Consider the following 144,179-nt stretch of genomic DNA (forward strand, 5'->3'; position numbering starts at 1 on the left):
TCCCCACTGAGCAGGGATCCCAATGCAGGGCTTGATCCCAGGACCCCGGAACCATGACCTGTGCCGAAGGCAGAGGCTTTAACCCACTGAGCCAGCCTGGTGTCCCTAAAAGATAATTTTTAAACTTTAATTTCTTCGTGAGATAATTGACCATCTACGGTAAATATAGAAACACTGTATAATGTGGTTTATTACATGTATTATTAAAGTGTATAACATTAACACATATAATGTAAAATATGAGGAAAATTTCAGTATATTCACACTATGTATGAGAACTGACATTACTTGATTGGGAGGTAAACTATGCAAGTTAAAGATATGCAACTAATGCAAAACTAACAATTAATGCAAAAATTAAAATAAGTATTACTAATAAGCCAACAGTAGATAGAAGAAGATTATAAAAAATTCAAGCAACTTAAAAGAAATTAAGAAGAAAAAAAGAACAAAATACAGATTTTCTAATAGAAAACAAGAAAGTAAGGTGATAACTTTACACCCAACTGTATCAATAATTGCATTAAATGTTCTAAATAATAAATTAAAAGACAAAGATTGCTAATCCATGTAACAAATAAAGACCCATCTATGGAGTTTGGAAAAGAAACATACTTTAAATATTAAAGACATAGATAGGCTGAAAGTAAAAGGATAGAAAATTATATACAATGCAAATACTGATGAAAAGAGATCTGAAGAAGACTTATTAATATGTGACAAAGCAGATTTCAAAGTAAGATTCAATATTAGAGGTAAATAAAAAAATACACACACACACACACAGCAGTTAGACAGGAAGTTATAGCAATACTAAATGTGCATATAGCTAATGACAGAGCTTTAATACATGAAGGAAAAACAACTGAAAAAACTTAAAGTAGAGGGCGCCTGGGTGGCTCAGTGGGTTAAGCTGCTGCCTTCGGCTCAGGTCATGATCTCAGGGTCCTGGGATCGAGTCCTGCGTCGGGCTTTCTGCTCAGCAGGGAGCCTGCTTCCTCCTCTCTCTCTCTCTGTGCCTCTCTACCTACTTGTGATCTGTCTCTGTCAAATAAATAAATAAAATCTTTAAAAAAAAAAAACACCTTAAAGTAGAAATAGAATAATTCACATTTATTATCAGTCTTCAACACTCTCCTCTAATGAATGGATATAATAGCTAGATAAAAGTATCAGTAAGATATATATAGATTTGAGCATCACTATCAACGTGCTGACCAAATGACATTTGTAGAATACTCCATTCAGCAGAGCAAATAAATGTTCTTCTCAGGTGCACATAGAACATTTACCAAGATGGACCATATTCTGAGCCATAAGAGAAACCTCAACAACTTCAAAAGATTACAATCAAGCAGAATGTTCTCTGATCATAATAGAACTAAATTAAAAATCAGTAACAGGAAGATATATATTTTTTAAATCCCTAAATATTTGGAAATAAACAACATACTTCTAAATAATCCATTGGCCAAATAAAAAATCACAAGAAAAATTAGAAAGTGCTTTGAATTTTAAATCAATACCTTGAAAACAAAACATATTTAAATATGCAAGATATAGTCATCACTGGGAAATTAATAGTATTAAATTTTATATTAGAAAAGAAGAAAGGTCCTAAATCAGTGATCAAATTTCATACCATAAAATTTTTTTTAAAAAGAGAAAAAGTTATAATGCATAGAAACTTAAAAAAAAAACTTTAAAAAAAGAACAGAAACCAATGACATTAAAACAATTAGAAAAGTCAATGAAACTAAGAAAATCAATAAAATGAAACTCTTAGTCAAAAAAAAGAAACACAAATTACCAATATTAAGAATGAAAGAGGGGCTATTACTAGAGAATTGACAGGCAGTAAAGGAATCAAAGAATAAATGGGTATGATAAGGGAATAAACAATCATGTCAGTAAGTTTGATAATATGGTGGAAATAACCAAATTCGTTGACAAACCAACTGACTGAATTTATTACACAAGAAATAAATACTCTCATTAATACTCCTATATATTTTCCCATTTATTTATTTATTTTTAAATATTTTGTTTATTTATTTGTCAGAGTGAGAAAAAGAAAGAATTCAAGCAGGAGAACAGCAGAGGAAAAGGGAGAAACAAACAGTCCACTGAGCAGGGAGCCTGATGTGAGGCTTAATCCTAGGACCCCAGGATCATGACCTGAGCCAAAGATAGACCATTAACTGACTGAGTCACCTAGGTGCCCCTATATCTTAAAAGAAAAGAAAAAAAAAAAGATTTATTTATTTGAGAGAGAGACTATGAGTGCACATGCGGTGGGGAGGAGCAAAGGAGAGGGAGAGAATCTCAAGCAGAATCCTTTCTGAGCATGAGCCCAATGCAGGGCTTGATCTCATGACCCTGAGTTCATGCTGTGAGCCAAAATCAAGAGTCAGTTGCTTAATGGACTGAGCCACCCAGGAGCCCCAATACTTCTGTATCATTTTTTTCCATTTTATTTTATTTTATTTTATTTTATTTTACTTCTTTTCAGTACTTCAAAATTCATTGTTTATGCACCACACCCAGTGCTCCATGCAATACATGCCCTCCATAAAACCCACCAGCAAGCTCACCCAACCCCCAACTCCCCTCCCCTCCAAAATCCTCAGTTTCTCAGAGTCCACAGTCTCTCATGGTTTGTCTCCCTCTCTGATTTCCCCCATCTCACTTCTCCTCTCCATCTCCCAATGTCCTCTGTGTTATTCCTTATGCATCATAAGTAAGTGAAACCATATGATACATGACTCTCTCTGCTTGACTTATTTCATTCAGCATAATCTCTTCTAGTCCCGTCCACGTTGATATAAAAGTTGGGTATTCATCCTTTCTGATGGAGGCATAATACTCCATTGTACAAAATTCTAGAAAACATAGGAAGTAATCTCTTTGACATTGGCCACAGCAACTTCTTTCAAGATATGTCTCCAAAGGTAAAGGAAAGAAAAGCGAAAATGAACTTTTGGGACTTCATCAGATCAAAAGGTTATGTACATCAAAGGAAACAGTCAACAAAACAAGGAGGCAACCCACAGAATGACAGAAGATATTTGCAAATGACGATACAGACAAAGGGCTGATATCCAAGATGTATAAAGAACTCCTCAAACTCAACACAGACAGAACAGACAATCACATCAAAAAATAGGCAGAAGACATGAACAGACACTTCTCCACTGAAGGCATGCAATGACTAACAGATACATGAAAAAATGTTCATCATCATTAGCCATCAGGAAGATTCAAATCAAAACCATATTGGGATAGCACCTTACACCAGTTAGAATGGTCAAAATTAACAAGACAGTAAACAACAAGTGTTGGAGAAGATGTGGAGAAAGGGGAACCCTCTTACACTGTTGGTGGGAATGCAAGTTGGTGCAGCCACTTTGGAAAACAGTGTGGAGTTTCCTTAAGAAATTAAAAATAGAGCTACTCTATGACCCTGTGATTGCATTACTGTGTATTTATCCCAAAGATACTGATGTAGTGAAAAGAAGGGCCATCTGTAGCCCAATGTTATAGCAGCAGTGGCCACAGTGGCCAAACTGTGGAAAGAACCAAGATGCCCTTCAATGGACGAATGGATAAAGAAGATATGATCCATATATACTTCTGTATCTTTTAAGGAAATTGAGCTCACAGTTAATAGTCTTACACGAAGTTTAAAATCCAGACACAAACCATATTTTTTGTGAATCCTACAAAATAGTCAAGGAGGAAACGATGCAATTTCTATAGTAAGATTACCAAAAATAGAAGAAAAGAAATATTTTTCAACTCACTTTTTGAGTTCAGTGTTATCGAGAAATAAAAGGCACACAAAAAAAAAAGAACTACAGATTAACAACTCTTATGAACTCAGATGCAGAGGATTCTTAACATTAACAACTATTCTACAATATGCTGGTGGTCCTAGCCATAGAATAAGGCAATAAAAAGCTACTGGAAAGAAAAATTGGAAAGTAAAAGGTAATAATCCTTTGCCATATAATAGTTGACTTACAATGAGTGAGGAATATGATCAATTATGCAGAAAATCCTAAGAAGTCAACAAAAGCCATAAGATATAAGGTTGATATAAAAAAATCAATAATGTTAATATATGTTAGAATTGAGAAATTTTAGATTAAAATTTTAGACAAATTTTTCTCAGGAAATTAAAGGATCCTATGGAACAGCAAGAGCTCTTCCTCTCTTAGTAAGATCTCATACATGTGCTCCCCTTTCAAGGATCTTTTATTTTATTATTTTTTGAAAGATTGATTTAGAGAGAGGGAGAGTGCATGAGTGGGAAGAGGGGTAGAAGGAGAGGGAGAGAGAGACTTTCAAGCAGATACCTCACTGAGAACCGAGCCCAACATAGGGCTTGATCTCACAATCTAGGCCAAAATTAAGAGTTGGATGCTCAACGAACTGAGCCCCCCAGGTGCCCCTCAGGGATCTTTTTGTATTTTCAAAATGAATGAAAAGCCACACACCCAGCTCATTTTTTTTGAAGGACTCTTTATTTATTTATTGGAGAGACAGCAAGAGAGAAAGAGACCCTTGACCCTGGGATCATGACCTGAGATGCTCAGATGCTCAGATGTTCGTTTCTTTAAGAAACAAGAATAGGGGCACCTGGATGGCTCACCGGGTTAAAGTCCCTGCCTTTGGCTCATGACCTCTGGGTCCTGGGATCGGGTGCTGCATCTGGCTCTCTGCTTGGGAGAGAGCCTGCTTCCTCCTCTCTCTCTCTCTGCCTGCCTCTCTGCCTACTTGTGATCTCTATCTGTCAAATAAATAAATAAAATCTTTTAAAAAATTAAAAAAAAATCACATGGAGATCAGTTTCATACTCAAATTAATATATGTACCATATAGTCTATATACCATATAGTCTATGGAATCCTCAAAGTGAATGATAAGGAAGACTGCCCAATTTTACATTCTGCTATGTACATTTCTAGTGAAATTAGTTTAATAAATTGGTTGGGAAAATATCCTATACTGGTTGAATCATTTGACTTTCTAATGCTGCACAATAGACCCTGTGATTACATGATGTATGAATATGATCATATTTCTTTGCACTAGACAATCCTCTGACAGGAACTTTTCTAGATCATCTTAAGGCTCCCTGCATATGCAAATCAAATTCCACCTTCTCCAACAAGTCTTTCTTAGCCACTATATCCATAGTAACCTTCCCTTACTCTTTTCCAGTCAATCATAACCTTTTATTTTGTTTGTTTTCTGAATATGCATTACTATCTGTAGTCACATACACAGAGACTGTGTATAGTCACATACACACAGAGCTATGCCTCACCCACTAATATAAATTCCTTAAGAGCGTAATTGGGAGTTTTTTGTTTATAACTTTGATCCTAGCATCCAAAACATAATACATATTTGAAGCCTAATAAGTCTTTGTTGAATTAATGATGAAATTAATTAATTAATGATATTTATCAGTCTCTGAAATTTCCTTGTCCAGTTATTTATGTATTCTGTTTCCTTTCTAGAATATAAACTCTTGAGAATAATAACCATTTAAGTCTTCTTGACTGCTATATCACCAGATCTTTTAACAGTTCATAGCTCACAGGGAGCCCTTATTTATTTATTTATTTATTTTCATAGAGAGCCTTTAATATTTGTTCTAAAATTCTAGAAAGTATCTATGAATCAATATTTACAATTAGGCAATAAATTTTACTTCTTAAAATATTCTAAGTTCTAATAAATAATTAAATGGCATTTTAAACAATCTTAATGAGTCTGTAGTAGTATTCTTTATGAAGTTAGTTCCCTTCATAAATGGTCCATCTTGCTGACTTAAATCATAAGATTTGTTTACACCTGGCATTTGTGTCAGGGGATACTATAGTTAATTAACTAAACTGGCTTGATACCTATTCTTAATTTTAAAGGGATTCTTTAAAAAATGGCATTTAATACTAAAGTGTTCTGTATTTCCTTTTAGCTGATGATGATATTGTTTTGAGGTAAGCATTATTTGTCTCAAATTTTTCCTTCATCATTTCTTAAGATAAAATAGTACAGAGAAATTTAACTAGTGAAACAGTATAAACATTTCTCGAGGTTAAGGGATGAACATTTCCATGAACAGTAAATGTGTAAGAAGTGCCAATAAGTATTTAGCAAACATTCAGCGATAAAGGAAGAAGAATTGAGGCTACCTTAGGTGACAAGAGAAATAATAAACCATTACTCCCTTAAAACTTACAGTCACTTTATAAATAAAATGACAATGAGTCAGAGGCTTGACAGGTAATGTTGTATATAATTTGTAACACTGAAACTCAAAAAAGTTGAAACTAAAAAAAAAAAGCAACAATATTTCCAAGACTGGCCACATATATACACTTGAAGGCAAATGAAAAATAATCATAATTAATGCACTCAATAGTGTGATTTCTTTTCTGAGAGTTCTTTCTGAATTTCTGAAATGGGAAATTATTTCTTGAAAACAATATTTCTTTCCTGAGATCCATAATCCTGAAAACAACAGGGTTTGTTAACATGAGCAGCTTATGGACTAAAGGGGAGAGGTGTCGCCTAGAATCTAGAACTGGTTGAAAGTGGTGGAATTCTATGATTGTGATAGTTAGTCCAGTATCTTACCAATTTTCAAAGAATGAGCTGTTTAGTTATTAGAAAATGTGCTTTGTAAGGTTTGGTAAAATAGCTTCTAAAGCCCATTCATGTTGAACGTTATCAGCTTCAGTGAAGCACATTTGCTGTAGCTCTGGGTGAGTTTTGTGATTCTTCCTTCTTAATGTTATTCTAATTTTTCCAGGGCTTCAAGAAGAGAGTTAATCTACTAGGAGCCTGGTGCATTTTACAATTCCATTTCTTCAGAAAATATCAAAGATAGGCATGTCAGTGTGGTGCCTTGAGAAAAGGAGGGATTATTATGTACTTCCCATTGTAATCCTGAGCCTGTTTTATTCTATGCCTCGAGGTCTTTGGCTTTTAAAATTGATAGTTCCCTTAAAAGGTAGATGAGTTAAGATATTTTAGTCAATTTCCATCTTGGATTCATAAAATACATTTTCCCAGGAAACCAGGTACATTCACATCTGTTATATTTATCTCTCTGTACGTACATAAGAAAGGATTTGTACTAGCTATGTCTTCCTTAGTAAGAGTTCTGAGTCAATGCCATCTCATTTTCTTAAACTTTTCCACCTCATTTTTTTAAAATTTTCCAGAATAATTTATTATTTTCTTAACTGACATATTTAGTAATAATTAAAACCATTTCCCTTTAAGAAATTCTTCTCTGTTAGTTTAGGGATAGTAGCAAAAATATATGATTGATCCTTTCATCAGCATTCTAAGTAGGCAAATTTTAAACTGTATTGTCCTTATTTCCTTTTAAGGGTTAAAATAGAAAGGAATGCTAGGAAGTTAGCTGATTAAGCCCCGATCATCTCATCACAGCTATATTTCCATATTAGTGTGCCTCTTAGATAATGTTTACCTTAAAAACCTCTTGCAAAAAAGAAGATATATTTCATTATCTCTTTAAGCAATAATCGACAGGCCTACTTATTAGTAATATTTCAATGAGCTTCCCTGGAAGTATTTGCTTCTTGTTTTGTATCTTTTTTTTTTCTTCTTTTGCTAATACAAATAAATGAAACTGTCATTTGGTGCTAGATAAACTAGATAACCACAAAGTTAGTGAATTAGTGGCAGCGGTTTTGGAAGAGATGATTTCTCCAGAGGCTTTATTTCCACATGGTTTGGGAACAATTATCCACTGTGATAACATCAAGGCTACTAATTGCTTTTGTGTTCCAGGTATAAAAATCCACAATGGCAACATCTCAGAACTGGGCTTTAAATCTTTGGAAATGTGCCTTATTCTCCCTTTTGTTTCTTCCTGGAAACTCTAAATGTCCCAGGTACAAAGTTAGTCCATATTGTGTGTGTGTGTGTGTGTGTGTGTGTGTGTGTGTCTGTCTGTGTGCCTGTCTGTGTGTGTATGTGTCTGCATGTGCCTTAGACAGACATTGGAAACCAAGGTTTCTGTTTCTGAGTTGATGACTTATGGCTACAGCAATCTAATTGTATTATCTCTAGACAGAGTTCTAAAAGTCAGAATTTCATCCACTGAGAGTATAATGTTTCAATCAAAGGAGATCCATTTAGGATGGGAACATTCAGTGAAAAAAATATTGAAACAGACTATACGATCAATTTCCTAAGACATTCATGGATACTTTATGTGGTTTGCTTTAGACATTTTTTCTCTTTTCTTTTTCCCCATTTCATTGATGTGTGTATGTGTGTGTATGTGTATGTGTGTTTATACTTGTGTGATATATTGTCTTTTCCTTTGTTGAAGTTAAATATTAGGACAATTCCTGATATGTAAGTGTCATTCAATTTTCTTATCCTTCTTTCACAGATGCCCTTTTATTAAGGCTGATTATTAATCTACTAGGTTTATTCCTCCTCATAATTACCTCCCTGTATTTTAGTTCTTTAATGATTTCTGTTCGTAATGGGCATATGAGATGACTTCCTTTCTTTTCTTTTCTAAGAAGCTAATGTATCATTATCCCTGTAGGTTAAACTGATCAATTTCTCTGCTTGAAGCTGTGTTTGGATATTCTCATTTTCTGTACTAGTTTCACTCCTTTTATTTATTGCTTAAAGCCTGGGGTGAAGCAAGTTCCAAGCAAAATAACAGTTAAGGCAGATGAGTTTCTCATTCGATAATTTTTGGTGGCTAAGATATTTCTTCCAGATTTTGTCTTTTTTTATTTTTAGTCTCTGACTCTCTGCCTCAAGGAGGAAAAGGGTACAAAGCTTCAAAAATAAGGTAAGGAAATGTCAATAAAAATCAGAGAATAGTTGTTTAAACTATTTCTCTCATGCATGCAAAAGTCGATAAGTATATGCCAACTAGAAACATAATGATGACATCAATAGCAGGGTAACCAATAAAGGACAAGAGTAGAAATAGGCAGCAGCAGGAATCCAGCTGCCAATATGATTCTTATCTTAAATTCTGTGATATCATCAACAAATGATAATTGAATAGTGTTTGAAAAACTGTAGGCTGGACACTTAGAAATAGGAAGGAAGGAAATCCAAATTTATTGATTTCTTATTTCATGTTCATCTGTTTCCTAATAGTATATTCCCAATAATGCTTGAACAATGCTAAAGCATCTTTCAAAATAATGTAATTGACTTCAAAAATGTAAAATGCCTTACCAATGTTTATGCAATTAGTAAAAATGCAGACTTAATGTTTACAACCACTTTTATCTGATATCCAAGCCCATGCCTTTCCAGTACAGAACACTAACACTTTACTAAAAGTCAATCAAAAGAACACATTCCAAGCCATGTGGGAGTTTAATAAAAGAATAAATTTATGAATCATTAATCCAAATACTTGCAACATGGAATATTTGACCAAGATACATACAGTACTAAAGATCTCAAAACATGGTTGTAGGTATTTTGATTTAAAAAGGTGTTTTCTAATTCGGGGGTAAAGTATAAGGATACCTGAAAACTACTGAGTTGGTATAAAACAATTTGAAAATTGTAGGTCAGAATCAAACCCAAATGGGAGCATTTTCAAAGTGTGGCAAAAAACAAAAACAAAAAAAACCACAACTATTTCCACCTTCAGTAGTAATATGAATATTCTATCCAACTATTTCTACACTTAATCTTAGCCAAACGGATGAGAAGCGATCTATCCAACTATTTCTAAGGCTTCTTAAACCTAAACTGACTTTTCAAAACCATTTTCAGAGTAGAGATTTGGACACAAGTATTTAACATTTATCTACATTCCCAATGCCTAAGGACAAGTATTGTGCTATTTTAACACCTTCTATTTCATTAGATACTGCTCAAATTTGCCCATTAGAGAATGGTAATTATTAGTGGTCACAATGACATTTGTCAGAGTCTTCCTTCTTCATCACTGTTTTTAAACTAGAAGCATGTGAGCAACCGTAGACCAGCAGCATTTAAATTGAATTTTATCAGTTCTTAACATTTGCAAGAGAATAGGCACCTAGAGTAAAATTATTTAGTACTTTCAAGTCCTACCTAGTTTGCAAAGGCTCCTGAATACCGCAGGATACTGAACTCAAATTTAAATCAGCATTCACTGCTTCCCCTCCCCTGCAGGTTAGCTAAGAAAGGAATTAACAGGTGACCTTCCTGCACTCTTCTGTCTATACTACCAAGAATGGCATCATACATAAAATAATAAAAGCATAAAAGTTTGAACTTAGCAAAAGTTCCATGAATTTGAAAAAGACACAGCTTGGCTAGTGGGTGGATTTAAAAAAGCAACTTTTTTTTCTTTTTCTTTTTCTTTCTTTTTTTTTTTTTTTTTTTTTTTTTTTTGTGTGCACCATCAGTTTCTTTCTTTTAGATGCATTTGGTTATCTATTTCCTCTGTTTTCTTCAGATGTTATCTCTTTGCACTTCTTGGCTGGATTACATTTTTAAGTCTAATTGAGGAAGCCACCTGTGGCTCATACCTTCTGTCTGCTAACATTGCCACTGAAAACTCCCTTTGTATTTTTCCCATTCTGGCTTCATGCAATTTCACCAGTCTCATTCTTTTTTTTTTTTTTTTTAATTGCACACTGACAAAATATAGACTTCCAATACAGAACAAGAAATATATTCCAGGATACTTAGAAATCTCTGTGAGGCTAACAGTGAGCAGCTTTATGTTGTTTTGGAAAAAGAGATTTGTAATCTATTTTTGATTGCAGACAGATATTAACCATTCTTATTTTTATGCAGTCAGGATTTGCTTTATTTATCCCTCACTTATGATTGTCACCATATTAAATCATCCCTTTAAAGGGCAATCCAAACCACCTTAACGAGTACCCTATTTCTTCTTGCTACTTTTTTCCATTTTACCTTATGATTCTTCATATCTCCAATCATCACTTCCCCCAAATTCCCTTACCAAAATTCAGAGCCAATCTAGGGCAATTCAGCAGCATAATTAAATGTGAACTGTGAACAGAGGAAGGATTACTTCTCTCAGTATGCCTTTTTCTTTCTACTGAAGGCAGAAGTGTTTCCATTGTATCAATATCATACCCCCACCATCCCTCTTTTGTTCTATACTCCAGAATCTGAGTTATTTGTTTATTTACTCATATTTTATACTTTGTATCTATTATATATGCTAGGCTCAATGTGAGATTCAAGAAAAACGGTAGTGAGTAAAAAATAAAAGAAATTCCTTGTGCCCTTTAACCATACAGCTTAGTATGGAAAGATGGATATGAATAAAAGAATTACACACATAAAGATAAAATGTTCTTGTGATAAGTATCACTAAGATTATATGATGTATACTATATAAACATTAAGGAAACAATCCAACAGGAATATTTAACAATTATAAATATTTATGCACCTAATATGGGAGTACCAAAATACATAAAGCTACTAATAACAAACACTAAGGAAGCACTTGATCATAATACAATAATAGTAAGGGACTTTAATATCCCACTTACATCAATGACTAGATCATTTGAACAGAAAATAAACAAAGAAACAGTGGCTTTGAAGGACACACTTTCTAGGACCAGATAGATCTCACATATATCTTTAGAACATTCTACCCTAAAACAACAGAATATGCATCCTTTTCTAGTGCACATGGAACATCATCCAGAACAAATTACATATTAGACAACAAAGAAAGTCTCAACAAGTTAAAAAAAACTGGTCATACCATGTATCTTTTCTGACCACAAAACTATGAAACTAGAAATCAGCTATGAGAAAAAAATCTAGAAAGACCACAAATACATAGAGGTTAAGTAACATGCTACTAAACAATGAATAGGTCAACTAAAAAATCAAAGAGGAAATTAAAAGGTGCATGGAAACAAATAAAAATGAAAACCCAATGTTCAGAAATTTTGGGAAGCAGCAAAAGCAGTCCTAAGAGGAAGTTCATAACAATACAGGCCTAACTCCAGAAGCAACAGAAACCTCAAATAAACAACCTAACCTTACACCTAAAGGAACTAGAATAAAGAACAAACAAAGCCCAAAACTAGTAGAAGGAGGGAAATAATAATAAAAAAAAAAAACCAGTAGAAATAAATGAAACAGAAACTAAAAACATTAGCAACAACAATAAAAACCAGAAGAGACCAATGAAGCAGGAGCTGGTTCTTTGAAAAGATCAACAAAAGTGATAAGCCAGACTCAGGGGGAAAAAAGAAAAGAAAAGGAAAGAAAGAGAGAGAACTCAAACAAAATCACAAACAAAAATAGAGAAATAACAACCAACACCATACACCATAGAAATACAAGCAATTGTAAGAGAATATTATGAAAAAATGTATGTCAACAAATGGGACAACCTATAAGAAATGGATAAATTCCTAGAAACATATAACCACCCAAAACTGAAAGAGGGAGAAATAGAAAATTTGAACAGGTTGATTATCAGTAATGAAATTGAATCAGTAATTTAAAAAAACTCCCAATTAACAAAAGCCCAGGGCCAGATGGCTTCCCAAGTGAACTCAAACAAACATTTAAGAGAGAATGACTAGCTATTCTTCTCAAACTATTCAAAAAAAAAAAAAAAAAGGAAAGGAAAGAAAGCTTCCAAATTCATTTTATGAGGGCAGCATTACCTAGAGACCAAAACCATATTTTTTATAAAAAAGCCCCAAAAAAGAAGAGTTACAGACCAATACCTCTAATAGACATAAATGCAAATATCCTCAGCAAAATACTAGCAAACTAAATCCAACAATATGTCAAAAAAAAAAAAAAATCATTCACCACAGGTTTATTCTTGGCATGCAAGGTGGTTCAATATTCACAAATCAGTCAACGTGATACATCACATCAACAAGAGAAAGGATAAAAATCATATGATCAGGGAGAGGAGTCAAGATGGCGGAGAAGTAGCAGGCTGAGACTACTTCAGCTAGCAGGAGATCAGCTAGATAGCTTATCTAAAGATTGCAAACACCTGCAAAACCATCAGCAGATCGAAGAGAAGAACAGCAGTTCTGGAAACAGAAAAACAACCACTTTCTGAAAGGTAGGACTGGTGGAGAAGTGAATCCAAAGAAACGGGAAGATAGACCCAGGGGAGGAAGGGGCTGGCTCCTGGCAAGTGGAGGAGCACCGGAGCACAAAATCAGGACTTTTAAAAGTCTGTTCCGCTGAGGGACATCACCCCAGAGGCTAAACTGGGGCGAAGCCCACACGGGGTCAGCATGGCCTCAGGTCCCGCAGGGTCAAGAAGGATCGGGGGTGTCTGAGTGTTGCAGAGCTTGCGGGTATAGGAACGGGAAAACCGGCTACAGAGACAGAGCCGACAGTAAGATCATAGCTCGGGGTAACCTTGAACCGGTCGCAGGATCGGTGAGCTCGGAGCGCGGCTGGATGTCAGGCAGATGGGAGTTACTGGGCGCTGTTCTCTGGGGGCACACTGAGGAGTGTGGCCCCGGGCTCTCGGCTCCTCTGGGCCAGAGACCAGGAGGCCACCATCTGTATTCTCGTCCTCCAGAACTCTATGGAAAGCGCTCAGGGAACAAAAGCTACTGAAAGCAAACCCGAGCGGATTACTCAGCCCCTGGTAAGGGCAGTACAATTCCGCCTGGGGCAAAGACACTTGAGAATCACTACAATAGGCCCCTCCCCCAGAAGATCAACAAGAAATCCAGCCAAGACCAAGTTCACCTAACAAGGACTGCGGTTTTAATACCAAGGAGAGCAGCAGAATTCCAGAGGAGGAGAAAGCAAAGCACGGAACTCATGGCTTTCTCCCTGTGACTTTTTTACTCTTGCAGATAACTTAATTTTTTTCTTTTTCATTTTTTTTCTTTTCTTCTGCTAAATTTTTTTTAACTTTTACCCTTTTCTTTCTTAACGTTTTTTTAACTAGTTTATCTAATATATGTATTTTTTCTTTTTTATATTTTTCTTTATTCGTTTTCGTTGTTTGAATTTTTTTCTTTTCTTTTCTTTTCTGTTCTTTTCTTTTTCTTTTTTCCTTTCTTTCTTTTTGAACCTCTTTTTATCCCCTTTCTCCCCCCTCATGATTTGGGATCTCTTCTGATTTGGTTAAAGCATATATTCCTGGGGTTGTTGCCACCCTTTTAGTATTTTACTTGTTCCTTCATATACTCTTATCTGGACAAAATGACAAGACGGAAAAATTCACCACAAAAAAAAGAACAAGAGGCAGTACCAAAGGCTAGGGACGTAATCAATACAGACATTGGTCATATGTCAAATCTAGAGTTCAGAATGACAATTCTCAAGGTTCTAGCCAGGCTCGAAAAAGGCATGGATGATATTAGAGAAACCTTCTCGGGAGATATAAAAGCCCATTCTGGAGAAATAAAAGAACTAAAATTTAACCAAATTGAAATAAAAAAAGCTATTAATGAGGTGCAATCAAAAATGGAGGCTCTCACTTCCAGGATAAATGAGGCAGAAGAAAGAATTAGTGATATAGAAGACCAAGTGACAGAGAATAAAGAAGCTGAGCAAAAGAGGGACAAACAGCTACTGGACCACTAGGGGAGAATTCGAGAGATAAGTGACACCATAAGACAAAACAACATTAGAATAATTGGGATTCCAGAAGAATAAGAAAGAGAGAGGGGAGCAGAAGGTATACTGGAGAGAATTATTGGGGAGAATTTCCCCAATATGGCAAAGGGAACGAGCATCAAAATTCAGGAGGAATTTTGGATTAGGAGAATGCCCCTCAAAATCAATAAGAATAGGCCCACACCCCGTCACCTAATAGTAAAATTTACAAGCCTTAGTGACAAAGAGAAAATCCTGAAAGCAGCCCGGGAAAAGAAGTCTGTAACATACAATGGTAAAAATACTAGATTAGCAGCTGACTTATCCACAGAGACCTGGCAGGCCAGAAAGAGCTGGCATGATATTTTCAGAGCATTAATGAGAAAAACATGCAGCCAAGAATACTATATCCAGTTAGGCTATCATTGAAAATAGAAGAAGAGATTAAAAGCTTCCAGGACAAACAAAAACCGAAAGAATTTGCAAACACCAAACCAGCTCTACAGGAAATATTGAAAGGGGTCTTCTAAGCAAAGAGAGAGCCTACAAGTGGTAGATCAGAAAGGAACAGAGACAATCAGAAAGGAACAGGCACCTTACAGGCAATACATTGGCACTAAATTCATATCTCTCAACAGTTACCCTGAATGTTAATGGGCTAAAGGCCCAATCAAAAGACGCAGGGTATCAGAATGGAAAAAGAAACAAATCCATCTATATGATGCCTACAAGAAACTCATTTAAACCTGAAGACACCTCCAGATTTAAAGTGAGGGGGTGGAAATGAATTTACCATGCTAATGGACATCAGAAGAAAGCAGGAGTGGCAATCCTTATATCAGATCAATTAGATTTTAAACCAAAGACTATAATAAGAGATGAGGAAGGACACTATATCATACTCAAAGGGTCTGTCCAACAAGAAGATCTAACAATTTTAAATATCTATGCCCCCTACGTGGGAGCAGCCAACTATATAAACCAATTAATAACAAAATCAAAGAAACACATCAACAATAATACAATAATAGTAGGGGACTTTAACTCTCCCCTCACTGAAATGGACAGATCATCCAAGCAAAAGATCAACAAGGAAATAAAGGCCTTAAATGACACACTGGACCAGATGGACATCACAGATATATTCAGAACATTTCATCCCAAAGCAACAGAATACACATTCTTCTCTAGCGCATATGGAACATTCTCCAGAATAGATCACATCTTCAGTCCTAAATCAGGAATCAACCTTATCAAAAGATTGGGATCACTCCCTGCATATTTTCAGACCACAATGCTCTGAAGCTAGAACTCAACCACAAGAGGAAGTTTGGAAAGAACCCAAATACATGGAGACTAAACAGCATCCTTCTAAAGAATGAATGGGTCAACCAGGAAATTAAAGAAGAATTGAAAAAAATCATGGAAACAAATGATAATGAAAACTCAATGGTTCAAAATCTGTGGGACACAACAAAGGTAGTCCTGAGAAGAAAATATATAGTGGTACAAGCCTTCCTCAAGAAACAAGAAAGGTCTCAGGTACACAACATAACTCTACACCTAAAGGAGCTGGAGAAAAAACAAGAAAGAAACCCTAAGCCAAGCAGGAGAAGAGAAATCGTAAAGATCAGAGCAGAAATCAATGAAATAGAAACCAAAAAAACAATAGAACAAATCAACGAAACTAGGAACTGGTTCTTTGAAAGAATTAATAAAATTGATAAACCCCTGGCCTGACTTATCAAAAAGAAAAGAGAAAGGACCCAAATAAATAAAATCATGAATGAAAGAGGAGAGATCACAACTAACACCAAAGAAATACAAACTATTATAAGAACATACTATGAGCAACTCTACCGCCAACAAATTTGGCAATCTGGAAGAAATGGATGCATTCCTAGAAACATATAAACTACCACAACTGAACCAGGAAGAAATAGAAAGCCTGAACAGACCCATAACCAGTAAGGAGATTGAAACAGTCATTAAAAATCTCCAAAGAAACAAAAGCCCAGGGCCACATGGCTTTCCGGAGTAATTCTACCAAACATTTAAAGAAGAACTAATTACTATACTCCTGAAACTGTTCCAAAAAATAGAAATGGAAGGAAAACTTCCAAACTCATTTTATGAGGCCAGCATCACCTTGATCCCCAAACCAGACAAGGATCCCATCAAAAAAGAGAGCTATACACCAATATCCTTGATGAACACAGATGCGAAAATACTCAACAAAATACTAGCCAATAGGATTCAACAGTACATTAAAAGGATTATTCACCACGACCAAGTGGGATTTATTCCAGGGCTGCAAGGTTGGTTCAACATCCGCAAATCAATCAATGTGATACAACACATCAATAAAAGAAAGAACAAGAACCATATGATACTCTCAATAGATGCTGAAAAAGCATTTGACAAAGTACAGCATCCCTTCCTGATCAAAACTCTTCATAGTGTAGGGATAGAGGGCACATACCTCAATATCATCAAAGCCTTCTCCGAAAAACCCACCGCAAATATCATTCTCAATGGAGAAAAACTGAAAGCTTTTCCGCTAAGGTCAAGAAGACCGCAGGGATGTCCATTATCACCACTGCTATTCAACATAGTAATAGAAGTCCTAGCCTCAGCAATCAGACAACAAAAGGAAATTAAAGGCATCCAAATGGGCAAAGAAGAAGTCAAATTATCACTCTTTGCAGATGATATGATACTATATGTGGAAAACCCAAAAGACTCCACTCCAAAACTGCTAGAACTTGTACAGGAATTCAATAATGTGTCAGGATATAAAATCAATGCACAGAAATCAGTTGCATTTCTCTACACCAACAACAAGACAGAAGAAAGAGAAATTAAGGAGTCAATCCCGTTTACAATTGCACCCAAAACCATAAGATAACTAGGAATAAACCTAACCAAAGAGGCACAGAATCTATACTCAGAAAACTATAAAGTACTCATGAAAGAAATTGAGGAAGACATAAAGAAATGGAAAAATGTTCCATGCTCCTGGATTGGAAGAATAAATTTTGTTAAAATGTCTATGCTACCTAAAGCAATCTACACATTTAACGCAATTCCTATCAAAGTACCATCCATCTTTTTCAAAGAAATGGAACAAATAATTCTAAAATTTATATGGAACGAGAAAAGACCTCGAATAGCCAACGAGAAATTGAAAAAGAGAGCCAAAGTTGGTGGCATCACAATTCCGGACTTCAAGCTCTATTACAAAGCTGTCATCATCAAGACAGCATGGTACTGGCACAAAAACAGACACATAGATCAATGGAACAGAATAGAAAGCCCAGAAATAGATCCTCAACCCTATGGTCATCTAATCTACGACAAAGCAGGAAAGAATGTCCAATGGAAAAAAGACAGCCTCTTCAATACATGGTGTTGGGAAAATTGGACAGCCACATGCATAAAAATGAAATTGGACCATTTCCTTACACCATACACAAAAATAGACTCAAAATGGATGAAGGACCTCAATGTGAGAAAGGAATCCATCAAAATCCTTGAGGAGAACACAGGCAGCAACCTCTTCGACCTCAGCCGCAGCAACATCTTCCTAGGAACATTGCCAAAGGCAAGGGAAGCAAGGGCAAAAATGAACTATTGGGATTTCATCAAGATCAAAAGCTTTTGCACAGCAAAGGAAACAGTTAACAAAATCAAAAGACAACTGACAGAATGGGAGAAGATATTTGCAAACGACATATCAGATAAAGGACTAGTGTCCAAAATCTATAAAGAACTTAGCAAACTCAACACCCAAAGAACAAATAATCCAATCAAGAAATGGGCAGAGGACATGAACAGATATTTCTGCAAAGAAGACATCCAGATGGCCAACAGACACATGAAAAAGTGCTCCATATCACTCAGCATCAGGGAAATACAAATCAAAACCACAATGAGATATCACCTCACACCAGTCAGAATGGCTAAAATCAACAAGTCAGGAAAAGACAGATGCTGGCGAGGATGCGGAGAAAGGGGAGCCCTCCTACACTGTTGGTGGGAATGCAAGATGGTGCAGCCACTCTGGAAAACAGCATGGAGGTTCCTCAAAATGTTGAAAATAGAACTGCCCTATGACCTAGCAATTGCACTACTGGGAATTTACCCTAAAGATACAAATGTAGTGATCCAAAGGGGCACGTGCACCCGAATGTTTATAGCAGCAATGTCCACAATAGCCAAACTATGGAAAGAACCTAGATGTCCATCAATAGATGAATGGATAAAGAAGAAGTGGTATATATACACAATGGAATACTATGCAGCCATCAAAAGAAATGAAATCTTGCCATTTGCACCAACATGGATGGAACTAGAGCGTATCATGCTTAGCGAAATAATTCAAGCAGATAAAGACAACTATCATATGATCTCCCTGATATGAGGAAGTGGCGATGCAACATGGGGGCTTATGTGGGTAGGAGAAGAATCAATGAAACAAGATGGGATTGGGAGGGCGACAAACCATAAGTGACTCTTAATCTCACAAAACAAACTGAGGGTTGCTGGGGGGAGGGGAGTTGGGAGAAGGGGCATGGGGTTATGGACATTGGGGAGGGTATGTGCTTTGGTGAGTGCTGTGAAGTGTGTAAACCTTGTGATTCACAGACCTGTACCCCTGGAGATAAAAATATATGTTTATAAAAAATAAAAAAATTTTTAAAAAATCATATGATCATCCCAGTAGATACAGGAAAAACATTTGACAAAGTACGACATCCATTCATGATAAAATCCTTCAACAAAGAAGGTTTAAGGGGAACATACCTCAACATAACAAAGGCCATATATATGAAAAGCCCACAGTGTACATCATACTCAATGGAGAAAATTTGAGAGCTTTTCCCCTAAGATCAAGAATAAAACAAAGATGTTCACTCTCACCACTTTTATTCAATGTAGTACTGGAAGTGTTAGCTACAGCTATCAGATGAGAAAAAGAAATAAAAGTCATTCCAACTGTTACAGAAGAAGTAAAACTTTCACGGTTTGCAAATGACATGATACTGTATACAGGAAATCTGAAAGATTCTATCAAAAAAAGTATTAAAACTGATAAATGAATTCAATAAGGTTCCAAGATGCAAAAACTATACCCAGAAATCTGTTGTATTTCAATACACTAGTAATGAAGTAGCAGAAAGAAATAAAGAAAACAATCCCATTTACAATTGCACCAAAAATAAAATACTTGGGAACAAATTTAAACAAGGAGATAAAAGTCCTTTACTCTGCAAACTACAAAACATTGATGAAAGAAATTGAAGGCAATACTAACAAATCAAAATATGGTCCATGTTCATGGACTGGAAGACCAAATAGTCTTAAAACATCCACACTACCCAAAGGAATGCACAAATGTAATATAATCCCTATCAAAATGCTGACAGCATTTTCATAACTAGAACAAATAGTCCTAAAATTACTATAGAACCACAAAAGACCATAAATAGCCAAAGAAATCTTAAAAAAAAAAAAAAAGAACAACAAAACTGAAGGTATCACTAATCCCAGATTTCAAGATCTACTACAAAGCTGTAGTAATCAAAGCAGTACAGTATTTACACAAAAATGGACACATAGATCAACAGAACAGACCATTATATGGTCAATTAACCTTTGACAAATGAAGAAAGAATATGCGATGTAAAAAGACAGTCTTTTTAATAAATGATGCTGGGAAAACCGGAGAGCTACATGCAAAATAATGAAAAAGGACCACTTTCTTACATGATAATAAACTTCAGATGGACTTAGGACCTAAATGTCAGGCTGAAACCAAATAAATTCTAAAAGAAAGCACAGGAAGTAATCTCCCTGACACTGGCCATAGCAACATTTTTTCTAGATAGGTCTCCTGAGGAAAAGGATACAAAAGTGAAAATAAACTACTGGGACAAACTACATCAAAATACAAAGCTTCTGCACAGCAAAGGAAATAATCAACAAAACCAAAAGACAATCTACACAATGGGAGAAGATATTTGCAACTGACATATCTGATAAAAGGTTAGTATCCAAAATATATGAAGAACTTATAAAACTCAACACCAATTTAGAAAAATATATAATAATAATAATCTAATTAAAAATGGGCATGAGGACATGAATAGACACTTGTCCAAAGTAAATACACATGAAAAGATGCTGATCATCACTCATCATCAGGGAAATGCAAATCAAAATCACAATGAGATATTACTGAATGATATGACAGAATGGCTAAAATAAAAAACAATAGAACAAGTGTTGGTGAGGCAGTGGAGGAAAAAGAATACTTGTGTACTATTGGTTGGAATGCAAACTGGTACAGCCACTGTGGAAAAAAGTATGGAGGTTCCTCAAAGTATTAAAAATATAACTACCATATGATCCAATAATTTCACTATTGGGTATTTATCCAAAGACTATGAAAACACTAATTGAAAAATATACATACACCCATATATTTATAGCATTAATTACAATAGTCAAGCTATGGAAGTAGCCTAAGTGTCCATCAATAGATGAACGGGTAAAGAAGATGTGATATGTGTGTGTATATATTATATATATAATTACTCAGCCATTAAAAATGAATGAAATCTTGTCATTTGCAGCAACATGGTTGGATCTAGACAGTATAAACCTAAGTGAAATAAGTTAGTCAGAGAAAGACAAAAATCATATGATTTTTGCTCATATGTATAATTTAAGAAACAAAACAAAGGAACAAAGAAAAGAAAAGACAAACCAAAAAACAGACTCTTATTGATGGAGAACAAACTAATGGTTACCAGAGGGGTGGGAGATAAGGGACGGGTGAAATAGATGAAAGACATTTAGAGTACACTTAGGATGAGCATTGAGTAATGTGGAGAACTAGTGAATCACTATATTGTACACCTAAAACTAATGCAGCCCTCTATGTTAACTATACTGAACTAAAAAAAATAATATATGATGTTTCAAAGGTATATAAATAGGGAAAACAAACCCAGTCATGAGGTAATAGTTGGTCTGAATCTGAAGAAAGACCAAGACTTAAATAGACCAGAAGGCAGAATGGGGGAGGATGGGGTGCCTGGGTGGCTCAAAGAGTTAAGCCTCTGCCTTCAGATCAGGTCATGATCTTAGGGTCCTGGGATTGAGCCCTACATTGGGCTCTCCACTCAGCAGGGAACCTGCTTCCCCCTCTCTCTTTGCCTGCCTCTCTGCCTACTTGTCATCTCTCGCTCTCTCTGTCAAATAAATAAAAAAAGGAGGCAGAATGGAGTATATGCTGCATGAATAGCATTCTCCCAAAATTCATATCTACCTGGAACCTTAGAATTTGACATTATTTGAAACTAGTTTCTATAAAGTTAATCAACTTAAGATGACTTCAAACTATATTAGGGTGGACCCTGATCAATGACTGTTGCCTTTGTAAGAGGGAAGCCTGAACCCAAAGATATATGCAGAGAAAAGATGATATGAAGGTACATAGGGGAGAAGGCCATATGAAGACAGAGGCATAGACTGATGTGTCTACAGGCCTAGGACTGATAGAACTGCTGTAACCATCAGAATGTAGGAGAAAGGGACAATTTCTCCCTTAAAGCCTCAAAGGAATGGACACTGCAACCAACTTGATTTCACACTTCCAGTACCTGGAACCGTGAGAGAATAAATTTCTCCTGTTTTAAGAGACCCAGTTTGTGGTATCATGATATGACAACCATAGGAAACTAATACAAGGTATTAAGGAGTTATTAAAAAATTGTAAATAGAATGTGAAAGGTCCTATTGCTTTAGAGATCATGATGTCTATAGCTTAACCATAGACGGCTTACCATTAAGGCTGAACTGGCTGATAGCCCAGCTGATCCTATCCTAAATTCACACTCGTATTCATTCTAAATTTACATTTCACACAGGCTACTCCCAGCCATTGAGAGATCATGATAGGGCTATGAATACAGGCCCATGTCTGTGAGATGTGAGACTCAATTCTTCGATATTGACTTAATGACATCCCACTGAACTGGCTAAAGCTTTCTCAGCACTGTGCTAGAGTCTTCAGCTTTTCTTTACCATCTTTCTGCTCCCTGTCTTTCACACGTGCCAGAACCACATAATGGTATTAAGGTATTAAGGTCCTCCTCATCTTCTTAGGCTCCCTTTCCTTTTCCTTATTCAAGTGTTCCTCCAGTAAATATCTTACGTATTTCATCCCATTTTAATATCTGCTTCTCAGAGACCTGAATGAATGCAAGTGGTGTCAGGATTGATCCAAGAAAATGAGCAATAAGATGAAGTTTGGAACTGTTTCATTACTGCCTGGAAGGCAAGAGGATGGCACCCTGTGTGGCATGTGGGACATTAAACTGATTGAAGATATCCACTGGGGGGAAATGCTTATGCAGGTGTTTGGAAAATAGTACTGAAATGATGCTGAAGTCTTCCTGAATATATACTTTCAGACCTTCAACTACAGGGAACTTACTCCAGCTTCTATATACTTAAATATGTTACATTTAGATCAGGGTCATGCTTACCATAGGCTGCTCACAGCCAGTGTCTGAGCATTGCAGGGCTTGTAAAACAGGCTTGTTCCTGGGAGATACAGGACTGCTCTAATAGGCCATTTTAGCTGGAAGACTCTACTGGCTATGTCAACGTTTCCTTGGAATTCACAGCAATCTAGGGCACATGGCCCCATGTTCTGTCCTTCTTCTATCCATGCATTGTCATTCCAGAATTTTCCTACCCTTCCCAGATATTACCTCTCCCTCTCCATTTTCTCTCTCAGATAAAATCTAATAAAATCCCCTTGCATATTTAATCCTATCTTGCTATCTTCTTCTTGAAAGACATGGACTAACACAAAATCCTGCAAAAACAATGGATTTGACAGGTTATTGCTAAGTTGTATTATTTCCCAGAGGGATAATATTGCTGTAAATAGCTTCTAAAGCTAAATTTGAGGGCCATAGAGCCTCTTTGGTAGATTTTTAAAGAGGCCTATGTTCCTCAGTGGAATTGCTAACAATAACTAAGGATCAGATTAAGAATCTAATAGAGTCAAACAAGATGGGATGGGGAGGGAGACAAACCATAAGAGACTCTTAATTTCACAAAACAAACTGAAGGTTGCTGTGGTGGGGGGAGGGGAGTAGGGATAGGGTTACTGGTTATGGACTTTGGGGAGGGTATGTGTTATGGTGAGTGCTATGAAATGTGTAAGCCTGATGATTCACAGACCTGTACCCCTGGGGCTAATAATACAGTATATGTTAATAAAAATAATTTAGAAAAAAAGAAGAATCTGATAGTATCCTAAAGATCCAGAGACATTTAAATGGTCAGCCAAGATAAGTCTGCCAATGGTAAGGCCAGAGTCTTATTGGAGAACATCTTAGGACCATGAAATATAGAATGAAGACCTCTGGCTGGATTCTCCTGAGGATGACTCCTTGGAGCTCTCAGAGCTTTCCAATGTAGCCCAGTCTTTCCAAATAAGAGCCAGTACCTTCCAAGTTCTAGAAGACATGGCAGAGGTCTCTCACCAACAGAACAATAGGTGCTTCTCTCAGGAGCTGCATTCACCTTCTCTCCTAGTTGCTATGGCTAAGTCCCAGCAGAGCCTGGCTGAGGATGTGATGAGCCTAAAAAGGAAGGAAATACATTATTCACTGAAGTAGATGCCAGAATTAGACAGAACACACCTGTAGAAGTACCCCCTGGCTTGATTTTGAGGGCCCTTGATCAAGGAGGTTGGAATATAAAACTGGACTAGCAAGAGTCATTTCTCAGGGTATAGGAGGTAATTGCTTAACCAAAATCCCAGAGGATCGGGCAAAGTTGCTGTTAGCATGCCCCTTAGAAACCTGGAGAAAACAATGGCTGAAACTAAGCTCTTGGAACGATACTCCTTCTTTAGGGGATGACTGAGATAGTTGGTGGCAAGTCAACTGCATTTCCATCTTTTAAGGGCTAGCAGTACATTGGATTAAGGATAGATACCTGTTGCAGGCATAAATTTTCCTTTCCTACTCTCAGAACCTCAGCCTGCACAACTATTCACAGAGTTACAGAATACTTGATTCCCAAATATGGAATCCCACACAATATTGCATAAGATTGGCACCCACTTTGCAATGAAGGAGGCACATTAATGGATCCATTACCATTGTGGATAATATCACATACCAAACAATTCAGAGGCAGCTGTCTTCAAAGAGTCTTAGAATGGTCTTCTTAAAAGCACAGCTGAAAAACTAGTTTAGAGAAAACATTTTAGATCTTTATATGTTTCCCAGTGTTGACTCTGAATTGGACATGTGTAGCAGTCCTGGCCTAAGAAGCATTTGATTGTCAAAGCCTCAAACCACCAAAGAATGGAAGTGTGGATCACACTGTGATGGATCTCTATGATGTGTCCAAGTGAGGGTGAAGATTAGAGAGATGTAGAATGAAAATTAGCAGCTAGCATCAGTTGTAGCCCTCAGACTGACTACAGAAATATAGCTCATAGTTTTTCCCATTAACCTTTGTTATCTGTGCTGTTGTTAAGAAATAAAAGCCCAAGGGAACTATGAAAAAACCGTTTCCTGAACCTGTGTGGAAAAATAGATCTGTATAAAGTAAAGGATGGACATGGTAGTCATCAAATGAGCTTCTACTCATCTACATAGTAAAGCAGTCTACTAGTGAAGGTAACATAATTGACTGACAGAACCAGCTTCTCCCCTTCTGTATCTGGCACAGGTTCTAAGCACACTTGGGAATTCTGATGCAGGACCATTTCTGTGAGACTTAGGATTCTTTTAACAGGAAACTTTGGTTCCAAATCCCTTATTGATCTCGGTGAAAACTTGGAATTGTTCTGCAGTCTTTGACTTTTCCTTGCCCTTCCTTTACAGGCATTAAATCTATGCTTCAGTTTGAGGGCTTTCCTTTTCTTGTCTGGTCCCCTCCCCTTTACCCTTTCCGAGCATCACTTGTAGATCTTGTCATGTCTTGGCCTCTGCTTCCTGGAGGATATCAACTAACACAGTACTTGGAAGGAACTGAAACAGCACTGTGTTGGGAAAAGTGAATGAGGGGAGAAGGTCTGGTACCAGATTAGACTGAAGATGGAGGGAGACCCAGATCATCAGACCATGTAAGAACTTATGTTAGATTTTGGTCTTTACCCTAAGAAAACTGAGAAATCTCTTTAAGAAGCCAATGTTAAAAAAAACCCTCTAATGAAATGTTTACTTGAAATATGAACTACAGGGAAATACAACAGACAAAACTAAGCTATTTAAGTCCATGAATGTTAACACATAATCGATCTTCAGTAAAAATTGCTACCAATAAAAAACCACTTAAAGCCAGATTTCATTAAATGATACAAGTTGATCTTCTTGGCTAACAGTAAAAAGAAAGGAAGAAAGAAAAGACCCCAAATAACTTAAGCACAGAAAGAATATCTTTTAAATAGTCTCAACAAGTTTATATATTGACAGAACTCTGGTGGCTCAATTTGGTGACCATGAAAATGTACCCTTGGAGCTACCCCAATGTTCACATCAGACCATGTTGCTGTGAACCTAGAGCTGCCAGATAATGACTGAGCATAGTAAAGGTACTATAGATAAGCTGGACTATTTCTGCCTAGTACAGGATTTCTATAATGTGCATATTTTTTCTTAGGGACATCCCACTGACCTGACCAAAACTGTCTCAGGAATATCCAGTCCTGTCCTTCTTCTCCCTCTCTTTTCATGGTAATCAGATCTATATCACAGTCTAAAGGCTTTCCTGGTTTATTGCTGCTTCCTCCCTCTTACTCATCCTTTTTAGTCATTTTTCCCCATTAAATCCCTTCCATATCTTCACCCATCTGGAATATGCTTCTTAGAGGCTACTAAGGATTTAAAAATTTACAAAACCCAACAGAGAATGACTGAGCCAAAAATCATCATCAAATTTACCCCACAGGTGCAGCCAGATCAAACACTGTTGATGGTTACACTATCACTTCGTTGTCCATTATGGTCATTGGAAGCAGTCACCAGTGCTATGCTAGACCCTTGATATAGCATTTCCTGCAGTCATCCCATCATAATAAATACCTTCTTAATTACACATGCACTTCACATTACTTCCTCAAGATTCAAAGTCCCATGACTTTGTGAATGCCCTAGTGAATGATCAGCTGAGCCTAAATATGTGTATGGACTACCAATGACAGGAAAAGAAATGTCCTTAGATTATTTTGGAGGGAGACAGTGTACTGAATTCCACAAATACTTCATGCAATGAGGGGCTAAGCTAAGTAAGTAGAAGATGAGGTTTTTGAAGTCAAACCAAACAAAACTATTCAGAACAAATACAGACCAAAATTACCTGGTAAATAGTGAAAACAAAATTTTTAATTATGACTTCACGAATTTTGCTAAATTTTATATTTAAAAGAATATCCTATATTTGTCATATATTTAACACAACGTAAGTTGTACATTAATTTTTGGAAATCACAAATTGCTTGTATATGATTACTTCAGGCAAATTTCATATTAGCCCAATATAATATTCTTATATTTAAATTTTTAAAACACAATCATAAAAATGGTCTTTTCAACAAGGACCTTTGCAATTTTCCCTATAGCCCTTTCTAATCCTTTGATATTTGAGTCATTCTCTTTGAAATATCAATTGTATCATTATTCTTTTACTTTCCTTTTAACTGGTTTAATTTTGCCAGTCCAAGAGACAAGAGTGCTGTGTATTCTGGTTCAGATTACCTGCATTTGAAAACAATCCACCTTTGAATTCCGTTGCAGAGAGGAGTTAGTTACTAACCTCTGTGTGAATTCTTTTCTCCAACTAAAAACAGGAACTAAAGTCCCTCCTTCAAAAGTTTGTTGTGAGAACTAAATAAGTGTATGTGGAGGCCAAGAAAAATCAAGGCCATCCCACCTCAGGTTTAGCCTTAGCTAAGTACAGACATCTCAGACCTCTGTGCCCAAGGGCTGAACTTTCCCCTACATTACTTTAGTTCCAGGAAGCCCCACCCTACTTTAGTTCTAAGGACTGGACCCTACTTTAGGAAGCCCCACCCTGCTTTGGTTCCAGAGACCCCACCCTGCTTTAGTAACAGGAACCCATAAATACCCCTGCTTTAACTAAGCTCAAGGTCCAAGTCCCTACTCCTCTGCATTGGGTGTACTTAGGCCCAAGCTTAAGCTTGTCGAATAAACCCTTGTGTGATTGCATTGGTGCTTGGCTCCTTGGTGGTCTCTCAAACGCAAAAACTCGGGCACAACATATATACCTTAGAACAGTGCCTAATACATAATAAGTGTTCAAGAATTATAAACTGCTATCATATCTTTATTTGATGATATTTTGTCTGAGATGTCACATTCCCAGTGATGAAGTTTTAGAATATAGGTGAGGTTCGGTGGGGTGAGGTCTGGAGCTGATGATCAAGAAAGAATTCTTGAGACATCTTTGGTGGAAAATGGTGGTTTATTAAAACATAAGGACAGGACCCATGGGCAGAAAGAGCTGCTGTGTTGTGAGTGGTGGCAGGTTATGTACAATGGAGTTGGGGGGAGGTAAGGAAAAGGGAGGTTTCAATAGAACTTTCATACGCTAAAGAGGACCTACAAGATACCAGAGGCCTTGCCATTGCCAAGGTCATTTTACCCTTTAGCAAGGTACTAACATTAAGATGAGTGGGATATTCCTAAAGAATGTCACAGATGTCCCACTCGGGAGTGGGGGTAGGGGAAGTTTGGAGGGTGTCAGCTTTTGTTTTGACCTCAGCCAGCCTTCTGTTCCCTCATCACCAGCATCATTTCCTTAGACTTCCTGAAGCCATGCATCTATTCTAAGTTTTACAGTTTAAATTTAGAATTGAATTGCATTTTTCATAATATTTTGGATGATGAAGGTAGATAGATAAATAGATAATAGACAGTAATAGATCTGTGTGTATGCACATTAGCAAGAAATTTATTCAACTGTTGACAAATTAATTGGTGTAATGGGTTAGGATAAATGCTATGTTACACTAAGAGGGATGTGTGAGTGGGAACTAATTAAATAAGTGGTGATTTAATTAACAAATATTTTTATAATATGACTATGTTTATATGCACTTCTCTAATGGATTTATGGAAAATGAATCACAGATAAAATAAGAAGACAGTGGTAGAAGGGTGATTTTAGACAAAACTTGTATTTTCATTTATTTATTTTTAATTAGTAATCTATTTTCCCTTTATTATTTGTAAATGTCTATTCTAGAAAGTAAAATGTTTTCTTCCTATTTTGAAGTTTGCAAAACTAAAAAAAAAAAAAAAGAACCAACATTCATTCATTATGTAAACTTGGTTTTAAATATTATTATCCTGAAAGCTATTAAAAACAGCATAGAAAATTTTTATAAGGAAACAACACAGAAGTTGCCCCCCACCCCAAGGGTCTCAGAGTGCTTCATTAATTTTTATCTCATCTACTGTGTAAATTTGGCATGAGGGAGAACTTCAGAGATTTCTTTTTCAGTTCTCTTAGGATAGACTAAAATCCTTAAAGCATCAATCAAGGACATTCCTGCCTCCATCCTCATCTCTGCCAGCTTTTCTTTTTGCTCTCTAGGAAAGCAGCCTTTAAAAATTTCCTCTTGCATATCACACTCTTGCCACAGGGGCTTTGCACATGTTATTCCATCCTCCTAGATTACTTCTTCCCCACTCTTGCCCTTGCCTATTAACCTTTACTCATTCCTAAAATTTCAGTTCAATTATTACATTCTCAGGGAAATCTTTTTTTGATTATCAATTTTTCAGTGTGCTTGAACTACATTCTTTTCCCTCATGGCAATTCTTATTCATTAGTTATTAGTGGTTATTTACCCTCCACGGATCATAAAAATCATAAAAGCCTATAGTATGCCTTTATTCTTCCATAAACAAACCCTAGCAGAGTTCTGACCACACAGCAGGTGCTCAATACATATTTATTAAGTATATTAAAAGATATTTTATGCAAAATAAGTTAATGAAAGGGCTTCACGGAATCAATGAACCTATTTACATTTCATGCAGTTGTGTGTGAGTGTATTTTAAAAGAATCAATAGTTTGTGTTAATTTGCACCAGAGGTTTTTGTAACAAAGATTAAGGACAATGAAGATTCAGAAAGGTTAAGAGATTCTTCCCAGTCATGAGCCAATAAGCAGAAAAGCTAGAATTTAAACACCGTCTTTCTGCTTTCAACTCCAAGAATAACCCAATACACCACTACATTTTAATGGTTATTTAAAAGCAATTTTTTTTCAGCAACATGGCATATATTATGATCTTAAGTGATTGGGATTCAGAGAGAAAACACATAGACAATTTCAGATGCTATTCATAGAACGATGATTACAATGAAGAATATGCTCATTATATATAAAATATTACCTAAACTAGAAATACTAGAATATGACTATCTCTAAACTTTAAAGAAAAAATATAAATACATGCATACTTAAACCACTTGTTAGTTTTCACAGATCATCTTAAAACACTATATACTTGGTCCTTTCCAACAACCCTCTGAGAGTTGTTTGTAGAAATCTCATTTCTCCTATTTTTCAGAAAACAAGCTAAGATATTAAATAAACTAAATATTTATTAAGGAGATAGAGAAGTTATGGTCAGGATTAGAACTCCTGTTACTGGGTGTCTTCTCAATAAACATCATGCATTAAAGAAACAATGTTTTGCGATAATAAAATTCAAGCTTCCAGGCAACTAAACAAAGGATACCTTTCTCATTATGGTAAAAAAAAATGACAGTAATGATCATGATGCTTTTATATGTATTTTAACTGTTAAGAATGCTCTTTTGAATGTCATAATATAGGAAATCTATTGTTATTAGGACATTTTATTACAACATGGCTGACTGATCTTGGATACACTGATGTTTTGTCAATTGCAGTGTATTGAAATATGGGAAGAAATTTGGGCATATGCTGAAGTCTGTCTTCTCCTTATATATGAGTAGGTAACATGAATACTTTCCATTATTATCCAAGGTAAAAAAAAAAAGTCAAACACACATGCACACACACACACACAAACACAGAATCTTAGGTTAAGGTAATAAGGACAACTGACACCTGGTCAGATTCTTATCATGTTTATAGTGAGCCTACTTTTGAGGCTCATCAGGAACCCATTTCCCATTTCCTCCTTGACTATTCAAATTGTGCATGTTTTCAATGTCTAGCTAAACTCCTTCCGTCTTTGATTAGTATTCAGTGAAGTATGCCAGCTCATACCAATTTATCTCTTCTCAAATTCCTTTGGGTCTATGCCAGTGAGCCTCAGTCTGTTTAAAAAAAACAAAAAACAAAAAAAAGATATTTGCATTAATAACCTACTCCCCCTAGATACACACATATTTTGACATCCAAAAATATTTTTCAACAATATAAAGCAAACAGTAACATAACATTTTTGACACAGCATGCATATCTATAATATATGAAAAATATTAATAGTCTTTCAAAATGTTAAGATGTGAAAAATCTATAACATAATAATAATAACTAATATTTCTATAGCACTCGCTATATATCAGGAACCCTAAGTCATTTATTCCTCCCAGCAACTGAAAAACTAGGAATACTAATAATCCCAATTTCTGGAGTAAATAAAATTACAAATAAGTTAGGTGACTGGCTCGAGAGAAAACACTACTAATAAATTGTAAAGTGAAGACCTGAATTTATGCAACCTGAACCCATAGCCCATGCTTTTAATTAAGAATTCACTCTTGAGTTTGTGCACAATTTCCACATCTTAACAGCTAGATCTGCAACTCTTTCTTTCCCATCAAAAACCAGATCATTTTGCAATGGAGATAATATTATTGTAAAAATTTAATATATGAAAAAATAATTCAAAACCTTAGAGAATTTCACTTTTGTTAATAGCAAATTTCATATGTATAGCATGTAACTGATAAGTTAAGAAAAGTAAGGTGAGGGCGCCTGGGTGGCTCAGTGGGTTAAGCCGCTACCTTCGGCTCAGGTCATGATCTCAGGGTCCTGGGGTCAAGTCCCACACCGGGCTCTCTGCTCAGCAGGGGGCCTGCTTCCCTTCCTCTCTCTCTGCCTGCCTCTCTGCCTGCTTGTGATCTCTCTCTGTCAAATAAATAAATAAAATCTTTAAAAAAAAAAAAAAAAAAAAGAAAAGTAAGCTGAGAGTTACTTCCTAACTTGGATTTTAGAAATGATTGTTTACTGCAGTAAATTTGTAAGCAACAGAGCTGAGCATTGATGCAGCCCTCATGTATCCATAATTCTAAGGTGGCTGCTGAGTACATTGCAAGTTGCTTAATTGATTAAAAAAAAATAACAACAACTTTCTGAATTACCTTGTGACTTCTAAGAAGATAGTTTTTCAAACTTGGCTGAACATTAAAATCAACAAAAGAGCTTCCTGATAGCAAGTATCAAGACTTCCTTCTCCCTGAGATTCTGATTTAATTTGCCTTGGGTGTGCACATGCCTGGGGTGATTCTCCCGTGAAGTAAGCGGTGAGAACTAAGGATCTAACAAGTGGTTACTTTCATAGTAACTGATGCTGCCAGAGAGAGTGATCAAAGGAGGAGAAGAGTAGCAATAGGAAAGAATAAAGGGAAGGAGATAGTTTGAAAAAGAAAAAAAGAAGTTACTCATTTGTGCCTTGCATCTTAAAATAACCCAGACAGTCAATTACATTTTTTCCTATGCATAAGATTTTTGCCCTCATTTATGCCTTATGTTTTCATGTAATATCAGAGTGTATGCAGTTTCTGTCTCCAAAACTGAGTCCCCTAAAGCTTCATTTTAGATTTGAAAAAATATTGGAGAGCCTTTGTGTTTAAAGTTAAAATATTATTGTCTTAGATCATACTGCCAGGAAAAAATATGTTTGCTGAATATCTGAATGTATAAATCAATGAATGAAAACTGATCACCCTTAGTTTGGGTTTCCTAAAGCTTTCTTCCTATGAAGTTGGTTCTGATAACCATGTAACAGTCCCTTTGAGATAAGGCTGCTAGACATCAGTGACCTATTTCAGGAAATCAACATGCATACACATTGATCTGGACCCTTTGAATCTGCTTCCACCAGCCCTATTCTCACAATGCTGGAATAGGTGATTCATTCGCTGATAATAAATTTCTGATTTCACTCCCTAACCCCACAGATACTTATCTTACTACCATTTAAATTTTCCCATCAGTTAACTTAACATGTTTTACCATTTATTATTGTGTTTTTTTGTCATTAATATGCCAAAGACACTAAAAATACTTTTATTTTCTATAGATCACAAGTTATGACAGTTTTCTCTTCTTATTCTTGGTTGACAGACTTTTTTTTTTCTTTTCCAGTGTGTGTTTGTTTCATTTAGAGACAAAATCTATTTCAGAATTTGCTCAGGAAATACTGTTAAATTTTGAAAAGGAAACCTATGAGTAATCTAGAAATCTGTTTCCTTATCTATAGTTTAACAAAATCTTGTCTTTGCAATGGCTTTGGGGCATACAGAAGGAAAAGTTAATTTGTGCTTCGAAGAAATAAAGATATTTGATAAAAAAAATCTATTCAATATATCTTATTTTCTATTGTTAAATACTCCATTGTTGGTACATAACTCATTTTTAGAGGTTTTGATTAGATTTTTGAGGACATAGTGTTTTTTACCTATGAATCTTTGTATTTGACATGTAAAAAGCAAATTAAATTGCATTAACTAGAAATAATTGACCTGATAAGTTACAAAATAATGATTTCATTTCTGTTATTTAATTTTCTTATTCCTTTTTTGAAAACAAGCTTTTAATAAATCATGAAGATGTTACTTCTATCTTTAAAATTAAAATAATATGGAAATTTTCTATCAAAATAATATTGTTAGGTTGAAAATACCATCATCTGTGTTCTTATTTATAAAAGTTAATTGTTTTTCTCTTAAGAACTTAATATTTTCAAATTAAAATTAAGTCTTCACACATTTTTATGACACCATTTTCATTTTTTCCCTAATTTAAGTGTTCTGTTTTAAGAATATAAATTTTGACAGATTCAGTTTTGTTGTAAATATTTCAATACATTCCAGAGAAAGTATTATTAAAATTTTACTTATTTAGTTCTTTATTGTTTGTTGTAACAAGCTATGAGTAAATGTGTAAGCATAAATCTAATTAGAAATTGATTTCACTGTCAATTGCTGCTATTCTTTGTGTTAACTCCCAGCCCATGTCAAATATGATATTTGAGATATCTTTCAAAACAGGAAGAGAACAAAGTTCTTGTTTACTACTTCAAAGTTAAGAGTTATTGTTGACTATGCTCATACAGGATGAAGGGGCAGATTATAGAAAAATTTATCAAATCTCTACTTGTGTCATCTTTTTTTTTTTTTTTTTTTTTTAAGACAGAGAGAGAGAAAGTGCCTAAGTCGGGGTAGGAAGAGAGAAAATCTTAAGCAGACCCCATGCCACGCTCAATTTCATGATCCTGAGATCATGACCTAAACTGAAATCAAGAGTCAGATGCTTAACTGACTGAGCCAGCCAAGCACCCCTGTGTTGTCATTTTACTTAGAGGAGTTATACATCATTTGCACTAGTAAAGGGTATATTCTTCAATCCATCTCCATTTTTCTGTGCCAAAATATGGTTAAAAATGCACACACATGTAAAAATCATAAGCACACAATATATTTGCATATATGGAGGGATTTGGGATTCATAACAGGTCATAATAATACAGTGTCATAGATGAAATTCAATTTTAATGTAGTCATTCAACAAATGCACTGTGCATAGGCCTTGTCCTTCTGGGGCTTAGAGTTGGGTAGATGAGAGAGTTCAAACATTGTATGTTTTGCCCCAAACTAAATAAAGATTGAATTTTTCAGTTTATTACTTTTAAAACTAAACTACAAACTTTATTTGAATTTTGTCAGTTTTTCTGTTAATGTCCTTTTTCTGTTCTAAGGTCCGAGTGAGAATCCCATAATGCATTTAGTTCTTGTGTCTCCTCTACTGCCCCCGAGCTCTGAAAGTTCTTCTGTCTCACTTTGTCTTTCATAACCTTGACTCCTTTGAAGAGTATTAGAAAGTGATTTTGCAGGTTGTCCCTCATTTTGTTTGTCTGCTGTTTTCTTAGGATTGAGGTTACATATTTTAAGAAAGAATACTACAAAAATGTTAAGAGTATATTATGTTGACTTGGATGGATCTAGAGAGAGCAATGTTAAGTGAAATAAGTCAGAGAAAAACAAATAGCATATGATTTCACTTATATAGGAATTTAAGAAACAAAAAAAATGCACAAAAGGGGAAAAAGAGAGAAACAAACTAAGAAATAGACTCTTAACTATAGAGAACAAACAGATAGTTACCAGAAGGGAGGTGGTGGGGAGGGGATATGGGTGAAATAAGCAAATGGGATTAAGAGTACACCTATCTTGATGAGCTCTGAGTAATATATGGAACTACTGAACCACTATATTACACACCTGAAATTAATATCACACTACATGTTAACTACTCCGGAATTAATTTTTTTTGTAAGTATATGATGTTGATATCTGTTATACTGGTGATGTTCTCCTTGACACTTGTTCAAGGTGGTCTCACCTAGGTTTTATATTGTAAAGTATTTTCCCCTCTGTAACTAATAAATATCAGGAGGGAATACTGTGAGACTATGTAAATATCCTGTTTCCCTCAAACTTTCACCTACTACTTTTAGCATCCATAATGCAATAACTATTACTGTCTTGTTCTAATGGTGATTTTCTATATCTCTTGTTTCTTCTACATTAACTGCAATTCTTTAGTAAGGAAACGTTATCTTCTCCATTTATTTTTTATCTAATTATTTACTTACATCATGAATATTTTATCCTATAAGTTATAATCTAATAATACTATTTATTTTGTTAGTCAATCCATCCCAACTTTGCAATTAAGACCTCTTTCTGGTTGGCTCCCTTGCCTTTTCAATGTTTCCCCATTCTTTACTGAGCATTTTCTGGCAAAACAAATGTTCCAAGCTTATCTTGCATTTTCCCTGCTCCACTCTGTAACCAACAATTTCATGAAACTCTGGCTCTTTTTTTCTTTTAAGATTTTATTTATTTATTTGACAGAGAGAGACACAGTGAGAGAGGGAACACAGGTGGGGTAGTGGGAGAGGGAGAAGCAGGCTTCCTGCTGAGCAGGGAGCCCAATGCTGGGCTCGATCCCAGGACCTGGGGATCATGACCTGAGGCGAAGGCAGATGCTAATGACTGAGCCACCCCGGCGCCCCTCTGGCTCCTTTTCTTGAAAATGGTCTTCAGAAGCCAAGATTAGAGTAGTAGGTGTATTCATTTTCACTTAGGTGTAATTTATTTTAATCCCTCTAGGAAGTAGTGCTAGGGGACTGTGCAGTCATGCATGCATGAAAACACACACATACATATCACTCATATATCCTTCACCCACATACATGTATATTGATTTCTTTATATGTATATGTATTTTTTAAACCACAAATTATCTAGTATTTCTGATTCCAATATTATACCACAGAGTTTATTCTAGCTTTCACTCTTTCCTTATTTGTAACTTCTTTTTCTGATGAGAGAACCTGGCTCTCATTACCTACAGTATAGATGCTTATTTGTTCTACCCTGATATATAAATAATTTTCAAATGACTAATCCATTACCCTGTGAGAAACTGAAAGAGAGCATAGTATTCCTGTACTATTCCTTTTGTCTGTAGCCTATATCTAGTCAAAATACCGTTTTCAAAGTTTCTTAGATTATTTATTTTCTTTTCCATTAGCATTGTTATGCAATTCATTTGTAATAAGTTAGGTTTATTTGTTACAGCTTGTATTCCATTTTGGGTTCCCCCACATTTTTTTTTTAATTTGCATACAGTAAAATTCTCTCTTTGTGGTATACTATTCCATGGGTTTTGACAAACCATGGATTTTTTTTTTAATTAAGAAGAGTTAAAGTTCAATGGTCTCATGCTTCTAATTTTCTTTTAATCTAGTAAATCTAATCTAATGGACATAATGGGCTTAATAAGAGTTGTGGTTAATTGGGTCAGCAAGAGAATATTAAGTAAATGAATGATAAATAATGCAGAAAAATATTAGACTGTTCAAGAAAACTATGGTCTTCAGCCATCATTGACTGAACTTGAGCAGATGTTGCACATTTCTCATTGCAGCACCCTTTACCAGTGATTTCTCATTTGCCTTTGTCTTCCTTTTGATGGGAGTGGCATTAAACTAGTCATTCCCCCAGTTTAGTTTCAGGATTCAACTTTAAATATTTAGAACTTATATTTAAATATAAACCAGCAAAGCAATAGGTTTCAGTTTGTAGGAGGAAAAGGTAGCTTTGAAGACTTACTTCATTTGCATGTATAAGCAGTTATGGTGACAAAACATGATTTGCAAGACATATCTATGCAATAGGACAATTTGTATTATATAAGCTTAACTTTGTGCAACTAGTTATTTTCTTTTAAAGTCAATTACTCTATCACGACCACTTTCCTAAATAATTACTTCATGTCTTCTTCCCTCAGATATTAAAAACCTTCCCCACTATGTGCATTTTTGACTAGATGACCTTGCTTCATATTTCTCTAGGAAAATAGATGCAATAAAAATTAATTGTTACAAGTTTCCAAAACATCTACCATTACCTATCCATGTATTCTGGCTTCTCTTTTATTACAATGAAATAGAAAATAGATAGATAGATAGACAAACAGACCAACATTTCCTTCCTCCTAACAAGGGCTAATCACTTACCCAAGGACATTGATTCAGAATTCTCCTCTCACCAGCACAGTAACAAGTTTTTTTCTATGTACCACATCACTGTTATCATGATACAAACAGGTTAATGCTTCTATATAATATTTTATCTTTTAGAAACCCTGTCAATATAAGAGTTTTTTCTAACTCCTTTCTCCCTCTTCTTCTAATAAAACTTCTCTTGACAAGGTCATAAATAATCTCCACCCACACTATTATATCTAACAGATAATTTTTAGCTCTCCCCTTACTCATCTCTCTGGAAAGTTGACATAGTATCACTCTTTTCTCCTGCAAGCAATTTCTTCACTTGGCTCCCGGGACAGTACACTCATCCTATCTCAATCTCAATCTCCCTTTAGGTTCTCTTCATTTTCCTAATCAAAATATATTTTGGAATGCTCCAGAATTTAGGTCTTGAATGGATTTTCTTTTCTTCTCACTTCCTTAGTGGCCTCAATTAGTCTTATGCTTTCAGTACCATCTGTATGCTTATGGATTGCAAATGTAAATCAACCTATATTTACCCCTAACTTTCAAACTTATAAATACAAATTGCTTATTTAACATATCCACTCAGATGTCTAATGAGCAAACTTCACATGCCAAGTTGAACTGGACCTTTCCCAAATACTTCTATTTCCCTGGTATTAGCCAGATCACCAATTGGTAACTATCCTTCAGTTGGTTAGGCCAACTGTAGATATCCTTGCTTCCTCTTTTCTTCCTATATTTCACCTACTCCTCAAGCAAATATTGCTAACTTTAACTTTACCTCAAGAATCTGATCTTTTCTCATAATTTCTACTACTATCTCCCCTGACCATGCTACCATAATCGCTCATCTGAACTAAACAATAATCTGCCTGTGGGATTTCCTGTTGGCACCTCCTTTCCACTGCTGTGTGGCTTTAAAATCATAGCCAGAGCAAGGCTCTTAAAAAGGTAAATCCTTTCCCTACTCAAATCCTTCCACTGTCTTCCCCATGCCAGTCAGAATAAATGTTAACATCTCTACAGTAACCTACACCAACCCCTAGCTATCTCTTGACTTCCTCTCTGACTTTGTTTCTCTTATGCACCATAATCCCGCTACTGTGGTCTCATTTCTGTTTCTCTGAAACACTGGACCTCTTCATGCTTCAGGGTCTTTTCCTTCACTCTTCCTTTGCCAAGAACTTTCTCGCATCTTTCTATTACCATTGCTGCCTCTCTCATTCACTTCAGGTTTTGATTTAAACATCCTCTTCTCATTGAACCTTTGTTTTATTGACCATAGAGTTTAAAATTGCAACCCCTTCACACTTGTGATTCCGTATCTATACCCCCTAACTGACTTTTCTTTGAAGTGCATGTAATATCTTGAACAAGAGGGGAAACTGATTTGCTAATTATCTCTCTTTCCCCATAAAAATGAGGGTAGGGAATTTTGTCTGTTGTACTTACTATCCTATCCTCAATAACCATATCTGTCTTATTATACTCAGTAGATTAAAATGAGTCTCAATATCCCGAATAGTACTAATTCCTCTTCCTGTTTCTGCTATTACCTTAGTTAAAACTCTCATCTTTTCTGTAGACCTTCACATTAGCTTCCACATGATCTTCATGATTTTCATCCTTGGTACTGATTTTTCTGATTTATCATACCATCTTAAAGATCTTTAAAGAGTTCTCCCAATTTATTGCAGTGATTTTCAAACTCTGTTCTGTATAAAACTACAGAGAACCTTTTTTCTACTGTGTAAAAGGAAACAAGCCAAAGATGGATAAAAAGGTAGGTAAACGTATAGTCAATAATAGAGTTCAGATAAGTCCTTGTTTGTGACTTCTAGTGTCTCTGTAAATAGATTAGGAAGCCATTTGCTTAGAGCAGGTCAAGGGAAAATGTGAGGATGTGAGATATATAAGATCATAAAAATTTAAATAATAGCTGTGGAGAAAGGGCAAGAGAATAGACCAGAGAGATTTATAAGCAGCGTAAGACAATTCAAACCCTATTTCAACTTGTAGAACATACATTTATATTAGCAGTACTCTGTGTGATTTGTTGACTTTTCTCCAGCCCAATTCAGCTACCCAGGACCAGAGAAATGGAGATGGGCAGTTGAAGGCATCCAGGGTTTTGTTTTGTTCTGGTTTTTTTCCACCTGGATTTACCATGGAAAGACAATGGTGTAAGTGAGCTGCAGGTACTGTCAACAGAATGAAATCTAGGGTAGTCTGAAAATACAAACAAAAAAATACAAAACAAAAAAGTCAGGTATGATGATGAGCTTTATGTCAACTTGACCTGGCTAAGGGTTCCCCAGATCCGTGGTAAAGCATTATTCCTTTGTTTGTCTGTAAAGGTGCTTCCAGAAGAGATTACCATTTGAATCAGTAAATTGAGAAAAAAAAGATCCTGTCTCATGGGTTTGAATGGATACTATCTTATCTGTTGAGCCCCCACCCCCTCCAATAGAACAAAAAAGCAGAGAAAGTATGATTTCTTTTTTTCTTTTGAACTAAGACAGCCATCTTCTCAGCCAGTAGAGTCCCTAGTTCTTAAGCCTTCATATTCCAGGACTTAAACTGAGGCAACTCCTCACCCTCAGATTTCAAAACACTGGCCTTGCATCCAGAGTTATACTGTAGGCTCCCCTGGTTCTCAGGCCTTCAGACTCAGGTTTGAATTATACCACTAGCTTTCCTGGGTCTCCCCTTGCAAACAGCATATAGTAGCTTATCTTAGCCTCTATAATCACATGAGCCAATTCCCATAACAAAATTTCCTCTTATCTATATCTATCTATCTATCTATCTATCATCTATCTCAAGATATGTTGACTAATGCACCAGGATAGGTTAAGAGATGGTAATAAAACAGAAGAGTTAAGAGATAAGAATGATGTCAAATTATGGGACATATATGTTTGTCATGGAATCTATTCTTAGATCATGAAAAACATTTTTAATGAAATAGAATAGAAAAGAAAAATAGGGGCCCCTGGGAGATGACTTTGGCTCAGGTCATGATTCTAGAGGCCTGGGATCAAGCTTCAAATCAGGATGCCTGCTTAGTGGGGAGTCTGCTTCTCCCTCAGCCCCTCCCCTACTCATGCTCCAGCTCACTCTCTCAAATAAATAAAATTAAAAAAAAAAAAAAAAGAAAAGAAAAGAAAAAGAATTTCTGGTATATACATATAGATTTAGTTATATTCAAGCTTATAACGTAAAAATGTAATTGACAGTGTGAGTCAAATGAGTTTTTCAAAGAAGTTTTTAAAAATACTGGAGGGGCACTTGGGTGGCTCAGTTGGTTGTGTGGCTGACTTTGGCTACATAGGTAGCCAAAAGAAACTGAAAACAACCATCTGAAGCAAATTATTAAACTCATAGAAATAAGAACTGAAAATAAGCATGAAAAAATATGCTTAAAATACAAAATATTGGATTAGTAATGCAAACAAAAAATCCTTCTTAAGAAATCAAGTAGAATTACTGGATACACCATAAAAGTTAAAATGAACAGTATGATATTTATAACGTACAGCAGAATAATTGGATACAACTGAAAGGTGAATAGTAAATTGTATATCAGATTGAGGGGCTTATTTAGAAGACACCAAGAAAAAGTAAAGTGACAGTATAAAAACAAAGCTAAAAAAACATGGAGGCTAGAAATAAAAGTATCATTACCTTGACAATAGTAGTCCCCCAAAAGGAGGAGGATAAATGGATAGAGAGAAATATTTGAAAAAATAGTAAAGATATATTTTAAGAATTAACAAAAATAATAAAAGACATCAGGATGAGAGAGCCATAGACTACAACCAAACCTAGGTACATTATACAGATGAAAGGTATTAAAGATACAGAGAAAATTTTTGAAGCCTTGAAAGAATTACCAGATTATTTCCATGATAAATGAACCAAAATGATAGCAAACTTCCTAAGAGCAACACTGGGTATAAGAAGATAGTACTAACAAGTTTAAAGTTTAAATAAAAAATAAAAATAAAGACCATAAATTGTTATTCATCTGAATTGTCATTCTAATATGAATGCATAATAAATATACTATCAAGCATATATATTCACAGGTTTATTACAAAAATAGTTACACTGGTAACTCTGAAGGAAGTTCTCAAATATAAGGAAAAATAAATAGAAAATATTGCTAGAGATTAGGAATGTGAGGACAAACCAATTACTTGGTAAGATTTATTGTGATCAAAAACATAAATACACACATACTTACATACATATATACATACATATATACATACATACATACATTTATACATACATACATAATAAACTTTTAATTTCCCCCAACTAAAATTCTAGATAATATCAACATGTCAATGGTGACATATGAGGTTATTGTCTTTAATTTTAAACATTCTGATGGGTATGGGATTGTATCTAAGTGTGATTTAACTTTTTTTTTTCCTGATGACTAATGATGTTGAGCATCCTTTCAATTTTTACTAGCCATTCATATATCTTCTTTTATTATGATGATGATGATGTTCTGTTAGCCACTGTATAGTACATAATTAGTAACTGATGCAGTGTTCAACAACTCATTAGTTAAGTATAAAACCCAGTGCTCATCACAGCACATGCCTCCTCAATATTTGTCGCCTTGTTATTCCCTCCCCCCACTTACCTCCCCTTTGAAACCTCCAGATTGTTTCTCGGGGCCATTCATATATCTTCTTCTGTGAAATGTTTGTCTTAGTATTTTGATTTTGTTCTTTTCCCATTGCATTGTTTTGATTTTCTTTCTGTGATTGCTTCTTTCCTCACTCTCTCTACACATACACACAAATTAGGGCAAGTCCTCCAACTTTGCTCGTATTATACAAAACTGCTTTAACTATTTTAGATTGTTTCTATTTTCATACAAATTTCAGAATCAGCTCATCAATTTCTACCAAAATATGTCTGTTGGCATTTTTATTTTAATTGTATTGAATAGACAAATAACTTGAGGGAAAGTTAATACTTTAACAGCATTGAATCTCTCCATGCGTGAACTTAGCATATCTCATCATTTATTTAGCTCTCTGTTCATTTTGCCCAGCATTATTTTGTAGTTTACGCATACAGGACTAATACCTATTTTGATAAATTTATCTCTAAAGACTTCATGTTTTTTGATGTGTCATCCCCTTTTAAATTAGTTTCTACAACCATCTTTTAAATAACATATATTAGGAAATAATCAAATTTAGAGGGGACACTAATAGAGTTAATCCAATTATAGAGTAAAACCAAGTATCTATTAGATCTCTACTCTATAGCTTTACACTCAATGACAGTTTAGTGTCCCTTGAAAATTTCCAGTGATAAGAAATACCCCTCTTGTTAAAACAAACCATTATATTTAAAATAGTTCTAAATACTAGGAGTTCATTTTTATGTTAAAGTAAAATGAAAGTCTTACATTTTTTTACCTACCTTGAAAGCCTTGAAAAGTAATCCTAATTGATCTTTAATATAAAATCTCTTCAAGTATTTTAAGACTACTATTGTTATGCCCCAATAATGGGTCAGTGATTAAAGGAGCAAGGCTGATACAAGCAAAGGTCGAGCAAAGCTTTATTTTGCACCAGGCATCAAGAATCTAACTGAACATTCGGGGCCGCACCTCTTACAAGAGAGGGCAACCCTTCTCTGTTTCACAGACTAGCTTTTAAGGGCAAAGGCCATGTGGTCAGGCCTGGCCATGCACAGGTAGCCAATGAGATCGTAACACACACAGGAAACTCCACAGTGATGCTAGGTGACCAATTGAGTTACAATTTACCCTAGTGGACATCTGAACCAACCTATTACACCTTGATCAGGATTGGCGCCAAAAAGGCTCCCAAAGGGCAGGACCCATACTCCTTGGTAACCAGGGAGACAGTATGCATCACCCCCTACTGATCGATGTCCCCACCTGGCCTGACCTACCTTTGTATCTGGGCTTTGTTACCTGAAGCTGGTTTCCGGGACTTGTCTCCAAGTAAATCCCCTGGGGGAAGGGGAGCAGGGACAGTTTCTAAATATGTCCTTACACTATCAAATCTGCTCATTTGTCTTCTTTTTTTTGTTGTTGTTTTTATCAGAGAGAGAGAGGGGGAGAGAGCGAGCACAGGAAGACAGAATGGCAGGCAGAGGCAGAGGGAGAAGCAGGCTCCCCGCTGAGCTAGGAGCTCGATGTGGGACTCGATCCCAGGACGCTGGGATCATGACCTGAGCCGAAGGCAGCTGCTTAACCAACTGAGCCACCCAGGCGTCCCTGCTCATTTGTCTTCTGACTGGACTTTTCTCCAAGTTAAATACCCCTAGTTTATTCAATAGTTTATTTTGTGGCATGGTGTGACGTCCCAGCAATCCATGAGGGTTGTTCTCCAGACAAGCTTCAGTGTATGAATATCCAGAATATTTAGCTCTGGAATGTCCAGAGCAAAATACAATGCTTACAGTGTGGCCTTTATATTATTAAATATTTTGGGATGATTATCTCCCTAAACCCTGGCAATTCTGCATTTTCACAATTTGGTCCTAAAGGCTATTGGAATTGGATGTTCAGTAATTAGATGAATCAGTTCTTTGATTAAGTATACCTGGAACAGGTGATCTATGTTAATTTTTGTTTGTTTCTCTATTTCTCAAAGTTTTATTTCACAGTTAATTTGGAGTTTCTGAACAATTGCTCTTACAGTAAGAGCTGTTTGTTGAAAATTTCTCCTTTTTTGTGCCTGGTTTTATGCTAACATTAATTTCCACATTTAGACTAGATATCCACCATGTTGGATGAACACAACATAATCTCCAATTCTAATTGGATACAGGATTAGTTAATCAAGAGAAAAGGTCAACAATTAACATAAATGAACATAAACACTTTACCCCTGATGTAAGCCAGGTGAAATGGGAATTTTATGCAATCAAAAAGGAATGTAAATCTATATTGTTAATTAACCCTTTATCCCACAGGTAAATTCAAAGTTTTTAGCGGTTTATTTTCAAAGAGGAATGTGAGTAAATAGCAAAAAAATGCATCATGCTTCAAAAAAACCCAAATATTTGGAAACGGATAGAATTACTTGATGCCAGGGTTTAAAATCACTTTAACAGTACCTAATTTTTTTAAAAAAATTACATATCAGATAATCAAATTTTTCCTTATGCTTAAATGGCTGTTTGTCTACAAAAGGATTCTTCATCATAGTTTTACTTATAAAGGGAAACTTCAATATAATTTAACTAATATTAATTATGAGTGTTTCAGCTGATCAAATAGGTATGTCTGATTAATACATATTAATTGACCAAATAAGGTGATGTCAACAAGATGGAGAACAGGAAGTTCCAGCCTTCATTTCACCACAGAAATACCAATTTAACAACCATCCATGTACAAAAACATCTTCATAGAAGCTCCAGAATCCAGGTGAAGTTTCAGCACCCTGGAGGAGCACAGAAATGAGAAAAATATGCCTTGAAAGGGGTGAGATATACAGTATTGCTTTACCCTCCCCTATGTTACTATAGCACAGCTTGATGAGGGAGAGTGAAATGAGTGTTTGACTTCCCTAGCCCTTCAGAGACCTGATTCTGTCATACCTCAACCAGAATACTAAGAGAATCAACATGACTAGATCATTTGAGGTAGCTAAGAATAAAAAAAAAAATAAAAAGAGTGGCAGCTCTCAACAGCTTGTATGAGAATCTGAAAAACTAGCCCATGCACTGACCCCCACCCCAAACCTCAGGCAGCATAACATGCCCATCATCCCTGAACCTTGGCACTGGGTTCAACCACTTCTAGACCTTGGTAGCCAGCCCATCACACACTATATCAAATTGTCTGCCCAGAATCTCTGGTCAGGCTAACTGGTAAAGGGCTTTCCCTGCTGATCTAATCTATAAAGAGTAGAAAAAGGTGAATTTCTTCTTCAAATGTGCAGACACCAATTCAAGGCCACAAAAATCACCAAGAATCAAAAAAACATGATACCCAAAAAGGAAAAAAATAAAGTTCACAAAACCAATCCTAAAATAATAGAGATCTAAAAACTGCCTAACAAAGAAATCAAATAGTCATCTTAAAGATGCTCAATTAACTACAAAACAAGGACAACTAAACAAAAATCAGGAAAACAATACATGACTCCAAAATATACTGTAAAACTACAGTATTCAAAACAGTATGGAACCAACATAAAAGCACATATAAGCCATAGAACAGTATAGAGATCCCATAAATAAACCCATGCATAAATGGTCAGCTGATCTTCAACAAGGATGCTAAGAATACGCAATGGGGAAGAATATTCCCTTCAATAAATGGTGTTGAGAAAATTGGATATCCACATGCAGAAGAAGGAAATTGAACTTTTATTTTATAACCACACATAAAAACCGACTCAAATTAAATACTTATACTAAAGAACTGAAAACATAAAACTCCTAGAACAAACAGGGAAGAGCTTCTTGACATTCACCTTGTAATGATTTCTTGGATATGACACCAAAAGCTTAAGCAACAAAAGCAAAAATAGACAAGTAAGATTACATCAAACTGAAAAGATATGCCACAACAAAGAAGAAAATCAACCAAAATGAGAAGGAAACCTACAGAATGGAAGAAGAGTGCAAATCATATATCTGATAAAGGGTTAATATCCTAAATATATAAGGAATTCCTAATACCCAATACCAAAAAGACAAATACTGCAATTAAAAAATAGGCAAAGCCTCGTAGTGGGTATTATGGAGGGCACATATTGCATGGAGCACTGGGTGTGGTGCATAAACAATGAATTCTGGTACATTGAAAAGAAATTTAAAAAATTTAAAAATTAAAAAAAAAGGCAACCAATTCTCAAAGAAAATATACAAATGGCCAATAGGGTTATGAAAAAATGTACACCTAAACATCATTAATCATGAGGGCAATGCAGTTCAAAAACCACAGGGAGCTATTATCGCCTTACACCTACTAGGATGACTATTATCAACAAAACAAACAAATAAACAAATAAAAAAAGTCACAAGGAAACAAATGCTGATGAGGATGTGAAGAAAAGAGACTGCTTGCACACTATTGTTAGGAATCTAAATCGGTGCAGTTGCTATGGACAACAGTACAAAGGTTCCTTAAAAGCTTAAAATAGAACTAACATAGGATCCAGAAATCCTACTTCTGGGTATATATTCAAAGGAACCGAAATTAGGATCTCAAAAAGATATCTGCACAACTGCATTCATTGCAGGTTTATTCACACTAGCCAAGATGTGGAAGAAGAACCTGTCTACCAATGGGTGAATGGATAAAGAAAGTATGTATATACATACAACAGAACATACTTTAGCTTAAGAAAAGAAGGTAATTCTGCCAGATACAACAACATGAACAAACCTGGGAGACATTTTGCTAAATGAAATAAATAACAAAGGACAAATATTACATGATACCACATATAAGGAATCTAAAATGGTCAAACTTTGGGGTGTCTGGATGTTTCACATGGTTAAGCATCTGCCTTCAGCTCAAGTAATGATCCTAGTGTCCTGGGATCAAGCCCCACATTGGGCTTTCTATTCAGTGAGGAGCCTGCTTCCCCCTCTCCCTCCATCCCCGCCCAACTTGTGCTCAATCTCTCTCTCTCAAATGAATAAATAAAATCTTTTTTAAAAAATGGCCAAACTCAAAGGCAGCGGATAGAATGGTGGTTACCAGGGACAGGGGAGAGGAGGAAATAGAGAGTTATTTGTCAAAGAGCACAAAGTTTCAGTAATACAAAATGAGTAAGTCCTACAGATCCACTGTATGGCATAGTGCCTTATAGTTAACAATACTGTATTGTATACTTAAAAATTGCTAAGAAGACTGATCTTATATTAGGTGTTCTTATCACAAAATATAGTAATATTAATAACAATAATAAAGAGAGTGGGAAGAAATTTGGAGATGATGGATATCTTTATGGCATAGATTACAGGGATGGTTTCATCAAGTTTTATACATTGGATATGTACAGTTTTTTGTGTATCATTCATACTTCAATGACATGCTTTAACAAATCAATCAATAATTAAAAGAGCAAGGGGCGCCTGGGTGGCTCAGTGGGTTAAAACTCTACCTTTGGCTCAGGTTATGATCTCAGGGTCCTGGGATTGAGGCCCACATTGGGCTCTCTGCTCAGTGGGGAGTCTGCTTCACCTCTCTTTCTCTGCCTGCCTTTCTGCCTACTTGTGATCTCTGCCTGTCAAATAAATAAATAAAATCTTTTAAAAAATTAAAAGGGCAAATAAAACTCACTTATAGACTATATAAACTAAAAACAAACACAATATAGTGATGTGGAAGTATTTTGATAGTAGAATTAATCATTGTTTTATGAGATTGATCAAGGATTAAAACTTTAGTTATCTAAATCACTTTTTGATGATTAAAAATTGTATCTCTCTTTTTAAACAGTGTATGCCAAATTAAAGGATGAATACTAGTGTATGTAAATTATGGCTCAAAAATAAAAAACAAGGGACACCTAGGTTACTCAGTTGGTAAGGCATCTTGACTTGATTTTGGCTTAGGTCATGATCTCAGGGTTGTGAGATGGAGCCCTGCATTGGACTCCACGCTCAGTGGGGTGTCTGCTTGAGATTCTCTCTTTTCCACTGCCCCTCGCCCACCATATTTTCTGTATCAAATAAATGAATAAAATACTTTTTAAAAAATAAAAATAAAAACAGATGAAGATGTAGGAAAAACATAGACAAACTGAAATACCATGGCACCCTTATTAGAATCACTAAAGCAAAAACGTCAAAATATTGACAAAGATGTGGAACAACTAGAAATCTCATACAATGCTCCTGGGAATTAAAACACTGCAACCACTTTGGCAAACTGGCAGTTTTTATGAGTTGAACATACACTTATCATATAAGCCAGTAATTATATTTTTAAGTATCTACCCCCAAACTCATATATCCATAATACACAAATATTCACAGTTCTATTACTCAAATGTCTACCAGTAGGTAAATTGATAAACCAATTATGGTATATCCTTAGTATTCAGTTATGGTATATTATCTTAGTATTCCATGGAATACTACTCAACAATAAAAATAAGTGAACTACTGATAAAACATGGATATCAATAATATGCTGAGTGAAAGAAGCCAGTAGAAAAGCATATATACTCTATGATTCAATTTATATAAAATTCTAGAAAATGCAAACTAATCTATAATGATAAAAGGCAGGTCAATGGCAAGAGAGGAAGAGGAAGGGGAAAAACTAAAAAGTAGCACAAAGAAACTCAAAGGTATTCCAATCAGACTCTTGGAGGATAGAAATAACCTGTATCTTGATTGTGCTTCATGAGTTTATACATATGTAAAAACTCACCAAATTGTATACTTTAAATGGATATATTTTATAGTATATAAATTATACTTCAATAAAAGCTTTTAAAATAAGTGAAATAAAATAAGTTGAACAAAGAACATTCACTGTCCCAACAGGTGATAATACCTTAATATCTTGAGGAAAAACAAAAAACAAAAAAACAAAAAAAAAAAACTCCTTAAAAATACTCTTTTCCATGACTATTTAAAACAAACTTTTGTAGATGTTGAAGACATGTTCAAGTTTACAAAACAGAATTATCATTTAGAATTTAATGTGTTTCATGAACAACTTCATCCTGAAATTGGAGGTCAGATATATGAGCTTGAGCATATTGAAGGTCAGTTTGGCATTCAGTAAGATCAGTGTTCCTGATGGATAACAGTGCATTAATAAGTGCAAAGAGGAAAAAAAACTACTTAAATAATTTCAGCCAGATACAGAGAGGCAGCATGTTTGCTGAAAGTAAAACGCTTCCTGGTATTTAAAGTAGTACTTTTACTATAATTCTGGAAGACTATGAGGGCTGCATAGCCAGTGTTCTGTATGCAGCTCAAAGAGCTCTGGATCTCGGGCTATGATGAAACCAGATAGTTACTGGATGTTACCCTAGGCAAAAGAATATTCTACAGGAGAAAAAAAAAAACAAAACTGTTCTACTTTGGCAAGAAAGTAATAATATGGTAAGTCATGAACACTTACTAAATGTTTCACATGTTTTATTCCCAAACCTTCCAAATAACAGGGCAAGGTGTTCCAACTTTATAAATGAGAAAACTTACTCATAAAGATGCATAAGTAATTTATACAAATTCTGAGAGCCACATTTAATGTTGGGGTTTCAACTAATTGAGTTTCACTATTTTTTTTAGGATTTCATTTATTTGTTTGACAGAGAGAGTGAGTGAGGAAACACAAGCAGGATAAGCAGCAAAGGAATAAGGAGAAGACGCTTCCTACTGAGGAGGGAGACCAATGTGGTGCCAAAGGTACACACTTAACCAACTGAGCCACCCAAGGCACTCTGAAATTCACTTTTTTTTTTAACAGTTTTTTTTAAAGATTTTATTTGTTTATTTGACAGACAAAGATCACAAGGAGGCAGGCAAAGAGAGGGGGGAAGCAGGCTCCCCACTGAGCAGAGAGCCTGATGTGGGGCTTGGTCCCAGGACACTGGGATCAAAGGTAGAGGCTTAACCCACTGAGCCACCCAGGCGCCCCTCACTTATTTTTAAAACCTTACATTTTTCACTGCGACAGGATGTTTCTATTCAGTACTGCATATATATATAAATAAATGAGACTACTAAAAAAAGTTTGTAAACTTTGATAAAAATGCCAAATTTCTGAGACCTTATTGGTTTGTTGGACAGAAGACCATTGGTATCACTTTTTTGAGAAAAGTCTTTATCATAAATGCTATTGTTCTCCAGAAACATTGAGAGATTTTTCCTACTAGGAATCACTGTAAAGCTGTCCAAATCATGCAAAGTTTAATTATATTAATCACTCCATACTATAGCTTACAAATTGATTTCAGGATTTCCTTTTCCAGGAAGTATTTATAAGTTTTATCTCTGTATATGTTGAACTAAATCTTAAAAACCAAAATAAAGAAAAACTTGGCAACATTAAATTAATAATTTCAAATAGAAATTTGAAATCTGCAGAATTCCTAGGAGCATAATAAAAAATGAACATATATATGAAATTTGTATAAATGTAAAATGTAATATAGGGGCACTGGGTGGCTCAGTTGTTTGATTTTGGCTCAGGTCATGAACTCAGAGTTGTGGTGGGTAGATATGGTCCTAATTATGAAGGTAGAAAAAAATAATAAATGGGGAAAATGGTTTATGGAAGTTAATGTTGACTGGCAAGGTTCTTAGAGCCTTGAGTAAGTATTAATACTCTTAATGGAGTAAATAAATAATATTGAAGTTCATGTGACTTTAGTCTAGGCTAACTAGTAAGGATCATGCTTAGACAGGTTTCATTCCTTTGTTACCAGAGTTTGCCCTTTTTGGTTTTCAGTGAACTTTAAAGATGACTCCCTGAGAAAACTGTCTTGAAATGTCAGATCATCTAAGTTATGTTACCAAAGAAAGAATTGAAAACAAACACAAGAAACAATTTTTGTTTTTATGTTTTTACGTATTTATGTACATATGTATTTATTCATTTATTTTACTATAGTAACATTGTCTTAGTATTAAGATTTCTAAGGTCTTTATTTTCATTTCACACATATTTATTTAATGTTTAAGACAGGCCAGACACTAAAAAAGCTATTAGTGAAACAATGGCACAATAGGATATGGACCCTGTCTGAAATAGCTTATATTTATGTGGAGAGTATAAACAAGAGTACTTTAGAGAAAATTAGTATTAGACTAAACGAATATTTGCAACAGAATTCACTTTCTTTCTTTCTTTTTCTTTCTTTCTTTCTTTCTTTCTTTCTTTCTTTCTTTCTTTCTTTTTTAAATAAGAATTCCATCTTAAAAAGTAGACTATTTGACTTAGCAAAACACTTTATGGAGAGAGAGCCCTCAAAACATAACAAAGATTGGCTAGGCATCAGAGATAGTTAGAATTTGAAAAATGAATCATTCGAAAAGTTGAAGGAAGAGAAAGGGAAATCACTCCCTGGCTTGTGGAGTATGGGTTGTTATCATAGGAAAGACAAATAGAAGCCACTAGAATTGCTACTACTTAGGGAAATAGTAAACCAAAAGCAGTATCTCATTCCTGGAGGCATTTCAAGTTCTGCATCAAAAACCTGAAAAATGAGGGGGTGGTGATTCCTACCACACTCTCATTCAACATTCATAGCTGGCCTATGTAGAAAGCAGATGGATCTAGGAAAATAACAGCGGATTGTTGTAACCTTACCCAGGTGTTGATGCCAACTGCAGCAATTGCAGCTACTGCATCAGATGTAATTCATTGCTTGAGCAAATTAACACAGACCCAATACCTCATGCACAGCTATGCTCTGGCAAACCACTTTTCTCCCATCCCTGTCAATAAATCCCACCAGAGACCATTTGCTTTCAGCTGGCAAAGCCAGCAATTCACCTTCATTGTCCTATTTCAGAGGTATATAAAACTCTCCAGTGCCATGTCATAGCTTATCTTTTAGGGATCATGACCACCTTTCCTATCCAAAGATATAATCATGGCCCATTACAGTAATGACTTTTATGCTGATTGGACTTACTGAGCAGCAAGAAGTAGCAAACGTTCTAGATTTATTGGTGTGCCAGAGTGGAAAATATATGCAACAAAAATTTAGGGAAACTTCTACCTCAGTAGAATTTCTAGGGTCCAATGGTATGAGGCATGTTGAACAATCCCTTCTAGGGTGAAGGGTCAATTGTTCCATCTGGCCTCTCCTACAACCAGAAAGGAGGCATAATAATCTAGAGGATCTCCTTGGAATTTGAGGGCAACATATTCCTCATTAGAGTGCTATTCTGGCCCATTTACCAAACAACTCAAAAAGCTGCCACTTTTGAGTTTGGTCCAGAATAAGAAAAGACTCTGCAACAGATCTGAGCTGTTGTAAAAGTGACTCAGCCATATGATATATGATATATCTTCTGGCCATATGATATATGATATATCTTCTGGCCATATGATCCAGAAGATCCAGTGGTATTTGAACTGTCAGCGGCAGATTGGAATGATCTTTGATGTTTTTGGAGGATCCGTATAGGTGAATCACAGGCAAACCCCAATGACTTTGGAGAAAGCACTGCCATCCTCTGTGAATAACTACTCTTTGCTTGAGAAATAGCTTGTAGCATCCTACTGGCCCTAGTAAAAACTGCATGCTTATCCCTGGGCTACTAAGTCACCATGTGACTTGAGGTGTCCATGATTAAAATTATGTAACCCAATAAGCCATCAAGTCAGATGTATGTAGCACTCCATCATCAAAAAGAGGGGGTATATAAGTGATGGTCTGGGTAGGCCCAGAAGGCTCAGGTAAACTACAGGGAAAAGTGGCCCAAATACCCATGATCCCCCTTCCTGCTGTATTGCTATCTTTCTCCCAGTCTGCACCTATGGCCTCATGGGTATCTCCTTATGATCACTTGAGAGAGAAAGAGAAGACTCAGGTTTGATTTATATATAACTATGCAGATAGTTCTGCATAATATGCACACTCCATCTGAAAGTGGACAGCTACAGCACTGCAGCCCCTTTCTGAGACAACCCTGAAGGAGAGCAGTGAAAGAAAACCTCCCGATGAGAGTACTGACCCAGGTTGCTCATTTTGCATGGAAGAAGAAATAGCCAGATATACAATTATACACTGATTCATGGGCTGTGGCAAATTGTTTGGCTGGGTGTGTGAGGCCATGATTGGAAAATTGATACCAAAGAAATTCAGGGAAGAAGGGGACTAGATCTCTGAATGGGTAGGAAAACAATGAAGGTATTTCTGTCCTGTGTGAATGTCCACCAAAGGCAGACACCAAGAGAGGAGATTTTAATTACCAAGTATACCAAATTACATAGGATGACACATTCTATGGACACCTGTTAGCCATTTTCCCCAGCAAACACTGAACTTGCCCAATGAGCTTCTGAACAAAGTAGCCATGGTGGTGGAATGAAGGTTTTACATGGGCTCAGCAACACGGACTGTCATTCACCAAAACCCACCTGGCTTTGAATACTGTTAAGGGTTAACTCAGCCAGCATCAGAACACAACACTAAGTTCTGAATATGGCACCATTCCCTGGGTTAATCAGCAAGCTATCTCGTAGCATGCTGATTACACTGAGCCATTTCCATCATGGAAGGAGCAGTGTTTTATTCTTAATGAGGTGAACACTTGCTCTGAATATGGATTTGCCTTCCCTTCGTGCAATGCTTCTGCCAAAATGCCATCTATGGACTTATAGAATGCTTTATCCATCATCATGGAACTCCTCAAAGCATTGCTTCTGATCAAGATACTCATTTCACAGCAGTTGAAGTATAGAAAGAGGCCCATGCTCATGGAATTCACTATCTTAGAATGTTCCCCCATAGCATAAAGCAGCTGGTTTGATAGAATGGTGGAATGGCTTATTGAAGACTCATGACAGTGCCAGCTAGGTGGCAATACTTTCCAAGGTTGCGGCAAGGTTCCCCAGAAGACTATGTAATATTTGAATCACCATTCACTATATGGCGTTGCTTCTCCCATAGCTAGGAGGCACTCATCCAGGAATCAGGATGTAGAAATAAGAGTGGCACCATTCACCATTACTCCTACTGATTCTCTAGTAAGACTTTTGCTTGCTATTACTGTGATCTTATGCTCTGCTGGCCTGGAAATATTAATGTCAAAGGGAGGAATGCTTCCACCATGAGGCACAACAATGATTCCACTGAACTGGATATTAAGACTGCTGCCAAGCCACACTGGCCTCCCATGCCCCTAAATCAATAGACAAAGAAAGGTGATACTAGCTGGCTGTGATCATTGATTATGATTATAGAGGGGATACTGGACTGCACTCCACCATTGAGCTGAAGAGTTAACTTTCTCCTGGAAAACAGGAGATTCCTTACAGCATCTCTTAGTATTCCATGACTATGCACTAAAGTAAGTGTGAAATGACAGTAATCCAGTCCAGGCACGATGACTAATTACCCAGATTCTTTAGAAATAAAAGTCTGGATCACTCTACCAGGTGAAGAGCCACACCCAGCTGAAGTACCTGCTGAAGAAAAGAGAATAACAGAATGTGTAGTGGAAGAAGGTAGTTATAAATACTAACTACAGCCACAAGACCAATTAGACAAATGGGTACTGTCATGAGTATTTCCTCCATATTTTGTTATGACTATATCTACGTATATATGCAAAAAATGTCTTTGTTTTCTTCCCTGTTTTATTCCCTATCACGTCACATAAGATGTGTTGACTTTGTATCATAGCATTCAAGTATTATTAATATTACATCATAGTATTGAAGTTATGAGATATCAAGGAAAAGAGTAAACATCATTCTGGAGAAGGGGTTAGTGCATTTTTGGTTATATACAAAGTAGTTGCACCATGTTAGGTGGAACTATGGCCCTGTTATTTTCTTTATGTTGAGATTAAATATAGTTAAAAGAGATGCATACAGATGACATGTTGACTAGCGATAGATTAGTGATGGTTAATTTTATATGTCAACTTGACTAGGCCACAGGGTAGTGTTGACTAACTTGTCTAATATGTCAACGTGACTAACTGCCCCCCCACAGGGTACCCAGCTTTTTGGTTAAACATTATTCTCAGTGTGTCTGTGAGGATGTTTCTGGATGAGATTAAGATTGGAATCAGTAACTGAAGAAAGAATATTGTTCTCTCTAGTGTGAGTGGGTCTCATCCAATCTAGAGAAGACCTGAGTGTGATTAAAATGCTAAGTAAGGGAGAATTCATTCTCTCTGTATGATTCTCTTTGAGCAGGGACATCAGTCTTCTACCTTCAGACTTAGACTCAGATTGGAATTTTATAGCATCGGCTCTCCTGGGTCTCAGACCAGAACTATACCATTGGCTTTCCTGAGTTTCCAGCTTGCCTACAAATTTCGGGATTTCTCAGCCTGTGTAACTGCAGTAGCTAATATATCCCCTATTTTCTGTTTCTCGGGAGAAAGTAATATAAGAAAAGTACAAAGGGAAGTGCCCAAACTCTGTCTATTGAATCAGAGAAGATTTTTCACATTTATATACTATAAATTATAAGTAGTTTATATTTAATCAAAGAACTTTTTCAGGAGGTGTGGGATGAGAAAGAGAAGCAGCTAAGAAAATCATGCATATAATTTCTATTATGAGAAAAAAGTAAATACTGATAGCAGAAAGCCAGAAGAGAAACAAAGTTTGATGATACAAGAAAAGGATGGTGTAATTAACAAATAAGCAAACAGTGATAATATCCTGATATAAAGACACAAGTTGGAGTGAGGGGCTCTTAGTAAAATTCTGTTTACATTTTGATAATAGAAGGAAGCACTGTTAATAACTATCCTGGGGAAACATGCATAAACTAAGACTGTCCTGGGCAAACTGGAACTTTTCTAATAAAGAGGAAGAAAAAAATGAGTGCAGAGACATTTTGTGGACCAGGAGGCAGAAGGTGAGTTCATTTGATGATTTCTATATACTCTGAATTTTACAGTTATCCAAAGAGACTGGAAGCTGAGATAAAGTCCTTTACTGCGAATGAAGCGGGTAGATGAGGAGGTTCGAGTGCAGAGAGTAGAATAACACTGAATTGCTAGCTGTGGCAAATGAGAGAGAGCTAACTAGAACCCAAACAGATTAACTGATGATATGGGCACTCAGCTAAAATGGAGAACAGGTATTTGTAATGGAAAACAATATATTTATTTGGGTTCTTACTCTAGTAGAGCTCAGTAGCCAGACTATGGGTATAGAGAAGATGATCAGTTGGTCTGATTCAGAATCAGGGTTTTCTAGTTGAGGTTTATGTAAGGAAAATGGGGCAAAAAAATAGAGAACTGTCTCTAAAAAGCAGGGGTTGACTTATATGGTGTTGCAAGAAAATGTTTAAATTGTATTTTTTTTAAAGAGTTTATTTATTTATTTGACAGAGAGAGAGATCACAAGTGGACAGAGCAGCAGGCAGAGAGAGAGGGGGAAGAAGGCTCCCACCTGAGCAGAGAGCCTGACGCGGGACTGGATCCCAGGACCCTGAGATCATGACCTGAGCCGAAGGCAGATGCTTAATGCACTGAGCCACCCAGGTGCCCCTAAACTGCATTTTTATTTTGTAAATTTTATCCTTCCAATTTTCCATTTTAAGAAAATTTTAATAATTGTTTAATATTTTAATTATTTAATAATTGATTAATACATTCAATTATTTAATAAAGTAAAACTAATACCATGTTTCTATATTACATATTATATATTTTATATTACTATATATAATAAAGAGCGTATGAGGAAAGGGAGAGGGTAAAGTGTTAAAAAGTTCTACCTGATAGCACTATAAAACTTGGATAAAATATATGTGAACATACATTTATCTAAGGCTACCACGTAGTCTAAGTAATGCTAAGCCATGACAGCTGGCTTCATTAAAGCCTCTAATCCCTGGTTTCCTTTAATTTTTCTCACATCCTTCCTATTTATCTTAAACATGTGAAATGAGCATAGTGGGACATAAAATTGGGAGTATAGGAGATTTCATCACTGAGAATGGCTCCAGTCTCCGAGCTCTAAAAGCTGAACATTTTACACTGGATCAAGAAATGCAGAGAGTAGTATGGAGGCACAAATCCAAATGAAGCTGAGGTAATAATCCTGGGGAAAAGGAGGTCAAGAAAGTGAGAGTTTAGGCTTTTACATAGGCCTTTCTTGCAAGTACCAAAATTAGCTAATAATGACAGAAGAAGATGACCCAGGTGACGGTCTTCAAGAATGATATATAGGACTAGATAGTATGCAAACATCAGCCCCGTTGATGATCAAGGATATAATGAAAATTTATATATATATATATATATATAAAATAAAAATTATTTTATGAAATAAATTTCATAAAATATGAAACACTGAATCAGGGACATTGGTTTGGAGTAAGTTTTGTAAGAGGGGGAATGAGTTTCCCAAACAAAAGTTATGAATGGGATTAGGGCAAGGACTGATGGATTAACCAGGACAGTAAGGTCCTGGCATGCTGCCAGAATAGTCAGGGCTATTTCCCCCTTTTTTTTTTTTTTAAAGATTTTATTTATTTATTTGACAGAGAGAGATCACAAGCAGGCAGAGAGGCAGGCAGAGAGATCGGAGGAAGCAGGCTCCCTGCTGAGCAGAGAGCCCGATGCGGGGCTCGATCCCAGGACCCTGGGATCACGACCTGAGACGAAGGCAGCGGCTTAAGCCACTGAGCCACCCAGGCGCCCCTATTTACCCTTTTTGAAGTCAGTTACAGCTTTGGTGGATTTCAATGTTTAGGGATCCAGGAACTCTGTTAAAATGGGAGACTCCATACTTCCTCAGAGGGGTCCATTTCTGTTTTAATTGACTATTTGAATATATGGCTCTTGTGTTGATGTTGTTAACCCATCGACTCAGAAAGTGGCGAGAGGCCTGATCTGTACATGAGATTAACAGGCAAAGGATCCTGAGTCAGAGACCATATTCATTACCAAGGACTATTTCAGCTTAGAACTCGCTGACCTTGAAGTCCAGAGTTCAGTCTCGGTAGCAGTGGTACAGGTACAGAGGAGGTAACTGTCCTGAAAAGGACACAAGAAAAAGGTCATGAGATTGAGAGATTAGGACATCTCACAACATATCCCACAGCATATGTTACTGTGTAGGTGCTGAGGTATAACTGATCAACAGTGTTGCTCAAATATTCATCTAATTCTGCAAGTGAAAACATTCAGTGAAAATAAGCATTTGTACATTAGAGTTCCAGCACAAGAATTACAAGACAGAATTACTTGCTTCCCTGCATTGCTTCATATTAGAGAATTTTCTTCATTTTGAAGAAGACAAGAAAATGGAAGCAAAGAGTATCAGCCTGCAATTTAGTTCCTTCTAATGGCAAATTCTGTGTCTTTGAAGTTAATTTCATTAACTTTTCAGGTTCTTCATCTAGATAACAATGATCTAAATAAATGTATATTTAAAATAATTTAAATATACATATTTAAAATAATTTAAATATACATTTTTTTAAAAAACCATTACAATATATTAAATTGACCAGGTTGTGTGTTATAGCTCATTCTTTGAGAGAAATATATCAGAGGCTAAATGATTTGCCAAATTTCACATAATTCTATACTAAGTTGGACGTAGAGCTCGGCTCTCCAACTCAGAGCATTACATGATTCTACAAATTTGAGTTATTATTGTTAATTCCATTTACATCCATTTTACAAAATTATAATTTCTGTAACACAATGAATTCAAGATAAAATTTCACTTAAAAGAGAAGCAGGGACTAAAGCAAACTCTAGAACAGTACTAATAACCAAGCCTGATCCCAATTTCCAAAAGAAATCCAGGAATACACTAATCCTATCTTGACAAGGTAATTTTCCCTATAAATTTACTATGAGATTCATTTTACATACAGGAAATAAATATATATGGGCAAACATGTCAATTTGTTGTTTGTTAGTCTTGTGCTTAAGATGCTCAAAGTGGAGACCTGGCAAAGCTGTGTTAGAAAATATGGCCAAGCATAAAGGTCCAAGAGTACATGCACAAACTGAAATTCTGGCATTTTGTCAATCTCAGACTGGACCAGTAGTAGAGGAGATGAAAATATTAATGAATGTGCTTCAGTTCATTTGGAAGAAAGAGTGGAGAACAAGATGGATGAATTCTAACAGGGCCATTAATTGGCTCACCATTGCCCAGAGTAGAAGAGACAGTTGTTCATGGGTGCACACACAGCGAATGTCTACACACTGTGAGCTTGCCCAGTAGTGAAAGTGGTCCAGGCAGTTTTCTTGTGTCTGCCCAAAATCTCAGTAATTGTTTCTTTCCTGTGCATGGACAGAATGAGAGAGGAGCAAAGCAGATAACAGGGGAAGGAAAAAGGAGGCAGAGATCTTCCTCACAATACACACTAATAAAAAGCAATGCCAATTTGTCGGAGATGGGGGGGAGTGGGAGGGTAGAAACTGAGCAAAAGCTATACCTACTGCTGAGATTCAACTACTGAATTGTACATCTGCTACACTGGTGCATCTTGGATAGGTCTCAGGATTTTGTATTATTGTATTTGTATTTTATTAAAGGAAGTGGTAGATGTATTCCAGTACCCTGGGGGCAGAAGGGGAGTATCATGCACAAATTCTGAAGGTGACTCTTACCCAGACTGGAAGCACTAACAGAGTTTCTTAGTGGACATGCTGCTGTAACAGAGCCTGGAAATACAATACCATGTTGTGAATCTATCTCTTTCTATTCAGTGCTCACAATGTGGTATAATTTGTTCTATGTGTTTTACATACTTTAACTCATTCAATCTTTACAAAGATGAATTATTATTATTTCCAGGTTACAAGTGAGGAAACTGAAGCACAGTTCTAGTAAAAGAAGAATTAATATTTGAACTCAGCAGTTTGCCTCTAGAATCCATGATCTTCTGTTACACCATATTGCCTTCTACAAAGAAGAGGGTATGGTGGTTTTCACATAATATGCAATGCATGGAGGTCTAGAGAGAATGGGGCAATTGAAGAGCAAAAAAATTAGGCATTGCCTGGAATTAATATATATTTGTATAAAATATAACAGAAACCTATAAAATCTTCTGGAAGAAAACACAAATTGGTAAGATTTTCTGAGAGGGTAAAAAAAGCACTAAAACAAAAGAAAATATGTTATATTGGCCTTCATTAAAAATAAAAAACTTTTCTTTATCATCACCATTTTAAAGAATGAAAAAGTAAGACACAGGTTGGTGAAAAAAATGTGTGGGGAGTAGGACAGGGGGTGGGTGAGCCTGAAAAAGTATACATATGTATTCATAACATGTAAACTGGACTCCCATAAATCAATATCAAAAATAAACAACTCAATAACAAATGAAGAATACTACTGAGAAGACTCTACACAAAAGAAAACTTACGATGTCTAAGATGATCGACAGTTCTCAGCACAATAAAAGTTAAAATCACAATATGATAATATGAGAATTATGAATTTCTTTCTTTCTTATCTTTTTTTTTTTTTAAGTGACACCTTAAGTATTGGCAATGATGGAGTAAGGTGAACTCACACGCTATGGGTGGAAATGTGAGATGATGCAGCCCCTTGCAAAAGCTCACAAATGTCAGCATGCACTTATGTGACTCACAATTCCACTTTTAAGTATCTGCCCAACAGATTTTGAGAATTTAAAAGACTTCTACATGAGTGTTCATAGGAGATTTATTCATATCAGTCCCAAATCGAAAACAACTGGGAGGTCTATCAACAAAGTAATCAATAAACAAGTTGTGGTATGGCATACTATTCTACATTTTTTTTTTTTAAAGCAAATGACTGATACATGCAACAAGGTAGATGAGTGGGGGGAAAAAACAACCTTGCTGAGTGAAGAAAGCCAGACAAAACGAATCCATATGGTATGGTTCCATTTTTAATTTATTCTAGACCAGGAAAAATTGTAATTTATGGTTGTAAATATCATAACTTTGACTCCCTGAGTAGTAGCATGCCCTGAATTACAAGTGTGGCAGAGGAGACTTTGTGGGGTATTAGAAATGTTTGATTCTTCTTTTTTTTAAAGACTTACTTATTTGTTTTGGGGGGGTGGGAGGACAATCAGAGGGAGAGAGAATCTAAGCAGACTCTGCATGAGCACGAAGCCCCATGCAGGGCTCCATCCATGAGCCTGAGATCATGACCTGAGACAAAACGAAGAGTCAGATTCAACCACATCTGCCACCCAGGTTCCCCAGAAATGTTGGATATTTTAACTGACATAGTGAATGTATGTGGAACGAATGGACCAAATCTCATAGAAATATTCACTTGAATCTGTGTGTTTCCCTATAAAAAGCAATAAGAAACAACAATGACTTGAGCCTTCACTTCAACAGGGGGGCCTGACTCTCTGGTAAGACTGTGACCACATTGTACAGTCCTGGTGGCCCCTCTCACCAGCTAAGGCAATAACTCTTTACCCCCACAGAAGACCATCTGAGACATGATGTTCCTTCGAATAAGTTTTTTCTCATAGACTATCATACTAGTTAAAAGACCCAAGCTGCTAGGACAACTGAATTCTCACGGACTCAGTAAAAATTTATTTCTTGCTTTAAAAAATCATAATTTCCACAACAGAGAAGAAGACCACTGATCTCTTTACAAGCCAAAGATTCTGCCAAAATCAATCGGTTTTTCTTTTTCTCTTCTCCATCCACAACTTTCTAAAAACTTAATTAAATGAAAAATCCAGGCAGTGGTTGGTTAACAAAATAATAAGAGGTTACCTGAAAATTACTGCTTTTCCTGATACATTTCTTTTCAATGTGAGCCACATATACTGGGGAAAATTGATGTGAAAATAAACAGACTGACAGGCTGTATTTCTTAACTAAACAGTAGTAGGGGAGTGAAACAGTTAAATGATTAAGCTATTAAGACTTTTGGTTAAATTTCAATAGTAACATACACATAGATAGATAACAAATATACTTCATTTTATCCATAGCTAAATCTGGTCCCTTCTAATATGCCCTCCAGCCAGAGGGAATATGAAAGGCTTTGACTTTTTCTGTACTCTGGCTTTTTTCAATTTTCAAAAAGCTCTTCACTCCACTGTTGCTAAGAAGAAAAAGAAACTGTTGCCAAGTAACAAGAAAATACAGTGTCCAACGTGTGTGTGTGTGTGTGTGTGTGTGTGTCTCCTCAATGCATATCAAATGCAAAACCCTCAAGGACATGGAACAAGTGAGATATCATTCAGAAACACAGTAGTACAGGAGTTTCAGACCCATCTGACCCCATGAAGTTCAATGTTTCTCTAATAGTGATATTGAACTATACATATAATTTTTTATATTCCACCTTGAGGAACAAGTACATCACTAATGCAATTGCACTTTTCATTTACCTGAAGCTCTGCTTAATCGTGAGCAAATAATTTAAAGGCAGATTATCGTTTTTGTTTCATTTCTTCCTCCTGACCAAAAACAGATGTCATAGCTGACCTGTTTAACAAGACTACCTCTTTGTTCACCAAGCAATAGGTAGCCTAACAAATATATTACAATTCACCTTCATGTGATACCACAGAGTCACTTCATGATTTGAGAAAGTTACAGATGTACATTGAAGAAATCAACTCATCCAAAAAGTATCACAATCCAAAAAAATATTAAATGAACGGTCACTCTGAATAACCTCTATTTGCTATGTCTCCTAAGAAACTTTAGAACAACCCTCCATGTTTTGTTGCCATTCATACCAGTACCCACACCAAGGCCAAAGCCAATGGGACAAGCCAGGCACCTAAAGACAATCAATTTGCTAGATGAGTTAAGCAACTTATCTTCCCTTGAAAATGTGTATTAGGAGAACCACAGTTAGATGGTGGTTGGCACTGGGGCCATGTAACCATGAGGCCACATTGACATATATTCAGTCAAGATGAAATCATGTAGAGAAGAGATCAAGGTAAGGGAAATAAAAGAACGAGAGAGACTGTACAGCACCTGACATTGAAAGGACAAAATATAACCCATGAGAGAAGTGGACATTCACTGACCTTAATAAGACTAGATTGGATTAACTTTTGTTGATTTTATTTTTCAATGATTCCTTTCAAGTGTGCCCCATTAAATCCTTTGCCTTAGAAATTTCTCCATCTTCTGGGTCATTGTTAGGTATTAAATTTAGTTCAACCTAGTTTAATACTCCAGTCTCACATCTGATTCAAAGCACTTACTCTCCACCCTTCCTAGTCACTTGCTCTTTTTATGGCTCAGGGGTAGAGGAAAAAGACATGAAAATGAGGAAATGTGCCCAGACTCAACATAGCAAGCCTATCTCAGTGATAATTATCCCTGGACATTTTGGTTCAGTCTGATCCTATCTGATGCTGGATATCCCTGAGGAGATGGTAAGTGTGATTTTTCTTAAAATGGGCTTCACTTTGATCCTAGACTCCTCCTCTGTTAACCATTTGCACAAACAGAGGCAGTTTTGTCCCTATGTGTTCCTGCTTGAAGTCAACTTTCTGATCCTTTTTTGCTTTCAATATTGGGCATCTCGTTGCTTTGGTGGCAGCTGTCTGGGCAGCTCTACACCTTCTACCACTTCATTAATTTCCTTTCACCTTCCAATAAATATCCATGAACTACTGAGATCCCCCTTCTCATCAAATGAGGGTCAAAGAGAGCAAGGATGGAACAAGCTGCCTTCATCTTCTTCCAAATAAGCTCCATCATTTTTCCCCAAACCCCAACAGTATGAGATACTCCAGATAATCCTCAGCTTGCCAAAATTCGTGCACAACAAATGTGCACAAAATCTGTCCACAATAAATGGACAAAATCACAAATTCAGAAAATACAAGTCTGAACAATGGGCCTTCAGGTTCTGCAATTTGACCAACACCTAGCCAGGGAATGAGATGCCCAGTTCTATTTCTTAGAAAACCCCAACCTCTCCTAGTATTCTCTTTGACCAACACTCCAACTTGGCTTTGGTGGTGGTAAGGAGCCCTTACTTTCTCTCTCCTGTGACTGAGAAAGGAGGTGGGGTACATGTGTGTTGAGGGTGGATACTGAGTAGCCTTTTAGCATTTTTGGTACTGTGAAGGGAAGGCTACAGTTCTCAATGACAAGACACCCTAAGTGATTCCATCCTGTCTTCACTATTCTACTTTGTTCAACTGCTTAACTTTTGTCGATGCTAGGAGGAAACAAAAGTGCTGAGACTGCTGAGAAAGGAATTGATAAGGACAATGAAAAGTGTGGTTTTTTTCTTAAAAACTGATGAGATGACCTAAATAAGACAATGAATTATAAATTCAAATTATTTATCCTCCAATCAAAATGACTACAAAACAATTTAATGGATCTCATAGCAATCCCCCCCCCTTTTTTTAAATTTAAAAGTCCCTCACCATTTTTCCTCATTGGGGTCCTTTTGAGTTTCTACCTGAATCTGTGCTCCCCAAATTACAATTCTAAGACCTAATAATAAATGCTTTGCTTCCATTTCAATGCCCTACCATTCCTTGTCAACAGTGCACTCTGTCCAAGTGTACTGCCAAGACCCTCTGACTTCTCCATTTACCCTCAAGTTTCATTTGTTATTCACTAGGGAGGGAGTGGTGGGTTAGTCATAGATAAACTCTGTGGAGAGAAATCTAACCACCATTGTGGATTGCTCATTGGAATTCTCTTTATAATATTCTGGGCTCTCAGAATCACTTACAGTCTGTTATGAATTCAATTTACAGTTAGACTTAACTGCAATTCCAGAATACTGGAAAAAGGTGAAGAAAAAGTTTGCTTCGATATCATTTAACTGACTGACTATACATTTTAAACCCCTTTTCTCGTGAGATCTAGCTGTATTTCCTGTCCTTGGTTTCTGTGAGATCTAATATTAAAACAAACCAACAACTTACTTTCTCAGTTTCTCTGGGTTTCTGTTCTGCCCAAACATTGCCCAGTGGACAAAATAATCAAGTTCCCATAAAAATCTCTGGGAAGAAATGACAGGATACACTATCAATCAACTTAGAATCTACTTGAAAGACAAAACTTATATAAACAAAAATAATAATATACCATATTCAATGAATACCAAAAGAATTTTAAGACAAAATTCTCACTCAGTGAAGCTACTGGTTCATACCCAGCAATCATGCCATTTTCTTTTCTTTTTTTTTCTTTTCTTTCCTTTTCTTCTTTTCTTTGCTTTTCTTTAACATACAGCAAAATATTGATTTCAGGAGTAAAATTCAGTGATCCATCAACAATATCCAGTGTTCATCACAAGTGCCCTCTTCAGTACCCATCACCCATCTAGCCCATCCACTGCCCACCTCTCTCCATCAAACCCTCAGTTTATTCTCTATCATTAAGGGTCTCTTTTGGTTTATTCCCTTCCCCCCTTTTTTTTTAAACCCTTTTCCCATATGTTTCTCTGTTTTCTTTCTTAAATTCCACATGTGAGTGAAATCACATGATATTTATCATTCTCCGATTGAGTTATTTTGCTTAGCATAATATACTCTAGCTCCACCTACATTGCTGCAAATGGCAAAAAATTCATTCTTTTTGATGGCTGAGTAATACTCCTACATATATATATATATTCCATTATATATACGTGTGTGTGTGTGTGTGTGTGTGTATGTATATAAACACACACATGCATATACCATATCCTCTTTATCATTCATCAGTTGATGGACATTTGGGTTCTCTCCATAGTTTGGCTATTGTTGATAATGCTGCTATAAACATCCAGGTGCATGTACACCTTCCAATCTGTAATTTGGTATCCTTTGGATAAATAACTACTAGTGCAAATGCTGGATTGTAGGGTAGTTCTGTTTTTAGTTTTTTAAGGAACTTCCATGCAGTTCTCAGGGTGATTGCACCAGTTTACATTCCCACCAACAGTACAACGTCTTCAGCAATGTCTGGGTTCCTGTGTTGTTAGTTTTAGTTATTCTGACAGGTGTGAGGTGGTATTGCATTGAGGTTATGGTTTGAATTTCCCTGATGATGAGTGATTTGAGGATCTTTTCATATATCTATTAGCCATCTGGATGTCTTCTTTGGAAAAGTGTCTATTCATGTCTTCTGTCCATTCCTTAACTGGGTTATTTGTTTTTTGGATATTGAATTTGAAATATTGTTTATATATAATGGATAATGGATACTAGCCCTTTGCCTGATATGCTATTTGCAAATATCTTCTCCCATTCCACAGGTTGCCTTTTAGTTTTGTTAATTGTTTCCTTAGCTGTGCAGAAGATTTTTTATCCTGATGAAGTCTCAATAGCTCATGTTTGCTTTTGTTTCCCTTGCTGCTGCTGATGTTTCTAGTAAGAAGTTGCTGTGGCTGAGGTCAAAGAGGTTACTGCCTGTGTTCTCCCTTAGGATTTTGATGGTTTCCTGTCTCACATTTATCCCTTCTGAATTTATTTTTGTATATGGTATAAGAAAGTGGTCATCCCTTCTGAATTTGTTTTTGTATATGGTATAAGGAAGTGGTCTGGTTTCATTCCTCTGAATATTGCCATACAGTTTTCACAACATCATTTGTTGAAGACTCTTTTTACATTGGATATTCTTTTCTGCTTTGTCAAAGATTAGTTGTCCACAGATGTGGGTCCATTTCTGGGTTCTCTATTCTGTTCCACTGATCTTTGTGTCTGTTTCTGTGCCAGTACCATATTGTCTCAATGACTGTAGCTTTGTAATATAGCTCGAAATCTGAAATTGCGATGTTTCCAGTTTTGTTTTTATTTTTCATAATTACTTTGGCTATTTGGGGTCTTTTGTGGTTCCATACAAATTTTAGGAATTTTTGTTCTAGCTCTGTGAAAATGCTAGTGGTATTTTGATAGAGATTGCATCAAATATATAGATTGCTTTGGGTAATGTAGACATTTTTAAAAAATTTGTTCTTTTAATCCATGAGCATGGAATTCTTTTCCATTTTTTTGTTTCCTTTTCAATATCTTTCATAAGTGTTCTATAGTTTTCAGACCATAGGTCTTTTTATCTTTCTAGTTAGGTTTATTCCTAGGTACCTTATTGTTTTTGGTGCAATTGTAAATGGGATTGATACCCTGATTTCTTTCTCTGCTGCTTCATATTGATATGTAGAAATGCAACAGATATCTGCATGTTGATTTTATATCCTGCAACTTTGTTGAATTCTTGTGTTACTTCTAGCAATTTTTTGGAGGAGTCTTTTGTGTTTTCTACATAGAGTTATCATGTCATCTGCAAATAGTGCAAGTTTGAATTTTCCTTGCTGATTTGGATGTCTTTTATTTCTTTTTGTTGTCTGATGGCTGAGGCTAAGACCTCCAGTACTATGTTAAAAAGTAATGGTGAGAGTGGACATCTTTGTCTTTTATCTGACAGAGGGGAGAAGCTCTCAGTATTTCCCCATTGAGGATATTAACTGTGAGTATTTCATATATAGCCTCTATGATATTGAGGTATGTGCCCTCTATCCCTACTTTCTTGAGGGTTTTTATCCAGAGAGGGTGGTGCACTTTGTCCAATACTTTTTCTGCATCTTTTGAGAGGATCATATGGTTCTTCTCTTTTCTTTACTAATATGGTGTATCACAGTAATTGATTTGTGAGTATTCCTGCTGCCCAGGAATAAATCCCACTTGAGAGTACTGAATAATTCTTTTAATGTACTGTTGAATTCAATTTACTAGTATTTTACTGAGAATTTCTGCATCCATGTTTATCAGGGATATTGACCTGTAATTCTCTTTCAGTGCTGTCTTTGTCTGGTTTTGGAATCAAGGTAATAGCTACATAGAATGAGTCTGGAAGTTTTCCTTCCATCTCTCTCTCTCTCTTTTTTTTTTTTTTTTAATTAACATATAATGTATTACTAGCTCCAGGGGTACAGGTCTGTGAATCTCCAGGTTTACACATTTCACAGCACTCACCATAGCACATGGTTCCCCATCCTCTCATTTTCAATCCTTAGCTGTCTTTAGGTCTAAAATGAGTCTCTTGCAGGCAGCATATAGATGGATCTTGTTTTTTGTTTGTTTCTTTGTTGTTGTTGTTTTGATTGGAGCATTTAGCCCATTTTCATTTAGAACAATTATTGAAAGATATGAATTTAGTGCCATTGTGTTATCTGTAGAGTTGGTGTTTCTGGTGATGTTCTCTGGTCCTTTCTAGTCTTTGTTGCTTTTGGTGTTCATTTTGTTGTTGTTGCTGTTTGTTTTTCTCTATTCAAAGAGGTCCTCTTAAATTTCTTACAGGGCTGGATTACAAAGTGGTCACAAACTCCTTTAGTTTTTCTTTGTCTGGGAAACTCTTTATCTCTCCCTCTATTCTGATTGACAACCTTGTTGGACAAAGGATTCTTGGCTGTATAGTTTTCCCATTCAGCACATTGAATATATACCACCACTCTCTTTTAGTCTATCAAGTTTCTGTAGACATCTGCTGTGAGTCTGATCTGTCTTCCCTTATAGGATTTTTTTTCTCTTGCTGCTTTCAAGATTCTTTCTTTGTGTTGTGTATTTTGTGAATTTGGCTGATCTGTCTTGGCAATGATCAGCTTTTGTTGAATTTAGTAAGTTTTCTGTACTTCTTGGATTTTGATGCTTGTATCCTTCCCCAGGTTAGGGGAGTTTTCAGCTATAATTTGTTCAAATAAACCTTCTGCCCCTTTTTCTCTCTCTTTATCTTCTGGGACTCCTATGATATGAATGTATTACATTTTAATAAGTCACAGAGTTCCCTAAATCTATCATCATGATCCATTACCTTTCTTTCCCTCTTCTTTTCAGTTTCATTATTTTTCATAATTTTATCTTCTATATCTCTGATTCACTCCTCTGATTCATCCATCCTCATTTTTATGGCATTCATTTGGGTTTGCATCTCAGTTATAGCATTTTTAATTTCAGCCTGACTAGATTTTAATTTCTTTTATCTCTGCAGTAAAGGATTCTCTAGTGTCTTTTACACTTTTCTTCAAGGCCAGATAGTATCCTTATGATCACTGTTTTGAATTCTAGTTCAAAATGTCTGCATTGATTCAATCCCTGGCCATGAGTTTCGCTTTCTGGTCTTTCCTTTGGGGTGAATTTCCCCATCTTGTCATTTTGTCCAGAAAAGAAAAGAAGAAAGAGAAACAAAAAAAACAAAGAAAAAATAAAACCCAAGAAACACTGGGTGTGTTTTGGTCTGCTTTTTAGAAGAATCTAAATCTGAAAAATAAAATAAAATAAAACATATATATATATATATATATATATATATATATGTAAAACATATATAGATACAAATTCTAAAATAATAATAAAAATTTTTTAAAGAATTGAAAAAATGAAAAAAATAATTTAAAAAATAAAGCAAAAAAAGAAGGTAGATCCTATTTCCCCTAGACTTGGGACAAATGAATTGTTTGTGCTGGTCTTCTGCAGGAGGGACTTGCTGTTTTGATTTTCAGATGGACTTGCCCTAGTGGAAGTGCACCTCCGGGGCACATGCCCTGGTGTAAGTAAGGCTGGCTACAGCCTCCACTGAGTGGTGCTGTTTTGCTCCCTGAAGTCTTTTAGCACTGATGGGCAGGATGAATAGGGTGGCACCCCACTCTCTAGTCCCAGAGCTGAAAGTTCATACACACCCAATCTTCAGGGAGCCCTCACAGAATCAGTCACCCCTGTTGCATCCCCAGTTTCCATCAGAACCCTGCATTCACCCTACCTGTGTCCAAGCTTTTTAATCTCCGGCACAGAAATGAGTTTTAAAACTCCAAATTTTATGGACTGCTGCAATGCAAACCTTCACTATTCCCCTGGGTGAGGGTCTCACAACACTTTTGCCATTCACCAGCCAGTCCCAGGAAAGTGGTCACATGCTGATTGGAGTTTATGGCAAAACAGAAGAGAAAGCCAGCACCAATATTCACTGTTTTCACCCAGCTTCCCTGCTCCTATGGCTGGGAAGAGTGCAGCACACTGGTGTCACCTATTCTTCTTGCAACCCAAGGCATCTTCAGATCACACCATTACTCCTGGCACTCTGCCCCACTTTGCATCATAGCCCCTTTAAGTCAGGCACATTCCCCATGGTAGTGGACTTCTAAAAGTTCAGATTTTGCACTCTGCTACTTATAATACTTTGCAGCAGCCTACTTAAGCGGGCCTCCCTCTCAGCTACCACATCCACAGTTATATCTCCCCCAACTCAACTCTCTATACTTCTTACCTTCCAAAAGGTGATTGCTTTTCTACTTGGAGACTTACTCAGACTTGACACTATTAATACTGACACCCCACAAAAGGTCGATTATTTCATCTCTCACTCCTTTTGTTTCTACTTTAAGTAAAAAATATTCTTATCCATTCCTCTAATACCAGCTTGGCTTAACTGAATCAACCATTCAATGGTCCCAGCCATTGGGACATTTTACCCAAGCCGGCCCAGTTGTATTCTATCTGGCATTTGGAATCTGTATGACTTGAAGCCACTGAACAAGACTCAGTTGATTGCTTTACCTAAGAAGCTCTATAGATGTGGGGGTGGGGTGGTATACACACACCAAAATAGAACTAGTCTAGAAAATGAGAATGAGAGAAAAGGGAAGGATGGATAGAAAGAGGGAGAGAGGAAGAGAGAGAAGCTGAGCTGATGAGGGACTGTAAGACAAAACTGGGTTGTGTAGAGGTAGAAAACTTCTTTTCTTTCCAGGTTCTTTGTTCGGCATAATAATTAAATTGGCATAAGAAACTAATAGAAGAAAAACAAATTTAATTTTGCACATACATAATCTCCATAAAAAAAACATGAAACTCAAAGAAATGATCAAAGCAGGCAGCTTTTATACCTTTTAGGCAAAGAAACAATAAATTTGTGAAGAACTGGCAAGACAAAGTGTTTTACTTGGAACAGCAAAAATGTGAAGAAGTAACAAGTTTTGTTTATATAGTCTCCTCTGCCTTAAATTCCCTGTATCTCATGATAAGTATGTTTTCTACTCTCTTGGCACAGGGAGAGTAGCTTTCACATAGGTATTTATTTCCTGCTTTCAGAGGGACAAGGGAGGATCAGTGTTTTTTTCCTGCTGTTTCTTAAATAACTTTAGTTCAAAATAACCAATATGCAAGCGTGGTATATTTGGTGGTAGCATATTCTACTCTCCTTCAGTTTATTTCTATCTCTTTAGTCACTGTTTCTACCACCAGATGAGCCCCAAAGAGCCCCACAAAGAATTTTTCTAAAGCAGTCTTTTTCTAGTATCTCCACTATAGGTATTCCTGCCTGGATAAGCTTGCTGCCAGACCACAAGAAACAGAATCACACTAGACAGGCTCAAGATGGCTGATAAAGTGGGTCAAAGTTCACATTATTCCTTCCTTATATTACATTAAACTACTAAAATCTCCTCCCTACAGGCACTATGATAGGAAACCCCTGAACATATAAGGAAGAAAAAGGGATGTGGCCTAAATTCTTGGAAATCTCTACCCCCACCTCAAAACCTGGCTCACATGAAACATCCCCCAGTCTGCTCCCAGCCATATCATCTGCACCACTCAGCTTCTCCAGAAGAAGGTGCCTATAGAGCATGAGTTCCCCTTGTTCATTTCCTGGCCATTGAATAAATTACCTGTTCGTCATCAAGTACCATCTTGCTATTTATCTATTTGACAAATGGTATTGAATAGGGGAAAACTACCATTCTAGTAGTAATTCCAGTCCTCATGAGGCTCTTATGCATTCCTGGTGCCCAGTTTTGAGCTATGGCCTCAAGGGCTAATTTATGTAAGTTGATATCAATTAAGAATTATGTGATGCTTGAAGTGAGCTGGGTGAGCTACTTTGTGGCTCATTGGAACCTTTCTTCCCCAATCCTTTCATATCCCAAGGAAACACTGAGATGACTGATATAAGATCAACATTATGGTTCCTCAGGAAGCTAAAAACCCATTGTTGTTGAAATTTTCCAAAAGCATTTTTCAACAATGTCACATGCAATATAGGGGTCATTACTGAATATGACAGAATATGCCTTCTTTAATGATAAGCGTCTTGACACCATCAATATATCAATATATCAGATCAAGATAATTTTAGTAAAGTCTCAAAAAAAAAGTGAATTTCTTATATGGGGTATAACATATAACCTACTTAAGTAGAAGACTTATTAGGCTGTCTGATTGCTGTTGCTAGAACTTCCAGTATTATGTTGAATAATAGTGACGAGAGTGGGCATCCTTATTGTGATCTTGATCTTAAGGGAGAGGTTCTCAGTTTTTCCCCATTGAGAAAGATATTTGTTGTGGGCTTTTCATAGATGGTTTTTATGAAATTGAGGAATATTCCCTCTTTACCTACACTCTTAAGAGTTTTAATCAGGAAAAGATGCTGTATTTGTCAAATGTTTTTTCTGCCTCAATTGAGAGGACAATGCGGTTCTTGTCTCTTTCTCTTATTTATGTATTCTATCACATTGCTTGATTTGCAAATGTTGAGCACCCTTGTATCCCAGGGATGAATCCTGCCTAGTCATGATGGATAATCCTTTTAATGTACTGTTGGATCCTACTAGCTAGGATCTTCTTGAGATTTGGCATCCATATTCATCAGGGATATTGGTCTGTAATTCCCCTTTTTGATGGGGTTTTTGCCTGGTTTGGGGATCAAGGTAATGCTGGTCTCATAGAATGAGTTTGGAAGTTTTCCTTCTATTTCTATTTTTTGAAACAGCTTCAGAAGAATAGCTATTATTTCTTCTTTGAATGTTTGGTAGACTTCCCCAGGAAATTCAATCCAGGCCCTGGACTCTTGTTTTCTTAGGAGGTTTTTGGTCACTGCTTCAAGCTCGTTACTGGTTATTGTTCTATTCAGGTTGTCAGTTTCTTCCTATTTTAGTCTTGGTAGTTTATATGTTTCCAGGAAGGCATCCATTTCTTTCAGGTTGCTTTATTTATTGACATATCATTGTTGAAAATACTTTCTAATAATTGTTTCTATTTCCTTGGTGTTAGTAGGGATCTCTTTCCTTTCATTCATAATTTCATTAATTTGGGTCCTTTCTCTTTTCTTTTGGATAAAGTCTGGCCAAGATAAAAAGCTCCTGCACAGCAAAGGAAACAGTCAAAAAACAGAGAAAACCCACAGAATGGGAGAAAATATTTGCAAATGACACTATAGATAAAGGGCTGGTATTCAAAATCTATAAAAGAACTTCTCAAACTCAACACCCAAAAAAACAAATGATAAGTCAAACAAACAATGGGCAAAGACTTGAACAGATACTTCTCTAAAGAAGACATACAAATGACTAACAGACACATGAAAAAATATTGAACAGCATTAGCCATCAGGGAGATTCAAATCAAAACCACCATTGAGATACCATCTTACATTGGTTAGAATGGCAAAATTTGACAAGACATATGGTGACTAACACAACATAATAAAAAATTATTTAAAAAAAATAAAGGCTTATTAGGTTGCTATCTGGAGGTCAGATGAGTTACTTGGCTTATTTGCCTCCAATAAAGTATCAAAATCTTACATTTAAATAATATATTCATGCTGTTCAGTTCATTTGTAATTTCAGTTGACCCTTAGGGCTTTTAAACAGACCATTTTCTTGCCTTTATGCTGACTCACACTGTGTTTACTTCTACTGAAAATATGCAGCAAACACCAAAGTCTCTATAGTGATGGGGTTTAGATATGGATCCTCAGTTCTTCATTAAAGATCTGCTTTGGTTCTATTTGTTATCATCCTCTTGCCCTCCCAAGTCCTATACACTGTATTTCAGGCTCTTTGCCTTAGAAAGGAGGTATCTGTTTCAGGACTCTTGTTCAATTTTTGTAACACTCCATTTCACTTTTAAAGTTTAAAAAATTTCACTTTTAGTACTAACCTTATTAACTGATTTATCCAGTTTATAGTAAACTATACAATAGCCACTGTTATTCACTTGATATATTTTTTTAATATTTTATTTATTTATTTGAGAGAGAGACAGTGAGAGAAAGCATGAGCGAGGAGAAGGTCAGAGGGAGAAGCAGACTCCCCATGGAACTGGGAGCCTGATGCGGGACTCGATCCCAGGAATCCAGGATCATGACCTGAGCCGAAGGCAGTCGTCCAACCAACTGAGCCACCCAGGCGTCCCTCACTTGATATTTTTTAATGACCTTTTTTTGTCAATCTCTAGAGGTCCCATTCTATGTCTGGGTTATATTGCAATAATGAGGGGCTAGCAACACTGGAATTAAAACCTTTTTCAACAAGATCATTTCCTGATTAGGATCTCAATTGCATTGGCAAGAAACATTTCCTGAAGCAAGATCTGTTTTGCCTATAGCAGGACAGAGATACAGTGGGTTTAATTACTTCACAGCCTATATCATGTGGTCTATTTAGGCATCGGGCAGAGAAAGATATTCTTATTCAAGTCTATGTGTTATGGATTTTTTTATCCTTAGCTTGGAGCATAGTGTCAGACATATAATAAAAACTCAATAAATCCTTGTGCATTTCAATTGAATTGTTTAGTCACAAAAACACATGTATCCTAGTGCCTTTTCAGTCTCTTTATTCCTGTGTATAAAGAAAAAAGCATTGACTAGAAAAATAACATTCCAAGATTTGACAAAGTTTCTGGTGTTTGACTCAAAGGCTTTTGTAACAAATAGGGTGGCATAAGGTAGTATATCATTTTTGTAGCAGGAACATGTCAACCCCAAGATTAAAGTATTACTAAATGGCAAAAATTTCAAATGCTAGAAAAACTCGAGAAAGTTTATAGTGATAGAAAATCAGGAAAGGCTATTATGATGACTTCTGATCTGTATTTTGTTCAAAGGCATTATCTATAAGCCAATGAAATTATTAAATTAAATAATTTAATTATTGAATTATTAAATTAAATTATTAAATTATTAAAATCTGAAAAGTATTACAGTATTAAAACCTATTTTCAGATGTGTAATACACCATAGTACATGATGGTGTTATCTGTAAATTTATACTGAGTTTCACTTCAATATCACTACCTCTGAGATTTCACCTTTCCCTTAACTGGACATTTCCTTTTTTGTACCGGTTATTTTAATCCGTTATTATTAGTTATCATAGGGTGTTTTAAATATGTTTTATATGTTTTTCAGTTTTTTCAAACCAGGAACTTTTTGAAGGTAGGAGTCATAATTTATTTACCTTTTCATTCTTAATACTTAGGATATTGTTCTTAATATGTCTTTGCAAAGATAAAGTGACTTTTTTCCCTAACAGAAGCAAAAATTTTGATAATGTGATTCAAAACTATGAATTATATCGTAAATAAGTGTACATAGTACTATCTTCCAGTTTAATAATAAAGGCATATTTAGAATATATTATGGTTTATGCACATGAAAGATTAGAATGACTCCCATTAAACATTTTTTTTTTCAAACTGGCTTTCGCACACATAGCTCCTGAGCAAAGAAATATCAATTTTGTGTACTATTACAAGTTTATTTCCTAGATAGCTATAAACAGCTTTCTTTACAGTTTATGTGCCTGTCTGTAGTGCATGTGTCCACGTGAGCGTGTTCAGAGTGAGACAGCATAGGTTTTAAGCAATGCTAATCTCAATCTCATAGACTTCATTTTATTTGTTTCTTGTTTGCTGTGTCTTATAAAGTTATTTTCTTCTTTTTTCCCCTTTTGAGAAACTATTCTGCCAGACTGAATACTTAATAGAGTCCTCGAGATCACTCTAAAAAGTATTTAAAAGTTTTATAATAGTATAATTAAAATCATATATTATGGCTTCAAAAGGAAATAAAGTAATTTAACAAAATGCAAATATATGAATTTAGAGTATAATAAAAGATCTATTACAAACCATTAGGAAACTAAAGGATTGTTCCATAAACTAATTTTAAGGTATGGATTATTTGTGAAAAAATCAATTTAAGTTTAGAGTCACATCGCATATTATTTATATAGCATATGTCAAGTATATTAAAGAAATAAAGAAAGCATTAAGAACTAGAATTATGGAAGAACGTTTGTTTTTTAAATAGAGAAGTCATTCTTTAATCTTTGAAGCAACGGAAGAAATCAGTAAATAAACTGATAATTTGGATACCTACAAACTTCTACTTTTAGTAGAATAAAAACATGAATAAACCAGAAAAGTAAATAACAAATTTGGCAAATTATCCACACACAAAAAAATCCTACTGTAGGAAAATTATTGATCATCATGATATTAAAAAAAAAAAAAAGAGCATACTAGCTGTATAGCTTTGGACAAATTTCCTCACCTCTAGGTCTGTTTCCTGATACATAAATGGTGATGTCAAAAGTGTTTATTCACAGGCCTGTTGCTGAAAACAGTTTATGTAACCCATGGAAAGCTTTTAAATGAAGCCTGGCCCATAGTAAGTGCTCCATGATGAAAACTGTGAATGATTAGATAAAAATACTCTGAGGAAAAATTAAGGACACAATTTATCCAAGAAAATACAAAAACAGTTAAAAGAGAGATATGAAAACTATGAGTTCAAGAACCTCTTTATCACATTAGCAAAGATGAATAATGACACTGATCAATGAAGAAAGAAATATAATTGAAGTCACTTCACATACTGCTAGTTTTAAGTTTATGTCTTTCCAGAAAGGAATTTTGCTTAATATATTTAGACTTTTTAAAATCATTTGCTTTTTAAATAAGAGACTTCTAGAAATGTATTCTAAAGAAATAGGTATTTGGATAAACATGGATACATAAATTGTGTGTCCACACATATATATACACAGTTAACCTCTGAACAACACAAGGATTGGGAGCACCATTTCCACCCCTGACACAGCCGCAAACCCATAAAACTTTGACCCCACAAGACTTAACTATTAATAGCCTACTCTTGAACAGAAGCCTTACTGATAACATAAACAACTAGTAGATGTATGCTTATATATTATATACTCTATCCTTAAAATAAAGCTAGAGAAAAGAAAATCTGATAATATCTTAATGAAGAGAAAATACATTTACAATATTGTATTGTATTTATGAAAAAAAAATTTGTATGTAAGTGCACCCATGCAGTTCAAACCAATGTTGTTCAAGGGTCAGCTGCATGTGCATATGTATATAAGTTTATTACAACATTTTTGGTGTTTAAGAGCTTTATCATGATATTCAATGTCTTTTATAATAGCAACTAATTGAAAAAAAAAAAGAGAGAGAGAGAGAAAGTCCAAAAACAAGGTAATGGTTACATCCAGCTAATAGAATATTAGGCAACAGTTGAGGGTAAAAAGTTTTTTGAGGGTAAAATTTTTATAGATGTTATAGTGATATAAGGAAATGTTTGCTAAAAATAGTATTTTTAAGTAGAACATATTCATGTATGCATGTCACATGACTAATAAAACTACACATATAGCATTAAAATATGCAGAGATGTAAGAATACTTCAATGATTAACAGTAGTTAACTGCATAATAATAAGAAGAATAAGTATGTTTTTATTTATTTATTTTACTTTTCTTTTGCTTCCAACTTCATTAGCTAAGTACAAAATTCTGGGGGATAGAATACTGACTGAGGCTGTATTACATAACAGTTGAGAATGAGAAAGTCACTTTTGCAGCTTCGACTGTGATTCCTGGCACAGTCACTTACACTCTGCATGACTTTGGCCATGATCTCCCAAACCTTGTTTACTCATTTCTAAGCAAAGACAGTAATATTACTGTAAGGACTATACAAGCTCAAAGTACTGATCTTGGTAAACAGAATGTACTCAATAATGTTAGCTACAACGAAAATTGTACACTTATTACAATTATCTTGTGGTCTCCAAAGCAAACTTGAAGGCAAATCCATTTCCTTCTTTTTTCAGCATTTTGATGACCCAGCATATTCCTTGTAAGCTCCATGGTGTGGATACTACCTTGGAGAACAGCTGTCAAGAACTCACCACTTTCAAAACACATATGGTCATCACAATTGTCTGGGAACTTTATAAAAATACAATAAAAATACAGTAGGCTGCCTCTGTCTTCAACCTATCTTAGATCTAAATTCTGATTCCAGTATTCTGTTTTATATTTACAAAGTTCCCCAGGTAATTCCATGAGATTAAAACCACTGCTATAGAGCTAGCTATCCAACACTGGGTAGAGGGTGTTACTTTTAAAGACAAACCCATTTTAAGTACCATCTAGAATGTTTGATTCTCAAGCTAAAGAAATGTGGGCTGGAAGGTTTTAATTTCCAGAGCATTTAGCATCATGATTCTTCTACACTGTAGAGGCCAGTGGCAAGGAGTTTTGTCCTAGGCATGGTGGCATGAGGTAGCACAAATAATTTATGAAAAATAGATTATTGAGACAGTTTGTTCCTCAGGTTTTTCTGGTCCAAAGAATCTGATTATTTATTGTTATTAATGGGTCCAGAAGGCTGTGAGGGTATGGGGTCACAAAGATTGTCAAGCAAGTTTGGTGGGAAAGAATGGTGCTGCCTTCTTCCATGGCACCCTCTTCCTCTGGATTTGACAAGGACTCCCACTTGAACCAAACTTGCTCAGAGTCCTCTGAGAACTTTTTTGGCCCATCTTTGGCCTGTGAGCCTAATCTTCAAAAGGAATCCTGCTAAGCCAGTTTAGAGGCAATCCCTTATCCCTTATTGAATCAACTTCCTCTTCCCCGCTACTTAATACCTAAGCACATTCTTAGTAATTTTCCATCCACTTTTTTGTTCTCTCATTGGCATTTATATATCCCTACTTGTCCCTCTTATATTCTGCTTTTTTTAATTTTTTTTTAATTCCAGTATAATTAATATATTGTCTTATATTAGTTACAGGTATATACAATATAGTGATTCAACAGTTCTACACATTACTCAGAGCTCATCATGATAAGTGTACTCTCATTACCCTTCACCTATTTCACCCATTCCCCCCCCCCCCATGCCCCCTCTGGTAACCATCTGTTTGTTCTCTATAGTTAAGAGTCTGTTTTTTTAGTTTGTCTCTTTTTTAATTTGTTAATGTTTTGTTTCTTCAATTCCACTTTTAGTAGAATCATATGTTATTGGTCTTTCTCTGATTCAGTTATTTCACTTAACGTCATACTCTGTAGATCTATCGATGTTGTTGGATATGGCAAGTTTTCATTCTTTTTATGCCTGGTCCCTCTTTTATTTTGAACTGAATTTAATCTCTCTCCTCTTTCAATAGTACTGATTCCTATTGCAATAGTTTTGAATAAAGTATTCCTTGCTTCTTTAATTCTGTCCTGTATAATTTTTCTTTGACAAGATGCAGAGTACTGATTTCCATCACAGAACTTTCCGATGGTCAGGCAAATTGGAAGGAAGCTTTGTACACAGAGTCAGTCAGTGTGGGTATAAGCAGAGCAAAAAGCAAATTGGTTTTGGATAGTCTAAAGAAAACATCCTGGCCACTACCTAGGGAAGTCTTCTCTGCCAGTGGAGAGTAAAAGTATATTTAATTCTTGGCCTGCGTATTATTTGGGGTCCTATGAGTATTGTCCAGGAATTTTGCAAGGAGAACTGGAGAATTGAACTCCAGGTGTGGGTAATAGATGGGATTTCCTTAAGGGGCTGCTAATGGCTAGGAGTACTCTGAATACTGACTCTTTCTAGAACACTTGGTACCTCCACATCTGGTCCCTCATTATGGGACTCTCTTGTCACTAGCTTCACATTTCCATTATTTTCTCCCAATGCCTCCAAATCCAGGATTATTCTCTACTCCAGTGTGAGACTCTTTTCTCTCTTTCCATGTATTCTTTCCCAGCAATTGTCTATGTACACAAGTCCTTCCCATTTCACTGACTTCTTAGAATTTTTAATTCTGACTTTTGCTGTATCATGCCAACACTGAAAACGGACACCCACTTAACTTAATCAGAGTCCAATGAGCCAAAATAATAATAATAATAATAGAAAAAATATTTCATTTAAACTTCAAAAATGCCATTCTACTACAAATGTAAAATAAACAATGTAAAAGCAGAGATAATGTCAATAAATCAATCTGGAAAATCACGTACTCTTTCATCCAGAATTCATCCCGTCTATTTGCTCTGAAAACTCCAGTGGCTTCTGAGACCATCAAAAACATTTGACCTTCAAGTATTTCTAACTTCATTTATTTTTAGGTGCCAGGCTCCATCTGGATTTAATCCCAGCTCCTCTCCACTCTGAGAATCTCCAAGAATCACTTCATCAGGCTACACATTCCAAGGATACATCAATAGCACCCAGATTAAGGGCAGACAAATCAACACTGAATTTTAGCCCTGCTGGCCCCATCTGAGGATCATACTTATAAACTTCCCAGAAGAAAATCTCTCTGACAAAATGTGGTATCATATTAAAGAACTAAAAATTTAAAAAATTAATTCAAATCTAGTGAGACTTGCCATACAAAGCATAATTTATCTCTATATATTGCAGTTCCTGAGCCCCTTTATAAGTAATAAAAAAGGATATATAAATGCCACTAATAGCAGTTGATACTTACATATAGTAACTGTCTCTAACTAGGCATTAAGTGTTTATATATTACATTTCAGAACCCCTATTTCAGAAATAGGTCTCTGTCCCAACATGCTGCTTCTGAAAAAATTTATTTTGATAAATATTTTTGTTTAGAAAAAGCTGTCCTCAGATTATTCAAAGAATATACTTAGGTTGCCATAACATACCAAAGCATATAGATGTCAACTCTTGTGATATATACCTAAGGGCACTTTATAACGCAAAAAAAGTTTTCACTGTTTAAAGCTTTTGAGAATTTAGAGGAGCCCATTGTTCTACTTGCTTTTTGTAAAAATTATCATTAAGAAAATACAGAGTAAAAGATTTAGTAATTATTTGCTGCTGCTGTTATTCATTTGGGGTATGTGTTTGCTGAATAAACACTTAAATCAGTAGGAGACACCATGCTACAGGCTCTACATCCAAGGTGAAGAGGTGAGATCTCTGTCCCATACAAGCAAAGCAACAAAGTGTCCTTGAGTGCATACAACCAACCACATCTGAGGCTTCTGGACATTGTGGATGCTTGCAGAGGAGGCAACACAGCTTGGAAAGTTGAAATCCTGACAGTGCTCCTGACATTCTTCCATCACTACAATTCTAGGACTACCTCATCCTTATCTCATTTACTTCCAAAGCCACACTTAGTTTTCCAGGATTTGACTCTTCTTTGGGGGGTGAAATGCATGACATTATGAAATTCCTTTGGAAGATCCTGCAATGGCTCTGTGAAAGCCATGTGGGTAAACGGAAAGCTGCACATTGTTTCTTGTGAAAGAATTATTTCTAATGTCAAGACTCAAATGTTTGTCTATTTTTCCATATGTTAAATCTTTCTGATTTTATTGACCTTCTTCTCCTAATATAGCACCTATTATGCTGAAAGAGAAAAAAAAAAAAAAACTCCAGTTACAACAAGAAAAAGAAAATCTAACTTAAATATAAACTCTTTTTAATCAATTTATAATTCTCATTTGTGTTTTTACCTTCATGGTTCTGACCCTCAATTTCTTCATCTATAAAATGGAAATACAATACTATGAAGGGGTGCTGGGATTGAGTTATTGTATGAATAACATGTCAAGATCAGTGGATATTAAATAAGAGTCACTATTGGATCTGCAATATTGAGGCTTTCACAAAAGGAGTCTCCAGTAACATTTTTTTTTTTTGCTTTACCAAAGAATTATTTCTTTTTAGTAATGGGATAAATGAAAAGGCATATATAGCAACATTGATTCTAAAGAAATTTTTCACTTAGCATCTTGTGCCCTGTTATTTGGCAAATTGGGATAATAACCTCAAAAGCAAATTCTTTCTAATTTTGAAGAAGAACCTGTTCTTTCATGATCTTAAAGTTTAAGTAAAGTTCTTTAAGAATAGTTATATAGTAGGTTGCTAACCCGGTACTCAGAGTAATAATAATAAATGGTAGAAGATTTTGTGCTAAAATGGTATGTTCTCTTCTAAATATATTAAAATATGATGTACTTCAATATTATAAATTAATGTAAAATGCCAAGCAATGTTTATATAATACTTTAAAATGATGTCACGGTGTCAAGGCAGCTACAACAGGGATTACAGATGTTCAAATACTCTGCAACATAATTAGCAACAAAATGTGCACATACGCACACGCACGTGCGTGCACACACACGTTCAAGAAAGAGAATTCTCCCTCATAGTCCAATAATTGCAACACAATGTAATACAGTCATGTACATGACATGAAACTTGTAAGTACTCAACAAATCATACTACAATGACAGTGAAATGCATATGTGATTGTTTTTTGTTTTTTAGAGATATTGAGCACAAGTGGGAGGGAGGTAGCAAAGCCTGAGGCGGGACTAGATCTCACAACCTACGAGATCATGACCTCTGCCAAAACCAAGAGTTGAACCCTTAACCAACAGGGCCACCCTGGCACCCTAATTGTTACTTTAAAAATAGAGCTTACTTGAACACAGAATATTAACTCTGCATACAATCAATATGGTGATCCATTGGCTCTAGAATATTCTGACTGAATCTCCCATCTTCTTTTAATCGTATACTTACACCGCTGTCATATATTAGCAACTTCTTACCTATTTGCATCTTGGTCAACTGTTAATTAGGAGGAAATTTTTTCTTTCCCCTGTAGGGGCTTAAAATACATCCCTTCTAGAGGAAAGGATGAAATTATAAAGTACTGTAAAACCATATTGCCAGTTTAGACTGTATTATACATCCCTTTAATTTCTCTAAATAAGTGACTTCTGTGATCACTATTAATTGCTTTTGCCACTTTACATCTCCATTTCCTTAGCACATTTTATATATAATTTTTTGTCATCAAAAGTTATGGGTACCCTGGGGCTAATAATACATTATATATACATTATAATTAAAAATATTAAAAAATTTAAAAAATTATGGGTAAAATTGGAATTCTTTATTCCTGCTATGTTGGATCTATTACTCTGAACTGGCTTGTCTACTGGGGAGGGTGTGCATGGGTCTAAGAATGTCCATGAAGCCAAGAATGCAGGAGAGCCTGAATCAGAAGGTGAGTTTCAGAAACTACTAATATATGCTTTACACCTGCGTATGTCAGGGGCTTATGAAATAAGTGAATGACGTAAAGTACTCACAGTATCACCTTTGCTAACAGCCACCCTGCTAATTAGGGTACACAGATTGTTCTGGTGAGAAGTGACAGGCACCAAAGTAGGAAGGAATGGTATAAAGAAGTCAACCTAGATAAAACTTTATGAAACCCTATTTATTTGATCTGGACTAAAACACATCAGCTGTCAGCATGAATCCTGAGGTTGATAAGGTCCCCAGATTTCTTCAAGCTAGACTAATCTGCTATCACTGTATTACCTGCTAATATAGGAGAAGCCACCGAACACTGAGGAGTGTTTGATGCCAGTGCCAGCTTTCCTGGGGAATTCTATGCTTTCAACCAAATTTGAGATAGTTTCTTGGGCACATTCCACCTCTACACTCTTAACTTATCTTAGCCTAGGATCAAAATAGCTCCAGGAGCTTAGTTTGTTCCATGATCACAAGGGAAAAATCATTTTCACAAAGTGCTTATACAGTTTTCTTGCATTCCAGAATTATCTCTAATGACACTGGTTTTAAGAGTCTCAGGTTGAAATTATGTTACAGTTTAGCATTTTCTCTTTTGATAGGTGTGTGTGTATGTGTGTGAATGTGCACCCATGTGTGTGGTTTCCTTCAGTTTATCTACCACTACACTTTCTACTGCAAAAGAAGTTTAGCCTATATTCGAGTCAATTCAATAGCAACTCTTTAGTATTTCAATTTTCAGAATTCGCTCAGATCATTCTCAAAGAAGCCAGTTAAATGGTCGCTTAAAGCAGACATTCACTCACCACCAAATGATACTAAGCCGTGCTCTCAGTGAAATTGGTTTCTGCATGATATTTGTAATGGAATTAGAATGGACAAGTAGCAAAAATTGTCAGTTAACTAATTATATGGCCACTAGAAAGAGCTGTTCCTTTCTGAGTCAGAGTTTTTCCATAGAGATGACTGGATTTGTCCTCTCTTTATCTCAGAGTTGTTGTGGGGGTTAAGTAAATAAAAGAGGGGGATGCTATGCAAATTGAAAAGTACTATAAAAATCTAAGGTATTATCACTGATGCATTTTGTTTTCCAGATATTTGGCAATAACTGCTCTATTCAGTTTATACTTTAATATCCCAAACATTTGCTATTTTTAGAACCTAATCTATTTAATTATGACATCCTTGGGATCTTAATTACTATGTATTTTAAATTTTAAACATATTTTAAAATCCAAATATTTTTTTAAAAGTCTACCTACTCTCAGGAAGATTTAAAGAATTTCAGTAAATTAAAATAATATGGAGTAATTTCTAACTGAAAACTACCCTAAATATTACTGATTAATGGGGTCCTTGTCTCCTGGAAGAAACACAATTGTAGTATCTCAGATTATATATTTAGTTCAAAAATGTACTGCAAATTTTACTGCAAATTTTATTTTAATGAGGTAAAGAAAGTATATTTGTCATTTTGTAATTTTCACAAATCAAATAGGAACAAAAATCAAAGTTTAAAAATCTCTTTATATTCTATAAGAATGAGATTAGCTTGAAAAAATTAACAGAGATACATGCAAGTTTGTAGATATGCCTCAAGCAATCAAAATCAGATAAATATTATATACAACATCTGTTGATATCTACTTTGAAAGATAATTTTATTCTCATTAAATATAAGCCCAAACAATTAGACTACATAATACAAATTCAGCATCCAGCACAGGAAAGAAAAGCAATATTCTACTACATGCAACTCTATGTATATTAAGAGGTCTATCTGAAAAAACTATTTCTAAGATATTGGATGAATAAACAATGGTATGTACACACAGTGGTACACTATGCAGTTATAATAAAGAATAAGAATTATTTATATAATCATATGTTATAATATCCACCAAACATTACTAAATTTTAAAAAAGGATTAAGCAAAGTATATATATGGTATGCTGCCATTTATTTGACAAATAGGGAAATATATATATTTAGCATATATATAAAATATATATAGCATATATATTATATATATAAAATATATATATTAGCATATATATAAAATATATGCTTCTATTAACAAAACAATGGAGGAATAAACCATAAAAATTTTCAAACTGCTCTTTATAAAAGAGCTGACTTAATATGGCAGGCAGATAGAGAACTGGGCACCTGGCCAGCTCAGTTGGAAGAATATGTGACTCTTGATCTCAGGGTTGGTGTTAGAGCCTCATGTTGGGGGTAGCGATCACTTAAATAAATAAACCTAAAAAAAAAAAAAAAAAAAAAGGAGGCAGCAAGAGAACTTAAATTTCCTAGAATAAGCATATTTCAGAGATTTGATTTCTGGAAGTTATAAATATGTATATAATCACAAAACAAAATTACCTTTTCTATTAAAGAAATCTCTAAAAATTGAAAATAACATATTTTATTCTATATAATAGAGATAATAATTTTGTATCTAGTTAATGGCATATCAATACAGAGAATCTATTTTAAGTAATTTAAGAGAACACTAAAATTTGATTGCATACCCCAAGGTATTATAGCACAAGGAAGAACTTTAAAAATAGATGTTTTTGTAATTACATTGTTGATGGTGGCATCATTGATGCTCTAGTGTTATTTGATACTTCTACCTGCAGTGTAGGATGAAACAAATAATTATATGATATTCTAATTCTATCTTTCCTGATAAAGAGACTGCTATTGATGTTAACAGTAATAATCACAATAAGTGCAACACATTCTATATTATTAATCCACAAGTTCTCACTGGAAGATGCTAGGGAAAAAAATACAAACTGCTAACTAGAAAAAAATATAAACTTATCCTGTTTTCCTATACACATTCTGCCACAGAGAAGAGGAAAGTTGTCCTTTATAGAAATATCTCAGCTAGTAAGTTAAGAATTAAAGTCAGACTTAGAACATCACCATTTTGGAATTCCTGTTAAATGAATGAACCTAGTCATTGAGCATGACATGTTAACTACAAAAATAGAGACAACCAGACATTACATTACCTATATTCTTGATAAAAAAAAAAAAAATGAGCTCAAATAAGATCAAGGCTATAGAGCTCATTTACAGGAAACAGAGACTTCAGAGGAGTAAGTCAAACTACATTATGTGAAACTACACAGGACAAATAATACAATTTTTAGTTACCTCAACAAATATACTTGTACTTTGCTCACTTTGACAGCACATACAGTAAAATTGGAAAGATAAAGAGAAGATTAGCTTGGCCCCTGTGCTAGGCTGCACAAGGATGACACACAAATTCATGAAGTGTTCCATATTGAAAAAAATATATATATATACTTGAAACATCTGTATACAATACCTTAAGTATACACACACACACACACACATGACTTTATTCATATAAAAATCGAATATCATGATGGACAATTGGATATTTTGTGATATCAAGATATTATGAGTAATTAAAGGATAATTGCATACTTCAAGAAAAATCAACAGAAAATTTGTCAATAAAATCATTCATTTCTGGAATGGTTCAAAATGATATGGATAGGAATATACGTGAAACAATATTGCTGTGATTGGATGATGAGTGTATAGAGATCCATCCATTATTTTGTTTATTTCTATATGTTTGAAATATGCAACACTTTGTGTTTTAAATATTTTCTTCATATAGATCTATCACATTTATATTAAGTATATTCCTAGGTATTTAAAGTATACAATGCTAACAAAGTCTTTCCCTCATTAGATTTTCAAACTGCTTCTTTTGTTTATAAATATGAAAGAGTATTTTAATAATATACTTATATTCACACACCTTACTAAAATTTCTCAACACTTATAATAACTCTCTGGATTTTTCCAGGAAAACAAATATGTCATCTACAAATATTTTGTCTGATTTTCAACTGAATGCCTCTTCTTTATTCTACCTGATTTGTGTTGTTGGCTTCACTTGAGCAATCATAAATAATGGTTGTGACAAAGGACATTCTTGTCTTATATTTAACTTTTGATGAGAATGCTATTTATTCCCCCACCTCCTTAATGCCTTGCCATTAAGCATGATGTTGGGCTTCTGGGGTGTGTGTGAGAGTGTGTGTGTGGGGGGGGGTGGGCTTTGAATTCCCACTTTATTGTGAGTTTTAATCAAGAATAAATATAAAATTTTAATAAACATCTTTTCAAAATCTATGAAAATAATAAAAGGTATCAATCATTAATTGAATAGATGATATGCTCATATTGCTTGTCTCTTTTCATTGAATTATATTCTTCCATTATTTTCTTTAATTTCACTTCATAAACACACTGATCTAGGTCACAGATCATTGTGTAAAACTCATAACAAATTATTTTTGCAACCTCATTAACATTTGGTGTATTTATCTATTCAGTAGGCTGAATAATGGATTTATGACTCCATGCCTTAATGTCTCCCTATCATATTACTTAGACCATATATTCCAAAGGTTTTGCATACTACTCAAGTCCCTCATTCTATATTCTCTCTTTATAGGCTAAGTGCCATCCTGGTTGACACAATCCAGATCTTCTGGGTCCAACTTTTTGATCTTCCTTGTTCTTCAGCCCTTAATGCTGACAAAGGCTTCTTTGTTTTTATTTCTCTACTTCCTTGAAAGAAAGAGTGTTTGTTCATTTTGTTAAAATACATCTTTTATTTTATGATTTAATCACTTATTTCTTATACTTTCCAAAAATTTCTATTATCAATAATATTCTCTTCTCTTCACGCACCCAATCTTACATACCTCTAACCTGTGCTGTTGTATTCATTTTAAACATCTCTAGTTTCCTACTTTCACAAATATCAAACGTTTTCTTCCCTAAAGCCAAAAACTTCACAAGAAAGAAGAAACCATTCAGACTTTGCATAAACACATTTGAGTGTATGGGCCTCATATTCTTGAACCTCACAGTAGCTAAACCCTATGCATACGAAGAAGAAATTTCCCCTCCTTGCTAGAGTTGTCTAACTCTCCTAAAGACTGCGCAAGGATTTTACCTCTCCAACTGTCTTATAACATGCTGTTCATTTTCCCCAAGACCCTCCCCTGCCTTTCCTCTTTACCTCCAGTCCAATGAATGGGTGCCATTGCTCAACAGTTTTTAAAAGAAAAATTTAGTCTCTGCTTATTTACCAAAAGCACTGCAGAACCTGACTAAAATGCACCTGCAGAAACTAGCAGAACACATGGGAAAGCAGAGTTGACTATACTGGACCAGGGTGAGGGTGGACCATAAAGCTAGTAGGAGAGAATTTACAGACATGAGATCACTTGCTTATGATTCAGGACTTAGCATTCCAGGAGTTTGGCCTGACATAGTCCTGATAAGCGTTTCTTGAAGCTTGGAAATGACAATTGTCTTAATAATGCAGAGATTTTGGACTGCCCTGACAAAGCATTCAGAAAAAGGTCAAAAGATTCAGAAATGTAAGCATGTACAAAGAGTTTTGTGCAAATATGAAGTACCACTTGACTACATTCCTTAAGAGGGTGAAAGGAAACTCCTTTCATTAAGGTTTGAAGAATTCCTTGGTGAGGGAAGTCACTAGCATCCCTAAGAATCTGGCAGTGACTATTCTCTAGAGACCAATTTTGACAGTAACAAGTGCTACCATGGAACTGAATACACTAGAGTCAACTGGATGCTAAGATTACAGAATAACAGAAGCAAAGTGGATGTAATTACCATATTGGACACAAAGATTACCAGGCTATCCTGGTCATAGGTTCTGTAACAATGGCTAATGTTGTTCATAGAAGCAAAAGAAATGGACAACTAGTGTATACATTAGCTTATGTATCCAGAAAAAAAAAATCAAGATGTGATGAGCAAAAGGTTATTCTTAGCTACTTGAGAACACAGTTCCATTCTGAAATTTCAATGAAGAAAAATATTGATTCTTCCAGTTATAGCCCCACCACGAATGGTTACTGTTATAGCCAGTTAAAACCCATCCCAACTGATCAGTGACAGCTTTGCCTCAGTAGTTATGCCTCTGAATTCAGCCAGTCAGTAACAGCCCATGCTTCTTAAAGCCAGACAATACAGACTGCTCTGGTGGTTGTGACTTCACAGCTAAAAACCAACAAATCCCTAAACGCTTCCTTGGCTGGATGATAGCTGATCCCTGAATGCTTCTCAAATCCTATATAAAATTATTGTTTGGAGACACAGTGCCTTCTAAATTCAGTTTTTATGTTCATATATATGTTTAATAAATTAATTATGTTTATATATATGTTTAATAAATATATATATCAGTTTAATGTTTATATATATATATGTTTTATAAATTCAGTTTTTACGTCTGTTTCAGATTATTTAGGGGTTGAAGGTAAGGATTTTCTTTCATACACTGCAATGGAAAAGTCTGATCCCTCAGAGTCTGATCCCTGTTTCCTGATCTGACCTGGTTGTCATATACACAGCCCATCCATTTGAGGGGAGGCCAGGTCTCCTTCAGTAGGACCTTGTAATGCCACCACAAATTTATATGATGAATACTCTCCAAATATTTCCCCTCAATAAAACCTGCTGTCATTTGTCAAAGTAGGTATACACTGTAAAAAGAAAAATATCCAGACCAGAGAGACTATCAAAGCCCCCAGTAAGAGTGGAGTTTATGAAAGCCATTGTAAGTGGAGTCCTAGCCCAGGTCCTTTTATGGAAAGGCCAGTAGGTTCATGGATTCACTCTGACTTTTAGAGTAAGAATCATTATTGTAGGAAGGGCTGAGTAAAATGTTGGGCCCACCTAAAATCATAAATTGCAATCAATGTTCTATCTTGGGTAAATTTCACAGATCAGTTCTCTCTTAAGACATTAAAAGTGTGCATGGGTTAAGATTTCCAGTATCTACCATGTTTCTCTGGGTGGCAGAAACCAGAGAGATCACAGAAGATAAGAGTAGACTGTAGACTTAATAAATGGTAGCCCAATAACATTTGCTCTATATAAGACGTGATATCTTTACTGAAGCAGATCAATATAACACAGGAACTTGATATGTAACTGTTGATATGACAAGTGCATTCCCTCCTACCTTGATAAGTAAAGAGGAGTAAAGGAGTTTGTTTTTACAAGTGACTTTATAGTTCACTGTCATGTCCCAGGGCCATATTAAGTTTTCTCCTGTTTGTGATATATGATCTGCAAGGACCTCAACTGTCCTGACAGTCCTCAGAAAATCACATTTGTTCACTATACTGATGATGGTATGTTAATTAGACCTGGAGAGCAGTGAGTGACAACAAATCTCAACACCCTAGAAAGATATGTTTTATGTCCAGCTGGTAGATAATACACCTCAAAATATTCAGAGCCTACAATATCAGTGAATTTTTAAGGGTTTAAAGATATGGAGGATGTTCTTTCCATAGACACATCCTGTATCCCTATGATGAAAACAGCAGTTCCTGATATATCTCTGGATTTTAGAGATAACATATACCACACTTAGGGCCAGAGCTCTGATTCTTACTCTGTGACTTACCGGGCCTCCAGATTTAGGTGGAGCCCAGAGCAAGAGAGGGCTCAGCATCAGCCTGTAGTACAAGCAGTCCTACCAAATAACCCAGTAGATTTAATTGAGCTAGAGACACCTAATCATAGAAAAGGATGACTTGCAGAATATCCAGCAAATCCTGAAATTTGCAGCATAGACTCTTAGAAGTTTGGGTTTAATTTTTTTTAATAGTACTTGAATATCTGATCCTGTTATCTTCTTGGGGCACAGCAGAGCCTCAGCAACTGACTGAGATGTCAAGAGACTCCAAATGGAGTTGTTCACAGTGAGCTGGTATGTCATATCTTCCAACTCACATTGTTGAGCAGGAGTATCACCAATCTGTCATACACTAGAAATGACACATTTGGCATAGAACCTGTGCAAGTTCAGAAGCCAAAAGTAAAATTACATGGATGGTTGGCCCAAAGCATCCATGCCATCCACCATTATTATATTACAATACCACCTTCAGCTTACACATAAAGATTCAAGGGGTGGGGATAATAGGGGTGGTAGTGAGTGTCCCCAAGCAATGGATGGAGAATAAATAATACAACTCTGCCCTGGTTCATCTCTATATGCTGGTGTGAATAAAACAGACTGCTATTTCATTTAATTTCACTTGTAGGTAGACAGATGCTCTTAGGACAGCAGCAGGGAAATTCCTCTCAGGAAGTAGAGAAGTACACTTATTCATTAGTTTTACATAGGGGGAGAAATAGACCAAAGTTAAACTTTCTGTCTTGTGTGTGTGCATGTGTGTGTTCAGTAGAGATATCTTATACATATCAAATATATGATAATACATATAATATATACACTGACTAATACATACATATTTATGTATCTTCGTGTAGATGTGAAATACATATGTGATACAGATATATACATACATATGAGAAATATATATTTATTTACAAATAAGTTAGTATTCTTCTTACATAACAGAGGCAAGGAAGAGTACTTCTGGAAGTAGATTCATTGATGTAATTTTTCCCTTTTTTTCCAGTGATAAAAGTAAATGGGCAATCATATCAATGCAATCCGACAAGGTCAAGGCAATCAAGGATCAGCAATAAAAGTTTGGATTTCTTCACCAGGCAAATAACTTCGATCAATTGATGTGGATTTGGATGAGTGAAATCTGAGTGATGGATAAGGCAGATGATGAATATCAATTATAGTCACAAGACTATAGCTCGTCCCATTAACCCTCTTAATGTAGGTCTTTTTTCTTAGCAATCATTATGAACCATGAAGACAACTGATTAATGTGCAGAATAGCCTGTTCCAAATGATTGTTATGCATCACCCCACATCCTCATTACCCACCTGAATTCAGCATAGTACATAGCTAGCACTACACATCAGATGGGTACCATGATCTCAATCTACCTCTCTCTCTCTCTCCCTCCCTCTGTCTCTGTTTCTGTCTATCTCTTTCTGTCTCTCTGTTTCTCTCGCTCTCTTTTTCTTTCCTAGGCTTGTATCTTTCTCTGGCTACTCAGGTGGATAAAGGTTTAATCTAGAGGTTCAGAGGAGTTAACATTCATGAGGCAATCCTCAACAATGCCATTATATAAATATTTTCCAAATAGGATTTCTGGACTGTATAGCCTCAAGGAAGCGAACTATTATTACCAAAATTTCTTACTTTTCTCTTCTTCCTGAACTTTTCCTTCATTTAATGGAGCAATATAATAGCATTCGAATTCCAAGCCAATCAAATAGTAAAATACCATTAGTTTTCTGTATTAGAAAAAAAATTAAGGAGTTACATAGGTAATTCAAGTTGTATAAATGTGGATGGAATACATAATTAGGCAACATAATTAGGTTCAAAAACTATGATTAAACAGAAACTTATAACAAAATTATCACGAGACCATCTGCTTCAGGATGTAACTAACTTCCATAATGCAATCTTTTTCTTTTGGGAAAACCCAATATGTTTCCTTGGATGTGGCTCTTATGCATGAAGTTTTGCAAGGTTTTCCATTTTATCCAAGATTTAGAAGCCAAAGACTATTACCCAAAGTGAGGCTTCTTCTTTGATTGTATTAAGCCTTTAGATGGCCACATTCAGTATTCTATGGATAAAGGCATCAGGAGTATTGGCAGAATCACAAGCTGTGGAATCACCCAGATGCATCTCTGAATGCCAATTCCAGTTGTCACCAAGTTTTAGTTTTTATTAAAATGTGAATTTTAATACTTAGTAGTGTTCAACCTAGTTGTCTAAGCCTTAGTTTTAAACTTTATTAAAAAAGCAATAATCAGATTTTGTTATATTGTTGTGAGGATTATGTTAAAAACACCACAGGAGCATAATATTATCTCTAAGATAAAATAAACATTTTAGATATATTATATCATTTATCCCACTATATCTGAGGAAGGTGTGGATGAGCCACTGTTCATGGCTAGGCAGGCTGTTGAACTGAGTAATGTTAAGAAGTAAAACTAATCATTAGTTAAACAAACTTTGTATATATCTGTAATGATATGGAAGGGGAGGTCTAGAATTTATAAATTTATTTGCTACCCCAAGGAAGGTGCTAGCATGAATATTTTGAATGAGACGAGGAATAAACCATTTTAATTAACTTTTGGTTTGCATATTGTATCTAACTTCTAACTGCTGAATAATGTCTCACAGAGTTAAGTACTAAAGTATTTAAGAATTTCAACAAATAAAATCACTGACTCTCACATAATATTAAAATATACACCTGAAAATCATTTGATCCTAAATAATAAAGACACATTGCTAAGTAAGGGGCTTGTTAGTGTTTACCAAAGTGACCACTTACCTAAGCAATTAGAATAATTGCCAGATATTTTCTAGTGATTATACTTTAAACATAAAATATTTCTTAGCATCCTTACAAGGTTCTAAATCAGTTTAATTAAATGCTGTTTTAATCTAACCTATAAATAATCATTACTATTAACAAATACTTCTATGAAATAGGGTTTCAGAAATATCATGTAATGAAACAAATAGGGATAATTAGATGCCAAGTCTTAAAATCTTCACTCTGTCAGCATCAGAGGTCTAAACCAGTGTTATTCAATGACTCACAGACTGCACTTTGAATAGCACATTTCTGAAAAACCCAACTACTTAAATAAAGTACTTGAAAGTACCTAGATAAGGTTAAAAGTTAAATCTGTTTCTCTTAGACCTGGTCAAGTTCTTATCCAATTACTACAATGTGTAAAGTGAAGAAACAAGACAAAACAAAACAAAACAAAACAAATCCCAACTCCCACCGCCCCCCCCAAAAAAACCAGTGACAGTGACAAGGTAGTAGAAATTTCATAAAACAAAAACCCGAATTATAGCTTCCTATGTGCTAATAATATGAAGCATAAAATTACAATTAAAACAGTCTGGAGGGGGCACCTGGGTGGCTCAGTGGGTTAAAGCCTCTGCCCTCCGCTCAGGTCATGATCCCAGCGTCCTGGATCAAGCCCCACATCGGGGCTCTCTGATCGGTGGGGAACCTGCTTCCCCCTCTCTCTCTGCCTGCCTCTCTGCCTACTTGTGATCTCTGCCTGTCAAATAAATAAATAAATAAAATCTTTAACAACAAAACAACAGTCTGGAGAAAGGAAAGAAGAAAAATGAAGAATCACTTTCCTGACAAAAATTCAAACTGTGGAAGACCTTGGGGTGCCTGGGTGGCTCAGTGGGTTAAGCTTCTGCCTTCAGCTTAGGTCATGATCTCAGAGTCCTGGGATCAAGCCTCACAATGGGCTCTCTGCTCAGTAGGGAGCCTGCCTCCCCCCTCCACCCGCCTGCCTCTCCGTCTACTTATGATCTCTGTCTGTCAAATAAATAAATAAAAATCTTTGAAAAAAAGAACAAACAAACAAACAAACAAAAACTGTGGAAGACCTCAATGGATACATTCCCATAGTGACAGCTAACTTTATGTGTCAATTTGGCTAGACTACAGTGACCAGATGTTTGGCCAAACAATATCCTGTATGTTTCCAGAAGGTATTTTGAAATGAGACTAACATTTAAATCAGTGAGTTGAGTAAAGCAGACTGCTCTCTGTAATATGGGTGGGACTCATCCAATCAGTTGAAGGCCTAAATATAACTAAATACTGACCTTCATCTAGCAAGAAGGAATTCCATGGCAGATGGTCTTTGGACCTGAACTGTCACATCAACTTTTCCAGCCTGTCAGCCCCCACTGCAGATTTCAGATTAATCACATGAGCCAGTTGCTTAAATCTCTCTCTCTCCTCTCTTTTTATCTCTTCCTATATATATCCTATTGTTTCTGTTTCTCAGAAGAACGCTGACTAATATATCTATAATTAAATTTTTCTTCTCTATTTATAATAAACAGATTAATTAGATTCAAAAGTCATTAAAATCACTTTCCTGTTACCTATTCAGAAAGAAAATGGCAAAAATTAATTAATTTACAGGCAGGGAAAACACAGACATTATCAAAGGAAAGGAAAAATTCTTAAATCTAAAATGAAATATAACTCATCCTTCATGTTGAGTTATATGCTTATTTTCTTAGGTTATTGATAATGAGCGGATTTTATTGAAGAATAGGATCCAATCAGCGGTGGATCGTAAGGCATAGTACTCTCTCGTCCCTTTGGACATCACTGATTCCCTGTATAGACATTTCAATCTATCATAGTACTGATCATTGATAAAAAATGATGAATAGTCAGTAAAAGGCATCACAGATAGAGGAAGAAAGGCAACCTGAAACTATTCAGTAACGAGATCAGAGTTTTAGAAAATGGAGGCTTTGTCCTTAAAGATTTCTAATAGAATCTTAGATCTTTTAAGGAGTTTTAGCAGTTCTCTGGTTTAATATATCATCTGGTACTTGAGTCCTATCTATGACATCTTTCCCCTGATTCTGCTTGTCATGCTTAATGAAGGTCACCCTATGGGAAATCTGCTAATATAGTAAAAATCAACTCCTTTTCTCCACTAACCTTACTTCTACTCATTTAAGATACATGAAACAAACATAATTCTTATCTTCAGATGTTCAAGTATTTGAAGACAGTCTGAAGAAGTTTCAGAAGAGATAGGCACCCAAATATTTCCAGTTTTCCATTCTCAAAAATGTCCTTCTCAGTGTGATCCTATGGACTTAAGCTTATTTAAGCTTTACAAGACAGAAGCCCTATGAATGCCTTTTTCATAGTAAATCTTAGGGATCTGAACAAAATTTCTAGTATTGAACAGTATGGTGTATATAAAACTTTTGGTATTAGAGTTATTTTACCTGACAGACAATAGTGGCAGATACATGATGAAGTGTGGGAGAAAGATTGTATAGAGAAACAAGGTACTTCAGTTGAATCCCAAAAAGGCATCTTTGACAGCACTTAATTCTCCAGAACAAATTTTCTCTCAGTTAAAATGAGTTTTTAAGTAATAGTATATTACATGAGCTTTTTACATGGAAGATAACACCTCTGATGGGATTAAATTTTAAATAAATGTTTCAAGTATTCTAAAGATTAACTCAGAATGAAACCATGCTTCCCATTGAATGAGCACTGTTCTTTTCTGAAATAACTAAGGGAATATTGTGTGTTTCTCCTCTTGGTAGATTTCAACCTGTATCTTCAAGCTAACTGTATATCAGAAGAAGAGTATAATTAGAAGTTTAACTAGACTATATCTTACATTACTTTGTTTGAGTAGGACTAAGCTTTCTTTTATTTCCTTTTATATTTAATATTTCAAGTGTGTTCATATTCTGTGATACAAATATAACCAGACAAGTCAAAGATTCAGCAACCAAATGCTAGTATAATACATATTTTTTAAAAATGTGATTGAGTTATTTGTACATTTACAAAGGAAGAGAAGATAAATAACTAGAGTACAGGCTACAGAATCATGGCAACAGCCCGGAAAGCCCCTGGGAACAACTGAACATGTAGTAGAACATCTTCCCGCCTGTCACTGCTAGACAGCCACTCAATTTAGTGCATATGCACGTGCAAAATTTATGGAAAAACTCCACTCAGCCAACACACAACAGATTGTACCAAAAGGGAAAATACCTAAAGGAAATAAAATATGATCCTAAAAATGTTAGTGAATTAAAAAAAAATAGTAGGGGGATTTCTTTTCTCTCCAAAGCAAATCCGTCTTAATGGAACTACTACTTTGCCAGCTACATTATAGGACCCTCATGAAAAACTAACAGCTGTATACATTTGAGGGATGAAGAGAAAAACATTTGATAATGATCATTTTAGATGCCAATTTCATATCAAATTCAAAAGATGGAAACTACAGGGAGCAAAAAAGACATTCTGTGAGGATTATGGAAATGGTATTTCTACTGTCATTCAATGGGGCATTTTTATTCCACAAATACTATTTTTGCCTTATTTTTCTTTCAGGCTCAACTTTGCCCATTCTATAGGTGAAGAAAGTCATGTAAATTATATGAAAGAAAGAAACAGGGATAAAGCGTAATTGGGACAAAGGCTATGGAATATGTGACTGCACCCAGAGGGAATACTGTAACTGAATAACAATAATAAAACATCCTCCACCCCTTAACTCACCAATTAACAATTCTGCTTAGTACTGTCTCTATCCTCATCTTTCTTAAAAAAATTAAATACTAAATACTACAAATCTCTTCATCTGTTTCTATTGAAATGTTGCCAGAAAGTAAAAAAAAAAAAAAAAAAGTGAGATGGTTATAAAGAAAAGCAACCCCCGTACAATAGAGGTGGTGCATGTGCCAGAGTTTCAGACCTCTCGTATCAGTTCCCAATGTCTGGCCTGCACTGGACATTGATGGAGCCTGATACAGATGAGCCCAGGGAGAGCTCCAAAAAGACTGACTGTGTAAATATGGCAGACCCTCACCGGTTTACTTCGACATGTCTCTCTCCTTTAGAAACATAACAGTAAATCACTTTATATCTCAATCACAACTGTTATTGTGTTTTTTAGTCATGAAAGGACACATTTGGAGTGAGATTATGATTCTTGTGGAAAAATGTTTTATACAGAAGTTAAATCTGAGCTGAAGTTTAAAGCGGTACGTACTTACAGAGACGAGTGTGGAGGGCATTCTGGAAAGAAGGACTATGAAAATTAAAGGCATGGAGACTGTGGGCCAAAATGATTATTTGGAAAAGGAAGGAAACTAGAAAAGAAGGGAAATTAATATTTATTGAATGTCTACAGTACTCCAAAAACTGCAGTAAGTGCTTCCGTGTGTCATACAATTTAATACTCACAAAAACTTTTCAAGTATCATTATCCCCCATTAGTGTGAAGATAATTGTACACCAGTGAGTTACTTAATATCTGCATTTTACAGATAAGAATCCTGACTATTCAGAGAATATCTTGTGTGACAGGAATTTACAACACACACATGAATATAAGAAGAAGCTAAAAAGATAGCTAAATTAAAGAAGTCTTTGATTTCTGTATTAGTTTTGTATGGCTATGTAATAAATTACCACAATTTTAGTGCTTTAATCAACACACATTTATTATCCCCAAATTTCTGTGAACCAGGAGTCTAGGCACAGCTTAACTAAGTTCTTTGTTAGTGTCTCACAGGCTACAATCGTGTGAGTCAGCTGCATTCTCCTCTGGAGGCTTAACTGGGGAATATCCCACTTTCCTGCCCAAAGTGGTGATGGTACAATTTTTCTTGAAACTTTCGGACTGAGGATCAGTTGCTTTTGCTGACTCTTGGGCAGAAGCCAACCTCAGCTCCCAGCTGCTGCCCCCAGATCCTGGAGATCCACCACAGTTTCTTGCCTGGTGGGTTACCCTGTTATGGCCACTTACTTCAAGGCACCAAGAAGAGTCTTAACACTAGCAGAGTGTAACATAATCGTGGAAATTATACACCATCACCTTTGCCATATACTATGGGTTAACAGCAAGTTACAGACTCCACTCACATTCAAGGTGTACACTAAGGTGAGGATAAGTGGAGACAACCTAGAGTCTATGTTAGGAAAATTAAAATTCTGTCTGAGACAATTAGGAATTCATTCAGGACTTCTGAGTAGGAGTGAGAAATGATCAGAGTTGTGCTGAAAAAAAAAAAAAAAGAATGAGAAAATTTAGCTTTGCTTCAAATAAATACAATGATTAAAGAAATGGAACTTGAAGGTACTGCCTTTATTGCCTCTCTAATGTCAGGCCATAGCTCATGGACTGCTCCAGAAAGCACTGTCCTCTGTTCATTTGCAAATTGAGGAGCCCATGAGTTGCCTATGAGATGCCCATTGCATGTGAAGCATTAACACCATCTCCTCCCTGTGTGTCCTGTTGACCATGAATAACAAGTTTAAGAAAAGTAATAAAGGAAACTAGCATGCTCCCTTGAGAGACTCCTGGTTGCTAAGACACATGCAGCCTTGGGAATTCAGCACTGATTGAATTTTGCACAGTGGTACAATTTGTAAATTGGTCTGTGGGGTCAAACAAGACCCAGGGAAAATAGCAACTTGTAGCAAGGTGACATGTGAAGTTTAACCAGGGAACAACCTCAAGTAAAGTCTATGCCTAGGTTCCCAAGCAAGAGAACAGAGTATACTAGAGGAAGACACAGAATGAAATAAATTAAGGAACTGATTAACCTAATCATAAACCAAGCATGTGGCAACTATACTGATAATTGCACTCTAGTGAGTCACTTATAATGCCATTACAGTGCACATTAGTCACTCTGCTGCCCTACTTGCCCAAAATACACTGCAGATTGCCAGTGTAACAGCTGTTCTCTGCTTTGTAGAGGTTATAAATGTTGTGGAAACAAAGAAGAATAAAGTAGATACCTTCTTGCATTCTGCTAGCTTGATTGCTAGGAGTAGCTCTATTTTTTTCTACTTAATAAATAAAAATACATCCCATGGCGAGACTCCTTATTTTTACAGATGTTTAGGATTAAAAAAAGAAAGAAAGAAAGAAAAAAAAGCAAGTTTCCCAGGCACTGCTTTTAGTTTCTATTATCCAGTGTAACTTTTCATTGACAGGACAGGTAGTGAGACTAATGAAAATGACTCAATTATGGGGGTGCTGATGTAGGGCATCAGATTCTCTGTCATAGGAGAGATTCCTTGGTGAAGTTGCTGATGTAAAAACAAGGCAAGGACCAAGAATCCTCTGAAAAATTATAAAAGCACCTAGATGACACTGCACAAGGTGTGAAATAATTATAAAATCTAACCTCTTTGGGGGATGGGAACTGAGTTTTGAAAATAAAAATTTGTTCATTCAACCAATGTTTCCTGTGGGCCTGAATTTTTAGACACACTGTATTATACATGGGAGCTCTGAATGAATTAAACATGGTCTTTGTTCTCAGGGATTCATAATTTAGTAGCAATAATAAATATGTAAATAAATAATAAAAATAAATTGTAGTAGTATTTCAATGAAGTATGCACATACTACACCAAAGTTAACTGTTCTTGCCGTAGATAGATTTCAGGAAAAAAGGTGGTATCTGAGCTGGATTTGAGGGGAGAGTATGGTTTTGACAGATAGGAAAGGGAGGACAGAAGGTAACATTTCTCATGTATTCATTTCACGGGACACCAAGCAAGATGTTTTTGCTTACATGATCCCATTTAATCCTTGCATCAGATGGTCGGTGCTGTTCTTAGTCCTTTCTCAATAACTTCCAACCACCAGTTTCTTTCTTTCCTTTTTTTTTTTTTTTTTTTTTTTTAATGTCATGTTAGTCACCATACAGAACATGATTCGTTGTTTGGGTATAATACCCAGTGCTTCATGCAATATGTGCCTTCCTTAATTACCCATCATCAGGTTAAACCATCCCTCAACACCCACACAAAACCCTCAGTTTATTTCCTGTAGTCCATAGACTCTCATGGTTCATCTCCCACTCTGATTTCCCTCTTCATTTTTCCCTTCCTTCCACTAATGTCCTCCATGCTATTCCTTATGTGCCACATATGAGTAAAACCACCAGTTTCTGCACCTCTATACCTGAGGCCTTTATTGCACAACTGTGAAAGGCAGTTCTTTCTCCTTATCTGAAAGGAATAAAGGCTGAAAGGAATAGCTTTTAATTGAAAATACTTATGAGATGGCATATAAATATCTCAGCTCCTTGTCCTTCAGGTGGTCTAACTAATTTTATCATATATATACATATATACACACATATATACATATACACACATATATATGCATATATATATATATACATATATATGTAATATTACTGTTATATCAGTAACAAGCACTAGTAGAGACTTTGTGTGTGTGTGTGGAAATCATATATATGTGGAAATCATAAGTACATATATATGATTTCACACACACAGAATCTCTCTAGTGCTTGTTACATATATAAGTACATATGTATATATGTGTGTGCATATTTGTATACATATATACATACGTATATATATATAATTTCCACACACACACACACACACACACACACACACAAAATCTCTACTAGTGCTTGTTACTCCTATAATCATATACACCAAATACACCAAAATTAGTAGCTTAAAGTGACGCAGAGTTCTGGAATTCAGAAGTCCAAAATAGATTTCATTGGGGTCAATATGAGGTGTCAGTTAGGTTGCATTCCTTCTGGAAGCTCAAGGGGAGAATTCTTGCCTTGCTCTTTCCAGCATCTAGAAGGGCAGCCTGCACTTCCTGCCTTGTGGCCACATCACTGCTATACCTCTGTTTCCATCATCACAGTGCCAAACAATGCCCCAGGTTTAAACTGCCACTTCTCAGCATGGTAGCTTGTTCCATAGTGCAGTCCTTATCAGCTGGTAGCCTTTGCTCCCCGTATCACGTTCCCACTTCCTTCTAGTATTCTTCATACTTCCCCCAAAACAAGCTACTTCTACCGGAATCAATTCTTACTTCCAGAAAAACCCAAACTAAAATAAAATCTATGTGGTAGGCCACTGCAAATTTCTTTGTGATGATGGGGAAATAAAACATAGAGAGATTAAATAGCTTCTTTAAATTTTCATAGCTGGAAGCTGTAAAGCCTATTCCAAGGCCCTTTACTCTATGAGCATATCACTCTGCTGCTTATTGCTAATGCAACAGTAGATGTAGTGGTAGCTTCAGTAGTAGCAATAGTAATGATACTACTACTAATTAAAATTAAGAAGCACAACAGTAATTACAATAAACAATGCCCCCAAATCTGGCATCCTAACATGGCACAGCTCTTCAGAATCCACGCAGTCCTTTCATGTGCTTTGCAATAAGTATATGATATCACCAGGTAAGTGTTTCAGGGGGAGGAAACAGCACCTATTCTGATACTTTAAGTTATGTAGCTTCAAAGCACAGAGGCATGAAAGAGAACTTTGTCTTATCCTTTTTGTACTATTTGTAGAAACCTAGCTGAAATGCAGAATGTGCAGTAGCTTGTACAAAGTGATGAGGCTGAAAAAACACATATACAGTGCAACAGTGCAATTAGTCCACATCTCAGAGCACCAACATATTTTTTGGAACCCCCTCCCCATATTCTGCCTCAGAGCCTCTTGAATATTTTTTCTAAAGATTTTATTTAAATTCAAGTTAGTTAACATACACTGCATTATTAGTTTCAAGGACAGAATTTAGTGATTCATCAGCTGCATATAACACCCAGTGCTCATTACATCAAGTGCCCTCCTTAATGGCCATCACCCACTTAGCCCATTCCCTCCATCTACCACCTCTTCAGGAATCTTCAGTTTGTTTCCTATACTTAAGAATCCCTTCCCCTATGTTTACATGTTTTGTTTCTTAAATTCCATTTATGAGTGAAATCATATGGTATTTGTCTTTCTCTGATGTATTTCACTTGGCATAATACACTCTAGTTCCATCCGCGTAGTTGCAAATGGCAACATTTCATTCCTTTTTGATGGCTAATATTCCATTGTATGTATATGCACTACCTCCTCTTTTTTCATTCATAAACTGATGGACATTTGTGTTCTTTCCATGTTTTAACTATTGTGGATAGTGCATCTATAAATATTGGGGTATATTTGAACCACTACTTTTGTATCTTTTGGATAAATACCTAGTAGTGGTATTGCTGGGTTGTAGGTTAGTTCTATTTCTAACTTTCTGATAAAACTCTATACTGTTTTCCACAGTGGCTGCACCAGTTTTCATTCCCACCAACAATGTAAGAGGGTTCTCCTTTCTCCGCATCCTCACCAACATCTACTGTTTCCTCGATTGTTCATTTTAACCATTCTGATTGGTGAGAGATGGTTTCTCATTGCGGTTTTGATTTGTATTTGCCTGATGATGAGTGATGTTGAGCATCATTTCATGTGTCTGCCCATTTTTGGCTGGATTCTTATTTTGGGGGTATTGAGTTTGATAAGTTGTTTACAGATTTTGGATATTAACCCTTTATCAGATAGGTCATTTGCAAATATCTTCTCCCAATCCATGGGTTGCCTTTTGGTTTTGTTCATTGTTTCCTTTGCAGTGCAAAAGGTTTTTGTCTTGATGAAGTCCCAATAGTTCATGTTTGCTTTTGTTTCCCTTGTGTCTAGATACATGTCTAGCAAGAAATTGCTGTGGCTGAGGTCAAAGAGGTTGCTGTGCCAGTACCATATTGTTTCGATGATTACAGCTTTGTTATAGAGCTTGAAATCCAGAATTATGATACCTTCAGCTTTGGGTTTCTTTTTCAACATTACTTTAGCTACTTAGGATCTTTTCTGGTTCCATACAAATTTTAGAATTCTTTGTTCCAGCTCTGTGAAAAATGCTGGTGTTATTTTGATAGGGATTGCACTGAATGTGTAGATTGCTTAGGGTAGTTTAGACATTTTAGCAATGCTTGTTCTTCTAATCCATAAGTAGGAAAATGTTCCATTTCTTTGTGTTTTCCTCAATTTCTTTCACAAGTTTCCAACAGTTTTCAGAGTATAGATCTTTTACCTCTTTAGAACCTCTGGGATGTTTGATATCTCTCCATGAGCAAACTTATAATTGTGAGGGTTTAAATTAATAAAGCAAATCAAGTTACACTCTATTCAAATTGGTACAAGAGCACCTCTATTTAAAATATTTCATTAAAAAAATAAAATATGTGTCTCGGTTTGTTATAACAGTTCCTATGGAAGCTTCCATGGATTCCAGTTTAAATCCAGAAGTTAGATCACATGATCACTAAAAAGCTTCTCTCATTCTAACATTGTAAAATAGAGACATACCTAATACACTCAGTTTGGTTCCAAATTTCCAGGCCCAGGAAATGACTTACATGAACATAAACTGTATCTTCCAGAGACCATAAGACACTGTTTCTCAAACTTTAATGTACATTGGATCTGTTAAAATGCATATTCCAATTCAGTAAAACTCTGGTTGTCACTCAATTCTACACTGGTGATGTCCATTGTTGCTCAGATCCGAGTTTATCTAGATCTCCAAACTCGACTCCCCTCAACTTAAATATCTAAATGTCTTCCCTCTCCTTTATTTATACTTTCTACATTAATTCTTCACTGTTATTTAACCAAGCAGGTTAAATTCAGGCAATGGTAAGGGAAAAAATATCATTTTACAACTTAACAATGGGCACAGTAAATATTCATTTAGTCAGCACTTCATCCAATTTATTTAAAGTATACTATGTCCAAAACACTGTTATAGGTTCTGTGAGGAATAAAAATATAAAGATGATGTAGCCCATGTAATCAATACATACTATCTGTTAGGCAGCCAAAAGGAAATACTGTGGAAACACGTTATTCTAACATTTGGGAGTTTCTTTGCTTCAGATGTTTATTTTTATCTGCCATGATGCAGAAAATAAATAATAAAATGGGAAAAAATAAAACTTGGCAATGGCAACTGTTCCAGGTAATAGTGATAGCTGCATTAGTAACTATAGCCAAGTCTCATGGGAGCTGTTTTTCACTGCAGTGACTTTTCAATCTCCATCTTCATTTGTTATGTGTTGATTTTATAACAAAACATGACAAGCCTTATTCTAAGGTCTTCCCCATTTTTTTCTTATTTAACAAACTTTTACTGAAGGATAATAGTAGGTAACATTTATAGAGTTCTTTCCATGTTCCAGTCATTATTCCAAGATTTATGTGTATTAACTCATTTATTAATATATCACAGGTATCACTTTAACTTTTCCCTAGAAGCAAATGATGGCCAACACAAACCAGAATTCTACAACCATATCTAAACTTCTGTCTCCTCAACAGGCATCTCTACAAGATATCCCACAGTCCCTTCAATCATATGGTGTCCCCAAGAAGATTTGTCACCTTCTCAGAAAACTTGTCCCTCTTCCTTTAATCCTATCTTGGGGGAGGATTTCACCACTACTTAGCTGACTTCACCATAGTCTTCTTTATCCCTTTTTAAGTTTGCATTGGATGAATTTATCAGGAAGTTCTATAGCTTCAATTATCAAAAGGCCTCTTCATCGATTCTCTCATCATTCTCCTCCCACAATACCTAACTGGATTATTTCAATGGTCTTGTAAAATTTTCCCCTGACTCCTTGTAGAAAACTTTCACTGCCAGAGTAATTTTCCTAACATATTTATATCACTCTTTTGCTTGAAAATTTTATACATTTCTCCATCACATACCACTCAGGGATTCAAAATACAAACTATATGTAGATATATGCCAATCCATGCCCACCTGGCTCTTGTAAAGGGCTACCTTAAATTGTGTGAATCATAACTTTAAAACTTGATTTAATTACTGGACCCCAAGCATGAGTCTTTGTTTATTTTTACCTTAGGTTCATGAAAAAAAAAAAAATCTTTAAAAAAGTTCGGATTTGAAACTAAGTGCTAGCCCACACAGTATAAGGGATAGTTTCTGTAATTCACTCACTGTAAGTGGATCTTCTAATGTCCTCATTAGAGTGTAAACAAACTTAATGACTTGATTTTCAGAATTTGATTATTAAAACTAACTTATTTGATTTAGAAAATCTGTATTGTTAAAATTTAAACATTAAAATGTTAAAACATCAAAACATTAAAATTTGGCATCATGAATAACTCATCATTTAATGCAATATAATCAAGTGACATTTAAGAAAATGGGTTGTACTATTCCAAGTATTTTGCTAATATTCTCAATATTCTTATTTGCTTAAAAACAATATTTTAAGTAAAATAATTAAGCTTCCTTTGGATTTTTGATGTTGTTCCAAAGAAGCTAAAAAAGCAAATGATCACTACATTATGAAATTTATCTACTTCTCTTTCTACATTGAAAAATACATACATTCTACTTTCTTTGAAAAAATAATAATAAGGATAACTTTAGATTGAGATATTTTGAAAACGAGGGGTTTTTCTGCATGATGATTATAATGACTTATATAAGATGACATACAGGTTGTTGACTTTATCATATTTTTATACAGAGGATTTTCCTGTAATGTATAGGCAGAAATGCCATCCCCCTCATAAGACTTGACACAACCTATGCATCTCTTTTTTTTTTTTTTAAAGGTTTATTTATTTATTTATTTATTTATTTATTTATTTGACAGAGATCACAAGTAGGCAGAGAGGCAGGCAGAGAGAGAGGAGGAAGCAGGCTTCCCGCTAAGCAGAGAACCCAATGTGGGGCTTGATCCCAGGACCCTGGGATCATGACCTGAGCCGAAGGCAGAGGCTTTAACCCACTGAGCCACCCAGGCGCCCCAACCTATGCATCTCTTGAATTTCTCTCTCTTTTTCTTTATTATAAGCTGTTAAAGTATGTCTCAGTAGAATTTGTGACCCAGTCCTTGACTCACAAATTTCAGTTCCAGGCAATTTCTCACTTTGTTATGCTTAACAAACATTTCAGTGAAGTTTCTATCAATAAGCTGTTACAAACACTAGAGGATCCGAATATTGTTTCTAACAATGCATAACTTGTTCTTTGTGAAATATGTAGAATTTATCAAAAACAAATCTGCCTTAGATACCAAACATAAGAGACTACAGTCACCTATAGGAGCAGAAGCATTGTAAACAGAAATATCAGCTACTAGAGAAGGCAATCCCGTGAGCTCCTTAAGGTATAGTTTCAGTTTTTAGCTATGTAGCTATATAGTCTTATTAGCTCCTCTTTACTATATTCTGATCCTCTTTCAGGATCAGAGGTGAGGGGTAGGAATCTAAGTAGAAGTTTTGCTTCATAATCTCTCTCTCTAATGCCCCATAAAGCCTCATCTCCTTCTCTATGAATTTCCATTCTTCATGCTACCTTTACCACTGCTGTCCCATTGTCAGTATTTGAATGTTCTGTGCCAAATAAGGTTGAAAAGGAAATTATTCTGAAACTAATTAGGCTTAAGCAACAGAAGAGTTAGGATTGGAAGTCAAGGCACATATTAATATAGCCAGGGTGGAAGGACTGTGTGTGTGTGTATCTAATCTCTTCCTTATCTCTCTATTTATCAACAAGAGGGATAGAGGGAGAGGAAGAGAGAAAGAGAAGGGGAGAGCTAGCAAGTGAGCTATTAAACTATAGGCAACTATCCCAAAAGGTGCTTGAAATGTGGATTCACCTATGATTTATAGATTAAATTATGGGGTAAAGGGAAGAAAAAACATTGTCATGTGTTGAACTGAGGACAATTGGTTATTTTATAGTTTCATCAGTGCAATGTCTGGAACAACCTTACTTCCTTCTCTTGTTAGCACTGGGGTGCTGACTGAGGGGCGAGAGGAGCAGAACTTGTGTTTCTAAACTGCATCTGTCATGGATGTTGAACATTTGGGTGAAGAAGAGATGAGAGTTAGACTTGGACTAAACCTGGTTAACCCAGACTCCAATGTAATGCATAAAAATTAGAATTCTATTATGGAAAAATTCCTGTGTCGGGGGAAAACAGTCTATCTTAGCAAAGAAAGGGTCATTTTTTCCATTGTACATAAGGGAATTTATGTTGTCTTGAGTGCTCCATAACTGTTGTATTTCTTTTAAATTTTACATTTTGAGGTGATTTCTATAAAAATGTTTTCTGTAAATGTGTTTTTAAATGCAGGATTTAATTTTAACTAAATAAATATATGTTAAATAACTTTGGTACCCATTTTGACCCAATCTGAACTAGATATGATTTGGGTTTATTCATAACCTTCAGTACTTCCAGTACAATTATTTGAGAACTAATTGTAATTATTTTTCAAAATAGTACACTACTACTAAGATATTTATTAATAGTGATTTATAATTTACAGAGCTATTTATATACATGACTTCATTTCATCTTCACTTTTGTTGATTGAGATGAATAAAATTATTGTTTCCCTTTTACAGGGAACAAACCAGAGACAGAAAGATTAAGTAACCAGGGCACATTTTTCAGGGTCTGAGTGAAGCTTTAACTGTGGAATTAGTGACAATTAGGCAGTGGAAATGTGGTTTTGTGGAAAGGGTCAGAGAAATATGGATTCAGCGCCATCCTTTGAAAGTTACTGTGTGACCTTGGTCATGTGATTAAACCCAATAAGCTTGAACTTTATTGGTTGTCATATGCAGATAATAATAATTACCTCACAGAAATATCATTAATATAAAATTAATTAATTAATATAAATTATTTTATATTAATTTATATTAATTTTATTGATATAATTTATTAATTTTGTAATAATTAATTAATATAAGAATATATTTAAAGCAAATAGTAAGGGCATGGTGTGAATTATACAACCAATACATTTTTATATTCATATTCATTATTCATATTACTGTTATTACTCTTCCTGTGAACACACAGTAGTTTGTCTTTTCTTCACATTCAAAAGCCATGCACATCAGGCTTCACATCGTAGAACCCCACTCTGTCCCATTGCTGGAATTTAGTCAAATAGGCCTAGAGGAAAAGCTCCTGGCTTTCACACTTTTAAAGAAAAAGCACAACTTTTCTGAAAACCTTCAGCTGAAAAGTCTCTAGCTCCATGGGCAGGGGTAAGTTCTCATTTTTTTAAATGATAAAAAGTAAAACAGAGTAAAGAGCCACACTGGGTCTTAGACATCTCAGAGTCTAAGACATCCTACACTTGCTTGGTTCCAAAGATGCTCATGGAGGCACCCAGAGTAGACTAAATTAAGAGACTTCACAGAGGGCTTCTTAGACCTAAGGCCAGCAAAAGCAATGTTGTATATATAAGCTTAATGGAGAAACAGTCTCACAAACCTGTGAGTTTCAGAGAAGCCATTATACCACCTTGGGGCCAACAAGAGAAGAACCTCTGCCAGGAGATTTAGTATTGCTGGAGAAAGAGAATGTACTCCGAGTTTCTTTCTTTTTAACAAAATGTCTATAGTAGACATAGTATTCAAAATATTTCAAAGGAGAACTGTTGTCTTTCTCCCTGGCTACAACATGTTTCTGAAGCCTATTGCTAATAGGTAAACTAATAGGTAAGTACCTTGGACACAGTGCCACAAATGTTTGTTTTTAACTAATTAATTAATATTGAAAACCCAACAAACAGAAGACCAAAGTAAAGAGAAGTGGGATATCCAGTGAAAGAGAGCCCTCTTTTAACTTCAGTGAATCACATCATGAAAACACAATAAAAAGTTCAAATATTACTAGCCTACCTAGGCATCAGAAACAACAGAATCTAAAAGTAGTGCTGTTTTGATATTCTGAAGAGGTTTCTCAGGTTGAATTGGCAACACTGGACTGAAAGATATTCAATTAACTTTCCCAGGTCTTAGCTTGTATTCATTTATCTTAGAACAGAAATAGAAGGAAAAAAAAAAAAAAACTTTACTCTTTTGTAACATCTTATTTCCTTACGTACTCTCTATTCCAGATGGTGCTTCAGGTATCATCATCCCATAATTCATTTGTATGTTAAGTCTCCTTAATATCTTCACTAGTAGATTACCTGTGTCATTATTTAATTAAAGAATAATTATAGGACGTCAATATAATAAAGCACTCAAATGAATGAGCAATTCACTGTCAAGTGAAAAGCATTTGGACGCATCTGTGCAACTGGAAAGTAATCTCTTTGAATGAGAAGATCACAGGCTTGGGGAATGATAGTGATCTTCAGAAACAACATACACACATTTGACTTTGAAAGGGTAGAAACATTCAGAATCTCTTTCTCATTTACAGAGTAACAGGAATTCCTAATTATAAGCATAATTTAAATGTGCTCTATTGACTTAGATACAGGGATGTTCAAGATCTTTTGTATGTTTTAGAATGACATAGTAGGGAATATAGAAGCAGATAATAAAATTACAAAGCAAGAAGTGTTCTACTGCAAGAATTAGGTTAGCAGACAGTGCATATATATCAGGAATCAGAGACTTATATTTATATATATATTAAACTAAGCCTGTTTATATGGGTTGATAATTTTTGTGTCAGAAGCAGAGATTCCAACATAGTGGAAAGGATTCATGACAAAGCATTGAAGCAGATTATACAAGTTCATCAGATTTTAAGTAATGGAGTTCTAAGAGGTCTCTATTGTGCCTTTGGAATTGAAGATAGGATTAAGTATGACTATCAGGGTTATTTCAGGATAATCACACTCTGATGTTAATTCAGGGCTGGGTCCTAATTAGTAAAATTCGATGTCAAAGAAAACTATTTAATATAGATTCTTAGTAGCTTCATTTTTAAAATCAAGTGCATGTTGTATTTCAATATGATTACCCATATGATCATGATTAATTATATTCCTTACAGTGCAATTGTGAATTTCTGTTTGGGAACAAGAATGCAGAACTTTCCACTGTTGGGGTGCCTGGGTGGCTCAGTCGATTAAGCATCTCCCTTTGGCTCAGGTCATGATCTCAAGGTCCTGGGATCCTGCCCTACAAATCAGACTCTCTGCTCAGTGGGGAATCTGTTTCTCCCTCTCCCTCTGCCCTACTCCACTGCTTGCTCTCCCTGTCTCTCTCAAATAAATAAAATCTTAAAAAAAAATTCCACTGTCTTCACCATTAGGGAATGAATGGACCTAAGAATAACATTATTTTCTATAAATAAGATTCAATTAATAATGTTATAACTATGTAAGTGGTAGAAGTATGATGCATGTCATAATAGAGGTTTTCTGATCATTTCTAAGTAGGCTTCTCTAATTTATACTGTTTGTCATACTGATCAGGAATCAATATTAAAAATCAGGTATAATTATCTTTAAAAATCCACTGCATCTTGAGAGAATTTTGAAGGGTCTAAAGTCATGCATCCTTTAGGTAAAGAGTCACAGGACAAAAACAATTTTGTCATTTGTGTCCTTGTAGAAACAAATTCTAGCTGTCTAACTTGCAGTTGACCATTAGCACATCTAAACTCGTGCTTATTAAATTGTTTGGTAAATTAAATGTTATAAAGAATGTAAATGGTTTATTATTTACTATCCCCATTTATCAAAAGAGGATACTGAATATAGAAGTATTGAATGACTTGCCAAGATCCCACAAGTTGATGAGCTAAAATCAAATGTTGCTATTATCACTCCAAAATTCAGATTATACCACTATGCTTGAATTTGAAAATATCACAATCAATTTTTTTAAACTGCCTGAAAATAGATGGTATGGTTAAATGATTTATCAAGGCCTAAAATGTTCTTGGCCCTCTCAATTATGTGGTGTACTTAAAAGGAGACCTAAAAGAAATCTGGTAAGTTTCCTCCTAAAAAAAAAAAAATGCTGTGTATTTTTCACTCAGTCCAATAAAAATATATTCATGTATTCAACAAACATAGTTTTAGAACCTATTACACAGTGTCCCATGTACTACTTGAAGTACTTCAGATAGTAGTGGAATACTCCCTACCTTTGTAAAGTGATATTCTTTTAGGAACTCAGCCTTCTCAATGTTAATACTTTGCTAAAGGCAAAAGCCAATCTTAGCCTGACTCCCATTGAAATGCCAATTGAATATTACCCCCACCTTAAAAGACCACCAGAGACGTGAGTCAAAGCCAATCAGCAAGGGTCGTTTATTGCAGGTTCGAACCTGGACCTCTGCGCCGCTCGTTGCCGATAACGCCGAGAGGTCCAGAGCTGGGTTGGTGCAGGGTTCTTATAGACAGGTACAAACAAGTTTCGGGTAGGGCTGTGCTAATTGGTTGACAATTTGAACAGGTATACCTGGCGCCAGTGGATTGGGTCAGGGGGACCCGCGTACACAAGCAGGGGTCTGCGCGAAAGCAGACAAAGGATCCGCACAAAAGCTGACAAAGCATGACAAAGCAATCTTACAGAAGCAGATCTGGCCGGTTAGCCCTCGCACGCGCGAAAAAGCAAGCGTTTGTACAGAAGCGAAATTAGCTGGTTAGAAATGCACTTCTGGGGGGGGGCATTTTTTTTGGTCTCTCACCATAAAGTACATATACTTTAAGAAATAAAAAAAATTCCTCTGGAAACTTCCTTTATCTCTACTCCTAAGATACATGTTGGCAATCATCCCCCAAGCATATAACCCACCAATATACATCTGAAGGGTCTCATGACTAAGGTTTTATTAGATAGTAATAAATGATGTTTTCCTAACAGTAGCTAGAACCCCTCAAGGTCCTGGAAATCTTGCTTCCAAAATTCCTTAGATTTACACTATCCCTAACTCCCTCCCAACTTGAAAGTATATCATTGGCCATTCTTACGAATCCCAGTGCAGCTCTTTCTGCCTCCCCGTGCTTTATTAAAACTGATGAAGTTCTGGAATCTAAGTGAGGTTCGGTGGGTTGAGGTCCGGAGCTGATGACCAAGAAAGAATTCTTGAGACATCTTTGGTGCAAAACGGTTGTTTATTAAAGCACGGGGACAGGACCTGTGGGCAGGAAGAGCTGCTGCCCTGGGGTTGTGAGGAGCATCAGGTACCCTGGAGTTGGGGGGAGGTAAGGAAAAGGGAGGCTTCAACAGAACTTTCATATGCTAAACAGGACCTATAAGACACCGGACACCAGAGGCCTTGCCATCACCAAGGTCGTTTTGCCCTCTAGCAAGGTATTAATATTAAGATGGGTGGGAGATTCCTAAAGAATGTCACAGATGTCCCACCCAGGAATGGGGGTGGCGGAAAGTTGGACCGTGTCAGCTTTTGCTTTGTCCTCAGCCAGCCTTCTGTCCTCTCATCAAAACTACCTCTTTGCACCAAAAACATGATAACTACAATGGGCTTGAAATCAAAAGAATATTTTTAAGATACAAATGTTAGCATATTGGAATGTTTGATGGGCTTGACCCAGGAAAGAAAAAAATTTGCTGATAGAGAAGAGACAGGAAAATTGCTTGAACAACATCTCTGAGTGAGATAGAGGGGCAGTGCCTAGTGAAGAATTTACCCTTAAGAACAAGAGAGTTGATAACACAAGAGAAGCCAGAATGGATAGGTAGGAATGCTGGTAGGAGAAATGTGCTGGTGGGCATTCAGTGGCTTGATTTTTCCCAGCAATGCAGAAAACAAAGACATCCTTGAAAGAAAAAGGACTATAGGACCTCATGCATTAGGCAACATTTTGGGTTTTCCTTTTGTCCTCACCCCATTGTGGCACTGCTTTTATGGCTATACAGGTTGTATGTGGTTTGTTTGTTTGTTTGTTTGTCCCTCTCATCCACTTCAGTTTTAAATGCCTTTAACATCATTCTAAATGACTTGAATGCATTAGGTCTTTTGGTAGTAAATACCCTCATTGAGAATCGCAGCACCAGAGAAGCTGCAGCCAAACTGGAATTCAGCCAGAGGCACCAGGAAACCCTCTTAAATCTCTGACTTTGCATTCTTTTTAGCAGTAGCAACTTCCCACAGGGGGTGAACACTGGGGTTCCTGGCAATAGCTGCTTAAGGTGAACATAACAAAGAAGACAGAAAAATAACCTTAGGGGAGGCACTGTTGCACAACAGGAGGTGTCCCTTTAAAAAAGCCCTCTTCTTTTCAGTGTTAGTCAAGTTGGGAGAAGTACCCCAAAAATCCATTATAACCTGAGATGGACGCTGTGCTATTTTATTTATTCCCACTATTAACAGTGCAGAATTTAATTCCTCTGACCCAAGAGGTAACTGTAGCCAACATTGAAAGTTATCCAGTTTTAGCCTTGTTCAGGAAGTGAGGATATAGGCAGAATTTATTGAATTTATTTATATTCAAAATACATTTCAGAAGCAAATGTAGCCACTATTTCCTATGAAATAACTTAAATGACTCTTCCTTTGTTAATGTAAATCTTCCATGTTACTGAAGAGTTTGAAATAATGGTGGACTCCCTGTCCTTAATTTAAGAAAAATAAATACCTTTTCTGGGTTTACAAAACCAATTTGCTGGTTTGCTAAGGGCAAAATGAAAAGTTGATCTCCTATACATTTTTAAAATTTTTTCTTTAAGCTTTTTTGGGTGAAGGATATTGTCTCTGAAACAAGGTTCTTACTGCAAACCGTTCTTATGTTCAGATTCTGCTAACAATTTGGTCTAAGGAGAGAAATAATATGCATCCTCACCACTGACAGCTATAAAGAAGTGAAATGTATGTGTTAAATTCCCCTCCATTACCTCTATACATTTGCATATTCTTAAATGATTGGCCTAATAACAGGAACATGGGAAATACTCTAATTCTATCACTAATCATTTTTCGTCAGTTTTTTAGCTTAATCATTGCATGTAGATGTGGACGACTGAATATGACATAGAATTAAGCATTCAATCTACAGTTATTAATAACAAAGGAAGTACGGCTTGACTTATACTGGCCCATTACTTATCTTTAACTTTACTCTACTGATATTTTTTTAAAGTTCAAATAAGTAATATAAAAAAACACTGAAGTTCAAATAAAGATTATAAGAAATTTTACACCACAGTGAGTTGAGTCAAAGGAGAAAAACACTTTTACATTTACATAAAACACCTATGAATCATCAGTGACCTTTCAAAAATTGTCTTAAATATCTACTCCAAGACTTCTTTTGCCTAAGCCATGATCAAATAGCAATAAATGGTCTGCATGAACCTAACTATAATTTAAAGAATTTTAATAATTCCAACTAGACGGTAATATGCCATCTCAATAAATTCATCATTATTTAAATGTACCACATCTATATAATATCCTAGGAACCTTAGGAATTATTTATTGGGTGTGTGTTGTTTTTCACAAATGGGTTCTAGAATAGGGATTAGAACCTTTCAGTAAAATCCTGTTTGTAACACATAACCTACAATTTCAATCTCTTTTTATATACATGTTTTTAAAAATACTGGATTTACCTCAGTCACCAGTGAGTTAACTGGTTTGATGTGATACACATCCATTTACTCTTTTTTTTTCTTTTCCCCCGAGACTCCTTTTTGTTTGTTTTTTGGTTTTTCTTTCAGACTTTCTGGTATAGTGCCTAACTTTGGGAGATGTGCTATGCCTGTTATACTCCAAGCTTCTAGAAGGATTAATCAAAATAGAGAAGAAAAATGTTATTTTCAAATGACTTAATAGAACTCTCTTAGTAGTATCCTATGCAGTACTGCCATATTCTTAGCAAACTAATGGGCACTTGTTTTTCAATACACCGTGATTTCTCATAACGGTTCTTTTATAATCCTTGTATATTTAGCAAATTTTTCCTGTTTTAATTACTTTTTTCTACCATCAGTCAATTACTCCTTTCTCAACTCTGTTTCCAGTATCATTACATTAGGCAATATATGGGTTCAATGCCTCATCCCTATCTTTCAATCATCTCATTTTTTCATGTAGATCATGTTCTCTTGTTCATTTTTTTCATTTAGACTCCCTTTCTATCTACTCTTCACCTTATGGCTCTTCTCTTTGGTTCTTAGTCAATACAGAGAAGAGGGAAAGGCAAGAAAAAGAACTAACATTTTGAACTATTCAACCAGGAAGGTACCATGCTAGGTGCTTCCTGTCTGCTTACAATTTGATTTACATGGCAAACATATAGAGCATGCATTATACAACTCTATATATGTTATATATATGTGTGTGTGTGTGTGTGTGTGTGTGTGTATACATATACACAAGGAGTAAAAAACTCACTCAAAATTATAATTTATCCAAGTTATCCATTTATTAAGTGGATAGAAGAGAATTCAAACCCAGGTCACTTGTCAAAATTTGTTCACCTTACTTTGCCATTGTCCTACCACTATCACTAGGAAGAATTTAGACACAATCCAGTTGTTTGGGTATTTCTGTTCCCAGCAGGGTCCCTCTGCCTACTGGAGTGCCACTAGGACTTCCTCTTTTAGACATGGCTACTACTAGGCAGTTGATACTTGGAGGCTCTAGGTGTCAGAAAGTGATGTGCTCTTTGAAACCCTCCACATGATTGTAACCATGTTTAGTCTATCTTGTGCTAAAGTAATGCTTTTCTCCATTTTATTATTTTACTTTCCCATATGGATTACAAAGAGTGTTGTTTGTGCCCTAATATTTACACATAATTTTTGTTTTAGTAAAACTTCTTTTAGCACATAAGACTAAAACATAAGCCCAAAGAGATCTGGGTCTGGCAACAGACTTAAATGACCATCACTGCACTAGAAACTAAGAATTTATAGGGGTCATATTTGTTCACTTGACTCTCCCTTCTCTTAGGCACCACCCACCCTGGTGTAAAATTTCTTTAAATCTTTATTTGAACACCAATGTTTTTTATATTATTTATTTAAACTTTTAAAAAAATGGTATATTTCCTTCTAGAAGACACCTCAGCCCCTCAAATAAATGTGCTTCTGTTAAGACAATCTCATATATATCATTTAGAAGAAAAATTACTAATGGTAATTTATTTAAGTAATAATCTATGATAATTACTGTTTTAAATCATAAAGTGGGGAAATACAGTTCTTAGCTATGACAAATCTCTAGTATATCTAGAAACAGGCTGCAGGAATACAAATATAATGATGCCAAGAGATCACAAGAATCAAAGGCATTCAAACACAACTGTACTTAAAGAAAAGCACTGTGACCCTGAATTTGGTTCATTGATCTGGTGTCTTGAAAAACCGTAATTCACATAATTTCATACCACTTTTCCATGACACATCCTACTGTTCTCTGCAAGTAAGGACTAAGCTTTTGTATTCTATTCACGAACCCCAGGACATGAGCACACAACCACTTCTTACATCTGAAATCAATACATATTGGTCTATATGGAGAACTCAGCAGGAAAGATGGTGGGGATGGATAGCATCATGGCTCCATATGTGTTCATAGAACCAAAAATGTGTTACTCTCTTATTAAATTTGTTAGACATTTCTCACACATTATAAAGCAACTTTTCAAGTACTATCCTGTTAAATAAGTATCCTAAAAAATGTTTCCACATTCTTACCTTAGGATTGTCAGAACTAGTTGTACCCATTAGAATGAATGCAATGTTATAGGAATTAATAAATTAGAGGATAATAAATAGAGAGGATAAGGTCACTACCAACCTCTCAGAGAATGGGGTGGTGGTGGAGGGAACTCATCCTGAAGAAGGAAAGAATCAAGGTGCTTTGACTCCATCCTGGCAGAATTTATGAGGAATAGCATTGAATGGGACACTGTGATGTAAGAGTATCATGCAAATATCCTCATACCCAGATACAGGAAAACTTTCATAGGTTCATTAACTTTTTCATTAATAAATTCAATCACTTATTCATTCACTCATTCATTTTTATTGTGAACCCACTGTCTCAGTAAATCACAAAACAGACCATGTATTTCCTCAAGCTAAAAAACTATTTACCATTCCTGATTCCTTTCTTTCTCTCACTCTTTCCCTACATTTAATTTTCTGGTTTCTACATCTACATGCCTTAAATATCACTACCTCCTAAAGGGATCCACAATCACCATCCTGACCTAAAATAGCCTCCCACATCCAATTTATTTCCATCCCATCTCTTTGTTTATATATTTCCTTCTAATTGTTATCACCATCTGTCAGTATCATGTTTGTTCTCCTTCATGTTCAATATTCCCTAAAAGTGACCTAAAAACAACTTTCAGTATTATGGGTATTGTATACATACTTTTTGACTGGATGTTTTTTCTAGATGTCTCAAGTTATCAAATTATTTAAGAGGCTATAAGGTTGAAGTGTTGCTGTTCATTTGGGAGACAAAAAAAAAAAAAAAAAAGCGAACAAATCTGTTAAGGAGAAAGCCCCCTGTCTCCTCAGTGGGAATAATACCTGGGTCAATGTAAAGAAAGATGATATGACATCAAATCCCAGTAGCAATGTCTTGTTTACTTTGGAATGATAGGAGCAAAGTCAGTCACAGTTGCATACTGAAATACCACCTCGTGAATTTAGAGTGTTATGCATGATGGAAGAGGTGAAAGACAATGGCAGTCAAGAATCCTTAAGAGGAAGGACAGGCCCAGAAGTTCAAGATGATTTCACCAGAAGGCGACTTAGAGGGAAAGACATTTCCTCACCTTGTGATCTGAGCATAGTCATTTATTCAACATATTTTTATTTAGAATCCACGATGTATTGCTAGTTGTCATATTCCTAGCATTTAGCTGATATATCATGAGGCGTATCCTTCCCTGAAGGAACGCACAGATTTGCTTGTGGTCTGCATTTTCTCTTGCTTGAGTTTTAGCTAATTACAGTGTCTAGCATAAAGTAAAGGATGTTGACTTTACTTATGTTACAATCAGTAGAGAATACACTATATAATCCTTCAACCAAAAGACTTATTTCTTGAAAAAAAAAAAAAAGTCTTGGGTCTTAACTTTAACTGAGGGCACTTGTTTAAAATCAAACATATCAGAGGGGATGGGTAAACTAGGTGAAGGGGATTAAGAGTACACTAATCAAGATGAGCACTGAGTAATGATGTACAGAATTGTTGAATCACTGTATTGTACACCTGAAATGAAAATAATACCATATGTTAACTACACTGGAATTAAAATAAAAATATTAATTTAAAAAGGTTTATTTCTGATAACAGGAAATCCCTGATAATTTTTACACAATAATATTTGTAAAAAATTTAAAATATGATTGGGGTGCCTGAGTGGCTTAGTTGCTTAAGTGTCCCACTCTTGATTTCAGCTCAGGTCATGATCTCAGAGTCATGAGATCAAGCCCCATGACGGACTCCTGGTTCAGCACAGAGTCTGTGTGGGATTCTCTCCTTCTACCCCTCTCATGGCTCTCTTTCTCTCTCAAATAAATAAAATCTTCAAAAAAATTAAAGTATGATTTGTACACATCCAGTTGGAACCTTAACTTTTACATAGGTAGCCCTGGTATGTTTCTAAATTATAAACCTTAGGAACACAGATATACATATACATATATAATATACATAATTACTCAGCTTCCAATTGGTCAGAATTGGAGCACAATTATAATTACCAACTGTGAAGTGAAAAGCAAGAAATCTGCCAATCTAATAAAATAAGGCAATGCTTCTAAACTTTAATGTACAAGAGATTACTTCAGGATCTTACTAAAATGCTGACTCGGCAGCACTGGAGTGGGTCCTGGGACAGAATATCTTACAAACTCAAAGATTTCATCAGTGCTGCTGGTCCACAACCATACAGTGATTTGATATTAGGGTTACTGGCTACTGATGTGAAAACTAAGAAGTTCAAAGGTGGGGTTATTATTATATTTTTTGCTAATTTAGATAAAGAAATTGCTAGATCTTACTGAAAACATGTTAAGAAAGAAGACAAAAAGAAACAACAGGTGGATCTGCTCTTATAGGAGAGAGCTCCTTTCCAATACAAGAAAAGTGGTCATAAGTAAGTTTGCATCCAGAAAACGGATGCTTCTAAAAATTTACTTTGTGACTTATTTGCTTATTTGAGTGCTTTCCCTGTAGATCCCCTACTTGGAATTCAATTCTGATACGGAAAATTGGGTCATCATGAGAGACAGAGAAGGCCCACAAATGTATCAAATGACCCGAGCTGTATCCAGTTCTCACTGAATGGCTGCTTGTTTCTACAGAACAGTAACTTGTCACTGGTAGTCACTTACCTACCTAAGTTTGTGTTTGTTGACATTCTTCCCCTACAAAGGGATTTTGTTCAGAGATCCTTGTTTAATGACAAATCTCCTATGACATCACCGGAAGAGTTAACTTACTGAAGTAGAAAAAAAGACTACTAGTGAACTTGGCTCACATTTTAATACAAAAAAACCCAGAGTATTATGTTTTCATGAAGTTACAGGGGGTGAAATCTCTTCCAGAACTAATAACTGTTCAATTGAAATATATGAAGATGTATATTCCTTGGATTTGGGGATGTATTCTATCTTGTATTTTTTAAATATTTTATTAAAGATTTTATTTACTTATTTAACAGACAAAGAGAGATCACAAGTAGGCAGAGAGGCAGGCAGAGAGAGAGGGGGAAGCAAGCTCCCTGCTGAGCAAAGAGCCTGATGCAGGGCTCAATTCTAGGACCCTGAGATCATGACCCGGGCTGAAGGCAGAGGCTTAACCCAGAGGCTTAACCCACTGAGCCACCCAGGTACCTCTGTATTCCATTTCAGAAGCCATCAGTAAACTTACGTTGTGGCTCAAGCACTGTCCTCACACTGGAAAGTTAACATGGTTTAAAACACGATTTGACAAGAGATTTCCATTTTGTTTCTGCCTCACTCTAAGACCAGACTTCTCCCTAGAGAGAAAAACATAACAACACAAGAGATCCTGAGTGTAATCAGCCTCTTCGTAAAAAATCTTCTTCTATTAAAGGCCGTGATTTCTATGTCCTCTAGGACCATTCTTGTGGTCTTGCAATTCTTCCACTTACTGTTTTAATAATGTTATTGCAGGACAAAAGCACACACAGATGTTGCTTATGAGTTCACAAGGACTATCATAGTTTAATGGTATTCAGAATGCGTATGAGAATTTTCAGCTTGGCCATTCTACTTACAAAGGATCTCTGAGACCAAAGACATGAATTCTGGGCAAGGAATTCATACCCTCACTTTCCATTTATTTTATTGTTTTATTATTATTCATTTTATCATTTTATTATCATTTATTATTATTATCCTCTTATTATTGAAAGAGGAAATATGTGAGGGAATTCTATTCCTCCAATTTGTATCCTGAAGAGTTGTCAGGATTCTTTTTTTACCTGGCAGACTCAAAGCTCAACCACAGTGCCTATAGATATATATATATATATATATATATATATATATATTTTTTTTTTTTTTTTTTTGCTTTTCCCAGCTAAATAGCTTCTTTCTATGCAGAATGGTGACTAAGAAAGTATTTATGCCTTGCTTCCAAGAACTTAAAATGTTTCCACACATTAACCATTTACCAAAAACTCTCATAATGTAAAATAATAATAACAATACTTAAAGGTGAATAGCCCACTTTTAGGCATTCGGGGACTAAGATAATTAATTGCCCAAGGTTGTAGAGGCAAATTGGTATCAATGTTGAAGCAAGACAGAATGCTTGGCTTGTAACAAATTTCAAAAATATTTATGGCCTAGATTATTTGTGAACTGACTTGAGCCCAAATTCATGCTTTAAAAGTTTTTGTTGGTAGTGGTGTTAATTTACCTCCTTCTTACTTAGGAAGGTTTTTATTTTTTAGATGTCATTAGATACTCAATATAGAAGTTTCTAAGCCTCAGGCTATGTCTCATTTAGTCTTTTCTTTGAGAAAACCTTGTTCCATGTCTACTTTCATCTTAATCCATGGATTTATATATAGGTTTAGTCGAATTTGACACTTTCCCACAATTTGTCTCCTTTGGTTGTTGCACATTAGGGATTTTTTTTTAATGGTATTTTTAACACCAAATATGCCTTGTTGCCTTGATAGAACATGGTCAATAACTCAATTGTATTGGATATACCTAATCCAAATTTATATATGAATTCTCTTCCTGATTCAATGAATTGACTGGTAGTATTTCTAAAGAACAATTTGATCAGTTGATTTCATTTAATTCATTACTTGTTTAGGGATTCTTTTCTGCTTATAGTCCATTAATATTAAAATATTAAGATTAGTACATTTATTGAAGCAAGTTGCATAATTTCAGGATAATTTAAAACAAAATATAAAACCTTACTTGCTTTGTTAACTAAGGGGGAGAATATCCACTTTGATGGGGATGTAGTGTGATGTAGGGAAAAGAAAACTAGGAACTTTGGTTCCAATCAAAACTTTTCTACTATTCAAATTATGGAGCTGGGAAAAGTTAACAAGTTTTTTAAACTTTATATTTTAACTTAATTTAGACTTAGAGAAAAGTTGCAAAATAGTACAGAGAATTCTTGTATATCCTCATTCAGCTTTCCTTGATGTTAGCACAATATGTAATCATTATACAACTATAAAACCAGGAAATTAACATTGGTACTACACTATTAAATACATTGCAGATTTTATTCAAATTCCACCCATTTCTTTTTGCTACACCTTTTTTCTCCTACTGTGTTTTTCCACATCTTCTTGGTCAAGAATCATCTTAGGTCGTATGTTGTATCTGTTATTTCTCTTAGCTCCTCTCCAATGTATGACTTTTTCTCCCCTTTCCTTTCATGAACTTGACATTTTGAAAGAGTACTCATTACTGATTTTGTACAATGTTCCTCAATTTAGGTTTTCCTGATGTTTTGTCATAATTAAAATCAGGTTATGATATTTGGTGGTAGCACAGCACAGAAATGATGTTCAGTCTCATTTACTCCATTGTTAAAATAAGATAAATTTGGGGCATCCACACAGCTCGGTCTGCCAAACATCTGCCTTGACTTAAGTCATAATCCCAGGGTCTTGAGATCTAGCTCTGCAAGGGGCTCCCAGCTCAGCAGGGAGTCTGATTCTCCCTCTCCCTTTGCCCCACCCCCTCCACTTGTGCTTGGTCTCTCTCTTTCTCTCTCAAATAAATAAATAAAACCTTTTTTAAAAAAAATCTCCAAAAAAGTAAAGTAAATTAAAGGTTTTTAAAAATATCTTCTATTATTTTGTTCTGTTTTGCTTTTTTTTTTTTTTTTGTATTGTTAATCTCTATAAGAGAAATTGACATTTAAAGAAAAACAGCGGTGCTGGGTGGTACTTTCAGTTAAGCACCCAAGTCTTGGTTTTAGCTCAGGTCATGATTTCAGGGCTGTAAGATGGAGCCCCACATAAGGCTCCCTGCTCAGCGCAATCTATGTGAGAATCTCTTTCCCTCTCCCTCTGCCCCTTCTCCTTGGGTTCTCTTTCTCCCTCTAAAATATAATAAATAAACCTTAAGAAAAAGAAAACATATTTTAGTATTATTGTCCCCTTGGGATGTAGATACTACTTTATTAATCAATTGCACCTAGGATTAACACACTATTGGCAGTTTTTTTTTTTTAACAAAAATACATAGCTTTTTCAAGAAAGCCATCTTTTAAGAAAACATATCCAGAGATCTTAGGAGACATGTCATAAAACTAAATCAGCTAAGTTCACCCAAACCATAGCATGACTATGTATTATTTTTCCTCTTTAAGCAGCCCATTATATTAATAGGTTTCTTCTAAATATTGGTCGTCAACTTCCTAGTTATTGTCAACTTGCTTTATATCACTTAAGTTAGTATATTTGAAATGATTATTATTTACTATTCTTCTCATGAAATGCCTTATTGTTTGGACAGAGATACAGATATGGTTAGCATTCCATTAGTCAAGAATTGCCAATAACTTGTAAGGATTGAGCATACATCAAAAGTTAATAATGCATATAAATAAGTATAGGTATTACCAATGCTTGCAATATAAATAATGCTTTTAAAAAATAGGTAAAGTTTTAGTATAAATCCCAAAACTTCCAAACACCTATCTAAATTTAAGAGAATAAATATTCTATATTTTAGTGGAAGGATAATTCTAAACATCTGCAAAAAATTACAGGAAAATATAAAAGAGTTTCTGAATCTGCTCTTGTTATTCTTTTTTTTTTTTAAGATTTTATTTATTTATCAGAGAGAGAGAGGGGGAGAGAGTGAGCACAGGCAGACAGAATGGCAGGCAGAGGCAGAGGGAGAAGCAGGTTCTCTGCTGAGCAAGGAGCCCAATGTGGGACTCGATCCCAGGACGCTGGGATCATGACCTGAGCGGAAAGCAGCTGCTTAACCAACTGAGCCACCCAGGCGTCCCTCTGCTCTTGTTATTCTTTCCTTTTCCCTCCCATCCTCCCTTCCCTCTCTTATTCCTTCCAGTCTTATTGAAAGAGATGTTACAAAACAATTACAGTGTAAAAAGTATAACAGAGCTCTACAGAAGACACTATGAGAACATTAAAAAAAAAAAAAAAGGAATATTTTTGGGATGCCTGGGTGGCTCAGTCAGTTAAGTATCTACCTTTGGCTCAGGTCCTGATTCAGGAGTCCTGGGATCCAGCTCTTTAGGGGAAAAAAAAAAAAAAAAAGAATATTTTATTTTACCTGAAACTTTCAACTGTCACTGCTGGAATATTAAGGGGAGAGAAGGTTATAGCAGGGATGAAGCAAGTAGCTTTTATAGAATTCTTCACTGAAATGTGTAGACTAATGCCTACTCTTTGTGGCATGGCAAACTTCCAGGATCCATAGACACAAATTATTATAGCAAAAAGTCTTATGGACGATCTTTACCTATTCTGCATGTGTGTTATCCAGAAGTGGTAGGATGATCTGATTATGTAACCAGTTTACAAACTGCATCCATCCTGGCTTTATATAAAAGTGAACAGCTCATTAATAGTTTTAGTAGATGACTTTCTTAAACACTTACTGTGTAACATAACAAAGCTGAGAACTTTCTATTATCTCAGTTAAATCTCAGAAAACCACCCTGAGATGAATATCATTACAATGGCAATTTTACAAATGAGGGATTGAATTTGGAAAGGTAGGATAAATTGTACAGAGTTGCATAGTACGTATCAGGGTTGATATGTGACTAAGGACAATCTGACTCCAAAGACAAAGATTGTCTTCATAATAACCATAAGCTATAGATACATTTCATCTCCAAGAAAGCAAGTGTACTTGTAATAGGTACAATCATGGTATCTAAACTCATGAGTTTTTGGATTCACTAGATTCATAATGTTCCAATTTGGGACTTGGTAGAAGAAAGATAATTAAAAAAAAAATTTTTGTTAGTTCATTCAGGCTAAATAAAGATAAAAAAGCAATGTAATGGATGAAAAAATCATTTATAAGAAATAAAGGAGAGAAATAAATTTGAATTAGAGAATTCTAAAGTCAAAATCTCTCTTTAGTCTGATTAATTTACTTTCCATTCTTTAAACTCTCAAAATGGAGGCTGTTCAGGATTTGGTCTCTGTAATTTTTAGAAGGGATCAGGGAAAATCTTTAACTTTCACAATCATGGTAAATAGAGGATCACTCTATTTTGATATATGTGTATGATTTTCAGGTGAATGCATGAAATCACGCTGTATTTCTTATTCAAATATTTAAGTATTATGGTGAAAATTTTTCTTTGCCCAGAATTCAACATAAAGTATGTATGTTAAGTAAAACCACACTTCCTCACTATCAGCTTGCTAACAGCACTGTGTTCAAAGATGAGTCAGGGTTCCTTATTCCTTCTCACTGGGAGAAGACTGTGTTTCCATTATTTGCATACATTACTCCTTCTCACTGGGAGAAGACTGTGTTTCCATTATTTGCATACATTACCTGTATTAGTGTGGAAGGACTAGTCTGAACTTTTCTAAAGTATATGAGCAACTCTATGAATAGCTTCTTTGAAAAGATAATTCAGGATTCATATGGATGTTTTTGTTGTCTCCAGTTTTTTGCTATTATGAATAGTGACACGATGAACAGTTTTCTTGTCTCCCAGCATGCATGTGTAAGAACTTCTTCTGCATATATACCTAAGGATGGTATGTATCCAGGAATATTCAACTTTATAAAACAATGCCCAAATTGTTTTTCAAAGTGGTTGTATTATTTTATACTCTTACCAGCAATGTGTAAAAAATCCATGTCTTCTCCAAATGACAGTTCCATAAGATTTCTTAAATTCTATTGGCGAGTGATGAAGAATGACATCTCATCATGTTCTTTATCAACATTCTCCCAAATACAAGTAAAGCTGGGTGATTTTTCAGAAGTTTATTGGCTATATACATCTTTTGTGATGTGTCTATTAACATTTTTGTCTATTTATTAATTTTCTATATTATTTTAATTTATACGATCTATGTATACTTGATTATAGTTTGGTAACTATAAGAATTTCAAATAATTTCTCACACTCTCTTCATGCTCTTTAAAGTGCATCATGGAAAACCAAGGCTCTTAATTCTCACGTCATCTGATGGTTCATATTTTTTAAGTTCTATGCTTTTGAAGGTTTTTATAAAATATTCTCTGACCCAAGGTCAGAAAGACATGCAACAGTATTTTCTTCGAGAAGTTTTAAAGTTTCTTTTCTTTTTTTTTAAAGTTCTTAATCCAGGGATGCCTGTGTGGCTCAGTCTGTTAAGCCTCTCTGCCTTTATCTGAGGTCATGATCCTAGGATCCTGGGATCAAGTCTGGCATCAGGTTCCTTGCTCAGCAGGGAGCCTGCCTCTCCCTATGCCTTTGCCTGCCACTCCCCCCGTTTGTGCTCTTTCTCTCTCTGACAAATAAATAAATAATATATTTTAAAAAATAAAAATAAAGTTCTTAATCTGTATAAAGCCGATTTTTGTACAGTTTTTGTGATATATACAATCTCATTTTTTCCTTATTAATGACCCATTTTTAGCTCTATTTATCAAATATTTCTTCCCTTCTTCAGAAATCTGAAATAAACTTCAGTGATATATCAAAGTTTTATAAGCTAAACCAAAGTTTTAAAGTTTTATAAACTAAATAAAACTACCATATGATCCAGCAATTTCACTTCTGGGTATTTATCCAAAGAAAATGAAAACATTAATTAAAAAATATCTATGCACCCCTACTTTCATTGCAGCATTATTTATAATAGCCAAGGTATGGAAACAACCCACGTGTCCCCGATAGATGAGTGGATGAAGAAGAACACACACACACACACACACACACTCTAGACTATTACTCAGCCATAGAAAAGAATGAAATCTTGCCATTTAAGACAACAAGAATGTACCTAGAGGGTATTATGCTAAGTAAAATAAGTCAGACCAAAAAAAGACATTATTTCATTTACATACACAATCTAAAAACAAAACAAATGAACCGAACAAAATAGAAACAGACTCATAGATATAGGAAATAATCAGGTGGTTGCCAAAACAGGGGAAGAGGACTAAGAGGTATAAACTTCAGTTGTGAAATAAGTCACAGCAAGGAAGCAAAAACAAACCAAGTTTGATCTAAGAATGAGTCTTTTCTTGGATCTCTGTTTAGTTCCTGTAGTTGGTTTCGTCCTCTTCCCACAGCAGTATCATTCTGCCTTAATTAATGTGTGACACAGAGCAATTTCCCCCAATCTTCTTCTTTTTTTAATTAACATATATGAACCTATTTTGTGTCAGCTATTATTCAGATGAGGAAACCATTGCATAGTGAGGTTAAGTAACATATTTAAGTTACAGTGTGTAGTTACAATCCCATAGGTGGGATTGTAAACCAGGCAGGCTGGCTCCAGAGAACATTATTACCATTAACATGCTACACTGCTTCTTTGTCTCCAGAAATGCTTGCTTATTTTTGGACTTTTGCTTTCATATAGATTTTATAATCAACTTACTAAGTGCTAAGAACAACCGTTCCATGATTTTGTGATTCTTACCGAAGTCCCATTTTACACACACACACACACACACACACACACACACACACACAAAATTATTTGGGTATAATCAACCACATTAACATTTCTGCTGCAAAAACATACTTAGGAATATTATTGGGAAAAGCAGGATAAATAGTATCACGAATTTCTTCTGATCAGTTCAGGTTCAGTTTTGCTGCCAAATCTTGCTGTTTAGTCCTCTTCAGATCTTTGGAATTATGGAATGTGTCATTGCCATTTAATAAATGATGGGAAAAATTCTCTGGGAAGTTAAATAATTAGATCAAATCAATCTACATTCTTAGTTGATAAACTGCCTTTAGTTTGCTCCAGGCTTTTTTTTTTTTTTTCCCTAAAGAAATGTTTTTATATGAATCTTAAACCTCAAAGTAAGAATATAGCATTTCCTTTGGATCTGGATCTATAATGATTCCAGATCTCTGCCTAATTTACCTTGTTGACTAACGTTTCCCTGATCGCCTGTTCTTTTTTTAATTCACCAACATCCAAGCATCCTCTGCTAGCTAGTCTGTTAAAAACCAATGAAACAAAACATAATTGATAAGTAAGTAATGAGAATGTATTTGAAGCGTGAATCTAAAACAAAAGATGACAAGAAGTCAAGACCCTACAGAATTTTATTTAATCTACAATTCCAATTCTAGATTTTGTAACTTAAGTAAAGGCTATTTTACGTAGATTGTTTACCTTTAGTCTGTTCACATTTCCAAATAAGTGATGTACATTTTTTCCATATTGAAATTGTTTTCTTTCCCATTCTATCATTCCCTGGCTTTTAAATGATTTTTCTGTGTTAAGTTATTAAAGTTTTCCCCTTTTAAAACAGTAACTTATTTTTCCATTAAGGTGAGCTGATTTTGTAGCCTCTTACATAAGAAAAAGAGCATTATTCACTAGTCACTGTTCATTTGTCTAGTGCCTGGCACATTGTAGGTATTCAATAAATGCTTGATAAATGAATAAAATAGAAAGGCCTCTTAAAATGTTGATGTCTGTTCATACCAAATTGAAGTTTAATTTAACAGTAACTTCAGGATTACATAATAAAGGTCTTAGGAAAAAGTAATAAATGGAAATACTTGTTATCCTGCTACAGACTAAAAATATAGGTACTGAATTTTTCATTGAGATACAAGTGAAGCCTGAAACACAAATGGTGCAAGGGCAGAAATATAACAGACATTGAATGACATTGTCCATTTAAATTGAATACCTGAAAGTGTTCAAGTTTGAAACTTTAGCACTCACTCATACGACACTCTATAACTGTAACTGATAATGCTTGAATGTAACTGATAATGCTGAATTATCATTCAGTTATATGCTATTGCTTATATTTTCTTATATCTTATATTTTCTCATATCATTCTTTTATCTTTAATCTTTCTTATATCTTACCTGTATTTTCTTATATCTTATAAGAAAATTGTAAAAAATAAATTTACACTCCTTATTGTAAAAAATTAATTTATACCCCTTAGTCCCATGTGCATTGAAGGATACAAAGCTATACAGCATAATTTAGATCAGCAATTTCCAAACTACCCTCTACTGGGGAAAAAAGAAAAATATGGATCTCTGTGCTCTATTCTCATCTATTGTAACATAACTGTGAATGTGGAGTTTGGGATTCTGTAGTTTTTTGTTTTTGTTTTTGTTTTTAAGATTAATTGATTGATTGATTTTAGAGAAAGAGAGGTAAGCCTGCAAGTCGGGGGAGGGGCAGAAGGAGAAGAAGGAAGCAGACTCTCCGCTGAGTTGGGAGCCCCACGTGAGGCCCCACATGGTGCTCCACACAGAGCTGATTACATGACCCCAAGAGCATGACCTGAGGTAAAATCAGGAGTCCATCTCTCAAATGACTGAGCCACCCAGGTGCCCCTGGTATTCTACGTTTTCTAAAAGCTTCCTCAAATGATCACTAAGTGCCAGCTGGCATTGGCGTGTGGAACAATGTTTGGGAATAAAAAACATTGTGCTTTAAGTTGAAAATCTATCTCCAATCACTCCACATAATGTTACGGACTTATTCACTTATACAGAGGGTTATAAGATGCCTGGTTTGGATCATCCTTTTTAATCATAAAGGGAAAAAAATCAGTTTGCAAATGACATAAGATCATGGAGATATTCAATGTCTGTTCACATTCTAGGGCAGTAGAGTAACAACATATGCTCCAAAGATCTCTTTTGATTTTGACCTGTGTCACTTGTAAGGCCCTTCCAATCATTTGGGAAGATCAGTGGGAAAGAGAGTTTTGTTCAGACAGGTGTTCATCTAAGTACAATCCTGAAACTGGTCGTGCTAGAAATATTTGGGGCTCCTTTTAACACTGGAGTCATAAAATGCAATGTTTACTATAGAATTGGACCCCATCTGTCAAGACACACTTGTGGAAATTCACTAAAGTCACGAGAGAAAACTGAGAAGAAAATCAGTTGAATGTTTTTGAAAAATTCATAATCACACTATCAGTAGATACCTTTGTTAACAAACTAGACAGAATATTCTGGAAACATGATACTCACTCCCCATCTGTTGTCTCCTGACATGGTTTAACCATGAGTGTCAGAGCGAACAGTATGAGCTGGTCTCATCTCACCCCTTCATGTGCCATGAAGTCACAGCCTGTAGACAGATCCAAAGAAGGAACTTCCAGTCCCAGGATGAGATCATTACCTGCACTTCGTTCAGGTGATTCAGTTCTGCCAGGGGATGCTATGAGAACAAGCTATAGTGCTTCTTCCCTCATCCGAATAGTATACCGTCTGCCCTAGAACTGACACAGCTCACTGTAAATCGGAGAAAATTTGATGCCTCTTTCACAACACTTTTTCTCTTTGTCTGATTTTTATTAGATCCTAGAGCCATTTTTTTCCTTTCGGAACACCATTTTAAAAATTGGTAGAAGCCAATGAGAAAATGATCCAAGTGATAGATACTCTCTTTATACCCTTTCTTCTTGGGATATGCCCACTTCATAAAGCACCTGTATCAACTGCTGAAAGAATTATATTCATCTATCTGACAAAAATGTAGTCTACTGCTTGGCCATAATCTCAAAGGTATTTTCCAAGTGAGTTAAAATATGGATGTTAAGATTATAGTATTGAGACAATCAGAATACTTAGTCTGCAATATCCAGGTATGAGTTTACATTATTCCTATGTCTTACCTATTGAATTTCAAGTACATTCTAACATGTCACATGATATTCTAGGCCTTTTTAAATTTATTATCATCTTTAAATAATCATAGTAATTCCATATGTATGCATACTTGAGTAGGCAGAGAAGATAGATATAACTGTCTCTATATTATGGATGAGTACACTGAGATTCAGGAAAGGTTAGTGATTTACCTAAAATCACTAAATTAGTCAGAGACAGACTGACAATTTAGATTTTTTATTTTTTTTTAATTTGACAGGGAGAAAGAGAGATCACAATTAGGCAGAGAGGCAGGCAGAGAGAGAGAGGGAAGCAGGCTCCCCAATGAGCAGAGAGCCCGATGTGGGGCTCGATCCCAGGACCTTGAGATCGTGACCTGAGCTGAAGGCAGAGGCTTAACCCACTGAGCCACCCAGGCGCCCCTAAATACACATTTTCTCACCCTGAGTTTACAACTTCTTCCTTTACTTTCAACCCTCCTTTCTCTTGTGATGTTAATAAACAATCACATGTGAATTTGTCTTTGCCTTTCTAAAATGCATGATTCTGCCCATTGTTGTTTTTTTTCAATTAAAGAAATAAATTGACTTAGCTATTTTCTGTGTCCATTCTTCTCAAATGTTGACATTTAGATCATAGTTCTTTCCCCATCCTTTGCTTCGCAACATGGCAAAGTCCCAAGCTTTGAGGTAGTGACCTGAAAATGTAATGTTTGCAGCTTTATGGAAGAAAGAATAAAAAAAAAGTTGGACTGAACAAGGTAAGACGTTTAGTCATTGTTTTAAAAAGTCATCTTTTTAAAAGTGGGAATCCTGGCCCCCTTATATGAAAACTAAGTGAGAATTTAGATTTTAATTATAGACTTCTGCAAAGTTCACTCTTTGTACTAACCCAATAGGAAGTAGCTTTTTATAGATACCAATTTATTCAACTTTCTTTAACACTCCAAACTGAACAATCACTTTCATGGGCTTTTTTTTTTTTTTTTTTTTTTTAATTAAAAGAAGCTTCTTTTTGAAAGGTTGCTATAATAAATAAGGTAATGCTTCCATTCAGTTGAAAGTTCTAGAATAATACAAACCCCCCCACCCCCGGGCTCGGGACTTAACTTACTGTGAATAGTGTCAGAGTGACACAGAGGAATAAACAAAGAATGGGTAACCATGGAGCCCAGAACACCAGCAATTCCATTAGTCTTAACCAAGTAATTGGTACATAATAGTTTGGAAGTCATCTGCAAAGGTTCTACTGCCAGTTCTACAAATCACTGTGCAGCCTTTACAAAGTCATGTTTTTCTCTGGGTGTTGGCTTCCCTCAGCTATGATGTGAAAGCTGATCTATATGTACTCAAAGATTCCTTGCAATGCTAATATTCTAAGAACCCAAATGTTTATGAAGAGAGCGCCCCCTCAGCAAGGGGCGCTTGGGTGGCTCAGTGGGTCGGGCCTCTGCCTTCGGCTCAGGTCATGATCTCAGGGTCCTGGGATCGAGACACGCATCAGGCTCTCTGCTTGGCAGGGAGCCTGCTTCCTCCTCTCCCTCTGCCTGCCTCTCTGCCTACTTGTGATCTCTCTCTGTGTCAAATAAATAAATAAAATCTTTTAAAAAAATCATTCAGCAATGATTAAATAAGGTGGAAAAAAAAAAAAAAAACAAATATCATGGAGGCTGGAAGCATTCAACCTCAGATGTGAAGTCCTTTAAAAATTTATCCCCACCCTCTCAAGTAGGCTGGTGTTGCTAATAAGAGGATATTTGTCAGACTCAAGATATAATTTTACCTTGATTGAATGTTTGTGATGCTGCTTCAAATCATGCTACTCATGTTGCCTGATTTGATTGTCTGGTTTCTGGTTTCACTTTCTACTCCTAGGAAAGTGTATCTTGGTGCTATTTCAACTAAAAAAGCTATTTTTTTTAAAACAACACAGAAATTCCATACATGAATTATTCTGCAAGAATATTTTTCAGAGTTCAGTACCCAATGTAATGTGATGAATGTGCTAAAAATACTGACAAAGTATATGATGTCATATGTGATTTCTTGCATTGATGAGAGCAATAATACATGGGTGTCTTTATTAATTATTATGATTTGGTGATTATTCATGTTGGACATATTATGATAACTTAATAAACCATTACTACATAGTGTTACCATCCTACTGAAAGTCAGCAATGCTAATAACTCTTTTTAAGCTTTCAGCTATTCACTCAGAAGGTTAAAGAGTGGAGGCTACAGATTAAAAAAAATCCTCTATGTTGTTTTCCAATATAAGAGGCATATAAATTTTACCAGACACCGTTGTTTTTGAATTTATGCTTCTAGAAATCACAATACCTGGTTCTAATTCACGCTTTTTGCCAAATTGGATGTGTGGAACATGTCATTTAGAGTCTCTGAAATTCAATTCCTCTTGTGTAAATTAGGTGATTCATTCTGTAATTTTAAAAATTCACTTCTTTATATTCTATAATTATCTTGAATCTCTAGGTTTCTATGAACCAAAACAAAAAACACCATTTTAAAAGTGATACTTAGTATGTGACAGTTGACTCTAACCTGCTATCTCAATAATTCTAAAATTAATGGAAATTAAAATAGTCATTTTTAGAAAGGTAAAAAAGTCATATAATCACTATTAAGATTGCCTTTGGAAAACAAAGGTTTAAATGCATGTCATTGTGTATTTATGAGATGTGAAAGGAACTGTCATTGTATGATTGATATTCTTCATGCCTAACAGTTGAACTTAAAAAAAATCAAATGTCCCATAAAACTAAGCCATATTTATTTCCTGTATGTGATACAGAGGAAATCACATGCCTTATCACTCTACCTTATGTGAATTTAGGGCATTTTACAGTATATTATATTTATAACTGTAAGTACTACATAAATACAGTGATATTATTATTAAATAATGTGTGTATGCCACATACATGTTATATTGTCTGTGTGTGCCACATACACGTGTGTGTGTGTGTGTGTGTGTGTTAGGAAAGAGAAGACAAGAAAGAAAGAAAGCAAGAAAGAAAGGGCAAGAAGTCTAAATTAGCGTATAATTGGAATGTGTTAAAAAAAAGTGATCTTTTAAAAAGTTCTGTTTTGATGAAAAGGCTTCAATTAATCTGCATTTAAATTTACTTCCATTTAGTAGTGGAAAATAGTACATCATGATCTATGTGTAAAAGAAAGGCACATGGTATGAAAATGTTAAAATGTATTGTAGAGAAAAGGGGAAGAAGAAGTTATTGGTACAATATATGGTTGAACTGAATTACTGACTTATAGCACTCTAATTTATATATCACAGTGCAGGCATGTATTCAGGGCAAATTCATAAATCAGACCTGGTCTGACAAGGAAAACAAACAGACATAAAACTTGTATTCAAATGCAAAAGCCTGGGCTTTTTTGGAATAAAGAATCTCTTGTGGAAAGAATTGTAATAGATGTAAACTGCATCATCCCAACAAATATCATTGTTACAAGTACAGAAATTAAAACACTTAAACATAATAGAAAAGCAGTATTTGTAATTCATTTTCAAGGGCAGGCAGTTAGCCAAGTTAGCAAATATATTTACCACTTATGAGATAGACTGCCTAAAGAACCTGTTCTGTTCTGATAATACAGTTTCCTGAAGCAGTACTGCTCCAAACACCACCATCATAACTTGAGAACATCTTAGAAATGCAAATTCCCTGGCCTTAACCCAGACAAAATGTATCAGGAAATCTGAGAGAAAGTCTACCTTCTAGATGATTTCTCGTGCACATGGAAATTTAAGAAACACTAGCTTAGTGGTACAGTAAAGAGACTGAAAACTCTCTTCTGTCATCATGAAACCACTACATACTGGATTTCATACCATTTCTGAAGTACCTTCAAAAAATTCTGAGATTGAATAAAGATACTTCTTTAGATTATTATATTTTATTATTGTATAAGTCATCAGATGGTTAAGAAGCTTTTACCTGCTAAACAACAGTCAATGCTTCAGTGAAATAAAATACATGCAGATAACTTCTATATACGAGGCATTGACCTTGCTGGCAGCCAATACCTGATTTTCTGCATAAACACCATTAAGCTGGCAAGGAAAAGAGGAAGGAATGTGAGCAAAGAGAGCAGTGAACTGGAGTCCGTCTAAATGTATTTATCCTGCTAAATAAAGTGCAAGTTAAGTAACCTTAAACTGCCTTCAAACATGTTTTTGTGTGTCTAGCTGTAATAATACTGAATACGAAAAATTTGACCAATAATCTTGTGAAAGAATCCAGTGAGAGAATCTAGAAGTAACATCAATTTCTGTGTGATGGTTAAATTTCTCATTCAAAATTCTTAGCAATCTATATAACTTTCATAATAATGATTACATGGTATATAAAAAAGCCTTCATCACCACAGTCAGAGTTCAGTAACATATGGTACTTCTACTAGATAAAGAAAAGGTAAGAAATCCACAATTTGGACAATTTTTATGGTCCAAAAATACCATGACTTATAACCTTTTTTTAAAAAAAATCTGTTTAAAAAGTGTGGGGGAAATGGAATAAGTTTAAAATGCTCCATAGAAGCAAAAGTTCATTTTTTGAAGATGAGCTTATTCCTTGCACTTTAAATTATTACAATTCAACACATCTTTGAATTTTATTAACATAAGGGTTTCTCAGCATTATAGGCTAAGGCACTCAAGTCATTTACTAGATCCCTTAAGGTCATTATGTACTTCTATTTGTCATGGAGACCCTCCCACATATTTTGTATATAAGTAGTTAATATCATGATGTCTGAAGGTATATTAAAGTGTTTGTTCCATTTGCTTGTATTCTGGTTACCATATGCTCAGAGACTATATTTTGACTGGAGAAAAACCTGACTTAGAGCACTAACCAGCGCTGTCCAGTGCTTGGTAGGATTTTTAAGAGTATACGTTAGAGCTTCTTGCATTCAGGGATTTAATTTTATAAGACACAATCACTAAGAAAGAATTATATTGCAATTTAATTTTACTTTTTAAATATCTATTTCAAAATTGAATTGAAGATGTATTACACAACTCCCATCTGAACCCTGACTTGCCCTCTCACCATAATCACAAACTGGACAAAATATATAGAGCCACTGTTCTGATACACTGGACAACATTCAGCATAGAGTTGTGATCCCTCAGAGAGAGGAAATCAATTAGGTGAACCCAAAACTCACCCAGACTGTCTTTGTGGAGACAGTTCCTGCACTGATTCTAAGCAGACTATTAAGGACTCACAATGAATATACTACTACAGTGTTCAGAAGTGGTAGAGCACCATGTCAGTAACTTACCTCAAGTGATTTAGGAACTTAAAAAAAAAAAGTCTTGAAGAGTTAAAGACTGGAGTTCTGGAAGGCAAAAGCAGACAGAATTTATAGGGCAGAGCCCTGCAGATCACAGACGAGTACAGGAAAAAAAGCTCCAGAACTCTACCTTGGACTCCCACTAAGGTTGTTGTTGAATACACAAGGATCTTTCAGTAAGAGCACACACAGGAAAAAAAAAAATTTTTAACTGAATTGGACTTCATCAAATAAAAAAATTTGCTTTTCCAAAAACACCTATAAGAAAATTAAAGACAAATGAAGAAACAGGAGAATATATTTACAATATTTATACACAATGAAGGAATTGATTTCCAAATATAAGAATTCTTACAACTCAGTAAGAAGAAAATGAATAACATGATACAAAATTAATAACATATTTGAATGGATACATCGCAAAAGAAGATATATGTATGGGTAATAAACACATAAAACCATGCTTTAGTCATCAGGGAAGTACAAATTAAAACCATAATGAGATATCATTGCATACAATCTTGAGTAGTAAAAATTAAGAGGGCTGAAATTATCAACTTGGTGAGGATTTGAAATATCTAGAACTCTCAAAAGTTGTAAGTAGAGGGACGCCTGGGTGGCTCAGTTGATTAAGCAGCTGCCTTCAGCTCAGGTCATGATCCCAGCGTCCTGGGATCGAGTCCCACATCGGGCTCCTTGCTCAGCAGGGAGCCTGATTCTCCCTCTGCCTCTGCCTGCCATTCTGTCTGCCTGCGCTCGCTCTCTCCCCCTCTCTCTCTCTGATAAATAAATAAAATCTTTAAAAAAAAAAAGTTGTAAGTAGAAATATTAAATGATATGCCCACTTTGGAAAAATAGTTGGGCAGTTTATCCTAAAGTTAAATATATATATAAATATATATATATATATATGTGTGTGTGTGTGTGTGTGTGTATGCACATATATATGAAGTTAAATATAATCATAAATACTGGCAACTCTAACCGTAAAGACATGACCAAAAGAAAGAACGGTATATATCTCATCCAGAAAAAGACTTGAAAATGAATGTTCATGGCAGTTTTATTCCCAACTAAAGATAATCAAAATGTCCATCTTTTTTGAATGGATAAACAAAGTTTGGTATATAAATAGCAAAATTTACAACAGTAAAAAAGAACAGCTGATACACTGAACTTCACAGATAAGCATCAAAATCATTGTAATGAGAAAAACAATCCAGCCACAGGAAAGGGCTCATATAGCCCAGCTCCATTTATATAAAATTCCACAAAGGGCAAACTGTACTTTAGTGACTGAAAACAAAAGAAATTGCCCATGATCATGTTATGTGGGTGGAGTGGTAGACTGCAAAGGAACAAAAAGGAACATTTTACGGTTAAAGAAATGGAGATGCCTGGCATAACTTGATCTCAGGGTCATGAATTTGAGCCCCACATTGGGTGCGGGATTACTAAAAAATAAATAAACTTGTGAAAGAAATGATCTATATATTGATCGGTTTGGTAGTTACATGGTGTATACATATTTACCAAAGCTCAGAATACACTTAAAATATTTTCATCTCATAGAGGTATGTTATATTCTAAAAAAATTGATTTTAAAGCCAAGTATGTAGTTAAATAAATAACAGTAATAGTCACTAATTTTCACCCATTTAAGAAAACAGAAATCTAAAGTCCACACTGATAATTAATTGAGACTAGTGAAACTGTCACTTATAGAAGAATGTTAATGTCTAAATATAAAAGGAACAATTCATTTAGAAAATCACCATTTGGAGGGCACCTGGGTGCCTCAGTCAGTTAAGCATCTGCCTTTGGCTCAGGTCATGATCTCAGGGTCCTGGAATTGAGCCCCAAAAAAGTCTCCCTTCTTAGCAGGGAGCCTGCTTTTCCCTCTCCTCTGCCTTCCCTGGCCTTCCCTGCCACTTGTGCTCTGTCTCTCCCTCTCAAATCAATAAATAAAACCTTAAAAAAAGAAAAAGAAAATCACCATTTGGAAACTTTATTTGAAATAATTAATTCAGCCAAAAAACATTAATAAATGTTAAGATGAGTAGGTAAATATTTGTTGAGCAATGTGATATTTACATGGTTTCCAATATCTCAAAATAAAATATGTATTGAATACATACGAAAAAAGAGTGATTTAAAATGGAGAAACATGATAGTACCTTAATAAATTGATTAAGATTAACAAATTGTGTACTACCTGATAAGTTACAATAAAAACAAAGCATCATTTCTGGGATATTCCTGGCAAAAATGCATACCATGCATCTAATGATGAGGAAACATAAAACAAATGCAGATTTTACAAAATTATTGGAGGAATGAATCTAAAGGAATGTGACAAATAAATGAAACATGTGATCATGAATTGGAGCTATAAAAGAGAGAACTAGCAAAACTTGAGTGGGGGGGGGGTTCCTTAATATATGCTATCAAGTATTACTGTTAATTTCCTGTATCTGATGGCTGTAGTCTAGTTATATAAGAGATCTTGTTTGTAGGTAATATATTCTAGCGTATTCTGAAATGTTGAAGTATGTTGTCAGTAACTCACCCTCAAGAGATTCTAAAAGAAAAAAAAGAAAAAAAAAACCCTCAGTACTATTTTGGTTATATTTTACTAGCTTCCTAGAGGGTTCGTTAGAGCCATAAAAATAAAGAAACTAATACTTTTCCACAATGAGAAAAAAGCATGTTTCTATTTTATTAGATGTAAGAAAAATATATTTCTATTTTTCCTAGATATAGCATAGAGTTATCCTTACAAATGCACAGGAAGGTAATTATGCATATCAATGTAAAACTAAGAGTAATTATCAACCATGATTAGATAATATGACATATATACTACACAAAAATAGTTATTGAAACATTATTCACCAGGATGTTAAAAATCTGTAACTGAAAGTAATCATTGTGAATTATTATTTTCTTGGGTTACATTTAGACAATTTTTAAATTTAGCCACTTCCATAAAGTACTTAAGCAGTTTTCACCCCCTTCTCCAGACCAGTTTAACAGTTTAAATAGTAGGTTGTGAAAACCACTGAACTAATCCTGTCTTGTGAGATTATATGCTTATCTTGGACCACTCAACTCTGATTTTTATTCTGATATTTTATAATTCAGTCCCTTTTACTGTATTAATACCTCCAACTTTCCAGAACCTTGATCTAGTTCAAATTCAGATATCACAATTTATGACATTGTTATATTTCCAATGTAATGTATTAAAACTAATTAAAGTGGGCAGATGCATGTGTTCATGCTTTTCAAAGTGAATAAACTATAATCAGGACTGATCTTCATCAGTATATACGAGTACATTCTGGCCACTTGTTGAAATACTGAGATATTTCCATTTCAAACGATATTCACTGGGTGCTCTGAACACTTCAAGTATCTCAGTGAGGGGAAAGAAAAAAAAAAGGTATCTCACTGCGGTGTCTTTGCCACCCAGTGCTACCACCTGTCCCTCCTCCAATCTCTCATCATCTAGAAACCAAAGAGGTAAGACTTGGAACACCAAACAGCATTTAGAATTTAGTTTCAGCACCATGGTTAGTGTCTCCAAAGATTGGGCGGTGTTTAACAATATCATTGTATATGTGAAAGCTGATAGGTAGTAGATCTTATGAGTTTTCATCTCAAGAAAAATGTAATGTAACTATGTGAGGTGATGGATCCTAAGCTTATTTGGAAATCCTTTCATGGTACATACATACACCAAATCATTATGTCATACACTTTAAATATACAATGCTTTATATCAACTATATCACTGTATCTCAGTAAAACCAGGAGAAAAAATATTTTGAAAAGTACCCTATGGGAATGTCCCTTTGTCCACATAAAACAATCTGTATAACTTCTTTACATTATTTGCAGTGATCACTATCTTCTAATTTAATTTGCATTACTATTGGCTTAAACAAATTTTTAAAAGTGAAATTATTTATTTTATAGATAAGTATCTTATAAGGTAAACATAAAACACTATTGAACACTTTTCAAATTCCTACATTATACTAATTTTATTCATTTTACAAAAAAAAAATGACTACACTACAAATTTTATTTATAGTGGGGGCCAGAGATTACCCAATATTAATCCAGATTCTGGTTTTTCCTATTAAGTAGGGTGAATAAAACACTAGATGAATTTTTTTTTTTATGCTCTCATGTTATAATGATCCTGTTAATTCAGGGACACCTTGAGAAGCATTGGTATAGACAGGCACAATTATTCAAAACTCTGGTTACAACACTACAATCATCTGGCATGACTTTTTTCCTTGGTTTGTATTTACTTATAATTGTGGCAAAATGTACATAACATAACATTTATCACCTTATCCATTTTTATGTGTGCAATTCAGTGGTGTTAAGTACATTCATATCATTGTGCTAATCAACAGAAGATTTTTTTCATCTTGCAAAACCGAAACTGCACCAAATAAACAACTCCCCATTCTCCACTAACCCTAGCCCCTGGCAATAATCATTCTACTTTCTGTCTCTATGAATTTGACTACTCTATATAATTCATCTAAGCAAAATTATAAGTATTTACTTTTTGTGACTGGCTTATTTCCCTTAGCATAAATTTCTCTAGGTTCATCTATGTTATAGCACGTGTCAGGATTTTCTTCCTTATCAAAGTACCTAATATGCCATTGTACATATATAACACATTCTGTTTATCCATGTATCCACTGACAGACACATGGGTTGCTTCCACTTTTGGCCATTGTGACTAACACTGCTAAAAACATGGGTGTACAATTACCTTTGAGGGCTTGCTTTCAACCCTTTTGAAATGGAAAAAACTGGGTCATCTGGTAAATCTATTTTTAATTTTTGCGAAACCACTATATTGTTTTCCATAGTGACTACACCATTTTATAACTCTCTCAACAGTGCACAAACATTCAAATTTCTCTAAATTTTATCCAACACATTTTAAAAAAATAACATTCTAATGGGTGTAAAGTAACATGGAATATTTTTTATGAAACCAAAGAATATAAAAATTAAATGAAAAATGAAAAAATTTACTATAAAATTTTTATAAAATTGAAAAATATTTTTTCTCTTGTAAAAAATATCTCAAAGATAGTCCTTGGCATCTTTGGTCCTTTCTTATTTCCTAATTTAAATATTTAAAGGTAGAATTTTATTTTAGCCATATAGTTATTTGGGGGAAATGACATGATTCCTTAAATACAATCTTTAACACAAAAAAATCAGCATTGAATAAATAAGGCTTTTACAATATTAGTAAAATAGTGACGGTTATTAATGTAACTAATAATGCTCCAAGTAGTAAAAACAAAAGAAACATAAAAATGAGAGACTTCCTCACACCTCATTTTCACAAAATCTTCATGTAGTTATCAAATGGTATTTCCTAGGTAAATTTTATAATCCCACTTCCATTACATTATCCTTTTTTATGTGTGCAATTCAGTGGTGTTAAGTACATTCATATCATTGTGCTAATCAACAGAAGATTTTTTTCATCTTGCAAAACTGAAACTGTACCAAATAAACAACTACCCATTCTCCACTACCCCTAGCCCCTGGCAATAATCATTCTACTTTCTGTCTCTATGAATTTGACTACTCTATATAATTCATCTAAGCAAGATGGGGGCAAGAATTTTACTCCACTGTTTTGGCTTCTAAAGAATCTCCCAAGAAAAATTTCCACCTCCACTGTGTGTGCACGCATGTGTGTGTTAGTACAGCACTTCCTAGCTTTTTCTTTTTTTCCTAAAGATTTTATTTATTTATTTGACAGAGAGAGAGAGAGAGAGAAGGAACACAAGCAGGGGGAGTGGGAGAGGGAGAAGCAGACTTCCTGCCGAGCAAGGAGCCCGAGGTGGGGCTCCATCCCAGGACCCTGGAATCATGACCTGAGCCGAAGACAGAAGCTTAATGACTGAGCCACCCAGGCACCCTACATTCTTGCTGTCTTTCTTTGCATGCAGAAGTAGTTCATTCTTTTTTCTCACTACATATGTTTGATTTATGAATGTACCTACTTCATCTTTTTTTAATAATGAGATACAGGACGCCTGGGTGGCTCAGTGGGTTAAGCTGCTGCCTTCGGCTCAGGTCGTGATCTCAGGGTCCTGGGATCGAGTCCCACATAGGGCTCTCTGCTCCGCGGGGAGCCTGCTTCCCTCTCTCTCTCTCTGCCTGCCTCTCTACCTACCTGTGATCTCTCTCTGTCAAATAAATAAATAAAATATTAAAAAAGAATAATGAGATACAATTGGCATATACTGTTGTATTATTTTAATTCACCTCTCATTTTTATGATCTGTGAGTTCAGTCCTGGGATGAAAAATGTTTTACTTGCAGACATTTTAAGATAAAGAAAGACAAATCTAAAAAGGCCAGAAAGTTACCTTAAGATCCCACAGTCTCCTAGGTCAGCAAACAGAGTTTCTAGGTACCCCCTGGGAAATCTAATTCTTTGGAGTACTCTTCCTACTTTGAACTACTTGTTGGGTTGAAAACAATTCCTTCTTAAGTACCCATAGTGGAGAATGGATATACTTAGTACTGAGAGGAATTACATATAAAGGAATCACTATATGAAAGTGGAAAATTGGATACAGGCTCTGAACAAATCCATATGTGCATGTGAACAAACTGGTAGACATTATTTCCTACCTAATTTGGTTGTTTTTGTTTGTTTCAAAGATAATATTTATTTATTTGACAGAGAGAGATCACAAGTAGGCAGACAGGTAGGCAGAGAGAGAAAAGGAGAAGCAGGCTCCCCACTGAGCAAAGAGCACGATGTGGGGCCTGATCCCAGGACCCTGAGATCATGACCCGAGCCAAAGACAGAGGCTTTAATCCACTGAGCCATCCAGGCGCCCCTCCCATCTAATTTGTAAACCAAATTTGTATTTCTCTTCTTGATACATTTAAGAACTAATTTTTAAAAGTTAAAATATTTTTAAATAATATAAAGTATACACATGTTGCTGGAGAATTCACTTTGGAGAACAGTATTGTAAAATTATTTTTTTTAATAATGGCCCTGGTTGAAGACAAAGGGGAAGATGGAGAAGAAGGAAGATCCTGAGTCCACCTCTTCCATGGACACAGAAAGGTTGCAATTACATATTTAGTACAACTCAGTCTGAGAACAACCAGCAGCATAGCACTTCCACACCTAAAGATATAAAGAAAAAGGCCATACTGAGAAGAGTAGTAGGAACAGAGAAATAGGAATCAACCCCCTAGCACAACAACCCACAAGTTGGAGGGATCTCGCAGCCATAGGGATCCTTCTTGATCAGTGAAAGTTTCAAGTCCCACACTGGCCCCTCCTGCCCTCCGTATCTGCACCAGGAAGATAAACCCCCATAATGTCTGACTTTGAAAATCAGCAAGGCTTAATTAAGTCCAGGAGGGCCTGTGCACAATATTACTCATTCTCAGACCCAGTGCAGATTCAGCAGTTTAAAAAGTGCCTAGGTCATACATGAAGATTTACTGACTAATTTTAGAGCATGTGCTAGAGGGGCAAGGATCTGTAAAAACTTTCTCTGGGAATGGAAGCCGGTGCCATTTTGCTTGTGTCCCTTTAGCCTAGCTGGCTTGATGCTGGTGGGCACCAGTTCTGTTACTTTCCACCTATTTTGCCACCCATTTGTCCTGTCCTACCTCCCCCTCAAATCTTTCTTTAAAGTTTTAATTTGGAATTTTAGAGAATGAATTCCCACTTCATTCTTTTGTTCTATTCAGTTCTAGAAGTATTTTTGTGTTTGTGGGTTCTTATGCAGATTTGGATGAAGTTTTTGATGGCTGATAATTCATATATAAATAGTAATGAAGATAAAAATAATGTAAATTAACATTAAGCCCTTAAAACATGCCAGATACTGAGTTCTTTTACATATGTTTAATTTACAAATATTACAATTTACTTATTTCATCTCTTTTTGCCATTACAAGAACTCTTTGAGATAAGTACTATTGTTCTCATTTTTTATAAAAAATGAAACTGA

The 144,179-nt window shown here is 35.4% G+C and overlaps 1 pseudogene; it reads left to right on the forward strand.

The window, feature by feature from the left end:
* The first annotated feature begins 86,476 nt into the window (after positions 1 to 86,476).
* LOC132012703 (U6 spliceosomal RNA) lies at positions 86,477 to 86,593 on the forward strand (annotated as a pseudogene).
* The last annotated feature ends 57,586 nt before the right edge of the window (positions 86,594 to 144,179 follow it).

This window comes from Mustela nigripes, chromosome 2 (genome assembly GCF_022355385.1).
Source record: "Mustela nigripes isolate SB6536 chromosome 2, MUSNIG.SB6536, whole genome shotgun sequence".
NCBI lineage: Eukaryota > Metazoa > Chordata > Mammalia > Carnivora > Mustelidae > Mustela > Mustela nigripes.